Below are 144,179 nucleotides of genomic sequence, written 5' to 3'. Positions count from 1 at the left end.
TCTTCCTCTGTTACTTCTATTCCTCCATTTCTTTGTATTAGAAGTTTGAGAGTCATCCTGGAAACGTCCATGGCCGCTGCTCTCCACCAACAAAATAGCTCCTTAAGTTTTACTAACACTATGGCCTTCATATTTTTTAAATTCCTCTCCACTACTGTCCATCCTCTCCCCATGCCTCAGGTCTTAAGACCTGAGGTGTTTTACTGGTCCAATCATTATCAACTTCAAATATAATCCTGTTAATTCCCCAAAATAAAACCTCTACTGCCCCACTGCACTCAGGAAGAAGCCCAAACTCCCTCCCATGGTAGCAAAGACCCTGTCTGCACAGCTGGGTATGATCCACATCACCAGTCTTAACTCTGTCTTACACTTGGTGTACTCACAACACCAAGCTACTGACTTCTCTGCCTTTGCTTACTCTGTCTCATCTGCCTGGTGGTTTCTCACCTCTGATTGGGCAACTCCACCTGACTTCCTTCAGTTCAGTCGCTCAGTCATGTCCGACTCTTTGCGACCCCATGAACCACAGCACACCATGCCTCCCTGTCCATCACCAACTCCTGGAGTTTACCCAAACTCCTGTCCATCAAGTCGGTGATGCCATCCAGCCATCTCATTCTCTGTCGTCCCCTTCTCCTCCTGCCCACAATCCCTCCCAGCATTAGGGACTTTTCCAAGGAGTCAACTCTTCTCATGAGGTGGCCTAAGTATTGGAGTTTTAGCTTCAGCATCAGTCCTTCCAATGAACATCCAGGATTGATCTCCTTTAGGATGGACTGGTTGGATCTCCTTGCAGTCCAAGGGACTCTCAAGAGTCTTCTCCAACACCACACTTCAAAAGCATCAATTCTTCGGCGCTCCGCTTTCTTCACAGTCCAACTCTCACATCCATACATGACCACTGGAAAAACCATAGCCTTGACTAGAAGGACCTTTGTTGGCAAAGTAATCTCTCTGCTTTTTAATATGCTATCTAGGTTGGTCATAACTTTCCTTCCAAAGAGTAAGCATCTTTTAATTTCATGGCTGCAATCACCATCTGCAGTGATTTTGGAGCCCAAAAAAGTAAAGTCTGACACTGTTTCCACTGTTTCCCCATCTATTTTCCATGAAGTGATGGGACTGGATGCCATAATCTTTGTTTTCTGAGTGTTGAGCTTTAAGCCAACTTTTTCACTCTCCTCTTTCACTTTCATCAAGAGGCTTTTTAGTTCCTCTTCACTTTCTGTCATAAGGGTGGTGTCATCTGCATATCTGAGGTTATTGAGATTTCTCCCAGCAATCTTGATTCCAGCTTGTGCTTCCTCCAGCCCAGTGTTTCTCATGATGTACTCTGCATATAAGTTAAATAAGCAGGGTGACAATATACAGCCTTGACGTACTCCTTTTCCTATTTGGAACCAGTCTGTTGTTCCATGTCCAGTTCTAACTGTTGCTTCCTGATCTGCATACAGGTTTCTCAAGAGGCAGGTCAGGTGGTCTGATATTCCCATCTCTTTCAGAATTTTCCAGTTTGTTGTGATCCACACAGTCAAAGGCTTTAGCATAGTCAATAAAGCAGAAATAGATATTTTTCTGGAACTCTCTTGCTTTTTCGATGATCCAGCAGATGTTGGCAATTTGATCTTGGGGATTCAGTACTAGAGATAACTCTACTAGAAAGCCTTTCAGAAACACCAACTCCCTTGACAGTGTGTCAGTTGACCTCCTCAGTAACTGTGTACAAATCCTTTTCTCTTTTGCGGGGGTGGAGGAGTGGGTGGGGGGTGAGGGGTTGTCCTATGTCATATTAGGTTAACCTAGTAGACAATTCACATTAATACAATACTATATGGAATATGTCTCCCTCCTCTTCCTGCCCTCCACTTCCTTTTCTAGTCTCTTAATGTATACGTAACCATAAATACATTTTCATGTTATTTTACACAATCTTAAACAAGGTGTAGAGTACTTTGCTCTTCCAATTAATACTATTTTAGAGATCATTATATCACTTCATATAGAACTATCATTCTTTTGAAAAACTGCAATGATAATTCTGATGTGTGCATACCTAAATTTGCTCAGGCAATTTGTTGGTGGACACCTGGGCTGTTTCTGATTAAGCTGTGCTGCGAAGTGCAACATCTTGGCACAAATGCATTTGAGCACAGCTGGAGAATATATTTTAAATTCTTAGGGAAAATATCTTTTCAAATTCTTAGGGATGTGATTGCAAGATCAAAGGGGAGGTGAATTTTAAATTTTGATATTGTAGTCAACCGAATTACTCCTCCCAACAACTCATTTCCCCTGTATTCGAACGTTAGGCCCTCTACACCTCTAAACTACGCGTTTGAGGACAGGCACCTCCCAGTATTCAAATTTGTCTGGCCGATTTGGCCCTCAATACATATTTGACTTAACGAATTTCATACCTCCGGGTGAAGAGCTCAAGGCTGGCATCTAGCAGACTCATCAGCTGTCTATTATAATTTATCAGTGATTAGACTTGCTAACATTTACTGACGTCTATCAAACGTCGGTATCTGTGCGAAGTCTTACCTCCCACCTGCTTTTTCACTCTCACCTTCTTCCTCCGGGGAAGGGGGCGTGCTCAGCACCAGGACCCGCCCTTTCTGTGCTTTCGTTGGTGGAGCCCGACGCCCGTTACTGCCGAATCCCGGCTAAGCCACGCCCCCACGCCGTTCATCCGGCCGAGAGAAGGCGTGTCCATTGTCCCGTCGGAAAATCCATGCTGTGTCTTCTCGTGAGAATCGAGACCCGCTGGAGGACCGGAGCCGTGTGGGTGGAAGCGTGCTCCGCAGTTCCTTGGAGCCGGCGCCCGCCGCGCCCCGCCTCCTCGACCCTCAGGCTCTGCTTGAGTTCGCGAACGCGCGCGCGCACCCGTCAGAGCCTCGGTTTGGCCAGCGGGGGCCGCGCGGGCAGAGGCTGGGCTGCTGAGGTACGAGGGGCGGAGTCCGAACCGCCGCCACCGCCGCCGCCACTGCTGCTGCCGCCGCCGCCGCCTGAGAGAAGCATGTCTGCAACTCGAGCTAAGAAAGTGAAGATGGCTACCAAATCATGCCCCGAGTGCGACCAACAGGTGGGCGTCGGGGGCCGGGCACCGAACGCGCAGGCCAGCGGGGCGGGTGCGCGCGGGCAGCGGCCGTTGCCCGTGGCCGTTGGCTGTGGAGAGGCCGCCTCGCCGGGGTCCCGGCGGCCGAGCGAGGGGGCCAGCCCTCGGGCTCTGTGGCCACCGCGGGAGCCCCGAACCGGCCCGGCCGAGCCGAGGGGTTGCCGCGGAAGCGCCCGGAGCCGCGGCCCGGCCGGGGTCCACCTGGCGGCGGTCAGACGGGCGAGTGTCGTGCCCTGGGGCTGGGCGTGAGAGGGGGCGTGAGTTTATCCTGAGCGGACGGGGCGACCTGTCCGGAGCCCCCTCGAGTCGCCTGGCCGGCTCCGGTGACAGCGGCAGGAGTGTGGGGCAGCGGCCCCAGTGGACGAGAACCGTCCCTCAGCCCCCTCCTGCCCCGACGAGAGTGCCTGATGTGCGAACTCCCAAGTCAGGGCTCCTGGCTCCCAAATCCCCCTCCTGCCACTCAGGGTTGCTTTGTTCCCATTTCAGATGTGGACGGTGGACCCCCCAAACTATCCCCCCGCCACCTGGGCGGATGCTTAAATGTGACAGTAAGGCCCACAGTGTAATAGTTATAAGTTTTGGCGAAATACGGAGTTTTTTTCTCTTAAAACAGTATTTTTGCCGTAAATAATCGTGAATCTTTTCTGTACATTGTTTTAAATGGAATATAATTGAATTACGTCCCCATTGAAGCCCTTTCTTTCTGGGCGCTCCTCACGTTCCCCTACCCGCCGCGGTATCCACTGTTAAAAATTTAGGATTTCTGCTTCTAGATCTTCTAAAAAATATGTATGTGGTTTTATGAATTTTAAATGACTGCTTTCCACACAGAATTAATGGTGTCATAGCTGTAATGTTTTAAATCTCATTTACTCTTTTAGTTTAAGAGTGCCTCATTTTTCACCCGTTCCTCTAAAACCTTATAATCTAATGAGTTAAAACTCTGAGTTAAAAGCGTTAGTAAGGGCCCTTGTTTCACGCCAACATGCTGATCTGGGTGTGTTTTTTCCTTTTCCACTGGGAGAATTTTTTCAAAATGACTACCTCTCTCCTCCCCCTTTCTTTTTCTTTCTTTCTTTTTAAAATGAGGAATAATTTGAAATGGCTGAAGATTCTTTTAATAAGCTGATTTTAGAGCATTCTTTAAGGAGCAAGCTTAAAGATTGAGCAGATCTTTTAACAGAAAATGTTACATGTTTTATTCAGTATCTTTTATGGGCAATGGTAGAGATACTGATTAGAGGAAGGCTGTGCAAGGAGAATTACGGTTTATTGACTTTATGAATTTATTGAGTATGCATTTTAAAAACAATTTAGCCATGTTTGCCAAATCAAAGTTAAATTTCCAGTCTTAACATTGAACTAAATTTGTTAAATTCTGAAAAAATTGGGCTTCTTTATTTAAGTCTCCTTGTCGAAGATTATTTCAATATTTAAATCATTTCCATTTGTTCCAATTGTGCAGAAATATAAGGTTTACATGGTATGCATTATGCATTCCAGTGTCTTTAGGGCATCAATTAGTGTGAGTCATGACCTTGCAGTACTTGGCATGAAGTTACCTTAACCTGTTTTGAATATCCTGGTTGAAGAAAGAGGAAAGGATTGTAAACTTGTAGGAGTCTTTGTATCTGTTCATCAGAACCTGATCAGCATTTTATTTGGCAATACTGTATTTCATTTTGTTGTTAACACACACAACCCCTCTTCCAGCTCCTATAACAAAATACTGTAGATTGGGTGGCTCAAACAGCAGTAATTTATTTTGTCACAGGCTGGAAGCCCCAAGATCCTGGCAGAAAAGAGAGCTTTCTGACAGCTCTTCTAAGGACACTAATGCCATCATGAGGGCCCCACCCTCATGAACTCATCTAAACCTAATTATCTCATCTCCAGAAACCATTACATTGAGGAGTTGAGGCTTTAACAGATGAATTTATTGCTGGGATGTTTTTGGCAGGGTGGGGACACAATTCACTGCATAGCAAGCTACAACATAATTTAAAATGTTAGTTTGTGTTGTCCTTTATTCTGAATACTTAAGATAACGTAAATGATGACTAATTCAAACTTTTGGTTATTCTTAAAAGCAATTTGTCTTTTATTGAAAGTAACTCAATAGAAGAAAGTAAGATTAATTTTAGCTTTCTAATTATTTGAAAGTATAGATTTCTTATAAATGAGAAAAATTACAACCCCAAAAGACATTTTAAAGAAACTAAAAAAAAAAAAAAATACTACTGGTATTCTAAGTTGCCTGGTGAACATTAAATTACAATTTAGATACAGTTTATAAGCATAAATGTAACATCTTTTTAAAGTTTGAGGAAGTTGCCTCAGCCAAGTAGATTTACATGTGTTCTGTATATGTAAGTTTAAAAATGGGTACAGAGATCAGTAAACAAGAAAGACCTAGATTTTCAGTTGCTTTATAACATCCCCTTTTACATGCCTCTATTGAAAATAAAGTTCTGAAACATCCAAACCACAATACTTTTCATTTTCAACGGGTTTCACATCCACTAATTCAAATTACTGAGCCATTTTGAGTATAGTAGTAGTCAAGATCCTTATTTTTCTGGTGTCTTTGGTGTATGTTTCTGTTTTTGCATTTTTGTTTTCTTCTTTATTAGATCAGCTTTTCCCCCTTTTTTTGGAAAAAAATTTTAGAAAATTTTATGTGACCTTTAGCAAATATGTCTGCTATAGGTAACTTTCCCCTTAGCAACAAAGAATATAAATGTATGCTCCATAAAATGGTTATTTTTTTGAGCTTTTTTAAATCAGTGAAATAATATAGGGCCAGGATTTTGTTTTTTGCAGTTTTTTTTAGAGCTTGTCTTCTAAAACATGTGCAAACAATCCAAATACCTGTTTTTCAAGGAATAAATTGATTCACAAGCCATCAGTAAACAAAACTTTACGTTTTTTTCTTCCATTTTAAAATCCTGAAAGTATAGCATTAGAACTTTCATTACTGTTGTTTTTGGCATTACAACTGAAATTTAAAGGAAGTTTAGATTTTTTTTTAAAAAAATCTAAATTATACAATAATTTAAAGAGACTAATATTACTGAAGTTGGCCACCCTGCTTAACAATTCTTTTTACAGGATCTGTATTGTGGTGGTGGTTAGTTGGCTTTTTTCCAGGGTTGGTGTGAGGGAAAGGAACTTTCCATTTTCAAAAGGCCCTTAGGGTGATTTAGCTCAGGCACCTAAATGTTCTTGCACATAAGATGCTTTCATTAAGGGATGTAAATCAGCCTATCGATTGCGTTAGTCATCTGAAAGCCAAATGTTACATTTCTCATCTAACTGTAGCACTCTGTTAATTCTGGATTGGATTGATGTATTTTTTGTGTATAAGACACAGAATTAAATTTCAATTTGTTGAGTTTCAGTAGCTGAAAGAAAATGGCTGTTGAGTAGCAAAGGATCTGTTGAATAAGAACATCGTGTTCTGTTGTTTTTTGGGTAGCATTTACTTAAAACAATTTATATTACTGCTATGCCCTTAATGATGTGTTTAAGTGTAAAGGAAATGAGTCAGTACCTTTGAGCTTGGTTTCTATGAAGATGTGAAATTTTAAAATGACAAAACTTACCTATTTTAGGCATATTTCTCACTAATAAGAATGTAACATTACATTTTCTGCCATTTTTTGAAAGAATCTCATTATATTCTTGATAAAGGAAACTGTTAGACATACTGGAGTTTGATTATTTTTATAGCATTCATTGTTATTTTTCATGAATACACAACAAGTTCTTTCTTTAGTATTTTTACTGCAAAGAAAAGGAATTCTCCCAAAATTATGATTTAGCTTATTTAGATCAAATATTTATATTCTATAATATGAGGCATTTTGTACATAAATGGATGAAAGCTTTATAATCATAATTAAACTTTTACAACAAATGGAATTTATCTTACAAACCAGAATTGTAATTACTATTTTGTGAGTACTTTTTTGTTGAGATTAATTTCTGGTTCTTAGTGAATGTGTTCCCAGTCCAAGGAACATTAAGGTTAATATTAGTGAAACAATTGTAGAGGAAAATCTAAAACTTTTTTCAGTAATTTTCAGTAACATTTGACTTAAAAAAATATTTATATGAGATGGAGAAAGGACCCTCTTGTAAAAATATTTTATAGATTTTGAAACAGAAGCCTGGAGAATTTAAGTATTTTATCAAACTTCCTTCCTGGACCTGAGATTATAAAATCCTAGATCTCAACTCCTGCTTTGTCCTACATTCTCTGTTGTTTATACTGCACTTTGGCCCCTCAAACTGGTTGTTGTAAACTATTTTGTTTTCCTGTCAGTAGTAATTGGTATCTTACCGTCTCATGTTTTCAGTTCTTTACCCTCTGAAATGTCTTACAGATCTGCCTTTTCTCTGTTTCCAGTCTCATTATTCCAGTGGGGCCCTCAAAATGTTATGCTGGGATTACTTTAATGACTTCCCAACCATGCCCTCCAACTTATTCTATTATCAACTGCTATCAAACTAATATTTTAGGAAATGCTACCTTTTTTCCAATATATTTTCCTTGGCTCTGATCCTGTTGTGGTTTTTTGTTGTTCACTTACATCAGCACACTTTTATCATGTATTTGCTATAGTCTTAGTGTTGTAATGCATTAGTAGAATGTGAAGATGTAGAGGACCCAATACCCATCTCATCATTTATTATAAGGAGGCGGGGTTTAAATAAACCCATGATTCCTACTTCAAGTAATTTATCATTCAGCTCAGAAAACTAAATAAACACTGAGAAGTTTAACAACAGAAAAGTAGTAATAATAAATTGTGGTTTTGTTTTTTTTTTTGTCTGTAGGTTCCTGTTGCATGTAAATCATGTCCCTGTGGTTACATATTTATTAGCAGAAAACTTTTAAATGCAAAACACCCAGAAAAAGCACCATCTTCTACAGGTAATTGTGAGAATTTACCATATTTTTAGCTTTTCGATGTAGAAATTTAAAATTAGTTTTTGTGAATTTACTATTCAGTTTTTGTTGAATTTAAATAAAATCCATTGAAGTATGTGTTTGGTTTTTATTAGCTATTGGAAATCAGCTTTATGACATTAATATGCCATTCATTCTATTTAAATGTTAATTCACCAATGCTGGTAAAACTTGTGACAGATTTTCTATTTTTTGCTTTTGGAGGATGGAAAGCCATTGAAGGGCTTAGGGAGTGACCTAATCTGATTTAAGAAAAAAATTTTTTTAATGTTTAATAAAGGTATAATTGACATTCAATAAATTGCACATATTTGAAGTGTATCTTTGCTAAGTTTTGTTTACACTAATCAGTCACCACAATCAAGATAATGAACATGTCCATCATTCCCATAAGTTTTCTAGTTCCCCTCTGTGATCTCTCCATCTTATTTCCCCTTCCCTCAGATAACCACTGATCTGCTATTACTGTTTTAGAACTTTGTATTATATAAATGGAATCATATAGTATGTACTCATTTGCCTGGCTTCTTTCACTGAGCATAATTTAAGATTTAGCCGTATTGTTATATATAAGAATTCGTTCCTTTTTATTGCTTAGTTTTAATAGTATTCTTTGTGTGGATATGCCACAATTTGTTTATCTGTTTACTACTTGATAAACATTTGGGTTTTCCCCTCATAATGCTGGTAAAATTTGTAACAACGTTAAAGTAATATTTTTTAAACTGGTGGCTGAAAAATATACAACCTGATTTTGATGTGAATATAATTTTTGGACACATTGATTATTCTTTGTTATTCCCTGATATAGAATATCTAAAAAAATTTTTTTTGTTTGAATTTTATCTTCCCATTAATATAGACAGATTGGGTGTATTCAGTGGATATATTTCTTAAAAATTAAATTTTGTCATCTTTGATAAAATAGAAAAACTTTGTATGTTTTTGAACCCCAAATAAGAGTAGACTGATTACAGATGTATACGTGAGCACCTGCTGTATACTAGGCACTGTCTAAGCCTTGGGTCTAAAGTAATGAATCAATCTACTCTCAAGGCAGGTTCACTTCTGTCATAGATCTTACTACATTCCTGTGGGCAGGAAATAGAGAACAAACAGGGAGAATATCAACTTGTAATAAATGCCTTGTAAGGAATTAAAATAGAATGCTGTGGTGTGTGATTGTTAAGACTGCTTTTGACTTAGTGATTGGGGGCTTTTCTGTTCTGTTCAGTTCAGTTCAGTTGCTCAGTTGTGTCTGACTCTTTGTGATCCCATGGACTGTAGCACACCAAGCTTCCCTGTCTATCACCAACTCCTGGAGCCCGCTCAAACTCATGTTCATCGTGTCGGTATGCCATCCAGCCATCTCATCTTTTGTTGTCCCCTTCTCCTCCCACCTTCAATCTTTCCCAGCATCAGGGTCTTTTCCAATGAGTTGGTTCTTCGCATCAGGTGGCCAAAGTATTGGAGTTTCAGCTTCAGCATCAGTCCTTGCAGTGAATATTCAGGACCAATTTCCTTTAGGATTCACAGATTGGATCTCCTTGTTGTCCAAGGGACTCTCAAGAGTCTTCTGCAACACCACATTTCAAAAGCATCAGTTCTTCTGTTCTCAGCTTTCTTTATAGTCCAGCTCTCATATCCATACAAAGTTTCTCACTGTTCCCATTGTTTCCCCATCTGTTTGCCATGAAGTGATGGGACCAGATGCCATGATCTTAATTTTCTGAATGTTGAGTTTTAAGCCAACTTTTTCACTCTCCTCTTTCATTTTCATCAAGAGGCTCTTTAGTTCTTCTTTGCTTTCTGCCATAAGGGTGGTGTCATCTGTGTATCTGAGGTTATTGATATTCCTCCTGGCAATCTTGGTTCCAGCTTGTGCTTCATCCAGCCCAGCATTTCTCATGATGTACTCTGTATATAAGTTAAATAAGCAGGGTGACAATAATAGGGCTTCTCTGAGAGGTGACATTTTAAGTTGAGACTGAATAGGAACATGACAGGGGGGTAGTAGCCATGAAGAAAACCATTCTTGACAGAAATCGCAAATGCAAAAATTCTAAGGTTGTTAAAAGTTTGATGTATTTTAGGAACAGAAGACCCACTCCAGTGTTCTTGCCTGGAGAATCCCAGGGACGGGGGAGCCTGGTGGGCTACCGTCTATGGGTCGCACAGGGTCGGACACGACTGAAGCGACTTAGCAGCAGCAGCAGCAGCAGCAGGAACAGAAGGGCCTACGTGGTTGCAATGTAGACAGTAAAACCAGGAGATTGTTTGAGATGAAGCCAGAGGGATAAGCAAGGGCCAGATTATTTAAGGCTTTTAAACTAAAGTAAGATTTTGGTTTTTGTTCTTACCATGTGAGAAGAAATTATCCCTGGGTGGTGGGATGAGGTCAGGGGATGGTGACATGCTTTGCTTTGCCTTTTAGAAAGATCATTCTGACTACTATCTAGAGAATAGTTTGTGGGGTTGCAAGATGGAAGTGAGCTCTTGAAGTATGTTAACTGAGTAAGGGAGCCGGGTTAGACAAAAGAATAGTTATAGTAGGAGATGATTCAAGGATTATTTATATTTATGTCTGTGGGAGGCCTGTTTATCCCAAGTCTATGGAGAGATGGGCGGAAAGTTTTTTTTTTTTTAAGACTATTTCCTTCCTTCATTTTTTAATAATTATATTTATTTTTAATTGATTTAGTGATTGCTTTACAATATTGGTTTGATTTCTGTCAAACAGCAAGACGAATTAACCATAGGTGTATATATGTTCCCTCCCTCTTGAACCTCCTTCCCACCCTTTCCCACCCCTCTAGGTTATGACAGAGCCCCAGTTTGAGTTCCCTGAGTCACAGCAAATTTCCATTGGCTATTTATTTTACATATGTTAGTATATATGCTTCCATGCTACTCTCTCTATTCATCTTACCCTCTCCTTCCTCTCCCTCGCCCTTGTCCATAAGTCTGTTCTCTATGTCTGGGTCTCCATTATAGCCGTGCAAATAGTTTCATCAGTACCATCTTTCTGGATTCCATATATATGCATTAATATATGATATTTGTTTTTCTGCTTCTGACTTACTTCACTCTGTATAATAGGTTCATCCACCTCATTAGAACTGACTCAAATGCATTCCTTTTTATGGCTGAGAAATATTCCATTGTATATATGTACCACAGCTTCTTTGTTCATTCATCTGTTGTTGGACATCTGTTGTGTCCTAGCTATTGTAAATAGTGCTACAATGAACATTGAAATACATGTGTTTTTTTTTAGTGTTGGTTTCCTCAGGGTATATGCCTAGAAGTGGTAATTGCTGGGTCGTGTGGTAGTTTTATTCCTAGTTTTTTAAGAAATCAACATACTGTTTTCAGAAAGTTGTTTTAATTCCATTTCTGCCTTTGAGTTTGCTCCTTTTCAACATGATAATGGGTTTACTACTAATGCATTAGTTCTTAAAGACTGTTGCTGGATTGGGTTATATAGGAGTCATCTAGAGAGCTTGTTAAAAATCGATTCCTGGTTCTGACTTCCTAAGAGTTTGATTCAAGAAATGGAAACTCTGGAATGATTCACTCTGTAGATTTTCTGGGGAGACATGTCAACTCATTTCTGAGTCTCCAAAATGAGTAAGACATGGTCCATGCTTGTTAGTGGAACAAGTATGTTTATTTTATTTTTATTGTACAAATATCTTTGAGATCCTTCTGTATACCAGTTATTCAGGTGAGAAGTGAGGTAAGGTGGAGACCTAATGAGGACAGTGGAAAGGGTCAGATACTCCAAGTGTTAAGAAGTTAGAACCAGCTGAAGGAGGGGGAAGGCTTTAGAATGACTCCCAGATTTCTTCCTGGGATTAGTGGCTAGAAAGGGAAGACAAGTTTTGAGGGAAAGATGAAGAAACTAGATTTGGATATAGTTGTGAAATACCATCTATGTAAATTTTTTTTTTCCGCAGTTGGAGATACAATCTGAGAGTAGCTCAGGGAGTAGCCTTAGCTAGAGATAAAGGTTTCAAATAATCATGGTTGTTGAGATCATGGGAATGGATGAGCTAGTTCTACAGTCTATAGGGAAGGAAGAGAACTCTGGCAGACTCCAGTGTTTATGGGTAGACGTAGGTAGGGAGGTCCTGTCAACTGAGAAAAAATGTTAGCTGTAGGAGAACAGCCAACAGTGGTTTTTACATAAGTCTGGTGATAAGTGAGAAGTAATTCATTATTATTTTACATTTGGCATTTCCTAAGATTCTGTTGTTTAATAAATTAGAGTAGCCTTGTGGCCTTGAAGTACAGATGAAATATTGAAGCCTAGGAATCCTAGGGAGGAGGAAGAAGAACCAGCAAAATAAAGAGAAGGAATAGAAAGGACAGAGAAATATCAGAGATAGACTTTGCTGTCTAATAGGCAAGTTGGGCCATGGTTACAAAATGAAGCAGGGCAAAGGCTAACAGTTTTGCCAAGAGAACACACTGCTCATAGCAAACACCCTCTTCCAACAATAACAAGAGACGACCCTACACATGGATGTCACCAGATGGTCAGTACTGAAATCACATTGATTATATTCTTTGCAGCTGCAGATGGAGAAGCTCTGTAGTCAGCAAAAACAGGACTGGGAGCTGACTGTGGCTCGATCATGAACTCCTTATTGCCAAATTCAGACTTAAATTGAAAAAAAGTAGGGAAAACCACTAGACCATTCAGGTATGACTTAAGTCCCTTATGTTTGTACAGTGGAAGTGACAAATAGATTCAAGAGATTAGATCTGATAGAGTGCCAGAAGAACTATGAACAGAGCTTTGTAACATTGTACAGGAGGTGGTGGTCAAAACCATCCTCAACAAAAAGAAATGGAAAAGGCATAATGGTCGTCTGAGGACACCTTAAAAATAGCTGAGAAAAGAAGAAGTGAAAGGCAAAGGAGAAAAGGAAAGATATATGCATCTAAATGCAGAGTTGCAAAGAATAGCAAGGAGAGATAAGAACGCTTTCTTAAGTGAACAATGCAAAGAAATAGAGGAAAACAATAGAATGGGAATGACTAGAGATCTCTTCAAAAAAAATAGAGATACCAAGGGAACATTTCATGCAAAGATAGGACACGATAAAGGACAGAAATGGTATGGACCTTACAGAAGCAGAAGATATTAAGAAGAGGTGGCAGGCGTACACAGAAGAAGTATACAAAAAAGATCTTAATGACCCGGACAAACATGATGGTGTGATCACTCACTGAGACCCAGACATCCTGACGTGTGAGTGAAGTCAGGTGGGCCTTAGGAAGCATTACTATAAACAGAGCTAGTGGAAGTGATGGAATTACAGCTGAGCTATTTCAGACCCTAAAAGATGATGCTGTGAAAGTATTGGACTCAATATGCCAGCAAATTTCAAAAACATAGCGGTGGCTACAGGACTAGAAAAGGTCACTTTTCATTCCAGTTCCAAAGAAGGGCAATGCCAAAGAATGTTCAAACTACCATACAGTTGCACTCATTTCGCAAGGTAATGCTCAAAATCTTTCAAGCTAGGCTTCAACAGTTCGTGGACTGAGAACTTCCAGATGTACAAGCTTTATTTAGAAAAGGCAGATGCTTTCCAATTTTTGTGCTAGAGAAGACTTGAGAATCCCTTGGACTGCAAGAAGATCAAATCAGTCAATCCTAAAGGAAATGAACTCTGAATATTCATTTGAAGGACTCATACAGAAGCTCCAACACTTTGACCACCTGATGCAGAGAGCTGACTCATTACAAGAAACCCTGATGCTCGAAAAGATTGAAGGCAGGAGGAGAAGCGGGGGACAGAGGATGAGATGATTGGATGGCATCACTGACTCAATGGAGATGAGTTTGAGCAAGCTCTGGGAGATAGTGAAGGACAGGGAAACCTGATGTGCTGCAGTCCATGGGGTTGCAAAGAGTCAGACATGACTGAGCAGCTGAACAAGCTGTGCTATAGAACCAAAGGAAGAAAGGGTTTTAAGAAGGGCTATTGTTTAGTCCATAAGTTGTGTCCAACTCTTTGCGACCCCTTGGACTGTATAGCCCACCAGGCTCCTCTATCTGTGGCATTTCACAGGCAAGAATCTTGGAGTGGGTTGCCATTTCCTCCTCCAGGGATCAAACCCATATCTCCTTCATTTAACAGGGAGATTCTTTATCACTGAGCCACCAGGGAAGCCCTTAAGGACTAACAATACTCAGAGCCTGGAAATCAGTTTGGTACAGTACAGACATGAGCTATATGTTGTTACATGGAAGATCTGGCTTCAGATTCAGATTCTAGTTTGGTAAGTGTAACAGATTAACCCTCCATGAGGAGCTGCTGTTTACTTGTACATACATAGATTTATAGTACCGACCTTAGAGGACTGTTGTATAGATGAAGTGCATATGAAAATGTCTAATGTAAAGAACTACCGCACAATTGCACTCATCTCACACGCTAGTAAAGTAATGCTCAAAATTCTCCAAGCCAGGCTTCAACAGTATGTGAACTGTGAACTTCCAGATGTTCAAGCTGAATTTAGAAAAGGCAGAGGAACCAGAGATCAAATTGCCAATATCTGCTGGATCATCGAAAAAGCAAGAGAGTTCCAGAAAGACATCTATTTCTGCTTTATTGACTATGCCAAAGCCTTTGACTGTGTGTATCACAATAAACTGTGGAAGATTCTGAAAGAGATGGGAATACCAGACCACCTGACCTGCTCATTGAGAAATCTGTATGCAGGTCAGGAAGCAACTGTTAGCAACAGTTGTTCCATGTATGCAGGACATGGAACAACAGACTGGTTCCAAATAGAAAAAGGAGTACGTCAGGGCTGTATATTGTCACCCTGCTTATTTAACTTTTATGTAGAGTACAGTATGAGAAACACTGGGTTGGAGGAAGCACAAGCTGGAATCAAGATTGCTGGGAGAAATATCAATAACCTCAGATATGCAGATGATACCGCCCTTATGGCAGGAAGAAAAGAAGAACTAAAGAGCCTCTTGATGAAAGTGAAAAAGGAGAGTGAAAAAGTTGGCTTAAAACTCAACATTCAGAAAACGAAAATCATGGCATCCAGTCCCATCACTTCATGGCAAATAGATGGGGAAACAGTGTCAGACTTTACTTTTTTGGGCTCCAAAATCACTGCAGATGGTGATTGCAGCCATGAAATTAAAAGACGCTTACTCCTTGGAAGGAAAGTTATGACCAACCTAGACAGCCTTAAAAAGCAGAGACATTACTTTGCCACGAAAGGTCTATCTAGTCAAAGCTATGGTTTTTCCAGTAGTCATGTATGGATGTGAGAGTTGGACTATATAGAAAGTTGAGTATTGAAGAATTGATGCTTTTGAACTGTGGTGTTGGAAAAGACTCAGAGTCCCTTGGACTGTGAGGAGATCAAACCAGTGCATCCTAAAGGAAATCAGTCCTGAGTGTTCTTTGGAAGGACTGATGTTGAAGCTGAAGCTCCAATATTTTGGCCACCTGATGTGAAGAACTGACTCATATGAAAAGACCCTGATGCTGGGAAGGACTGAAGGCAGGAGGAGAAGGAGACAACAGAGGATGAGTTGGTTGGATGACATCACCGACTCAATGGATATGAGTTTGGGTAAGCTCCGGGAGTTGGTGATGGACAGGGAGGCCTGACAAGCTGCAGTCCATGGGGTCGCAAAGAGTAGGACATGACTGAGCAACTGAACTGAATGTAAAGAAAGCTTGATACGTTATAGGTACATAAATACTAATTTTTACAATTAAATTTCTTAAAAGTAAGATTGCCTTGGCTAGTCCATTATGTATAGGGAATTGAGATGAGTATAATTTTTTAAAAAATCTCCCCAGTTTTATCAAGTTCTAATGAATGTTGTCAATAGGATCTAGAACATTTCAGTTTTAATTACCAGAGAATTTATAGGAGAAATGAAAATGGATAATATATACCTGTAAAGATAATACTGACAAGCAGTTTTTGGTGAGAATAAACTCAGTTTGTTCCAAATCTTTAAATTTGGTTTTCCACATGAGTGTTCTGGATGGTTTAGTGCATCAAGAGTGCTGTTTTGCACTTAATAGCAATGGATATACCTTTTTCCTTTATACATTTTTTGTTATAAAAACTGTAAAGAAAAAATAAACTCAAAAATCTAAATGAGATACTAGTTTATAGAGGACTTCTCTAAAGATAAGAAAAAGACTTAAAACAATAAGATATTGGGATAGCTCATTAATATTTAATTTCTCAGTGAGTACAAGCTTTAGGTTAAGCAACACCCTCCCCATTTTTTACTGGAGGAAGGAACAAAGGGATAGAAATAGTAAACCCAATTTTTAAATTATTCTCTAAGTTCACAGGCAAAGGCTGATAAGTAAGCAAAATCTACAAATTGCATACTCACTTTTGTTAAGGAAGAAAAATGAAGAAATTATTATCACCAGTACCTTTTAGAAATCCAAAGTCATTCAACATTAATTCAATAGTAAGTTATCCTTAACTCTGAATTACTTGACGGTGAAGATTTGGTATTGTTATTTCAGAAAAATCATTCCTTACAATTTTATTCCTGATTTTAGGTCCACAGCAGAGCTGTCACTAAAATTTCTTTCCATTGTGCTACAAGGATAATCTCAATTTTTCTTATATATTTTTTAAAAAAAACCCATGTATTTTTATTTCTGGAACTAATTTTCTAAAAATTGTTTTAGACCTGAAAAAATTTTCATGCAAAATACGTGATGGTATATTTCTTATCTTCCATTGGAGAGAGTACCTTTACTTTGTTGTTGTTCAGTAGCCTAGTCATGTCCGACTCTTTGCCACACATGGACTACAGCACACCAGGCCTCCCTGTCTCTCATGATCTCCTGGAGTTTGCCCAAGTTCATGTTCATTGCATCAGTGATGCTGTCCAGCCATCTCATTCTCTGACATACTCTTCTTCTGCCCTCAATCTTTCCCAATGAGGGAAAGATTATTCCCTTGAGGGACTTTTCCAATGAGTTGTCTGTTCATGTCAGATGGCCAAAATACTGGAGCTTCAACTTCAGCATCATTTTTTCCAGTGAGTATTCAGGGTTGATCTCCCTTAAGATTGACTGGTTTAATCTCCTTGCTGTCCAAGGGATTTCCAGGAGTCTTATCCAGCACCACAGTTTGAAGGCATCAGTTCTTTGGCATTCTGCCTTCTTTACGGTCCAGCTCTGAGAACTTACATAACCATTGGGAAGACCATAGCCTTGACTATATGGACCTTTGTCAGCTGAGTAATGTCTCTGCTTTTCAACACACTGTCTAGGTTTGTCATTGCTTTCCTGCCAAGAAGCAATCATCTGATTTGTACTCAACAAATCGCCTTTACTTTGTACTCACACTTATGTCATTGTCATTCTTCCTTGTTACTCAGTAAGTCCTTTTCATCTGAAGGCTCAAGTCTTCAGCTTAGGGAAATTTTTACCTATTTCTTTCCCCCCATTCTCTTTTCTTTCTGGCATGCTTATTGGATAATTGTTGTCATGATCGCCATCCACAGAAAACCTGGCTGACACTAGATTGGACAAATAGTTTACTTTTCCTTTAGTGAGGAAAAATGAAGTTGGCATTACAGTTGGTCCTCTGCATCTGTGGGTTTCCATGTTTGCAGTTTCACTCAACCATGGGTTGAAAGTATTCAGGGGAAAAAATTCCAAAAAGTTTCAAAAAGCAAAACTTAAATTTGCTGTGCCCTGGTATTTACATAGCATTTATATTGTATTAGTTATTATATCTAGAAATCACAGACTATACAGGTAGATGTGTGTAGGTTTTGTGTAAATAATATACCATTTATATAAGATACTTGAACATCTACAGATTTTGATATCTGTTGGGGGTTTTAAAACCCTCATTGATACCAAGGGACCACTGTACAGGACTGTTCAATGTTGTCCCCAAGGACCTAAGCTCTTCCCCTTTCTTGAGAAGATGTGGCTTTCATGCTCATTGTTGTTCAGTCACTAAGTCGTGCCCAGCTGTTTGCGATCCCATGGAATACAGCACACCAGACTCCTCTGTCCTTCACTATCTCCCAGAGTATGCTCAAATTCATGTCCCTTAAGTTGATGATGCTATCTAACCATCTCATCCTCTACTGCCTCCTTCTCTTTTTTCCTTCAATCTTTCCCAGCATCAGGGTCTTTTCCAGTGAGTTGGCAGGGTCTTTTCCAGTGAGTTACATCAGGTGGCCAAAGTATTGGAACTTCAGCTTTAGCATCAGTCCTTACAGTGAATATTCTGGATTAATTTCCTTTAGGATTAACTGGTTTGATCTGCTTGTAGTCCAGGGGACTCTTAAAGCACCACAGCTCAAAAGCATCAATTCTTTGACTCTCAACCTTCTTTATGGTCCATCTCTCACATCATAACTACTGGAAAAACTGTAGGTTTGACTATATGGGCCTTTGTTGGCAAAGTGATATCTCTGCTTTTCAGTACCCTCTCTAGAGAAGGCAGTGGCACCCCACTCCAGTACTCTTGCCTGGAAAATCCTATGCGTGGAGGAGCCTGGTAGGCTGCAGTCCATGGGGTTGCGAAGAGTCAGACACAACTGAGTGACTTCACTTTCACTTTTCACTTTCATGCATTGGAGAAGGAAATGGCAACCCACTTCGGTGTTCTTGCCTGGAGAATCCCAGGGACGGGGGAGCCTGGTGGGCTGCCATCTATGGGGCTGCACAGAGTCGGACACGACTGAAGCGACTTAGCAGCAACAGCAGCAGATTTGTCATAGCTTTCCTTTCAAGGAGCAAGTATCTTTTAATTTCATGGCTGCAGTCACTGTCCACAGTGAATTGGAGCCCAAGAAAATAAAATATCACTGCTTCCACTTTTTCCCCTTGAATTTGCCATGAAGTGATGGGACTGGGTACCATGATCTTAGTTTTTTGGATGTTGTGTTTCAAGCCAGCTTCACTCTCCTCTTTCACGCTCATCAAGAAGTTCTTCACTTCCTCTTCATTTTCTGCCACTCGAGTGATATCATCTACATATCTGAGGTTGTTGATATTTCTCCTGGCAACCTTGATTCCAATTTATGATTCATCCAGCCAAACATTTCACGTGATGTACTCCGCATATAAGTTAAAAAGCAGGGTGACAATATACATCCTTGAGTACTCATTTCCCAATTTGGAACCAGTCCATGCTCATTGTTACAAAGTAATTGTTGTACATCTAGGCATCTCTTAAGTGTTCTAAGCAGAAAGAAGAGAGACAGACACAGAGGGAAGGACAAAGCAGCCATGTGCTGTGCTTAGTTGCTCAGTCGTGTCCAACTCTTTGCGACCTCATGGACTGTAGCCCACCAGGCTTCTCTGTTCATGGGGATTCTCCAGGCAAGAATGCTAGAGTGGGTTGTCATGCCCTCCTCCAAGGGATCTTCCCAACTCCTTAAAAAAAAAATTGAAACTTTCTGGAAACCTTATCCAGTTCTACTTATATGTCATTGGTCAGAACTAAATTTCATGGCCTCTTCATCTGCAGGAGAATCTTTGAATGTGTATATTTTAACTGGGCACATTTCCCTCTTGACCAGAGCAGGATTCTATTCTTAAGGAAGAGGGGGAGAATGAATATTGGGTAGATAATTACACATTATATTATAGATGAGTATCAGATTTCTTAGATCTTTCCTGTATTTTTCTTCCCTTATTGTCATATATTCTGTCTTCGTTTTGTTCCAAGAAATTTCAGTGTTTTCCTTTTCTCATAATGGACATGCCTGAATTCTGTGTTCAGACATGTCCATTATTTGTCTTTTAAAAAATTTTTTTAAAAATGTATCTTTTTGGCTGCATTGGGTCTTAGCTGTGGCACATGAGCTGCTCTCTATTTGTGATGTGCAGGCTTAGTTGTCCTGTGGCATGTGAAATTATAGTTCCTTGACACAGGATCGAACCTGGATCCCCTGCATTGGAAGGTGATTCTTAACCACTGAACCATCAGGGAAGTCCCTATTTAACTTGTCTTTTGCGCTTTCTTATTAGCAGTTCTTTTTTTTTTTTTTAATTTCTTCTTTTTCATTGAATCTTATTTTTTCATATCTTTTATTGTAAAATTTAGTATTTTAATCATTTTAAATTGTATAGGTTAGTGGCATTAAATACATTCATTATCATGTGCTTAATCTTCACCATTATCCTTTTCCAGAACTCTTTTCATCTTCCCAAACTGAAACTCCATACACATGAAACAGTAATTCCTCATTTTCCTTCCATCCCCATATCATGCCCCAGACCACCTGTGTTCTTCCTGTGCCTGTGAATTTGAATTTGACTACTGTAGTTATCGTCTTACGTGTAATCATCCAATATTTGTCCTTTTGTGTCATGTAGCATAATGTCTTCAGAGTTTATCCATGTTGTAACATGTGTCAGAATTTCCTTCTTGAATAATATTTGAGTGTATTACATACCCCATTTTGTTTATCTCCTAATGCACTGATGGGCACTTGAGTCGCTTTCACCTTCTGGGTGTTATGAAACATGCTGCTGTGAGCATGTGTGTACATACTGCTCAGTGCCCTTCCTTCGTTTCTTTTGGACGGACATATGCCTGTATGGGGAGACGCTGGATCATATAGTAATTCTGTTTAATTTTCTGAGGAAGTGTCATGGTGTTTTCACTGTTTTTCTTTACCACCAGCAGTGCAAAGTTTCCAATTTCTCTGCATCCTCAGCAACACTTGTTATTTTATGTGCTTTTCCTATTAACCATCCAGTGGGATTGAAGTGATGTCATGTTGTGATTTTAATTTGCATTTCCCTTATGATTGGTGATGTTGAACATTTTTTCATGTATTTATTGGCCATTTGTCTATTTTTGGAGAAATGTTTGTTGAAGTTCTTCGACCTTTTTTTCGTTGTTGAATTGTGGAAGTTCTTTTTATTCTGAATGTAAATTCCTTACCTGATACATTTTTGCAAATATTTTTTTCTTCTATTTCATGAGTTGCCTTTCTGTTTTGTTGATAGTGTCCTTTTGACATACATAAGTTTTTAAATTTTAAATGAAATCCAAGTTGTCTAGTTTTTATTTTGTTGCCTATATTTTTGGTGTCCTATCCAAGAAATCACTGGCAAGTCCACTGTCATGAAGCTTTTCTCCTGTTTCCTTCCACCCCACTAAGTCTTTTATGGTTTTAGCTGTTATGTTAGGTCTTCAGTCCATTTTGAGTCCATTCTTGTAGGTAGTATAAGGGTCCACTTTCATTTTTTTGCCTCTGGGTGTCCAGTTTCCGAATTACTATTTGTTGCAAGCTCTATTTTTTCATGACTACTGTTCCTGAAAACCATTTGACCATGGATTTATTTCTGGATATTTTATTCTGTGGTCTGTTTGTCTCTGGTAACACAGTATCATTTTTTTTGATTACTGCAGTTTTGTTAGGAAAAGTTTTGAAACCAAGAAGTATGGTTCTTTGTTCTGTTCTAAGATTGTCTTTCTATATGGGGTTTTGAGAGTCCATATGATTGGAATGTGTTTTCTGTTTCTGCAGAAGAATGTTAATGGTATAATACTCTCTGAAGGTATCATCTGAAACATTTTAAGATGTTTTTGTTTCCTGAAATACTTTTGTTCCTTATGGGTTTGTTGTTGTTCTCTTTTTTTAGCCTTGACCAGGGATTTAACCTGGGCCTCAGCAGTGAAAACCCAGAATCCTAACCACTAGGCCACCAGGAAACTCCCTGTTCCTCATGTTTTATCTTGTTCCTTCTCTCTTGCTCTTTTTGTTTTCCTCAAATAGCTGGTAATCTTTAATTATCTGTTGATGCTTGTAAATGAAGGCCTTGGTTTATCAGTGTAGGTAACTTGCATGCATATCCTACACTTTAAAAAATATATTTATTTATTTATTCATTCATTCATTTTTGACTGCACTGGATCTTTGTTGCTGCACATGGCATGTGGCTCTTCCCGGACCAGGGATTGAACCTGTGTCCCCTGCATTGGCAGGTGGATTCCTAACCACTGGACCACAGGAAAATCTTCTTACACTGTTTTGAAGGTCCATTTTGACATCGTCTTTTTAGTGTATGATGGGAAGAAGTTTATTTTTAGTGTGTATTTGGAAGAAGGTAATGTTCGAGGTTCTGTATAATTGCAAGAAGCAAACTTTTAGATGTAAATTAGGTAAGCTGGGAGATGCTGTTGAAATCCATGATTGCCAAAATAAGAAAGACATCATTCTGAGGCAGAATGTGAAATCCTTTATAGTGTTTCTTTTTTATGAGGAACTACTTTTTTTTGTTTATTTCTTATTTCTAATGTGTGTGCCTGCTCAGTCGTGTCCAGCTCTTTGTAACACTGTGGACTGTGGCCCCCTAGGCTCCTCTGTCCATGGGGTTCTCCAGTCAAGAATACTGGAGTGGATTTCCATTGCCTCCTCCAGGAGATCTTCCCAACCCAGGGATTGAACCGAAGGCTCCAGCGTCTCCTGCATTGCAGTTGTATTCTTTACCACTAGCGCCACCTGGGAACCCCTTTCATATTTCTATGATATGGAAGTTCAAAGTTCCCTTGAACATTGCTTGGTTCTGAAAAGCTTTATTTCTTTATGTCAGTTGCTTTGTATACATAGGCCCAACTGTTCTACAGTAGTTTGAGAGTTATTCTGATGAGCACTCTGTGGCCTACTCTTCCTTACTATACTTTTTGTCCTATCCTGGGAGTGTCTTTGGGAAGAACAGCTGCCCCTTCTATAGGAGCCATCTCATAGTCTTAGTTTGAATTTTAGTTTCTTCTTTTCTGGTTACTTAATCAGAATCTGTCAGTTTGCCAGCTTGCTGGAATTCTGTAATTTCAGATTGCTAATAGCACTATTTCCTGTTTGAAACCCTGCTGATTTATTTTCCTTTTTCCTTTTTCCCATGTTTATTTGCATTTCAGTAGAATTTTTGAGAACATCGTGAGATAAATGCATGTTCAGTTCAGTTGCTCAGTCGTGTCCAACTCTGCGACCCCATGAATCGCAGCACGCCAGGCCTCCCTGTCCATCTCCAACTCCCAGAGTTCACTCAGACTCACATCCATGGAGTCAGTGATACCATCCAGCCATCTCATCCTCTGTCGTCCCCTTCTCCTCCTGCCCCCAATACCTCCCAGCATCAAAGTCTTTTCCAATGAGTCAACTCTTCGCATGAGGTGGCCAAAGTATTGGAGCTTCAGCTTTAGCATCATTCCTTCCAAAGAAATCCCAAGGCTGATCTCCTTCAGAATGGACTGGTTGGATCTCCTTGCAGTCCAAGGGACTCTCAAGTGTCTTCTCCAACACCACAGTTCAAAAGCATCAATTCTTCGGCGCTCAGCCTTCTTCACAGTCCAGATCTCACATCCATACATGACCACTGGATGTACTCAGTCTAATTTTGTTTATTTAGCACCACTTAACATGTGTAGGTTGGAGAAGGGCAGTGGCACCCCACTCCAGTACTCTTGCTTGGAGAATCCCATGGATGGAGGAGCCTGATAGGCTGCAGTCCATGGGGTCGCTAAGAGTCGGACATGACTGAGTGACTTCACTTTCACTTTTCACTTTCATGCATTGGAGAAGGAAATGGCAACCCACTCCAGTGTTCTTGCCTGGAGAATCCCAGGGACGGGGGAGCCTGGTGGGCAGCCATCTATGGGGTCGCACAGAGTCGGACATGACTGAAGCGACTTAGCAGTAGCAGCAGCAACATGTGTAGGTAATGTTCTAGTTTCTGTGAATGAGACAGACAAACAAGTGTCCCAACTTTCATAGAGCTTATACGTTGATGGGGGAGACATATTGAGCATATATGTAAATAAAAAACAGACTATAGTAATAGTAGAAGAAAGTAACTTGGGCTTGAGACTTGGAGTGATTTGTAAATTGACATCTGAAGGAAATATAGCCTATCTCATGAAGAGTGTTGGGAAGAGAACTCTAGGCAGACGGATTGGCAAATGCAGAGCTTCAAGAGGAGGAAGGAGCTTGTTTTAGAGGAAGACATGTCTGGAGAGTAGTGAACAAGGTGGCTAGTGGTATGAAATGAGATGGGTAAGAGGTGAATGTCAGGTCTTATAGTGGGACTTATAGTCTTTTGTCAGGAAATTTGACTTTATTTTAAATAAAGTGAAAAGCCTAATGAAAGATTTTAGAAAAGGAACTTATACAGTCTATTTTTTCTTAAAGGTAATTTTGACAGCTGTTTAGGGAATATATTCAGTTTGGATGTTGCCCACAGAAGTGGGAGAAATGAGGAAATTATGGATATATTTTGCACAGAGTACCTGTGGACTTTTCTGATGATAGAAGAAACAATCTGAGTCACAAATGACTAGGTTATTTGGCTTTTGTAACTGTTGGTGCTGTTTACTATTATAATGAAGGTTGGAGGAGGGAAAATCAAGAGTTATTTTTTGGGGCACTTTTGAAATGCTTGTGGGTCATACAAGTAGGCAGTCTAGAGCTTTGGGAAGAAGTCACAGCTGAAAGTATGAATTTTAGAACCATTATAACACCAGCGCTTAATGTTTTGTGTCCACGGAGTATCTGAGTTCAAGATAGAGTCCTAGGACTTTAATATTAGAGATGGAAAAGAATCTGCAGGGAGGAGAAGACTCCAAAGGAGATAAAAAAGGAGTGGCTGGTATGATGGGCAGCCTGGAGAACCTGAAAAATCAAGGAAATTAATTTCAAGGAAAAGAGTAGTCCTCTTGAATTTTTGAGAAATGGTAATTAAGATGATTAAAGAAAGGTGTCAGTTAGATTTGCTGACAGAGGTTTTTGTTCTTGATGATCCTTTTCATTGGGTTGGAAACTACACTGGAATGAAGTGATGGATGAATGGGAGGTGAGAAACTAGAGGCAGAAAGTATAGACACTTCTTTTTTTTTTTGAGATTGGCTATGAATAAGTTTACAGCGATGAATGGGTAGCTGAAGGAACAAACTTAAATTCAGTGTTAAAGTCTAAAAGGCATACTGTAAAAAGCTTTACCAGTTACTATTTCTTTCAACTTTTAATTTTTTTCTTATACTTTATTTAAACTTTTAATATTTTAAATTATGAAAGTATAATAACACATTTATTGGAGACTTGGAAAATACAGATCAAAATTACATATAGTTCCATTATGTATTACAATTATTTTTTAAGTAGATAAATTAAGATTCTTTAGGTGGAGTTTCTACATCAAAGTCTCAAAAATTAATAGAATAAATAGAAAAGTAGGATATAGTAAACTAGCATTATGAGCCAATTCAACATAATTAAGATATATACAATTTTCATGCAACAGCAGGGTACAAAGTCTATTGAAGTTCCTATAGACATACACCAGGAGACCCTGGAACATATCCAGGGACATAAAACCAGGTGCAAAAATTTCATCATCTAAAAGTGTTGAAATCAAACAGAGTCTATTATTCTCTTATAACTGTGGAATTGTGTTAGAAATGAATATTGAAAGATACTTGAAAATAGCCCACATATTTTCAAGTGCTGCTGCTGCTGCTGCTAAGTCGCTTCAGTCGTGTCCAACTCTGTGCGAGACGGCAGCCCACCAGGCTCCTCTGTCCGTGGGATTCTCCAGGCAAGAATACTGGAGTGGGTTGCCATTTCCTTCTCCAGTGCATGAAAGTGAAAAGTGAAAGTGAAGTCACTCAGTCGTGTCTGACTCTTCGTGACCCCATGGACTGCAGCCCACCAGGCTCCTCCATCCATGGGATTTTCCAGGCAAGAGTACAGTGTGACATTAACCAAGAGAGATCTTTGTCTTACCCATTGAAAGCCTCAAGAAAGTTAAAAGACTGAAAAAACACAGAGTGATTGTGGAGAATAAATCATTTAAATGAGAAATTAATATAAAAAATACTTTTAAAAACACATATTTGTGGAAATTAAATGCCTACTTTTAAATGATGGGTGTATCTAAGATGCCGTAGCAAGAGAAATTAGAAAATATTTGTAAAGAATAAAGATGAAAAGAGAAGTTATCAGAATTCATTGCATGTAGCTGAAACTGGTCAATCCAATAAATGTGAAATCTTGAATTAGGTATGAAAACCAATAGTGGACATAAAATTTTGTGAAATTTGAACAAAATCCATACTTTAGATAATACTGGAATCACATGTAAATTTTCTATTTTTTTAATAAAATCGTATATCTTTATATTTTCAGAATTGGATTGGAAGTTTCAAGCCTCATTTAAAATTGTTTTTTTTTTTTTAAATCACTAAAATAATAATCTTTCTGCCTTTAGCAGTAATAGTAGATGCCATAATAAATGAAACTGTATCAAATCAATTTTTTATTTTTTTGAGAAATTCTAAGCACACACTGTCACATCCACATCCATTTCTTGTCTTGTATATCATTTTAAAGCAAATCTCATATAATTTCAATTATAAATATTTCATTATATGTTTCTGAAAGGTTGACCTTTAAAAGTGAAGCAAGCACAGGGCCTTCCCTAATGGTCCAGTGGCTAGGACTCCATGTTCCCAATGGAGGAGCCCTGGGTTCAATCCCTGGTCAGAGATCTAGATCCCACATGCTGCAACTAAGACCTGGCACAGCCAAGTAAATAATTTTTAAAAACTTACATGCAAAAAAAAAATAACACTAATTCTGTAATACCAAATATCCAACTGGTATTGAAATTTTCAGGTTTCTCATAAATGGTTTTTATAAACAGATTCCAAATAAGGTCCTCACATTGTATATGGGTGATATCTCTTTTGACTGTTATTTTATTTTTTATTCCTTGCAAATTATTTGTTAAAGTAATAACTTTCTTACAGTTTGGAATAATTAAATGTTCTTACATTATCTGGTGTATGTCTCATTTGAGACCTGGAATTAACTAATTTTCTAAGGATATGGCATTTAGAAATAACTATTACTATTTTACTTATATTTATTTTACTTTATAGTAGCCTATTGAGCATACTTAATTTATATAGCCTTTTAATTTTTTCCCTTAGTGTTTGGGATATGAATTTTCTTATTTGTTTTGCCCCTTTACCACTATTATTTTAGGCATTTGAGGAATTTTCTTTTTTTAAAGTCGGGTATGTATTAAATTTATTGTTTGTCTTACCCAACCTTTTAATCTGTTTGGAGTGAGAAGGAGTGGCTCCTTGCATTAATTAAATCACCATGCTGAGTAAAGTTCCCCCATTGGATTCTAATTGGGATAAATATGCTCTTAGAATATCAAAAATGACCTTATCTGTAACTAAAGTGAAAACTGCTTACTTCCCTAGTGTTTTTATGTTTTCCCTAGATACTTTCTGTTTGTTTTTTTCCATAACATTAATATAATATAGCTAAAGTCAGTTTTACTTCTGTGTAATTTATATATTTCAATCTGTGATTTGGGTAGGGGGAAAAAAGGAATGGAATATTTATTTATTTTCCTTTTTAATACTTAACCATTTTTAGCTTAGAAACAGAGAAAAGGAAAAAAGCAGAAAGGTTGCCTTGGAATTGTGTGAATTTACAGGGGCTGAATATCAAATAGAGATACTTGTTTTCTAATATTCCTCCTACCTTACATGTTAATATGGATCTGAATTCTGTTGTTTCTTTTTTTTTCTGAAGGGCATAGATGTTATGGATGTAATTTTATAAAATATGCCAGGCAGCAAACTCTAGCGCTATTTAGAAAGAAAAAGAAGAAAGCAGTGTGAACATGGGCAAACAGTTCTTGCTTAAGCCCTAAAATATATCACTTTTATTCATCCATACAGAAAACAAGCATGAGGCCAAGAGGAGGCGAACAGAGAGAGTTAGGCGAGAGAAGATAAATTCTACAGTAAATAAAGATTTAGAAAACAGAAAGAGGTCTCGAAGTAACAGCCATTCAGATCATATCAGACGAGGAAGAGGAAGACCTAAAAGTGCATCTGCCAAAAAACATGAGGAAGAAAGAGGTATGAGTAAATCCAAGCAGTTTTTTTTCCCCCAAGTATTAAAGTTTTCTAAGATCTTAATTAGATAGTAGTGAAGAAAGTATTTGGTAGGCATTTAACTCCTGGATTTAAAATTCCAACTTATATTTTAGTTTGTAAAAGCATTTTCTCTCAGGTAGATACTTGATTTTTTTTTTAATCCATAAATTTAATTCTTATTGGAAAACTAAAGGCTTAAGTTAGGTAAATTCACTTTCCTATAAACTGATGATAGTAAAGTTCAGAGACAATAATTTGTGTATGACATCCTGAATAAGTCTGTTAAAATGGTTATACTTTTTTAAAAGATAAATCTAAATTCTATTAAGATTTATTTCAAACTATTATACTGTGAGTTTTAAAAATTTACTATTGAAAGTGTTCTTCAGTATGAATTTTCAGTGTTCTTTAGTATCCAAAAGCTAAGGTAGATTCTTCTTGGATAATAAAGGTGAATTCTTCTTTGTCTAAAACATATTCATTTTCTCCTTATAGATTTTCTCTTTTCTTTGGATAACTAGTGTGCCTACCAATAACCATCCACCATGATGTTTTTAACCATCAACTTAAACTTCAGCTTCTTTTTCTTTGATTTTTGTTTATCTTTTAAAAAACCTTTTATTGTGGAAAATTTTTTAAATTACACAAATTAAAAAGAATGGTATAATGAACCCCCATATGCCCATAATTTCAAGCCAGTAATTAAATGAAAAAGATAGTTGCTTTCTATAATTCTTTTAAAATCTCTGTCAAGTAAATCAACTATACTTTAATTAAAAATAAATAACAATGTTATTAGACATCAAAAAAACCTCTGTTAGAATAATTTCATCTTCAGTTAAATGCGTTTATAATTTCTTATGTTATTTGTGAGCTACGCTTTACTTTTTTTCAGGCATTCAGTCTTAAGTATTCAGGTATTCAGATATTCACCCATAAATATAGTTTAGACACTGAGAATTTCTTACTGTTCACCATTTCTCCCTGTTTTGTGTGTTTCTATTTAAATATCTATTTGAATAAAATTACTACTGTTAGTGTAAATAACTTCATCTTTTAGCTTTTATCAAAGTTAAAGATTTCTTAATATCATATAGCTAAAGGATTAAGGTTAATGTCTTTGACCATATTCTGTGAAGACTGTGCTTAGATACTCCTTAATTCCTTGGCTAATTTTACTACTTATTCTCTTTTCTTCTGTTATGCTGATCTTCCAGAGAGTTTGAGTTTTCTTCTCAGTTTGAATGTGCTTCTTTAATAATGGGGTGACCAGAAAATATATGCCAAAGACTATTTCAACAGGGAAACTAGGTAAAGGAAAGTCTAACAGAGAAAAAAGAGAAAAGGAAAATACTGTTTGGCCCAGAAAACAGAACATTCTTTACAGTTGAAGTAAAAAGACCATAATTCAAAGAATGGAAAAGGAATGCTTCTGGTGGTGGGTCACAGGAGATGAGAAAATAGATAATGGCAGTCTTTTCTTTGGGGAAATGAAGACTCTGTAGTTCTGGTTCTCACTGTGCAGGTTTGAATCTTTTATTTTGTGTTAACTTGAAAACAGAAGCATTTATTTGGCTATACATTTTTTTCAGATATTTTCAGTTGTAGAAAAGTTTTAAGAAAGCTGTTTCTAGAGTAAGATATGCTTTTACTGCAAACAAGGAAGACGTCAAAGCAATTTTTGTATAATAAAATGGAATCTTTTAATGTAGGTCAGGAACAGGGGCAGTCAGCAAGCTTTTTATGTAAAGAGCCAGATAATATTTTAGGCTTTCTGGGCTATAAAGTCTCTGTCAAAGCCACTCTGCTCTGTCATTGTGTCTGGAAAGCAGCCATAGAAAATATGTAAATGAATGGGCATGGCTGTGTTCCAGTAAGACTTTATAAAAACAGGTTGCAGACTAGATTTTGCTCTTGGGCTGTAGCTTTCAGTCCCTGAAGGCACACCATGTTCTCTAAATATAATACTGGTGGGAAATACGAACCTTTAAAATGTCTATATATTTTAGAATAGACTTCTTTGATATACTTCTTATTGTTTGCTGCTGCTCCTGCTAAGTCACTTCAGTTGTGTCCACTCTGTGTGACCCCATAGACGGCAGCCCACCAGGCTTCTCCGTCCCTGGGATTCTCCAAGCAAGAACACAGGAGTGGGTTGTCATTTCCTTCTCCAATGCATGAAAGTGAAAGTGAAGTCGCTCAGTCGTGTCAAACTCCTAGCGATCCCATGGACTGCAGCCTACCAGGCTCCTCCGTCCATGGGATTTTCCAGGCAAGAGTACCGGAGTGGGTTGCCATTGCCTTCTCCTCTTATTGTTTAGTAGCCACTTAAATTCAGTATCCCTGCTCATAGGACGCTTAAAGAATTTGAAGGAAGCTTTACTTCTATTTTAATAAGGAAAACCTTACAATGTGTCTAAAAGCACATTTTTAATTGACTTTATTTTTTATACTTTGAAGAAAATAGAAGAATGAAAGGAAATCTTTTTAGACATCTAGATAACAACATTATCATAAAAGCCAATCATTAAACTTAATTTTTGGTTGGTTTAAAACAAGTCTTCATTTTATATGTGGGGGTATGATTATTCTGGATATTAGTAATGTAAGAGTGACATTTTCACTGATTAAAATTTATTAACCAATTTTGAATATCTTATTAATGAACATAGATAATTAAGGTAGACTTCAAGTTAAAGATGGTAGATTGAATAAACACATCTAGCTCTGTTCTCTCCCCAAACCCTAGTAAAGTAGGAAAGGGACTTTTTGTTTTCCAAGGGCAAAGTTCCACAAGAAGAGGGAATAGGAGAAACAGCAAAATTCTGGAAAGTAATAACTTCTTTAGTAGACCCAAGAAACCTAAATTGTAAGCTCCTTTGAGAAAAGCTAAGAAAGAAACTTTTTCTTGTTTTACATCTTCCTTAAGGTCAGCAATTTTTGGCACGAGTTAAGTCGAAGTGTAGAGGTGAAGGTGAGGCTAAAAAACTTTATTTGAAAGTCTTTTTTTAATACCTTGCTAGGGCTGTTTATCCTTTGATAAAAGATAAGGCAAAAGAGTTTCTGGTCTCGGAAATAACCAGGCATCATTGAGGGCAGGGCTATCAAATTAAAATGAGGAAAGTTAGGTAAAAATTAGAGATGTAAATATTGGGTTCTCCAATCAGGCTTTCACAAAGGAAAAAAACAGTAACTTGGATGAGTTTTTCCAGGGTGAAAAAAAAAATGAAAACTGCCATTAATATTCTTTGTAAGAGAAGTTGTGGTAGTAATGAAACAAAAAGGAATTTCCTTTTTCTTAAAAGGAAATTGAAGATGTCAAAAAAGTACCTGGAAAATGAACTTTAAAATGAGAATCTTATATATATATATATATCTATATAAAATATGTAACTTTAAAATGAGAATCATATATGTGTGTATGTGTATAGATATGTCTATATGATTTGCAAAAATGGCAAACTTTAACAGAAATCTGATAGATAAAATTGAAGAAATGTACCAGAATGTATACCAGTAGGAAAAGAGATTAAAAATAGAATAGGAAACATAAGAAATTTAGAGGACCAATTTGAGGTCAACATATGTAAATAATTGATGTTGCAGAAAAGAACACAGAAGATGAAAGAGAAGGAAGCCATCAGTGAAATAATTTGAGTAATTTTCCCACACCTGAAGGACACTGAATTTCTGTATTGAAATACCCCACCAAATTAAGTGGATGGTTAAAACAAGATATTATACAAAATTATATCATCATAAATTATCTCTCTTTGGTTAAAAGGAAAATCCTTCAAGTGTTCAAAGGAAATAATCAAAATGGTACAGTGAAATACTATCCAGCAAGGAACAAGCTACTTGTGTATGAGCAACACCAACGAATTTCAAAAGCATGTTGAATGAAAGAAGCTAGACACAAATAGTACATATTATACAATGCCACGTATATGACGTTCAAGAACAGGCAAAATGAATCTATGGTGGTGGAATAATATTTCTGGTAGGGTGGTGAGGGATTGGCTGGAGAGAATGAGAAATTTCATATCTTAAATTGTGGTGTGGGTCATCCAGTTGTACACTTAAGATCGTATATTTCATTTTAGGGAAATTAGTAACAACTTAAAAAATAACTATAAAAAGTGGTATAGAATTTTCTTAGCAGTGGCACCAGTATTTGCAATATAGTATTTTGCCTTTAAATACTAAGAGGAAATCTTCAGGTCTTTACTTAATCACACTAGTAACTAGTGTGAAGAAAGACTCAAGACACTTTCTAATATTTAGGATCTCAAAAAATTTGCTACCCATACTCCCTTTCTCAGGAAGCTACTGCAAGATACATGGCATCAAAATGAAGGCGTAAACCAAGAATGTATCCTGAACTTAGAACACAGGGTCCAACTCAAAAGAGAGATAAGAATCTCCAGCATGATGTTGACGAGAGATCTCGACATGATAATTGTGCAGTAGGCCTAGAAACCAACCATGTCAGATTGGAGTATAGCAGAAGACTTTCTTGAAAAATTTCTTCAAGAAGATAAAATTGTTATATGTAAATATTCTGAAAGATTTATCCAACGAGGAGAGAGTTTGGGTTCAGTTAGTAATGAAAACTAAGCAAATGAAGAAAGAGAATCTTTTCAGGGAAAACAATGTACAGGAAAAGTGAAATAATTTACATAATGAATAATGTAAGCACAATATTGATCTCATCAAAATGATAATATAACTATAATGGGAAGATGTGATAAAAGTATGATGGCAAGAGACAGAAAACAATAAATCCTAATTTTTCATGGTGGAAAGTCAGTTTATAATGTCTGAAAACAGAAGTCCAAGATGTTGCATCAGATAAATGCTGTTAAAGTGCTGCACTCAATATGCCAGCAAATTTGGAAAACTCAGCAGTAGCCATAGGACTGGAAAAGGTCAGTGTTCTTTCCAATCCCAAAGAAAGGCAATGCCAAAGAATGTTTAAACTACCGCACAATTGCACTCATTTCACATGTTAGGAAGATAATGCTCAAAATCCTCCACGCTATGGTTCAGTTGTATGTGAACCGAGAACTTCCAGATGTTCAAGCTGGGTTTAGAAAAGGCAGAGGGACCAGAGATCCAATTGCCAACATATGCTGGATTGTAGAAAAAGCAAGGGAATTCCAGAAAAACATCTACTTCTGCTTCATTGACTACGCTAAAGTCTGACTGTGTAGATCACAGCAGACTGTGGAAAATTCTTAAAGAGATGGAAATACCAGACTACCTTACCGGCCTCCTGGGAAACCTGTATGCAGGTCAAGAAGCAACAGTTAGAACTGGACATGGAACAACGGACTGGTTCAAAATTAGGAAAGGAGTGCATCAAGGCTGTATATTGTCATCCTGCTTAGTTAACATATGCAGAGTACATCATGTGAAATGCCAGGCTGGATGATTCACAAGCTGGAATCAAGACTGCTGGGAGAAATATCAATAACCTAAGCTGAGCGCCAAAGAATTGATGCTTTTGAACTGCGGTGTTGGAGAAGACTCTTGAGAGTCCCTTGGACTGCAAGGAGATCCAACCAGTCCATTCTGAAGGAGATCAGCCCTGGGATTTCTTTGGAAGGAATGATGCTAAAGCTGAAACTCCAGTACTTTGGCCACCTCATGCAAAGAGTTGACTCATTGGAAAAGACTTTGATGCTGGGAGGGATTGGGGGCAGGAGGAGAAGGGGATGACAGAGCATGAGGTGGCTGAATGGCATCACTGGCTCGATGGACGTGAGTCTGAGTGAACTCCAGGAGTTGTGATGGACAGGGAGGCCTGGCGTGCTGCGATTCATGGGGTCGCAAAGAGTCGGACACGACTGAGCGACTGAACTGAACTGAAGATATACAAATGACAGCACCTTTAGGGCAGAAAGTGAAGAGGAACCTAAAGAGCCTCTAGATGAAGGTGAAAGAGGAGAGTGAAAATCTGGCTTAAAACTCAACCTTCAAAAATTAAGATCTTGGCAAATAGATGGGGAAACAATGGAAACAGTGACAGAGTTTATTTTCTTGGGCTCCAAAATCACTGCAGATGGTGACTGCAGCCATGAAATTAAAAGATGCTTGCTCCTTAGAAGAAAAGCTATCATAAACCTGGGCAATGTATTAAAAAGCAGAGACATTACTTTGCCAACAAAGGTCCATATAGTCAAAGCTATGGTTTTTCCAGTAGTCGTTTTCTGATATGAGAGTTGGACCATAAAGAAGACTGAACGCCAAAGAATTGGTGTTTACCAACTGTGGTGTTGGAAAAGACTCTTGCGAATCCCTTGGCCAGCAAGGAGATCAAACCAGTCAATCCTAAAGAAAATTAACCTTGAATATTCATTGGAAGGACTGATGCTGAAGCTGAAATTCTTGATATTTTCCTGACTTGGAGAGCTGACTAATTAGAAAAGACTGATGCTTGGAAAGATTGAAGGCAGAAGGAGAAAGGGACAACAGAATGATATGGTTGGATGGCCTCAAGGAATCAATGGACATAAGTTTGACCAAGCTCTGGGAGATGGTGAAGGATAGGGAAGCCTTGCATGCTTCAGTCCACGGGGTCACAAAGAGTCAGACACGACTGAGTGACTGAACAACAAAAGCAACTATATACATGTTTAACTGATTAAAAATCAAAGCATAATAAAAAATCCAGACAAAAGTAGAATCATAGTCAATCAGTCAGTTCGGTCGCTCAGTCGTGTCCAACTCTTTGCGACCCCATGAATCGCAGCATGCCAGGCTTCCCTGTCCTTCACCAACTCCCAGAGTTTACTCAAACTCATGTCCATCGAGTCAGTGATGCCATCCAGCCATCTCATCCTCTTTCGTCCCCTTCTCCTCCCGCCCCCAATCCCTCCCAGCATCAGGGTCTTTCCCAATGAGTCAGCTCTTTGCATGAGGTGGCCAAAGTATTGGAGTTTCAGCTTTAGCATCAGTCCCTCCAAAGATATCCCAAGGCTTTTCTTCAGAAAGGACTAGTTGGATCTCCTTGCAGTCCAAGGGACTCTCAAGAGTCTTCAACACCACACTTCAAAAGCATCAATTCTTCAGCTCTCAGCTTTCTTCACAGTCCAAGTCTCACATCCATGTTGGCAAAGTAATGTCTCTGCTTTTCAATATGCTATCTAGGTTGGTCATAACTTTCCTTCCAAGGAAAAAAAAGTCTTTTAATTTCATGGCTGCAATCACCATGTGCAGTGATTTTGGAGCCCTCAAAGATAAAGTCAGCCACTGTTTCCCCGTCTATCTCCCATGAAGTGATGGAATCAGATGCCATGATCTTTGTTTTCTGAATGTTGAGCTTTAAGCCAACTTTTTCACTCTCCTTTCACTTTCATCAAGAGGCTTTTTAGTTCCTCTTCACTTTCTGCCATAAGGGTGGTGTCATCTGCATATCTGAGGTTCTTGATATTTCTCCCAGCAATCTTGATTCCAGCTTGTGCTTCCTCCAGCCCAGTGTTTCTCATAATGTACTCTGTATATAAGTTAAATAAGCAGGGTGACAATATACAGCCTTGACATACTCCGTTTCCTATTTGGAACCAGTCTGTTGTTCCATGCCCAGTTCTAACTGTTGCTTCCTGACCTGCATACAGATTTCTCAAGAGGAGGTAGGTCAGGTGGTCTGGTGTTCCCATCTCTTTCAGAATTTTCCACAGTTTATTGTGATAGTAGAACCTGAAAAAGTAATTTGTAAGCCACAAAGATGTTAATCATGATTTTAGCTGGCTTGAGATAAATAGGTGGTTTTTCTTTTCTATTTTAGTTTTCTGTGTTTAAAAAAAAATTCTGCCATGAACTTTTATTACATTTGTAATCAGATGGGGCAAAGTAGAAATAAATGTTGGTTATTCTTATTTTCTGTAGCAGGGCTAAGGTGAAGAATTTATTATATTCATAAAGGCACCATTAATGTTCAGAAGGAACCTTATTTATGGTGAGGAAATTCATTTTGATTGAGACAGGGAGCTCATGCTACTGAGAAGAAAAATATTTGAGATTCTTACAGAAATATTAGATGTGTGTATAGAAATATATATCCAGTCTCTATTTAGTCTTAGAATTAAGTTCGTGCATTTTAGTAACTCCTTTGTATAATTTTAATATTTCAGTTTAGTAACATACTTTATACCATTTAGTATGCATCATAGTATTATGTATAGTATTTATTGTCATTTAAAGAAATAGTGAAAACTTAAATTACTGAATCTACTGCCTTTATGTTAAAAGCTTTCCCTTTTTCTTTTAACAGAGAAACAGGAAAAGGAAATTGACATCTATGCTAACCTCTCTGATGAAAAGGCTTTCGTGTTTTCAGTCGCCTTGGCAGAAATAAATAGAAAAATTATTAATCAAAGACTTATTCTCTGATATTTGTCTGCAAAATGTGTTGAAACTTTCTTCAGGATTACATCAGCAAATTCTCAAAACAGTTGTGGACTCTCAGGAGCATTTTGATTGCATCAATAAGGGCCATTGATTATTTTTTTCCTTATCATTTAGCCTGTGCCACACTTTGGGAGTGAAGCTATAGGCTTGGACTGTTTTGGGATTTCCTTGTTTACCAAGGAGTATTGTCAGTGTTTGTGTTTGGGATGTAGTGAATTTACTCCAAAAAAGAAAAAAAAGTAAACAAATTGGTTGACTGTTAAAGAGTTAAGGATAGGGTTGAGAGTGGAAGTATGAAAACCAGAGAAATGATAGTTTTCAGGTTTGCCACCAGAGATGCAATATTTTAAATACTTTGAGAAAGAGTGACTTTTGAAAATATATATTTCAGATTTGAGCACTAACATTGCATATTTACAGTTCATTTAATAAATTGGCAATTGATATTTTATTGAATGGGGAATTAATATAAACTGTAAGTTTTGTCTTTGATTTTTTTTGCGTTTTATTTTTATGACGTAAGGTATGGGTTATATTTTAGAAGCTACTTTCTAGACAGTTTGGAAGTTTGGGTGCTATATATGAAGAAAAACATTTAAGGATATATCATACTTCAGATATAAACACTTTGTTTTCTTGAATGTAATTTATTTATTGGTTAAAAAAAACTTTTTTGCTCTCGAGATGGTGCCTGTTAACCTAAACATAGAATATATTTATTACATGCAAAATATTTCTTAGCCACTTTTAAGCAGTAATGTTTGTTCCGAATGGATGTTCATTTATACATCCGGAAAATTATTTAAGTTGTTACTTAACCTCACTCTGGAGGAAAAAGAAAATAAACCTTAATATTGAAACTAATAGATTAAATAGTGTGCTCTAAGCTTTTTGTTGTAGTGAAATTTGTGAACTGTATTTAAATTATTAATTTCCTAGTGTTAATGATAATTGTTTATAGTTGATTTGTTTTATACTTAATGCTTTTGCATTTTTGTATATCAATTTTGTGCTTAACACATTCAAACTTGGTAATGACTTTCCTTATCTTAGGTTGGTTGTGGCCTCTCCCACCTCCCCCAAATCTGTTTGGAAATTCTAAAGCCTTATTAGGGAAGGTAGCAGCAGTTATACTTGCCCTTGCTTAAGGGAGAATTTCCCTTTCAACGACAGCATTGTCAGCTTCAGGCTGTTTCTCTCGTTACTGCTCAAAGGAAAAGAGGTTTACAATTTTTTTTTCTTTATTTAAATGGTAGCCAGCAGAGGGAGCTTAAGAGGTACTCTAGGTAGGATATAGGATTTTTCCTAAGAATTCCTTTTCCCTCAATCTCCATATTTACCTCCAAGTACTACTACATTTATCTTTTATGCATTTTAAAACCCTGGTAATAAAGTTTATTCCCAGGAATGTTAATGTGACTTTTATCTATGAAATAAAATGATAAGAAACTTTCATTTTGAGAAAAAAAGTTATATGATTAATATCTTAAAATGCTTATGAACTTATATAGGCATACCTCCAAGATATTGTGGGTACAAATCCAGACCCCTCCAATAAAGCAAATATTGTGATAAAGCAAGTCACATGAAATTTTTGGTTTCCCAGTGCATGTAAATGTTATGTATATATTGTATGAAACTATAATTTATTGTGTACAATAGTATTATGTCTTTAAATATATATATACGTACACCTTAATTTTAAAAAATACTTAATTGCTAAAAAGTGCTAACCATCATTTGAACCTTCAGGGAGTCTTTGCTGGTGGAGGATCTTAGCTTGATGTTGATGACTATTGACTGATCCAGGTGAAGGCTTAAGGTGGTTGTGGCAATTTCTTAAAATAAGACAATAATGAAGTCTGCCTCATTGACTGCCTCTTCCTTTCATGAACGATTTCTCTGTAGCATGTGATGCTGTTTGAAAGAAGTAGAACTTCTTTCAAAATTGGAGTCAGTCCTCTCACCTTTATTACCCTGCTTTATTAACTAAGTTTATGTAATATTCTGAATCCTGTGCTGCCATTTCAACACTCTTCACAGCATCTTAAGTAGGGGTAGAGTTCATGTCAAGAAACCACTTTCTTTACTCATTTATACAAAGCAGCTCTTCATCTGTTAAAGTTAGATCATGAGGTTGGAGCAATTCAGTCACATCTTTAGGCTCCACTTACGATTTTAGTTCTCTTGGTGTTTCCATCACATCTTGTTTACTTCCTCCACTGAAGTCTTGAACCATCCATGAGAGTTGGAATCAACTTCTTCCAAACTCCAATGTATGTTGATATTTTGACTTTTAACGATGATTCACAATGTTCTTAATGGCTTCTAGGATGGTGAATCCTTTCTACAAGGTTTTCAATTTATCCAGACCTATCAGAGCACTCACTGCCTGTGGCAGCTATAGCCTTATGAAATATATTTCTTAAATGGTAAGTCTTGAAAGTTGAAATTACTCTTTGATCCATGACCTACAGAATGGATGTTATGTTAGTAGACATGAAAACAATATTAATCTTGCTTGAACATCACCATCAGAGCTCTTTGGTGACAAAGGTGCATTGTCAATGAGCATTAATATTTTGAAAGGAATCTTATTCTGAGGAATAGGTCTTAATAGTGAGCTTTAAACAGTAAATCATGTTGTAAACAGATGTGCTGTCATCCAGGCTTTGTTTTTCCATTTGTAGAGCACAGACAGAGTAAATTTAGCATACTTTTAAAGGGTCCTAAAGGTTTTCGAATGGTAATGAGCTTTGGTTTCAACTTTCAGTCACCTATTGCAATAACCCCAAATAAGAGAGTCAGCCTGTCCTTTGAAGCTCTGATAGCAGGCATTGACTTCTCTTTACCATGAAACTCCTAGGTGGCATCTTCCAATATAGGCTGTTGGTCTACATTGAAAATTTATCGTTTTGGTGTAGCCATCTTCATTAATTATCTTAACCTAGGTCTTCTGGATGACTTGTTAACAGCTTCTACATCAGCATATGCTGCTTCACCTTGCATTTTTATGTTATAGAGACAGCTTCTTTCCATAAGCCTCATGAACCAACGTCTACTACCTTCAAGCTTTCTTCTGCGGCTCCCTCACTTCTTGGCCTTCACAGAACTGAAAAGAGTTAGGCCCTTGCACTGGATTATGTTTTGGCTAAATGTGGCTGGTTTGATCTTCTGTCCATATGGAAGATCTTCATATCGGCCATAAGGCAGTTTCCCTTTTCATTTATGTGTTCACTGGAATAGCACTTTTAATTTCCTTCAAGAAATTTTCCTTTGCACTCACAACTTTGCTAATTGGTGCAAGAGGCCTAGCTTTCAGCCTATCTTGACTTTGGACATGTTTTTCTCACCAGGCTTAATTATGTCTAGTTTTTTATATAAAATGAGAGACCTGTGACTTCCTTTCACTTGAACCATTAGTGTCCTTTTAGAGACATTAACTGACCTAATCTTAATATTGTGTCTTGGAGGCCAGGGGAAAGGTGGGAAGACGGAATGATTGGCTGGTGGAGATGTCAGAGACAACCTGTTTAAAGCTGAAGACCCCTTAGAGGAAAGTCATGTTAAAATAGTCACTGGAAGGACTTCCCTGATGGTCCAGTGGTTAAGACTCACTGTTTCCACTCCAGGGGGTGCAGGTTCAATCCCTGGATGGGGAACTAAGGTCTCATATGCTGTACTGCATAGACTTAGACTTAGAAATTTAGCCAAAGTAAATTCACATGTCTTTAAGTTTCAGAAATACTTAAAAAATAATGGTAGGTATCCCATGACATCTGTTCAGTTCAGTTGCTCAGTCGTGGAATTTTTCAAAAGATTCCAAGATAATTCTGATATGCATCTGGATTTTAAAAAGTGATTACAGGTTTTTCTATTAAATGCTAGTTTTGGTGGTATAGAATTCTATAAGTTTTCTGTTGACAGTCATGATACAATGATACAACGGTCAGTTCAATCACTCAGTCGTGTGTGACTCTTTGTGAACCCATGGACTACAGCACGCCAAGCTTCCCTGTCCATCACTAACTCCCAGAGCTTGCTAAAACTCATGTCCATTGAGTTGCTGATGCCATCCAACCATCTCATCCTCTGTCATCCACTTCTCCTGCCTTCAGTCTTTTCCTGGCATCAGGGTCTTCTCCAATGGGTCACTTCTTCGCATCAGGTGGCCAAGGTATTGGAGCTTCAGCATCAGTCCTTCCAATGACTATTCAGGACTAATATGTAGGATTGACTGATTTGATCTCCTTACTGTACAAGAGACTCTCAAGAGTCTTCTCCCAACACCACAGTTTGAAAGCATCAGTTCTTTGGTGCTCAGCTTTCCAAGGTCCAACACTCACATCCATACATGACTACTGGAAGAATCGTAGCTTTGACTATACGGACCTTTGTCGGTAAAGTAATGTGTCTGTTTTTTCATATGTTGTCTAGTTTCCTCATAGCTTTTCTTCCAAGGAGCAAATGTCTTTGAGTTTCATGGCTGCAGTCACCATCTGCCGTGATTTTGGAGCACAAGAAAATAAAATCTGTCACTGTTTCCATCGTTTCCCCCTCTATTTGCCATGAAGTGATGGGACTAGATACCATGATCTTAGTTTTTGAATGTTGAGTTTTAAGTCAGGTTTTTCACTCTCCTCTTTCACTTTCATTGAGACTCTTTAGTTCCACTTCGCTTTTTGCCACAGGGTGTTGTCATCAGCATATCTGACATTATTAGTATTTCTCCCAGAAATCTTGATTCCAGCTGGTGGTCCATCCAGCTTGGGATTTTTCATGATGTACTCTGAATATAAGTTTAATAAGCAAAGTGACAATATACAGCCTTGACATACTCCTTTCCCAATTTGGAACCAGCCTGTTGTTCAGTGTTCGGTTCTAACTGTTGCTTCTTGACCTGCAATACAGATATCTCATGAGGCAGGTAAGGTGGCCTAGTATTCCCATCTCTTTAAAGTTTTCCACAGTTTGTTGTGATCCACACAGTCAAAGATTTTGGCATATTCAATAAAGCAGAAATAAATTTTGGGGACCCTCTTGATTTTTCTATGATCCAGCGGATGTTGGCAATTTGATCTCTGGTTCCTCTGCCTTTTCTAAATCCAGCTTGAATATCTGGAAGTTCTTAGTTCATGTACTGTTGAAGCCTCACTTGGAGAATTTTGAACATTACCTTGCTAGCGTGTGAGATGAGTTTAATTGTGCAGTCGTTTGAATATTCTTTGGCATTGCCTTTCTTTGAGATTGGAATGAAAACTGATCTTTTCCAGTCCTGTGACCACTGCTGAGTTTTCCAAATTTGCTGGCATATTGAGTGCAGCAATTTAACAGCATCATCTTTTAGGATCTGAAATAGCTCAGCTAGGATTCCATCACCTCCACTAGCTTTGTTTGTAGTGATGCTTCCTAAGGCCCCCTTGACTCCAGACTCCATGATGATTGGCTCTAGGTGAGTGATCACACCATTGTGGTTATTTGGATCATTCAGGTTTTTTTGTGTAGTTTTTAAGAGTCGGACGTGACTGAGTCACTTAACTTTACTTCACTTCTGTGTTTCTTGACATCTGTTTCTTGCTAAAAGTACTATTAGAAGTGATTTTCCTGAGATAATTATAATAGAAAAATAACTTTCTAAATTTTGGTAGTTACACTTGCTTTTCTAATTCTGTATGTAGAAAGGTCTTAGCAATATACTTAACTTTTACTTTCCTCTCAAGTTGCATCTTTTTCCTTTAAATTTGAAGAAACTGAGCTCTTTATGTACTTCATAATAAAGCATCAATCAAATTTGTTTGATTCTGCATACAAAATATGCTCAAGATACAGTCACTCACATTGCAAATTTAATGTGTTCCTCCCTAAAATATTTCTCTATTATTTTTTGAAATTCCTTTAAAATTATTATTAATATTTCGGTACTTCCATGGCAGTTCAGTGGTTAAGATTGCAGCTTCCACTTCAGGGGGCTCCAGTTTGATACCTGATTGAGGAAATGTGATCCCACATGCCATGCAGCATGGCTGAAAAAAAGAAAAATGTAAAAAGAAAAATTGCTATTTCCAGTCTACCTTCTGGTTTTGGTTTGATGCCTTATTTTCTTGAAATCTCACTAGCGTTTTCTATCTTTTTAGCCTTTAGAACATTTTTTTAAATAAATGAATCTCATTACAATTAAAACTTTGTGTGTGTAGCTGGTCCCCCCCCCTCCCCCTGCCTTAATACTGTTATATTCCTTGTTTTTACATTTGGAGATATATGTAGTATCTGTACGCCTGTTGTTGTTGTTCAGTTGTTAGGTTGGATCCAACTCTTTGTGACCCCATCACTGCAGTACACCAGTCTTCTCTGTGCTTCCTTATCTCCCAGAGTTTGCTCAAACTCATGTCCATTGAGTCAGTGATGCCATCTAACCATCTCATCTGTCGCCCCCTTCTCCTGCCTTCAATCTTTCCCAGCATCAGGGTCTTTTCCAGTGAGTTGACTCTTCACATCAGGTGGCCAAAATATTGTAGTTTCAGTTTCAGCACTAGTCCTTCCAGTGAATATTCAGAATTGATTTCCTTTAGGATTGACTGGTTTGATCTCCTTGCAGTCCAAGAGGCTCTCATGAGTCTTTTCCAGCACCACAGTTCAGTTCAGCCTAGTTGTTCAGTCGTGTCCGACTCTTTGAGGCCCCATGAATCGCAGCATGCCAGGCCTCCCTGTCCATCACCAACTCCTGGAGTTCACTCAGATTCACGTCCATCGAGTCGGTGATGCCATCCAGCCATCTCATCCTCTGTCATCCCCTTCTCCTGCCCAATCCCTCCCAGCATCAAAGTCTTTTCCAATGAGTCAACTCTTTGCATGAGGTGGCCAAAGTACTGGAGTTACAGCCTCAGCATCATTCCCTCCAAAGAAATCCCAGGGCTGATCTCTTTCAGAATGGACTGGTTGGATCTCCTTGCAGTCCAAGGGACTCTCAAGAGTCTTCTCCAACACCACAGTTCAAAAGCATCAGTTCTTCGGCGCTCAGCCTTCTTCACAGTCCAACTCTCACATCCATACATGACTACTGGAAAAACCATCGCCTTGACTAGACGGACCTTAGTCGGCAAAGTAATGTCTCTGCTTTTGAATATGCTATCTAGGTTGGTCATAACTTTTCTTCCAAGGAATGTGTCTTTTAATTTCATGGCTGCAGTCACCATCTGCAGTGATTTTGGAGCCCAAAAAAGTAAAATCTGACACTGTTTCCACTGTTTCCCCATCTATTTCCCATGAAGTGATGGGACCAGATGCCATGATCTTCGTTTTCTGAATGTTGAGCTTTAAGCCAACTTTTTCACTCTCCTCTTTCACTTTCATCAAGAGGCTTTTTAGCTCCTCTTCACTATCTGCCATAAGGGTGGTGTCATCTGCATATCTGAGGTTAGTGATATTTCTCCCGGTAATCTTGATTCCACTTGTGATTCTTCCAGTCCAGCATTTCTCATGATGTACTCTGCATAGAAGTTAAATAAGCAGGGTGACAATATACAGCCTTGACGTACTCCTTTTCCTATTTGGAACCAGTCTGTTGTTCCATGTCCAGTTCTAACTGTTGCTTCCTGGCTTGCATACAGATTTCTCATGAGGCAGGTCAGGTGGTCTCGTATTCCCATCTCTCTCACCACAGTTAGAAAGCATCAGTTCTTCAGCAGTCAGCCTTCATTAGGGTCCAACTTTCACATCCACACATGACTACTGGAAAAACCATAGGTTTGACTATACAGACCTTTGTTATCAAAGTGATGTCTCTGCTTTTTAATACACTATCTAGGTTTGTCATAGCTACTCTTACAAGGAGCAAGTGTTTTTTAATTCGTGGCTGATTTTGGAGCCCATGAAAATGAAATGTAACTGTGTTTAGTTTGTTCTTTTTCTAGTTCCTTGAAGTGTAAAGTGAGGTGGTTTATTTGAGATCTTCCTTGTGTCTTAATATAGGCTTTTATCTCTGTAATCTTCCCTGTTAGAACTGCTTTTGTAGCATTTCATAAGTTTGCTATGTTGTGGTTTTGTGTGTGCTCAGTCATATCTGACTCATTGTGACCATGTGGACTGTAGCCCGCCAGGCTCCTCTGTGCATGGGATTCTGCAGACAAGAATGCTGGGGTAGGTTGTCATTTCCTCCTCCAGGGGATATTCCTGACCCAGGGATTGAAATTGTGTCTCCTGCAACTCCTGCATTGGCCAGCAGATTCTTTACTAGTGAGCCACCTGGAAAGCCCCTGTTGTGCTTTAGTTTTCACTTGTTTTTTCATATTACTTGAATTTCCTTTTGATTTCTTCTTTGATCCATTGATTGTTTGGGAGCATGTTGTTTAATCTCCACATATTTGTGGATTTTCAGCTTTTCTCTGTTATTGACTTCCAGCTTTACACAGTTGTCCAAAAAGATACTTAGTACGATTTTAGTTGTCTTAAATTTTTAAGTTTTGTTTTGTGTTCTATTATGTGACCTACTCTGGCTAATGTTGAATTTGTGCTTGAGAATAATGTGTATTCTGCTGTACTGGGTGGAATGCTTTACATTTGTTAGATCTGTTTGCGCTAACCTATGATCGAGTCCATTTACTTGTTGATTTTTCTGTCTAGATGATGTATCCATTATTTAAAGTGAGGTATTGAAGTCCCCCTAGTATTGTCTGTTTCTCCCTTTAGATCTGATAGTATTTGCTTAACATATATTTAAGATTTCTGATGTTGAGTGCATATATTTATAATTGTTGTATCATCTTGATGAATTGGCTCTCTTATCATCATATAATGACCATTTTGTCTCTTGTTACCATTTTTGACCTAAAACTTATTTTGTTTGATATTAGTATAGCTACTCCTCTTTTTTTTTTTTTTTTTGGCTTTCCATTTGCATAGAATACCTTTTGCCGTACCTTAACTTTGAATCTATGTGTATTCGTAGAGTTGAGATGAATCTTTTATAAACAGCATATTGTTGGCTTTGCCTCTTAATCTGTATATCTGTATATCTTCTGATTGGAGAATTCAATCCCCTGATATTTAGAGTAATTGATGCCTGCTAATACTGTCTTATTGTTTTCTAGCTATTTTGTAGTTTCATTTTTTTTCCTCCTCTCTAGCTGACTTCCTTTTAAGTTGATGTTTTTCTGTAGTAGTAGTATGCTTTCACTTCCTTTTCTATGTCTTTTGTGTGTATTTTGTAGATTTTTGCTTTGTGGTTACCATGAGGTTTCCATAAAACATGTAATAGACTTAACAGTTTACGTTATGCTTATAACAGTTAAACTTACATCATGTGTAATTATATCTCATATAAAATATTCTTTTACTCCCCCTTTTGTGTTTTTGATGTCACCATTTACATTTTTTGATTGTGTATCTATTAGCAAATTGTTAGACATAGTTATTTTTAATGCTTTTGTCCTTTTAACCTTTATTCTAGAGTTAAGTAATTAGCATATCAACAAATTACAGTATTAGGGTATTCTGAATCTGATTATTTCCTTACCTTTACCAGTGTGTTGTATATTTCCATGTTACCAATAAGCATCCTTTTGTTTCAGCCTGAAGGACTCTTCTAGCATTTCTTGTAAGGTAGTAGTAGTAGTGTAGTATTACTTGTTCAGTCATATCCGACTCTTTGTGACCCCATGGAGTGTAGCCTGCTAGGCTCCTTTGTCCATGGAATTCTCCAGGCAAGAATACTGGAGGAGGTTGCCATTTCCTTCTCCAGGGGATCTTCCCGACCCAGGGATCAAACCTGGGTTTCCTGCATTGCAGGCAGATTCTTTATCATCTGGACCAGCAGGGAAGCCCAAAGCAAATTTAGTGGTGATTAAATTAATTCGTATGTTAACCAAAAACATAAAGCTCAACATTCAGAAAACTAAGATCATGGCATCTGGTCCCATCACTTCATGGGAAATAGATGGGGAAACAGTGGCTGACTTTATTTTTGGGGGCTCCAAAATCACTGCAGATGGTGATTGCAGTCATGAAATTAAAAGACACTTACTCCTTGGAAGGAAAGTTACGACCAACCTAGACAGCATATTGAAAAGCAGAGATATTACTTTACCAACAAAGGTCCATCTAGTCAAGGCTATGGTTTTTCCAGTGGTCATGTATGGATGTGAGAGTTGGACTGTGAGGAAAGCTGAGCGCCGAAGAATTGATGCGTTTGAATAGTTTTTTCTTTCAGCACTTTGGATATAGTATCTCATTCTTCTTGGGCTATAAGGTCTGTGCTGAGGCATCTACTAATAGCTTTATGGGAATTCCCTTGTATGGGAGAGATTTTTTTTTCCTTCCTTTTTTTTTTTTTTAATCACACTGTGTGGTATGCAGTATCTTAGTTCCCCAGCAGGACTGAGCCTTTAACCCCTGCAGTGGATGCATGAAGGATTAACCACCAGGCTGCCAGGAAGTCCTCTTTTGCTTCTTTTGAAATTCTCTATTTACCTTTAGGTTTAGACACTTTTATTACTATGTGTCTTAGAGAAAAACATTTTGGATTGAGATTTTGAGTTGACCAATTTACTTCATGAACTTTGATGCCCAAATCTGTCCTCATATTTGAGGATTTCTCAGCCATTATTTGTTAAAATAAGGTTTCTACTCCTTTCTCCCCTATCCTACATTATTTCTTTTGATAGTGTTCCATGACATCTATAGGCTTTGTACATTCTTTTTCATTCTTTTTTCCTCTTTTGTTGTAAAATTTCAGTTTTTCCTTTAGACCATGGATTTGCTCTTCTGCTTGTTCAAGTCTGCTTTTGAAGCTTTCCAGTCAATACTATATTTTAGTCTTTGTATTCTCCAGCTCCAGATTTTCTGTTTGGTTCTTTTTTTAATGTTTTCTTGAGTTTCTTATTTTGTTCTTTTATTATTTTCCTGATAGCATTAAACTTTTCATCTGTGTTTTGTACCTCTCTGAGTATTCACAGAATAATTATTTTGAACTCATTGTCAGGCAGTTCCTGGATATTCATTTATTTGGAGCCAGATACTGGAAGTTTATTGTATTTCTTTGGTGGAAACATATTTTTCTTGACTCTCTGTGATCCCTGTAGTATTGTATCAGTATCTGCACATTTGAAAAAGCAGTCACTTCCTCCAGGCTTTATGGACTGATTTTTTTTGCAGGGGACTTCCCTGGTGGCTCAGACGGTAAAGCATCTGTCTACAATGCGGGAGACCCAGGTTCAGTCCCTGGGTCAGGAAGATCCCCTGGAGAAGGGAATGGCAATCCACTCCAGTACTATTGCCTGGAGAATCCCATGGACAGAGGAGCCTGGTAGGCTACAGTCCACAGGGTCGAAAAGAGTTGGACATGACTGAGCGACTTCACTTTCACTTTTCACTTTTTTTTGTAGGAGCCTTTCTACCTGCTGATAGGGACCCATCCTGGTTATGTTGGCCTTGTCTAGTGATGCGAGCAGCATGTATAAAGGTGCATTTGACATGAGGTCCAGTGATACATGATGTCCCTTTGGCACAAGGACATTGGGGTCCACAGTATTGACAACTGTGTGGCCCTTGACAAGCTTTGCAGAAATTCCGCTTGGCTTCAAGATCTTTTGGGCTAAGTGGCACCTCCAAGACTGGTAGCAGGGCAGGAAGTGGTGCCTGGAGCCAGCAAAATGCACAAGCTTGGCTGCAGGGGCCAGCTGCATATCCCTATGTAGTGGCAGAGGTCACTTACAGATAAACTCTTGGTGAAGGGGACTAGAGCAGATAGCAAGGGCTAAGGCTCACTGGTATTTTTCATACTGTTTTTATGCCAGTACCATACTGTTTTGATTACTATAGCCTTAAAGTACACCTAAAAATGATGAAATGTGATGCTTCCAGCTTTGTTCTTCTTTCTCAGCATTTATTTGGACATTCAGGGACTTCTCCATTTCCATGTAAGTTTTAGGAGTCTTTTGTTTGCTTTTACTTATGTAAACTTCTAAAAAATGCCATTGGAATTTTGATAGGAATTGCATTGAATCTATAGATGGAATTTTTTTTGCATTTTAATTTTTATTTTATTTATTTTTATTATTATTTTTATTTTATTTTTTTTACTTTACAATACTGTATTGGTTTTGCCATACGTTGACATGAATCCACCACAGGTGTACATGAGTTCCCAACCCTGAACCCCCCTCCCACCACCCTCCCCATATCTTTCTGTGTCATCCCAGTGCACCAGCCCCAAGCATCCTGTATCCTGTATCGAACCTAGACTAGTGATTTGTTTCTTACATGATAGTATACCATGTTTCAATGCCATTCTTCCAAATCATCCCACCATCTCCCTCTCCCACAGAGTCCAAAAGTCTGTTCTTTATATCTGTGTCTTTTTTGCTGTCTCACATATAGGGTTATCATTACCATCTTTCTAAATTCCATATATATGTGTTAGTATACGGTATTGGTGTTTTCTTTCTGGCTTACTTCACTCCATATAATTGGCTCCAGTTTCATCCACCTCATTAGAACTGATTCAAATGTATTCTTTTTAATGGCTGAGTAATACTCCATTGTGTATATGTACCACAGCTTTCTTATCCGTTTGTCTGCTGATGGACATCTAGGTTGCTTCCATGCCCTGGCTATTATAAACAGTGCTGCGATGAACATTGGGGTACACGTGTCTCTTTCAATTCTGGTTTTCTCGGTGTGTATGCCTAGCGGTGGGATTGCTGGGTCATATGGCAGTTCTATTTGTAGTTTTTACAGATGGAATTTTAACAGTATTAATTCTTCAAATCTATGAACATTGGCTACCTTTTCATTTATCTGTGTTTTCTTCCATTTCTTTCATCAAAGTATTATAGTTTTCAGAGTAGAGCTCTTTCACCTCCTTGGTTAAATTTATTCCTATATATTTAATTATTTTTGATGCTACTGTAAATGAGATTGACATCTTTTTTCCTTTTTCAGAAAATGTGTTGTTAGTGGATAGAAATGCTGTTGCTTTTGTATGCTAACTTTATGTCCTGCATCTTTACTGAATTCATTGATTAGATCTAATGATTTTTAGTTTCATCTTTAAGATTTTTTGCTTCCCTGGTGGCTCAGATGGTAAAGCATCTGCCTGCAATGCAGGAGACCCAAGTTCAATCCCTGGGTCAGGAAGATCCCCTGGAGAAAGAAATGGCAACCCACTCCAGTACTCTTGCTTGGAAAATTCCGTGGACTGAGGAGCCTGGTAGGCTACAGTCCTTGGGGTCACAAAGAGTCAGACACGACTGAGCGACTTCACTTTTAAGATTTTCTATATGTATGATCATGTCATCTGCAAGGAAAGACAGTTTTACTTTTTCCTTTCCAATTCTGATGGAAATGAAAACCCTCTCCTGTATTCTTGCCTGTAGAATTTCATGGACAGAAGAGCCTGGTGGTCTATAGTCCATGGGGTTGCAAGACTTGGACATGACTTAGGGTAAACCACCTAAACCACCAGTCCAATTTTGATACCTTTTATTTCTTTTTCTCCCACCTGATTTTTACTTCTAGTACTGTATTGAATGGAGTGGTGAGATTGGGCATGTTTTCTTCTTCCTGCTTTTAGAAGAAAAGCTTCTAACTTCTCACCACTGAGTATAATGTTAGCTGTGGGATTGTGATATATGGCCTTTATTATGTTGAAATATGTTTCTTCTGACTAAATTGTTAATAGTTGTTTTTTTTTTAATGACTGGATGTGGGATTTTATCAGATGCTTTATCTGTGGAGATGATAATCCTTTTCTTTCATTCTATTAATGTAATATATCACATTGATTGATTTATACACATTGAACCTTCCATGCATTGTAGGAATGAATCCCACTTGACTATGGTGGTGAATGACCCTTTTAAGTTGCTGCTGAATTCAGTTTGTTAGTACTTTATTGAGAATTTTTACATCTATACTATATTCAGGATATTGGTTTGTAGTTTTCTAGCAATGTCCCTTTCTGGCTTTTGGTATCAGGTTAATGCTGGCCTTGTAAAATGAGTTTGAGAGTGTTCCTCTTCTTTATTTTTGCTTGTTTGTAGCTTTAATATGACATCTATTGGCTTTATTTTTTTTTATCTTGTCTCAGTTTAGTTTTTCATCCAGTTGTATGGAAATACAATTGACACACAACACTATAAGTTTAAGGTGTATACCATAATGGTTTGTCTTACATTCATCATGAAATGATTAGCACAGTAAGTTTAATAAACATCCATCATCTCATATAGATACAAACTTAAAGAAATAGAAAAAATATTTTTCTTTATGATGAGAACTCTTAGGATTTACTCTTTCAACAACTTTCATATAATATACAGCAATGTTAATTATATTTATTGTATTATGCATTACATCCCTAGTATTTATTTATCTTATAACTGGAAGTTTTTACCTTTTGACTGTCTTCATCCAATCGACACCCCCCCCCCGCCCGTAATCACAAATCTGATCTCTTTTTCCATGAATATGTTTGTTTTTGAAGTATTATCGACCTATGACACTGTGTTAGTTCCTGTTACACAACATAGTGATTTGATATTTCTCTATATATCAAAATGGTCACCACAATAAAGTTTGGTTGTGATTTGTCACCATATAAAGATAGTACATAATTATTAACTTTTCTCCACAGTACACATTTAATACTTGTGACTCATTTATTTTGCAGCTGGGAGTTTGTACCCCTTATCTCCTTCACCTCTTTCTTTTCTCCCCTCACTCTACCCCAGCCCTCAGCAACCATCTATTTGTTCTCTCTAGCTATAACACTGTTTCTGTTTTGTTAAATTTATTCATTTTGTTGTTTAGACTTCACATATAAGTGAAATCATGCAATATTTCTCTCTTACTTCACTTAACATAATACTCCGTAGGTTCATCCATGTTGTCACAAGTGGCAAGTGATTTATTTGGGACCTTTCTTGCATCTTAATATAGACATTGATTGCAATGAATTCCCCTCATACCACTGCTTTTGCTGCATCCCATAAGTGCTGGTATGTTTAGTTTTCACTTTCATTTGTCTCAAGAAACTTTTAAATTTCACCTTTAGTTTCTTCTTTTATCCCTGGGTTGTTCAGGAGAGTGTTGTGTAATTTCTGTGTATTTATTAATTTTCCCATTTTCCTCTTGTTATTGATGTCTAGTTTAATACCATTGTGGTCAAAGAAGGTACTTGGTATGAGTTCAGTCTGCTTGAATTTACTAAGGCTTATTCTGCAGCCTAACGTATGGTCTTTCCTAGGATATTTCCATGTGCACTTTAGAAGAATGTGTTTTCTCGTTGGATAGAATGTTCTGCTACTACTGCTGCTAAGTCACTTCAGTCGTCTCCAACTCTGTGCGACCCCATAGATGGCAGCCCACCAGGCTCCCCGTCCATGGGATTCTCCAGGCAAGAACACTGGAGTGGGTTGCCATTTCTTTCTCCAATCATGAAAAGTGAAAGTGAAGTCGCTCAGTCATGTCCGACTCTTAGCGACCCCATGGACTGCAGCCTACCAGGCTCCTCCGCCCATGGGATTTTCCAGGCAAGAGTACTGAACTGGTGTGCCATTGCCTTCTCGGATAGAATGTTCTATATGTGTCTGTTAGGTCCATTTGTTCATAATGTTGTTCAAGTCTGCTGTTTCCTTACTGATTTTCAGGGGGTGGGGTATTAAAGTCTCCAACTATTTTTGTAATACTTTTACTTCTTATTTTAGCTCTGTTAGTTTTTTTTTTTTTAGATTTATTTATTTTTATTCTTTTGGCTGTGGTGGGTCTTCATTGCTGAATGTGGCCTTTCTCTGGTTGCTGCATAGCTCTGTTGTTTTGCTTTATATATTTAGGAGCTCCAATATTGGTTGCATAAATACTTTAAATTGTTATAAATTCTTGATGGAATGACCCCATTATTATGTAATGACCTTTTTTATCTCCTTTTAAAACTAAAGTCTATTCTTTCGGTTATAAGTGTAACTAGCCCTGCTTTTTTTTTTTTTTAAGAAAAAAATATATTTAGGTATATTATCTTCTGATTGGAGAGTTTAATCCATTTATTTTTAAAGTAATTATTGAAAAGTAAGAACTACATTGACTTTTCTTAATTGACATTTAAAAAATTGTTTTCTGGTTGCTTAATTAATTGTTAAGATTAATTGTTCCTTGTTTTTTATCCTGCCCTCTTTTTTCATATTTTGATGTCTTTTGTATTAGTATATTTTGACTTCTTTATCATGTTCCTTTGTATAATTTCTATAGGTTTTTCTCCTTGTGGTTACCATGAGGTTTACACAAAATATCTTAAAATTATAACATCCTATTTTAAACTGATTACTTAACTTCAATATAATTTCTAAACTTTGCACTTTTTCTTCTCCTCCCCTTCACATTCTTGTTAATTGTTGTTAATTTACACATTATTCTATTGTGCAACTAATAATAATACCTAATTATTGTAGTTATGGTTCTTTTTAATATATTCAGTTTTTTAACCTCTAAACTTAAATTTTAAGTGAACTATGAACCATCATAACCAAATTACAGAACCTAAATTTGTACATTTACCATTCATTTTATGCTACCTTTGAATGATATTATTTAGTGTCCCTTACTTCCACTCGTAGAAGTCCCTTTAGCATATCTTGTAAGGTTGGTTTAGTGGTAACTCTCTCACTTTTGTTTGTCCAAGGAAGTCTTTATCTATTCTTTATTTCTGAAGGACAGCTTCACTGGGTATAGTGTTCTTGGTTGACAGTTTTTTCTTTCAGTATTTTGAGTGTGTTGTCGAATTCTCTCTTGGCTTGAAATGTTTCTGTTGAGAAATCCGCCTTTAGTCTTATGTGGGTTCCCCTGTATATACTTTTTCTCTTTTCATTTGTTGTTTTAAAAATTATTTCTTTATCTTTCACTTTTGACAACTTTAGTTATATGTCTTGGTGTGGCCCTATTCAAGTTCAACCTGTCTTTTAGCCTCATGGAACTGGACATCCATGTATCTCCCTAGGTTTGAGAAATTTTCAGTCGTTTTGCTTTAAATATACTTTCTATCATTTTTCTCTTTCTCTTCTGGAATTCCCATAATGTGTATTTTTTTTTTTCATTGTGTACCATAAGTCTGTAGACTTTCTTCACTCCATTTCATTCTTTTTCTTTCTTTGACTGGATGATTTCCAGGGTCCTATCTTCCAGGTCACCGATTCTCTTTCCTGCATGGTTGAGTCTGCTTTTGAAACTCTCTAATGAACTCTTCATTTCTGTTATTGTAGTTTTCTTCTCTGGGATTTCTGTGTGATTCTTCATTTTGGTAGTTTTTGTTGCTTTGTCAAAATTTTTTTATTTGTTTGTGCATTGTTTTCTTAATTTCTTTTAGGTGTTTGCCTTTTTTTTTTGTTTGTTTGTATTTTGGAGTTTACTGAATTTTAGGAGGATTATTCTGAATTCTTTGACAGTTTGTAGATCTCTCTTTACATCAGTTATTTTTGGTGGTGACATATTTAGTTTTTCAGGACCCTTGATTCCTTATGTTTGTGTCTGCACAGTTGAGTACTTGGATTTCTCTTACAGTCTTATCAGGTTGCTTTGGGAGAGACAGATTTCCCCCAGTCAACTCAGTTTAGGTTTCTGGGCATGTCTGCTGATAGTGTCCTTGGGCAAGTGGAGCCTATTATTATGATGTGTTTCTGAGAGATAACTGTTTGAGTTCTGAGGTTGGGAATGGGAGGATGTGCTACTGGGTAAGAACAGTTGGTTAAAAGTGTTGGCTTGATTCCCTACCCTAAAGCTAGCCTATGGGAGGGGCTCTATAGTTGCCTGGATTCTCTGATCAGGCTTACTAGACGGTCAGGACTGGGTACTATATTCAGTGGTAGAGAGGACTATGAATTAGCTTCTCTGCCCTGGCAGGATAGGAGGATGGGACTCAGGCCTGTGTGGCTTGTTGTTTGGGAACCTGAATCAGGTGAGAGGCCGCACTGAATTCTCTGGTCAGATGAGGCCACTAGTTTTGCTCTGCAGATGGAGAAATCTATAGGCTGTGCCTCTGTTCAAGTGTTACTGTAAGCAGGGCTATTGGATAGGCTATGAAGCTTCCCATCTGTTCAGATTCCCAGATCAGGCATGTTTGGACTGTATTCAGCTGTGAGCGGGGCTATGAATGTTTCTCTATCTAGGCACAGTGGCAGAAACAGCTCTGGTAAAGCTGGTAAAGCTCTTTGTCTTAACTCAAACTGACCTGCTCTGCCTGCCCTTCTATTGGCTTGAGCACCACTGGGCCACACAGCTTGCAGGTGTTTTTGCCAGTCTTTCTAATCACATGGGGCCAGGAGGGTAAGAGGTCTTTAATGTGGGGTTTTATGTAAATGTGAGTTGTATTAATGCATCACATTCCATAGTATGAGTAAAATATTCTTATGTAGCAAATACACAGTCACATAGAATCTCATTTTCTATAGGTATTTGAATGATATTTTGCATATCTCTTGCCATATCATGTCATGAACTACTAGTGTCCTTTTTACTACTGAAGATAGAGTCACTGGTGCCATCAATAAGATTAGAGAACGAATTCCAGAAAATCCAGAATCGATTTCAAAAACTCATCCTTAAGATTCTGTTTCTCTAGAATCACTTCTGGTATCAAAATCTATATCAGTCTAGGTTCAACTAGAGAAGCAGAAACAGAAGTATATGTATATTAAGAGATTTATTGGAAATAATTGGCTTACATGATTGAGGGGGCTGGCTAGACAAGTCTGAAAGCCACAGGACAGGCAATCATGAAGGGTAGGTTGGAAGCCTAAGGCATGGGGTAAAACTGCTGTCCATAAGTGGAATTTATTTGGGGAAGCAAGGTATATAGCATAGTACCGTGAAGGTGTTCAAAACTAACACTAGAAGTTATTACATGAAAGAAGTTAGAGGAGCAAAAACAGGCTTTTAGAGTCATGGAATTGATCTTTTTACCAGTCTGCTTTCATTATATCTGGTCTTGATATATTCCTTTTTAAGCAGAGAAAATAACATCTAATGTATAAATATCCCAACCCCTGTCCTTACTGGGTTGGTTGAGGAAAGCTTGGGTTGTCACTAGGATTATCTTCTATGAGGTCTTTGGCACTGTACCTTGCTGAGTTCTTGACAACTCAGTAATGTTTAGAATGGTGGAACTTGATAAAACGAGGGACTTAGTTCTTGACTACAGATTTCAGGCACTGATATTAAAGCCCCAGGGATAGAGGAGGTAGTTGAGGATTGACCGTTTTTCTTCCTTTCTCATCTCTCTAAGACAACAGTATGATGATTGGGACAGACTTAAATCCCAATGGGAAAAATCTATCTTATCCTTAGAGAGATGATAATGTCCTTGCTTATATCTTCACTTTCATTCAGCCTTCCATCTAGTGATAATCCAGTTTGGGCAGTTTCAGTTTCAGTTCAGTCGTGTCTGACTCTTTGCGACCCCATGAACTGCAGCATTCCAGGCCTCCCTGTCCATCACCAACTTATGTTTGGGCATTATCTCTATCAATTGACTGTACTCTTTATGTAATCCACATGTTTCTGGTGATGGTGGTGGTTTAGTTGCTAAGTTGTGTCTGACTCTTGCAATCCCATGGGCTATAGCCCACCAGGCTCCTCTGTCCATGGGATTTCCCTGGCAAAAATACTGGAAGTGGGTCACCATTTCCCTCTCCAGGGGATCTTCCTGACCCAGAGACTGAAACTGCATCTCCTGCATTGCAGGTGGATTCTTTACTGCTGAGCCACCAGGGAAGCCCCTGCACTTTTCAAAGTCTTCTCGAAATCTTCTACTAGGGACATAATCTCTTGGTTTGTCCCTAACTCAACTCTCCACATATTTTGTAGTTGACAGTTCAGTTCAGTTCAGTCGCTCAGTCGTGTCTGACTCTTTGCGACCCCGTGAATCGCAGCATGCCAGGCCTCCCTGTCCATCACCAACTCCCGGAGTTCACTCAAACTTACGCCCATCGACTCAGTGATGCCATCCAGCCATCTCATCCTCTGTCGTCCCCTTCACCTCCTGCCCCCAATCCCTTCCAGCATCAGAGTCTTTTCCAATGAGTCAACTCTTCGCATAAGATGGCCAAAGTATTGGAGTTTCAGCTTTAGCATCAGTCCCTCCAAAGAAATCCCAAAGCTAATCTCCTTTAGAAAGGACTAGTTGGATCTCCTTGCAGTCCAAGGGGCTCTCAAGAGTCTTCTCCAACACCACACTTCAAAAGCATCAATTCTTTGGCACTCAGCTTTCTTCACAGTCCAACTCTCACATCCATACATGACCACTGGAAAAACCATAGCCTTGACTAGATGGACCTTTGTTGGCAAAGTAATGTCTGCTTTTCAGTATGCTATCTAGGTTGGTCATAACTTTTCTTCCAAGGAGTAAGCGTCTTTTAATTTCATGGCTGCAATCACCATCTGCAGTGATTTTGGAGCCCCAAAAAATAAAGTCTGACACCGTTTCCACTATTTCCCCATCTATTTCCCATGAAGTGATGGGACCGGATGCCATGATCTTCGTTTTCTGAATGTTGACAGTGAGTGTTCAGCTGATAGACCCTTCACTTGCCTGAAATATGCCCTCCATATATAACTTGGTCTGTAAATTTTCTAGACATCACTACTGCAAGGAACTGACTAGGCAACTAAGTTGCCCACGGTCATTCTTATTGGTCATGTGAACTTGAACAAGTTACTTAGCCTTTCTGAACTTCTGAGGTGGACATAAAAACTGTACCTAATTCATAAGAAAGATCTTCATGACCCAGATAATCACGAAGGTGTGATACTCACACTCACCAAGAGCCAGACGTCCTGGAATGTGAAGTCAAGTGGGCCTTAGGAAGCATCACTACGAACAAAGCTAGTGGAGGTGATGGAATTCCAGTTGAGCTATTTCAAATCCTAAAAGATGATGCTATGAAAGTGCTGCACTCAATATGCCAGCAAATTTGGAAAACTCAGCAGTAGCCACAGGACTGGAAAAGGTCAGCTTTCATTCCAATCCCAAAGAAAGGTAATGCCAAAGAATGCTCAAACTACCGCACAATTGCACTCATCTCACACGCTAGCAAAGTAATGCTCAAAATTCTTCAAGCCAGGCTTTAGCAATACATGAACCGTGAAATTCCAGATGTTCAAGCTGGCTTTAAAAAAGGCAGAGGCACCAGAGATCAAATTGCCAACATCTGCTGGCTCATGGAAAAAGCAAGAGAGTTCCAGAAAAACATCTATTTCTGCCTTATTGACTATGCCAAAGCCTTTGACTGTGTGGATCACAATAAACTGTGGAAAATTCTGAAAGAGATGGTAACACCAGCCCACTTGACCTGCCTCTTGAGAAACCTGTATGCAGGTCTGGAAGCAACAGTTAGAACTGGACATGGAACAGACTGGTTCCAAATAGGAAAAGGAGTATGTCAAGGCTATATATTGTCACCCTGTTTATTTAACTTATATGCAGAGTACATCATGAGAAATGCTGGGCTGGAATAAGCACAAGCTGGATGAAGATTGCCGGGAGAAATATCAATAACCTCACATATGCAGATGACACCACCCTTATGACAGAAAGTAAAGAAGAACTAAAGAGCCTCTTGATGAAAGTGAAAGAGGAGAGTGAAAAAGTCAGCTTAAAGCTCAACATTCAGGAAACTAAGATCATGACATCCAGTCCCATCACTTCATGGGAAATAGATGGGTAAACAGTGGAAACAGTGGCTGACTTTATTTTTCTGGGCTCCAAAATCACTGCAGATGGTGATTGCAGTCATGAAATTAAAAGACGCTTACTCCTTGGAAGGAAAGTTATAACCAACCTAGACAGAATATTAAAAAGCAGAGATATTACTTCGCCAACAAAGGTCTGTCTAGTCAAGGCTATGGTTTTTCCTTTGGTCAGGTATGGATGTGAGAGTTGGACTGTGAAGAAAGCTGAGCGCTGAAGAATTGATGCTTTTGAAGTGTGGTGTTGGAGAAGACTCTTGAGAGTCCCTTGGACTGCAAGGAGATCCAACCAGTCCATCTTAAAGGAAATCAGTCCCAGGTGTTCATTGGAGGGACTGATGTTGAAGCTCAAACTCCAATACTTTGGCCACCTGATGCAGAGAGCTGACCCATTTGAAAAGACCCTGATGCTGGGAAAGATTGAGGGCCAATGGAGAAGGGGACAACAGAGGATGAGATGGTTGGATGACATCACTGACACAGTGGACATGGGTTTGGGTGGACTCTGGGAGTTGGTGATGGACAGGGAGGCCTGGCGTGCTGCGGTTCACGGGGTCGCAAAGAGTCGGACACGACTGAGCAACTAAACTGAACTGAACATACAATTGTTAGAGGATTAAATGAGTTTATGTAAAGCGCTTGGTGCCTAACTGGTTTTAGGTGCTTAGAGGTAGTGTGATTATGCTATTGCTAGTGCTCTTGACTGTTTCAGCTTTAAAACTTGCACTTCCTTATTTCTTCATTGACCCTAAGCCTTTGACGACTAAGCCCTTTCTCTGTGTCATCATCTTTCTTTCTCAGGAGCCCTGATCCTTTGGTTGACTGAGTGTTAGGCTGAAGAATGGAAAATTCCTATGATTTTATTGTGCCATGCCTTCCTTTTTGGGGGTGGGGGCCTGAAGGGATGAAGTGCCAAACTGTTTATAACCAAAAAGCCAATAAAAGTGTCTTCCCAAATGAAATATTGAACTTCTTAAATCTAAGATATCAATTGTGAGGCACACCCTTATTTTATGTAATGCTAAAGAAATAAACCAATTAACCTTTAGAATTTTTTATCTTATACTTGATTAAAAGTTATTTTGATGCAGGTCTGTGAGAGGACACAAGAGGCTGCCTGGTCCCTGGAAAGACCCCTCCACCAGGAGGACCCATGCAACTCGGACCTTTCCAGACCTAGGTGCAGCCTCTGAGGGAAACTGGTCCTGTGGCATGGGCCCATGTTCAAGGGCTGGGAAAGTGTGCCATGACAGATGACCTGCTGCTCAGGGAGTCTTAATTAAGTGACACAGGAGCTACACTCTGGGTAGAAGCCATCAACAGGACCTAGAGAACAACTGGCTGGCCTGAGATTCGAGAGTTGGAAATCCCAGGGATCTCAGTCAATACCATGGCTCCATGGCAGAGAACGTGGATTCTGTGGCTGCCATCTGCCACTCCAGTGCCACTGATGACAAATGGTACGTGAGTTACTCACAGGTATCCAACTATGACCCAGACAGCAAGGCGCTCATCATCCGAAGGGGAAGCATCTACAACACACCACTTCAGTGTGGTGTGGAAATCCTCCCACACATTACTGAGAGATGTGAAGTCATCTTTCTGACAGTTATCTATGGGCCCTCCAGTGTGCTGATCAGGAGTAAGCCTGGTAACCTAAGTGGTGAACTGACTGCTGAGACTGGTTCCAGTGGAGATGGAGTGTAGCTCCTATTCCAGATCAGAATCCAAGTGGATCCACAGTGGCTACTTTCTGAACTCCTCAGAGAAAAAATTACCCTCCTGAATCTGACCTGGGACCAGATGGGCAGATACAGATATCAGGAAGTCCAGCTCCAGGTGCCCCGGCAAAGTTTTCGCCATATCAGGATCCTTGCTGGTATTTCCCATCATGGTGATAGTACTAGGTAGTATCCTCTTTTGTGCTTTCCTCATCCATACCCTGATCAGACATTACTGTGAAAGTCACTCAGTCATGTCCAACTCTTTGCGGCCCCATAGACTATGCAGTCCATGGAATTCTCCAGGCCAGAATACTGGAGTTGGGTAGCTGTTCCCTTCTCCAGGGGATCTTCCCAACCCAGGGATCAAACCCAGGTCTCCTACATTGCAGGTGGATTCTTTACCAGCTGAGCTACCAGGGAAGCCCACCAGGGTAAATCCACCAGGGCAAATCAGCCTATGTGACTATCCACCTCAAACCTGGAGGACGAGACCAGATCGGTAAGGAGGATTCCAACTCCTCCTCCACTTCCTTAATTTGACAGTGTGCAATCATCAGATATGCCCCATCTCAACATTGCCAGGGACAGAGAAATGGAACAATACATACATGCCCAACAACTGGGAACTGCTTATATGGGATGCAGTATGTGTTGAGTGAATCTGTCTTTGTTAGATACCATGCTGGGGAAACCTGCTTACGGATGCAGAGAACGTTCACAACTTGATGCCAAGTTAGAAATGCATAATGCAAACCTGCATCTGATAGGATCATGCTGTGAAAAGTATAGATTAGTTAAATGATATAGGGTAAATGTATGTATTTTCCAATTTTATGTGTCCACACACACACACACACACACACATATATATATATATTTTTTATGCATATATATACACCTGTGCAAAAATTGTGGAAAATGTTAACTATCAACAGTGCTATCTCAGTTTTCTTCTTTGCAATTTGTTGTATATTCTGAAGTAGTTTTTTCTTCACAAAGTATATGTTGTTCTTATAAAAAAAAGTAAAGTTAAAACAGCATGAAGTTTAAAAAAAAAGTTATTTTGATAGAGATTAGTTGGTCACCAAGGACTGGGGGTGGGGACATTGAGAACATACTATTTAAGGGTACCAAATACAAATAGTAGATAAATAAGTTCTGGAAATCTGATGCACAACATAGGAATTATAGTCAACAATACTGTATTACAAACTTTAAAATTGCTAAGAGACTAAATCTTACCTATTCTCACTACAAAGAAGAAATTATAAATATGTGCCACTGTTAGCTAGCACTACTGTAGTTATTATATGGCAATATATAAATGAGTCAAACCAACACATTGTACAACTTAAACTGTATAGTATTATATGTCAATTATATCTCCATTTAAAAAGGAAAAATATGTCTTAAATAACTTTTTTAAAAAGTTATTTTTGACTTATTTAGACATAGAATCAATGACTATGAATGGCTATGGCTGAATTCACTCATGTGGACTGATCACCACATCACTAACTGCTGCCTGGGTGATGGTCAAACACTACTGATTGTGAGATGCACATGAATTTCAGAGATACTAAAATGTGAAAAGTGAAAAAGTACATCTGAAAGTTAGTGAAAGCTATTCTGTTTCCCTTCAGCCAGTCCTCTATAATGTAGAAACTTTATTTTCTTGGTATTCTATTGAAGTGGTGGTGGTGGTGGTGGTTTAATCACTAAGTCGTGTCCAACTCTTGAGATCTCATGGACTGAAGCCCACCAGGCTCCCCGTCCATGGGATTCTCCAGGCAAGAATACTGGAGTGGGTTGCCATTTCCTTCTCCAGGTCTATTGAAGACTTCAGGTATTTAAATCTTCCTAGTTTTAAGAGAAAATACCTTGGCTGAGACAAGTGTTGTTGACTCTCATCTCAATCGTAGAGGATCCATGAACATACATATTAAGGATTTGATCTTTTTTCATTTTATTAAATGGAAAGCAAACTCTAAGTTATATCCTTCCTCAAGAGATGTTTGCTGCTTGATAAAAGTGAAAAAGTGAAGTCGCTCAGTTGTGTCTGACTCTTTGCGACCCCATGGACTATAGCCTACCTCGCTCCTCCATCCATGGGATTTTCCAGGCAAGAGTACTGGAGTGGCATGCCATTTCCTTCTCCAGAGGATCTTCCTGACCCAGGGATTGAACCTGGGTCTCCCGCATTGTAAGCAGACACTTTACCATCTGAGCCACCAGAGAAGTCCTTGTTGCTTGATACTTAGCCACAATTTCTTGACACTTTAGTTTGATCTCAGGGTTATATAAAGAAGAACATTTTGTAGTCAGATAGATTTATATTCTGCCACTTACTAGCCATGTGACTAGGTGTATTACATTACCTTCCTAGGCCTCAGTTGCCTTATCTGTAACCTCATCATAGATTAAATAGGAAACATATATAAAGTGTAAAATATTTGCCTACAATTGCTGTCCAGTAAACTGCTGTTTTGATGAAAATGGTGTTCTGTGGAGAGCTGAGAATATGTTCTGTGGAAAGCTGGATGTCAAGCTTGGCAGTAGTGTTGCCAGAGTCTTGCTTGGGGTCAATCTGGCCTGGAAGCATTGTTTTCTCATAGATCATTCCGCAAGAAATGGTTAGGTAACTTCACTTTTAGACAACGACAGTTAGTGCTAATAAATGCCATATTGTTCAATGGCAACATTAATCTTGGAGCAAAAGGAAATGTTCAGAATGCAGAAAGAATCGTTTTGATCATTTGAGAGGGATTTTGAAATAGGAATTCATTACTAAAGTTTGCATGCTCAGTCGCTCAGATGTGTCCACCTCTTTGTGACCCTGTTGACTGTAGCCTGCCAAGCTCCTCTGTCCATGGAATTCTCCAAGCAAGAATACTGGAGTGGGTTGCCATTTTCTCCTCCAGGGAATCTTCCCAACCCAGGGATAGAATCCATGTCTCCTGTGTCTCCTGCATTGGGAGGTAGATTCTTTACCACTGAACCACCTGGGAAGCCTAAAGGTTAGGAATAGATAAAATTATTCAGTCACCCATGAAATATATATTGGATACATTCTCAGTGTTGGGTGCTCTGCTAGGTCCTGGGAACACAGTGCCTATATGTTCTAGTGAAGAATGTAGACAAGGGCCTGCCCTTACATTGAGGGGGAAAAGTAGGGATATGTAAAAAAAAGTAAACAATTTTTAAGACAAGATAATTACATAATGCTACTTTAAGGTTTGATGGTAAGGGAAGGCTTCTCTGACATTTCAACTGAGACCTGAATGACAAGGAGTGATTTTTTTTTATCCTTTGGGGTCACTGAACTTATATATGTGGATTTATAGTTTTCATCAAATTTGTTCATTTTTTTGACCATTACATCTTTCCCTCTCCTTTAGAGACTCTGCTTATACATATATTAAGCCACTTGAAGTCTTATATCTCACTGTTGCTCTCCTCTTTCTTTTCTTTTTTAAAAGTGATTTTTGGGTGTTTGTGTTTTTTTTTAATTTTTTGTATTTCTTTTTACATAGTTTCCATTGCTTTGTCTTCAAGTTCACTAATCTTTTCTTCTGCAACATTTAACCTGCCTTTAATCCCATCCAGTGTATTTATGATCTTAGATGTTGAAGTTTTAATCTCTAGAATTTCATTTTGAGACTTTTTAAAATCTTCCGTGTCTCTACTTAATACATTCTACTTTTTCCCTAGCTGTCTGAATGTGGAGCAATCACCAGGTTCACCGGTTTTGTTCCCATCTCTCATGCATCACTGTCCTTTACTACCTGATGGCTAACATCTTGAGAACTGTTGTTTCATATATTTTTTGTCCAGATTTTTAGTTGTTTCAGACAGTAAATCCAGTCTTTACCCCATCTTGGCTGAAAGTAGAAGTATCCTGCCTTTATTTTTCAGCTCATAATTATTCTCAGGCTTAAATATAGACAAAAAGGCTTCTTATTGGTTTTAACCAGTTGCTATCAGTAGAAAACACATTAGAGTCTGATAGTACGTGTTTTCCTGATATGTGATAAAGCACATGCCATCTCTTTGGTCTCTGAACTAATCTTTGTTCAGGATCTATTAAAAATATAACCATCAAAAAACTCTAATATTTCTTTTTTTAATTAAAACAATCCTGTTGTTTTAAACCAGTAAGAGAAATCTGCTGCAGAGACTTTTGGTATTTATTATACTATTATAGTATCACATTCCTGGACTGAGCTGCTTATCAAACGTAGTTATAAAACACTTTTATGGCATTATACATGGGCCAAGGGCTTTAGAAGCCTTATTTTACTTTTTTATGTGGGTTAAGATGAGTTTTTTTTAAAGTTGTGGTTGAAGTCTACATAACAAAGTTGACCATTAAAAAATTATTTATTTTAAATGAAACGGGAATGAATATTTTTAATGATAAAAGGTACAGTTCACAAAGAGATCATAAATCGTTAGACACCTTAAAAACAAGAAACAAAGATACATAAAGCAAAAATCAGAAGAAATATAAGAAAAAAATATAATCATAATGAGACATATTAACGTTTGTCTAAGAATATTTTATCAGGTGCAGAAAAAAGAATAGCATCTTGAATGATGTCATTAATAATTTAAATATCAGTTCAGTTGCTCAGTTGTGTCCGACTCTTTGTGACCCCTGAATCACACCACTCCAGGCCTCCCTGTCCATCACCAACTCCCGGAGTTCATTCAAACTCATGTCCATCGAGTTGGTGATGCCCTCCAGCCATCTCATCCTCTGTTGTCCCCTTCTCCTCCTGCCCCCAATCCCTCGCAGCATCAGAGTCTTTTCCAATGAGTCAACTCTTCGCATGAGGTGGCCAAAGTACTGGAGTTTCAGCTTCAGCATCAGTCCTTCCAATGAACACCCAGGACTGATCTTTAGGATGAACTGGTTGGATCTCCTTGCAGTCCAAGGGACTCTCAAGAGTCTTCTCCAACACCACAGTTCAAAAGCATCGATTCTTTGGTGCTCAGCTTTCTTCATAGTCCAACTCTCACATCCATACATAACCATTGGAAAAACCATAGCCTTGACTAGACGGACCTTAGTTGACAAAGTAATGTCTCTGCTTTTCAATATGCTATCCAGGTTGGTCATAACTTTCCTTCCAAGGAGTAAGCGTCTTTTAATTTCATGGCTGCAATCACCATCTGCAGTGATTTTGGAGCCCCCAAAAATAAAGACACTCTCTCCACTGTTTCCCCATCTATCTGCCATGAAGTGATGGGACCAGATGCCATGATCTTCATTTTCTGAATGTTGAGCTTTAAGCCAACTTTTCACTCTCCTCTTTCACTTTCATCAAGAAGCTTTTTAGTTCTTCTTCACTTTCTGCCATAAAGTTGGTGTCATCTCCATATCTGAGGTTATTGATATTTCTCCCGGAAATCTTGATTCCAGCTTGTGCTTATTCCAGCCCAGCATTTCTCATGATGTTCTCTGCATATAAGTTAAATAAGCAGGGTGATAATATACAGCCTTGACGTACTCCTTTTCCTATTTGGAACCAGTCTGTTGGTTCATGTCCAGTTCTAACTGTTGCTTCCAGACCTGCATACAGATTTCTCAAGAGGCAGGTTAGGTGGTCTGGATTCCCATCTCCTTCAGAATTTTCCACAGTTTATTGTGATCCACACAGTCAAAGGCTTTGGCAAAGTCAATAAAGCAGAAATAGATGTTTTTCTGGAACTCTCTTGCTTTTTTGATGATCCACTGGATGCTGGCAATTTGATCTCTGGTTCCTCTGCCTTTTCTAAAACCAGCTTGAACATCTGGAAGTTCACGGTTCATTTATATTATATAAATATAATAGATTTATATTTAATTAATTTATATTAATATATCCTACACAAATATATTTAAAATTTTGTATCTCATGTGTTGTTATTAGATATCCATAGGACATTTAGAAAATCTGACAAAAAGATAAACATTACTAAATTTCAAAAAGTAGAATTCTTTTCTATGTGTGTGATTTAGTTATACATAGACACGTATGTTATTTTTGAAATTATTTTCCATTGCAGGTTATTACAGGATATTGAATATAGTTCCTGTGCTATATAGTAAAACCTTGTTGCTTGTTGCATATCTATTTTTATAACTAGAAACCTAGCAGTCTATTCATACTGAGTCAAACAAGTGGAATATAATTGTGATAAATTTTTTAGTTAGGTAAAAATTCAGAAGTTTTCTAAAATATACATATTATGTGTATTATTTATGTATATATAAAAGTTTTTCTACTACTAGATAAAGATTTGAAAAAGAGTATCAAAAAAAGAGATGGAGAAATAGGAAAATATAAGCTAAATGAAATGGAAGCACTGAATATAAAATAGAAAAATTAAAACAAATTAGATAAAAGATCTTCATATAGTCCAGTGTTTAAACATGGCTGCTCATTAAAAACATGCTTGGAATTCTGGCAAAGAAAAGAAATATCTGGGTATTTGTATTTTTTCAAAAAACTCCAAGATAATTATGTTATGTATCTGGATTTTAAAAAGTGATAACAGGTTTTTCTATTAAGTGCTGGTTTTGGTGATATAGAATTCTATAATTTTTCTGTTGATGAGTCGTGATACAATGCTCAGTCAGTTCAGTCACTCAGTCGTGTCTGACTCTTTGTGACCCCATGGACTGCAGCACACCGCCTGGTTACTAACCAGGCGTTAGTAACTGTCCGTTACTAACTCACGCAGCTTGCTTGAACTCATGTCCATCAAGTCAGTGATGCCATCCAACCATCTCATACTCTGTCGTCCCCTTCTCCTCCTGCCTTCAGTCTTTCCTAGCATTAGGGTCTTTTCAGTGGGTCAGTTCTTCGCATCAGGTGGCCAAAGTATTGGAGCTTCAGCTTCAGCATCAGTCCTTCCAATGAATATTCAGGGTTGATTTCCTTTAGGATTGACTGGTTTGATCTCCTTGCAGTCCAAGAGATTTTCAAGAGTCTTCTCCAACACCACAGTTTGAAAACATCAATTCTTTGGAGCTCAGCTTTCTTTAAGGTCCAACACTCACATTCATACATGACTACTGGAAAAACCGTAGCTTTGACTTGATGGACCTTTGTCAATAAAGTAATGTCTCTCCTTTTTCATATGCTGTCTAGGTTTGTTATAGCTTTTCTTCCAAGGAGCAAGCGTCTTTTAATTTCATGGCTGCAGTCACCATCTGCAGTGATTTTGGAGTCCAGGAAAATAAAGTCTCTCACTGTTTCCATTGTTTCCCCATCTATTTGCCATGAAGTGATAGGACTGGATGCCATGATCTTCATTTTTTTAATGTTGAGTTTTAAGCTGGCTTTTTACTCTCCTCTTTCACTTGCATCAAGAGGCTCTTTAGTTCCTCTTCACTTTCTGCCATAAGGGTGGTGTCATCTGCATACCTGCATATCTAAGGTTATTGAGATTTCTCCTGGCAATGTTGAATCCAGCCCGGGATTTTGCATGATGTATTCTGCGTGTAAGTTAAATAAGCAAGGTGACAATATGCAGCCTTGATGTATTCCTTTCCCAATATGGAATCAGTCCATTGTTCTATGTCTGGTTCTAACTGTTGCTTCTTGACCTGCATACAGATTTCTCAGGTGGCAGATCAGGTGATCTGGTATTCCCATCTCTTTTAGAATTTTCCACAGTTTGTTGTGATCCACACAGTCAAAGGCTTTGGCATAGTCAATGAAGGAGAAGTAGATATTTTTCTGGAACTCTCTTGCTTTTTCTGTGATCCAACAGATGTTGGCAATTTGATTTCTGGTTCCTCTGCCTTTTCTAAATCCACTTTGTACATCTGGAAGCTCTCGGTTCGTGTACTGTTGAAACCTAGCTTGAAGAATTTTGAGCATTACTTTGCTGGCATGTGAGATGAGTGCAATTGTGGGGTAGTTGGAACATTCTTTGGCATTGCCTTTCTTTGGGATTGGAATGAAAGCTGACCTTTTCCAGTCCTGTGGCCACTGCTGGGTTTTCCAAATTTGCTGGCATATTGAGTGCAGCAATTTAACAGCATCGTCTTTTAGGATTTGAAACAGCTCAACTGGAATTCCTTCACCTCCACTAGTTTGTTTGTTGTGATGTTTCCTAAGGCTCACTTGACTTTGCACTCCAGGATGTCTGGCTCTAGGTGAATGATCACACCATCATGGGTTATGTGGGTTATTCAGATATTTGTATAGTTCTTCTGTGTGTTCTTGCCACATCCTCTTAATATCTTCTGCTTCTATTAAATCCATACCATTTCTGTCCTTTATTGTGCCCATCTTTGCTTGAAATGTCCCCTTGGTGTCTCTAATTTTCTTGAAGAGATCTCTAGTCTTTCCCATTCTATTTTTTTTTTTTCCTCTGTTTCTTTGCATTGATCGCTCTATCTCTCCATGCTATTCTTTGGAACTCTGCATTCAGATGGGCATAGCTTTCCTTTTCTCCTTTGCCTTTTGCTTCTCTTTTTTTCTCAGCTATTTGTAAGGCCTCCTCAGACAGCCATTTTGCCCTTTTCATTTTTTCTTGGGGATGGTCTTGATCACTGCCTCCTGTACAATGTTACAAACATCCATCCATAGTTCTTCAGGTACTCTGTCTATCAGATCTAATCCCTTGAATCTATTTGTCACTTTACTGTATAATTGTAAGGGATTTGATTTAGGTCATACTTGAATGGTCTAGTGGTTTTCCCTACTTTCTTCAATTTAAGTCTGAATTTGGCAATAAGGATCTGAGCCACGGTCAGCTCTTGGTCTTGTTCTTGCTGACTGTATAGAGCTTCTCCATCTTTGGTTGCAAAGAATATAATCAATCTGATTTCGGAGTTGACCATCTGGTGATGTCCATGTATAGAGTCATCTCTTGTGTTGTTGGAAGAGGGTGTTTTCTATGACCAGTGTGTTCTCTTGGCAAAACTCTATTAGCCTTTGCCCTGCTTCATTTTGTACTCCAAGGCCAAACTTGCCTGTTACTCTAGGTGTCTCTTGACTTCCTACTTTTGCATTCCAGCCCCCTATGATGAAAAGAACATCTTTTTTTGTGTTAGTTCTAGGAGGTCTTGTAGGTCTTCATAGAACTGTTCAACTTCTTTGGCATTAGTGGTTGGGCATAGACGTGGGTTACTGTGATATTGAATGATTTGCCTTGGAAATGAACAGAGACCGTCTGTCACTTTTGAGATTGCACCCAAGTACTGCATTTCAGACTCTTGTTGACTATGAGAGCTACTCCATTTCTTCTAAGGGCTTCTTGCCCACAGTAGTAGATATAATGGTCATCTGAATTAAATTAGCCTATTCCAGCCCATTTAGTTTACTGATTCCTAAAATGTCAGTGTTCACTCTTGCCATCTCCTATTTGACCACTTCCAATTTACTTTGATTCATGGACCTAACATTCTAGATTCTTACGCAATATTGTCTGAAAGCATCAGACTTTCCTTCCATCACCAGTCATATCCACAACTGGGAGTTGTTTTTGCTTTGACTTAGCCTCTTCATTCTTGCTGGAGCTCTTTCTCCACTGGTCTCCAGTGGCATATTGGGACCTACCAACCTGGGGAGTTCATCTTTCAGTGTTACATCTTTTTCCTTTTCATACTGTTCATGGGGTGCTCAAGGCAAGAATACTGAATTAGTTTGCCATTCCTTTCTCCAGTGGATCACGTTTTGTCAGAACTCTCCACCATGACCTGTCCGTCTTAGGTGACCCTACACAGCATGTATCATAGTTTCATTGAGTTAGACAAGGCTGTGATCCAAGTGATTAAGTGAGTATTAGAAGTGACTTAGCAGTAGCAGCAGTTACATAATCACAATAGTAAAAGATGTTTATCAGTTTTCGCCAGACAAAAAATGGGTAGCCTTTCCCTTCTCCAGGGGATCTTTCCAACCCAGGGATCGAACCCAGGTCTCCCACATTACAGGCATGTTCTTTACCAGCTGAGCCACAAGGGAAGCCCCACATAATCACTATAATGAAAGATGTTTATCGTTTTCACAATCCATAGCCAGACAAAAAAGATAATTATTATTTTAAACCATAATGGGAACATGATTAACTTAGCAATATAAAATAATTACATATAATTTGGGGGGGTCAAGCAGAGTTTTGTGGCAAGAGGAACTGTATCCATGCACATGGTTTCATCTGCTCAGCTAGTCTGTGTCTTTTGGTTGGTGCATTTAATCCATTTACATTGAAGGTGATTATTGATATGCATGATCCTATTACCATTTTCTTAATTGTTTTGGGTTTATTTTCTTTAGGTAGGTCTTTTCCTTCTCTTATTTTCTGCCTAGAGAATTTTCTTTAACATTTCTTGTGAAGCTGGTTTTGTGGTGATGAATTATCTTAACTTTTGCTTGTCTGGAAAGCTTTTAATTTCTCCATCAAATCTGAAGGAAAGCCTTGCTGGGCAGAGTATTCTTGGTTGTAGGTTCTTCCCTTTTATCACCATCATCCCATTCCCTTCTGTCTTGTAGAGTTTCTGTTGAGAAATCAGCTGATAGCCTGATGGGAGTTGCCTTGTATGTTAATTGTCATTTTTCCTTGTTGCTTGTAATATTTTATCTTTGTCTTTAATTTTTGTCAGTTTGATTACTATGTGTCTCAGTGTGTTCCTCCTTGGGTTCATCCTGCCTGGGACTCTCTGTGCTTCCTGGACTTGGTTGATTATTTCCTTTCCCATGTTAGGGAAGTTTTCAGCTAATAGCTCTTCAAATATTTTTCAAGTCCTTTCTCTCTCTTCTCCTTCTGGGACCCCTATAATGCAAATATTCATGTTTTAACACTTCCCTGGTGACTCAGAAGGCAAAGAATTTGCCTGCAATGCAGGAGACCTGGTTTCGATCCCTGGGCAGGAAGACCCCCCTGGAGAAGGAAATGGCAGCCCTCTCCAGTATTCTTGCCCCTGGAGAATTCCATGGACAGAGGGACCTGGCAGGATACAGTCCATGGTTTTGCAAAGAGTCCTACATGACCATGCAACTGATACTTCACTTTCAGAGGTCTTATTGTTGTTCAGACATAACTACATGACTGTTGCTCAGCTGTGTCTGACTCTTTGCAACCCCATGGATTGCAGCATGCCAGGCTTCCGTGTCCTTGGCCATCTCCCAGAGTTTGCTCAAACTTATTTTTTGATAAGTTTAATATTTGAAGAGATATTAGCTGAAAACTTCCCTTAAGTTGCTGATGCCATCCAACCATCTTCTCTGTCATCCCCTCCTCCTCCTGCCTTCAGTCTTTCCCAGCATCAAGGTCTTTTCCAATGAGTAGGCTCTTCACATCAGGTCTCCTAGACTGTCTTCATTTCTTTTCTTTTTTTTTTTTCTATATTCTGTTTTGCAGCAGTGATTTCCACCATTCTGTTCTCCAGGTCATTTATCTGTGCTTCTGCCTCAGTTATTCTGCTATGGATTCCTTCTGGTATATTATTCATCTCTGTTTATTTATTCTTTAGTTCTTGTAGGTCTTTGGTAAACATTTCTTTCATCTTCTCAATCTTTGCCTCCATTCTTTTTCCAAGATCCTGTATCATACTCACTGTCATTATTCTGAATTTCTTTTCTAGAAAGTTGCCTATTTCCACTTCATTTAGTTGTTTTTTGGGGATTTTATCTGTCCCTTCATCTGGGACTTACTTCCCTGGTGGCTCCAATGGTAAAGCATCTGCCTACAGTGCTGGAGACTCAGGTTCAACCCCTGGGTCAGGAAGATCTCCTGGAGAAGGAAATGGCAACCCACTCCAGTATTCTTGCCTGGAAAATCCCACGGATGGAGGAGCCTGGTAGGCTACAGTCCATGGCGTCACAAAGAGTCAGACACGACTGAGTGACTTCACTTTCCTTTCCTTTTGGGCTTCCTTGGTAGCTCAGATGGTAAAGCATCTGCCTGCAGTGCAGGAGACCTGGGTTCAATCCCTGGGTCAGGAAGATCCCCTGGAGAAGGAAATGGCAACCCACTTCAGTATTCATGCAGTATCCATGCCTGGAAAATCCCATGGACTGAGAAGCCTGGTGGGCTACAGTCCATGGGGTCGCAAAGAGTCGGACATGACTGAGTGGCTACACTTCACTTCACTTCACTTCATCTGGGACTTAACTTTCTGCTTTTTCATATTGATAAACTTTCTGTAATGTAGTTTTGTTTTATTTATTGTGTGATTGTGGTTCTTCTTGCTGCTTCTGTCTGTCCTCTCATGGAGGAGGCTAAGAGGCTTATTAAGCTTCCTGATGGGAAGGACTGGTGGTGGGAAAAACTGGATGTTGCTCTGGTGGGCTCTGCTTCACTTGCTCAGTAAAGCTTTAATCCAATTAAAGGGAGGGGTTACCCTCCCTTCCTGGTAGTTTTTTGACCTGAGACAACCCAACCCTGGGGTCTTTGGGCTCTATGGTTGGGTTAATGGGGAACTCCAAGAGGTTTTATGCCAAGGGGGACCTTCCCAGACAGCTGCTGCCAGTCCCCCCATCCCTGTGGTGAGCCCCTGCTGACCCATGCCTCCACAAGAGACCCTCCAACACTAGCAGGTAGTTTTGGTTCAGTTTCCTGTGGAGTCACTGCTCCTTTCCTGAGTTTTGGTGCGTGCAGGTTTTGTTTGTGCCGTCCAAGACTGGAATCTGTTTCCCCTAATCCTGTGAAGTCTTGTAATCAAATCCTGCTGGCCTTCCTAGTCAGATTCCCTGGGGGTTCCCAGTCCCTTTCTCAGATCCCAGGCTGGGGAGCCTGATGTGGGGTTCTGAACCTTCACAACAGTGGGAGAACTTCCTTTTTATTATTGTTCTCCAGTTTATGGGTCACCCTACTGGCAGGTATGGGTTTGATTTTATCATGATTGTGCCCCTCCTACTGTCTTGCTGTGGCTTCTTTGTCTTTGGATGCACGGTACCTTGTTTGGATGGGTTCCAGCGTCCTCCTGTGGATGGTTGTGATTTTGGTGCAGTCACAGGAGGAGATGAGCACACAGTCTTCTATTCTACCATCTTGAACTGGAATTTACAAAATTTACCCTTTTAAGTGTATCATTCAGTGACATAAAATACATTCACAATGATGTAGAAAAATCACCACTATTTCTGAACTTTTTCATCACCCCAAAGAAATTCTGTACCCATCAAAATAACTCCCCATTCTCTCCTCCACCCACCTCCTGGTAATCTTTATTCTGCTTTCTCTCTTAATGATTTTGCCTCATCTGGTACCTCATGTAAGTGGAATCATATTAATATATTCGTCCTTTGTGTGCTCAGCTGCTCGGTCATGTCCAGTTCTACAGCCTCATGAACTATAGCCTGTCAAGCTCCTCTGTCCACAGAAGCTTCCAGGCAAGGATACTGGAGTGGTTCTTATATCCTTCTTCAGGGGATCTTCCCGACCCAGGAATCTAACCCACATCTCTTGTGTCTCCTGCATTGGCAGGTGGGTCATTTACCACTGTGCTGCATGGGAAGCCCCTCATTTGGCCTTTAGTATCTAGCTTGCTTCACTTAGAATAATATTTAATTCATCCATACTGTAGGGTGTATTAGAATTTTATTCCTTCTTAAAAGGCTGAATGATATTCCCTTGTATGTATATAACACATTTTGTTTATTCATTTGTTGATAGACACTTTATTTCTACCTTTTGGCTATGAACTGAGTATATATGTTCATATATTTATGTATTCTGTGAACATGAGTATATAAATATCTACTTTCAGTTCTTTTGGGTGTGTTTCTAGGACTGGAATTGCTGAATCACATGGTAATTTTATGTTTAATTTTGAGAAATCATCAAACTGTTTTACATCGTGGCTGCACCATTTTACATGCCTACCAACAATGCACAAAGGTGCCAGTTTCTCCACATCCTCACCAATACTTATTTTTCTTCTTTTCCTTCTCTCTTCCTTCCATTTAAAAAAATAGAACCCGTTCTATTGGGGGCAAAGTTGTATCTCATTGTGGTTTTGATTTTCATTTCCCTAATGACTAGTGATACTGAACATTTTTTCATGTGCTTACTGTCTGTTGTATATTTATTCAAATCCTTTGTGCATCTGTTTATTTTGTTTATTTTTAAAATTTTATTATTTATTTACTTGGCTGCACTAGATCTTAATTACAGCACAGGGTTTTTTTTTTGTTCCAGCTTGTGGGATCTTTATTTGTGGCATATGGGATCTAGTTCCCAGAGCAGGGTTCGAATCTGGACCCCTTGCATTGGGAGCAGTCTTAGCTACTGGACCACAAGGGAAGTCCTCCTTTGCCCATGTTTGAATTGGTTTGTTGGTTTAGGGGCAGAGCTATATGCCCAAATCTATCTGTTCTTTGAAGATCTTCTGGGAGTTCTGATGTTCATTTGGCATTTTATGTCTAACATATCTAGAAAATGCTCCACAGGAAATTTGTTCATGTTTCTCTGACAGTGGTGTCACATATGGGGCAGATCTTCCTTTGTAATGGATGAAGCAGACAATGATTCCAAGTTGCTTCCCATGTACCTGGGCTCTTTTCAGTGTTCTCCTCTTGTTTCTGTATGGCATACTTCCAGAAAAGAATTATTGACCAGACTGATCTGAACTGATCTGTGTGTGTTGCTCCCAAGGCTTCAGTGTTAAACTTCACTTTTCTTTGAGTTTGAAATTTTTATTTCAGTGAACAAAAGCATCTTCACTCTTTGACTTGCAAATGAGAAATTCATTTCTGATTGAAAATGAATTTCATTTTCTAACTGAAATTCATTTTCTAATTTGAAATTCATTCAAATTCAGTTTCACATGTCAGTGTTGAGAGAATCTGCTTCTGCTCCAGCAATGGCAGCTCTGACACAAGTTTGCCACATGCTCGTTTAACTTAAAAGCTATAATACCCAAGAGCTAAATAAATTTGGTGCTAGAGATATTGATAAATGCAGCTAACTCCTGACCTTTATCAGGAAGCTCAAGGTTAAAACTTTTATGTGTTGTTTTGAGGCTGTAGAACTGTAAAGCACATTTAAAAGTGTCAAACATGTTTGTAACAAAAGAATCAATTGAACACATCTGAGTACATTTCTTTATGTCTTTTATGGCAGTGCTAACATGTGGATTCAATTAAAAGGAACAATAGCAGAAACAATAGAGAAGAACTACCATATATGGAGTACTCACTACATCCCAGGCACCGTGCCAGATGTTTCCCATGTATGATTGTGTTTAAAGATTACAAATCAGGAGAACGAAGCTCTAAGATTCAAGAAAAGTGCTCAGGTCACATACTTGATAAATGGCAGAGATTGGATATAAAATCAGGTGAGTGTGACTCTGTAACAGAAATACAACAGCTGGATGGAGGAAAAACAAAGAAATACATTTCGAATAGTTTAATGTTATTGTGACTGGCTGAAGACAAAAGGGATGTCATCTAGAAAATAGGAGATTTAAGTAGGTAGACTTTTTCTTTAAACTGTGTTGGAAATGTTTCATAAAAATGTGGAAAGCCAAGTGCTCATCTTAAACTTCTTGACTGATGCTAGTATCTTCTCTAAGTGCGTTGCAGTTTTTCTTTTCATTTTCAAATTTTGGATTAAAATACTTTGTTTATGTTTTGATTGGCTTTTGTATTGTCTATTATTCTCTCCTCATTGGACTTACTACTTCTTTCTAACAAAATGCTACTTCAAATGTCTCCTTTCCTGATTCTTACCATGCCCCCATCTTTCAACTCAAAGCCTTTCCCTAAACCTGTCTTTAATGGATTCAGTTTCCTCATTTGAAAGTCTCCAGTTAATATATGTTTGTCTGTATTATAGTTTTTGGTTCTTGACATCCATACTTTAGAGATTTTTGTCTTATAGTTCCTCATTTGTGACCTTTTTGTTTTCCTTTTGTTTGTTTTTGGCTTTTTTCTGCCATGCCTTTTAAAATTTGTGGCCCTTTTCTTTTAGGTCAAAGCCTAAAGAAAGAAGTTTCTAGAATCTCTCTTACTAGACCAATTTTCTAGAATGAAAAAACTAGTTTTTTCAAATTGATCATAAATCTACTCTTGGATCAATCAGTCATGACCAGTTGGGTAGGGACCAGAATACCACCGTACAAACATGGCTGCTGGGAGTCTACTGATACAGACTCTGTTAGGGGCATTCCTAGAAAAGACAAAATGTTTACTAGCCAGGTACTCATCCAAGAGGTGCCTTCTATACTCTGTAGACCAGGGCACAGGAAAACTTTATGATGTCCTTGTAAACAAGATGGAGAAACATAAACTGAATCCTGGGGAATTGGGTGCAATTGTAAGTATTTGAACAACCAAATGCAAAGAAGGTGCACTGATGTTACCCTGCAGGCAGGTCATTAGTGATGAGCTGGAAGGCTCTGCTCAGCCTGCCCTGATTTTGGCATTACTCTCAGGGATTCAGATGAGCTCTCACTGGAATGCGAGTGCCCACATGATCAGAGGCTATGGCCCTGGATTCCTTGGTGCTATCAGGCCACATTAAGAAAGTGATAGTCATTTGTCATTTTCTGACCACCCTTGACTCCCCTTCCTGAATATATTATCCTCCAGTCTTAAAGCGACTGCCATTAGAGCTCCCCTGGGAGTAAGTAATGCCAAGATAGGGAAATGGCTGAAGTTCACTAGTCTCCCACACCACTACTCCCAGCCTTTTCTCTGTTCTATTTTCCTGGGACACCATTTACTGAACATTGGGCTTTTGGATTTCATCTGTTCTTTCACATGTCTCTCTTTTCATCCTATGCTGTAGGAGATTTCCTCCCTTTTATATTATAATTTGTGAACATTTTATTTCTGTTATCACATTTTAAATCTCTAATTGCTTCTCTAATTATTCTTTTTAAAATCTTATGTTTTTGTAAAATCTTTCTTAACTCTCTTGAGTCAACTTTTATTCTATTCCCTGATAATTTTGTTTCCACCAGAATTTTTCACATTTATATATCTTGATCTTTCGCTCTCTAGCTGCTGGATCTGCCATTATCTTGGTGATCTTTGCTTACCTGCTCATATTTAAGAAAGAAGGTCCATGCAAGTGGGGTGACATCTCTCCACTGATAATTCTGAATGGGTGCTCTGGACATGAGGTGGGAGAGTTGAGTGGAAGTTCATTTTTAGGCTGAGCTCGCCTGATGGTCAGAATGAGAACTTTACTGTGAGACATAAAGTTGATGACCAAAATCCTCAGCTCTCCAGTGTGGAGAACTGTCTAATTTGTTTAGAGTCTGGGGCTTGTTTGCTTTTGCCTGAGGGTAAAGGCCAGTTGCCTGTACTTACTACATGTGAGGGAGGGGCTGGAGGGTGGAAGTGGGTGGTGGAGAAAAGCAGGCGGGTACAGGTGATCCACCTTCAGAGCTTGCCGGGTTCCCTGGGCTGACTGGCAGTCATTCTCTGCAACTCTCATAGCTTGTCCTGGGCTGGCTGTCTAAGGCACCTTTTACCTGTAAGCCTCTTCCATCAACTTTCCGGCTTCCAGATATATGCCAACTGTCTCATCCCCAAATGATACCTCCTTCCTCTGTTCTCCATTAGATATGAGTTTATTCCTTTGTGTACTTTTGTTCCTGTTGTATAAAGAGTCAAGGCAGAGAGAGCATGTCTGGTTCATTAATAAAAAACAACAATACACATTTACTGTTTGTTATGCTGCAAGTAATATTTCTAGCAAAAGAACTGTAATGTAATGGTTCATTAAACAAATAATTTTTTATAAGTTAAAAAAGTATACCTAAAAAAAATACTTCTTATAGAAATGCAATTACAGAAACATGTGGATTATAAAGAGAATTTGGCTTTTCCCTTTTTTTTTTCCCCCAACACAGTTCTGCTCTTTCCCCAGGAAGTAGCTGCTGTTAATTACTGGCTATGTAGCCTTGACTATTCCTAATGTATTTGTATACCTATATGTTTCTGGTTATCAGGCTATTTGTCCTTTTTATTTAGATAGGATCAAGTTTCATACATTGTTTTGTGAATTTTAACTCAGCCATATGTCTTGGCTAGCTTTTCATGGTAGTAGATGTACTGCCGCTGCTGCTGCTAAGTCGCTTCAGTCGTGTCCAACTCTGTGCGACCCCATAGACGGCAGCCCACCAGGCTCCCCTGTCCCTGGGATCCTCCAGGCAAGAACACTGGAGTGGGTTGCCATTTCCTTCTCCAATGCGTGAAAGGGAAAAGTGAAAGTGAAGTCGCTCAGTTATGTCCGACTCTTCAGGACCCCATGGATTGCCGCCTGCTAGGCTCCTCCGCCCATGGGATTTTCCAGGCAAGAGTACTTGGAGTGGGGTGCCATTGCCTTCTCTGAGTAGATGTACAGCTATCATTATTTCCTCCACTGGTTGCCATTTAAGGAGCCTGTAGTTTTGTTCTTTTTTTTCCAAAAAGGCAAAACCTGTTACTTTCCTATTTCTTTGACCCTTAGCATGCTTTCCACTCAAACTGAGAAATCCTTGTCATAACTATAAAGAATCCCAGTGAATTAAACTGAAAAAAAGTGACGATGAAATATAGTGAATTGAACAGATCATAATAAGTGATAATATTTAGAGGTACAGTACTAAAACTTCTTTATTAAAATTCATATTATCCTACCTCAGGTAGTGAATGGAACAAAATCAAATCACAGTTATTTTGCTCACAGTTAAGAAGGCAAATCAGCTTGAATGTTATCTCTCAAATGTACTAATAACAAATGTCCAGGCTTAAAACATTCTTATTTTTTTTCCTACTGTTCTTTTCCTACTATTCCCTGACTGTTTTTCTGGTTTGTTCACCATGTTTTAAGTTCTTGATTTATTCCTTATTCTTTTTGTTATAGGTCTTGAAACTGGAATCAGTTTAACCTCAAAAAAAAAAATCAGTGTTAATTTTCAGATGAATCCTCTTTATAACAGTGTATAAGCGTATCTATGCCAAAAATACACACTTTCCTTGACTCTGTGGCAGAATGATACCCCTATACACCCCCACTTCCTCCACTCCCCACTTTCACATTTCATCTGTAGAAATTTGTGCTCGCTGGCCTCCTCTTGTAAGGTTGGATCACAACTCCTGCTTACACTCTGCTTTTAACAAATTCATTGAGCACTAAGCTATGTTGCTGCTGCTGCTAAGTCGCTTCAGTCGTGTCTGACTCTGTGTGACCCCATAGATGGCACCCACTCCAGTACTCTTGCCTGGAAAATCCCATGGACGGAGAAGCCTGGTAGGCTGCAGTCCATGAGGTTGCAAAGAGTCGGACACGACTGAGCGACTTCACTTTCACTTTTCACTTTCATGCATTGGAGAAGGAAGCTATGTTAGGCACTGTTATATCCATTTCATTTTCATTATCTCATTTAATCCTCAAAATAGTCCCACACATTAGATTTAGAGAGGTTAAGTTACTTGTTTAAGTCAGACAGTAAGTGGTAGAGCTAAGCTTCACACCTGGGTCTGCCTAACACCAAAGCTTGAGCTCTGTCTGGCCTCTATGCTGCTCATTCACCACTCAGCCGGTGAACCCTCATGACTGCGTGAGAAGAGAAACCTCGCTGGGAGGGTAGACGATGGCCCCCCAAAAGATATTCACATCCTCATCTCTGGAACCTGTGAATGTTCCTTTTTATGGTGAACAAGGACTTTGCAAATGTGATTAAGAACCTCAAGATGGGAAGATTATCTTGGATTATCCAGGTGAGACCTAAATACAGTCACATATATCATCGTGCAAGGGCGGCAGGGGGTCTGACACATGCGCAGAAGGACTGGGAAGGCAGTGTGATCGTGGGAGCCGAGTGCAGTGAGCGACCAGAAGCCAAGAAATGCCAGCTGCTACCAGAAGCTAGGAAGGGGAGGAATGATTTTCTCCTGGAGCCTCTGGAGAAGGCATAGCCCTGCTGACACCTTGGTTTGGCCCAGTGATATTAGTTTCAGACTTCTGGCCTCCAGAACTGCGAGAGAATAAGTTTCTGTTGTTTTAAGCCATTAAGTTCGTGGTAACTTTTTATGGCAATCACAGGTGACTTTGTGACCTCTCTGGGCCACTTTCCTTATGTAAATGAGAATATTAATGGTAATACTTAGAATTTAAAAAATGTACAGTGCTATCTTTTAGCTTGCACAAGGTGAATGCTTGATAGAACTATTACCACTTTTAGGATCTGATAGGAAGACATTTGTGGTGCTTTGGGAGTACACAAGAAAGAGGGGCTGTTAACCCAGCCTCTGGTTCATAAACACACCTGACCATCCAGTAAGGTTAATGAAGAAGTTAAAATTGATTTAATTGATTTTTAAGCCAAATGACAGAGTTCACACACACAAAAAAATCTCCACCCCTAATTTCTAAGAGTGACTGCAATCATCAGAGAAACTCTTTTCAGGTGATAACTCTTATTACCTGGTGGATGCCCCAGTGACTTTCTTATTTTTCTAGAGGTGATTCTGAATGGTCATTCCAGGACACGTTAATTAATGGACCATAAAAATAAACACTGCAACTGGAGACTGGAAGTGTAAATTCGCTTGCCTATCAGGAATGTAATCTGTGACCACGACACTTTGTCCATAGAAATGAACAGAGGGAGGGCTGGACTGGACTGGGGACCTGGTTCCCAGGCATGTAAGGATTACTTCTCTCTGAGGGCTGGACAGGAGCCAGGCCAGAGAGTTTGCCTTTGAGCTGTTCCCATGTGTTCATCCAGCTCCCAGAGAGACGTCATTGCCTTCATTATGGGTTGCTCTGGGCCAGTGATGGAGGAGTTAGCAGGGTGGCCTGGAGTGGCTTTCTGCAGGCTGGTGCCAGCTGACACATGCCACTTAGGTTTCCAAGGAGCCAAGCTGTCCCCACTCACGCATGGCTGATGCACTTGTGGCTAAATGCGGTGCCGCCAGGGCCCCAGGCCAGATTCAGGGCAGGAAATAGAATGCCACCTCCATCACCAGGGAAACAATGGTCTGCGTGCATGATTTAAACAGGGGCCAACAAGAAAGCTCAAAGGCACGGTCAGCAGAGGAAGGGAGACCATAGAGTGGCTTGCATGGATTTTGTCTTGGGCTATGACTGTTGACAAGCCACTTAAATGCCCACATGTTTAGGTTTATCTGCATGTAAGATGGAGGGAACAATACGCATCTCACAGGGGACTTATGAAAACAACATTTCTGATAGACCACTCGGGATCCATGGAAGGAAGGTGGTATGTAAGTGCAGATGGTAAACTTATTGTGTGTGTGTGTTTTCAGCAGGTGCCTTAAGGGCATGTAGACCCTCCAGAAAACACATTTAGAGTCTGACCAAAAGCAAACAATAGTAAAAACTAACCATCTTAAGTGCATGGATTTGTCTTTGGTTTTGTGCAGCTATCGGGGAATTACATGTGTAGTTCAGACTTCAAAACTATTTTATTTTCAAACATTGCTGTGATTAGTCCTACTTAAGGCTCAGATCATTTGAGAATGCTGTAGTTGATTGTTTGCAGATGTTTGCCAACTTTGCTCTAAAAAAATTCCCAAATTAATTCTACTGTATAGTTTAATGAGTTGCATGTGTAGTCTGGAATGTTTGTTTCCAAGTCAGAAGGGGGCAAAAATCTATTTAAAAACCAAAGTGCAAAGAGGAATCCTTTCTCTATCCTGGGGGTTTACTGTTTCTGAGGAGTCCTGAGTCTGTTACATATACATTTGTTGTGTTCATTTAAGGCTAAGCAATCAAAGTCTGACCTCCCTATAAGGTTATTAAATGTTGTTTTCTGTCAGCTGGGTTCCTGGGGGAGTCTGTTCTTGGTCAATTAATCTCTCTCGTGCATATTGTTGTCTAGAATAATTCCTGTGGGTCCAGATGAATCATGACTATTACAGAAAAAAATAACACAAATAATACACTTTAAAGTTAGAATAATCATATAAATATAGAAAAGAAAGACCATCTGCAATTCTCTGATGCAGAATTAGCCATATTGGCATATATGTATATTTTAAACAAAAATGGGATTCTAATGTCTGTACTTGGCTGTTTTGCAACCTGCTTTTGTGGTGAAACCTTCACCTATTGGATCTGGGAGGAACACCATAGATCCTCAGAGTGTCTGGCCCTGTACGGTGAGGAGGGGTCCTGCTTTGGTTGCAGGCATGGCGGTGGGTGGGGGGGTGGGTGGGAGTGGAATGAGGGCCTCAGAGCATCAGTCAGCATTTATGAAAGGAGTTTCAAAGACTTGTTCTCTCAGATGTCACTCCACTTCCTTAGCGCTAATGTGTGTTGGCAACAGCATACATCCCAGAACTGGTAAACACTTGCTGCTTTTAGTTTCTGTGTGGATGACAATTCTGTGCCCTCCCGATCCATTTACATTCCACCAGATCCACTGGTTCCACCTTCCTCCCTTTTTTCCATACTAACAGAACTTGGTAAGGCATACAGCACAATACACAAATCTTAGAGCCTTTTGGACCTGTATGCACATATACATGAACCAGGGTAACCACCACCCAGGGTATAAAACATCTCCAACATCCCAGAAGTGGCTCTGTGTCCCCTCTGAGTCAGCCCCTCCTACCTCTAGGTAATCACTCTGTTCAGTCGTAGACACTGATTGTACCATGTTATTTCCCACCTAAAAACATTCCACAGGATTATTGCCCCTTTATCTTGCTCCTTTGGGTCTAAATGTCTCTGCTTGACTTTCAGGTTCACTTTCTTAGAGAGTCCTGCCTGCTGGATCATTTGGGCCTCCATTGACACCTCCTGGCCCAAGACTAGTATCTGCACTGTCACTCTATCTGGAGCTCTGTTCACTCCATGCCCTCACCTTTCCCTGGCCTGCCTGAATCTCACCCATCCTTCAAGGCTCGGCTCAAGTCCTGTTTCCACCAGGAAGTCCTTTCACTTTGCTAAAATTTGTTTCCAATTTCTTTACCTCCCACTTACACTCTGAATTCGTTGACATCAAGTAAGCAAGTTTCTGCAGAGACTTGGGCCCATGGAAGGCAGGCCACTCTGCCGTTCCTACTTACTATTCCCAGTGACCCTCCATAGGCAGCAGCACACAGTTTTCCAAACCCTCCTTCCTTCTCTCACCCATTCGCTTGCATCATGGGGCTGCCTCAGGTCTGCTGATCCCCAACCCCAAACCCTGCTCCCGGTCTGAAGCCCCCTCTTTCCTTCCGCTTCTTGGTGCTTTGCTACCCAGCTCACCAAATTCTCTCCTTCAGACCTCAGATTCCACCCGCTCTCTAGATTTGACAGGAAAAGTCCTGAGACCAAGCTCTCCTCAGAGGGTAGGGATAGACTGAGGACTGAGAATTGGAGCAGATGACGGTGGGCTTCTTTTTTATCAGATACGGGAGGCCGGGAAACACTGGTACATCACACGATTTTGCCCTGTCCCACCCACATCCTTCACACCCAGCAGTTAGTGGCTGTCCCATCTTCTCTGTTGTTCCAGTGTGTTATCCTTGCTCCCACCCAACTTTCTGAGTTTCCCATGGCACAAGCAGAGATCTCGGCTCACAGGTATCAGCACAATAAAGGATTTAAATAAGATATTGCTGTTAAAATGCTAAGCAGCACAATGTCTGCGATGGTCAGGCTCGGAGCTAAAATAAAAAGCCTGCAACTCTTTCTCTGATTCCTGTCAAGCCAGGTGTGATAGGGGTAGGGGTGTGTGTGTGTATATGGCCAGAAACCCTACCTACTATAGGGAACACAGGCCCTGGGGCCATGGCCAGCTCCGCACTGACTCTCCCTGGGACCCTCAGTCTCTTCTTGAGGAAAATAAGAATCATAATCCATGCAACTTAGATGAGTGTAAGTGTGAGCACATGTCAAAGCACTTTGCAGCTGGGGACGCCTTACCAGTATGAGCCGATTGGCAGTACAATATGTTGGCATGAAACTTATTGACCCAGTTCCAACTTGCAAATAAAATTGTGTTTCTAAATTGGCAGTTGGAAAATGCAGCCCCCTAGAGAAAATCGGGTTCTAGACAAGATGTTTCAACTAAGCAGATGTTTCTGTAAGCAGACTCGGGAGTTTGGCTGCCTGCATTGATGTACTGGGTCTTACACACACAATAAAAGTCTGTCTAGTCAAAGATATGGTTTTTCTAATAGTCGTGTATGGATGTGACAGTTGAACTATAAAGAAAGCTGAGCACCAAAGAATTGATGCTTTTGAAGTGTGGTGTTGGAGAAGACTCTTGAGAGTCCCTTGGACTGCAAGGAGATCCAACCAGTCCATCCTAAAGGAAATCAGTCTTGAATATTCATTGGAAGGACTGATGCTGAAGCTGAAATGCCAATAGTTGGCCACGTGATGCGAAGAACTGACTTACTGGAAAAGACCCTGATTTTGAGAAAGATTGAAGGCAGGAGGAGAAGGGACAACAGAGGATGAGATGGTTGGATGGCATCACCGACTCGATGGACATGAGTTTGAGTAAGCTCCAGGAGTTGGTGATGGACTTGGAAGTCTGGCATGCTACAGTCCATAGCGTCCCAAAGAGTGGGACACGACTGAGCAACTGAACTGAACTGAACACAGACTTTGGAAAGTGACTTTGCATCCCAAGCCTCAGTTTACTCACCTGTGAAATGGGGATATAGTTTTTCTCTTAGAATTGTTGTGGGGGCAAAAGTAATTTATGTGACAGTATAGCACAGTGCCTGACACATAGAAATGCTTGATAAATAATAGTCCTTTTATTATTTCCTAAGAAGTGTTGCTCTGGACATGTTGAATGAATGAATAGCTGGTAGTGTGGATTTGATTTATGAGGGTGTTTTTTTTTTTCTTCTCTGATAGTTTCAGGCTTATTCCATTTGACCATGCTTGGCTGGGAACAATTTTGACTAGGCATGTGAGAAAGGAATTGAGAAAATGAAAAGCTTCAACCAGGGGTAGAAATGCTGACTGTAGAAGACAGTGAGATTCTGGGAGCAAACCCACCAGCCACCTGAGAGCTAGCAAGGAGGGTCCCTGAGGCCCAGGCCTGTCGTTAAGCTGCTGTTTCCCTCTCTGCTTCTTCAGAGCGCCCAACTTGCCTCTGGTTTTATGCCTAAGTGTAATTCCTGGATTCATCCTGGCAGGACTTTTGGTATCTTTCTGGGTAGCCAGATGAGATAAGCAGTAAACGATTTTCTACAAAATAATAAGTAACTATTATAATATCTAGGGGCCCCTACCCTGTGCCCACTCCCCCCACCCCCCACCCCATCTCCTCAGCCAACTGTCAGGGATGAGCCTGTGGGCAGAGGCCAATTTCATGATACACACACCCTGCTCAAATCCAGAAAGCAGGGTGGAGATTTCCATGGTCACTCTGAGGGTAGTCATTTGGTCCGGTCTTTGACTTACTCAGTGGCCTTTGAAGAGTCCCTTCTCCTCTCCAGATCTCAGACTCTCCATCTACAAAATGACAGGATTGACCCTTACAGTCTCTGAAGTTCCTCCTGTCTCTGAAAGTGGCAGAGTGGTGTGAGTCATCAACCTGGGTTGGAATTCTGGCTCCACTGTTTTCTGACTGTGTGGCCTTGGGTGAGCCCCTTAAGTTCTTTAGATTGATCCCCCTCTGTAAAATGGGGTGATAAATAGTAATCTACCCTATAGGGTTATGCATGCCTTCTCAGTCCCTCAGTCACGTCTGACTCTGCCACCCTGCGGACTGTAGCCCACCAGGTTCCTCTGTCCATGGGATTTTCCAGACAAGAATAATGGAGTGGGTTTCCTCCTCCAGGAGCTCTTCCAGATCAGGGATTAGACCCAAGTCTCCAGAGTCTCCTGCATAGGCAGGTGGATTCTTTACCACTGAACCATCTGGGAAACCCACACTATAGGTTTGTAGCAAAGTCTAAATTAAGACATTTGCAGTTAAAGTACTTAGTACAGAATCTGCCCATGGTCAGGTTCAAGAAAGCAAACTAAATATCAAAACTCTGCACCCCATACTCTGATTGCTGTCAGTCAGGCCAGGTGAACTGGGCCCTGGAGTGATATGTGTGCATATATGTATGTCTGTCTGTGGATGCATGCCAGGGCATGTGGAGGGTTTGGCCTCCCCCAGAGCACTCTGGGAAGATCTGTCCAAGGAGCCTCCCTGAGGGTAACAGCTGAGTTGGAGCAGGCATCTCATTCAGCAGAAGCCCCCACTCATGGCCTTCTCTTCACTGCAGCATGTCCCAGTCTTTGAGGCTCCAGATACCTTCATTGCTTCTTGAGTAGTTTTACTTGAAGAGGCAATAACTGATCCCTCCCAGCCTGGATGCAAGCAGCCCCCAAGAAGAAAGCAACCTGCTCTATCGCTGTCCAGGGCTTGCTCTGTCCTGAAGGGCTGCCCGAAGGCAAGGAGTCTTAGCTCTTCTCTGGCCCCTGCACCCAGGTTCTGGATTTTGAACTCAGGTCAGCTCTGTCTGCGGACTCAATCCCTTCTTTTTTCTGTTGTTGGACCACACGGTGTTTGTTCCACACTGGACACTCAGCTAAGTGATGCAGGAAGTAGGCCCCCGGGGAAGGCAGATACCGCCCAGCGAAGCAGATAACCAAGTGAAGCCTCTGGGGCCCAGGGCAGGCTCAGAGATAAGCGGAAATGCCAGGCTTATCGCTGCAGCCCGAGTTCTAGAGAAGCCATCCTGGCCAGCCCACCTCGTTCCCTGGGCTCCAGGCAGTCAGGCATCTCCAAGCAGAGTAAACACTGGGCTGGCACGGCCGCAGCAGCAGGACAGGACTCTGTGCCTCACTCCAGCACTTCGCAGTCCCAGCGCCAGAGGCCAGCAGCGGGCGTCGAATTACACCCAGATATTTGCGGTAAGCAGGCCGGTCTGCTTTGAAGTAGGAACCCAAGTAACAATTATTAGGTTCACAGGACAAAGGGAGCCTCTCTGACAATTGTCGCCCAGATCTGAGTCCTCTTGGACCAAGAAACTCCGTCAGCAGAAACTTTTGGTTGATGAGTACAGCCTGGGGGTGGTCAGCGCAGGCCTTTCCTGATGCAGTGGGCAGATAAGGCCAAGGGGCAGCTAACCCTGAAGTTGTCCACGTTGAACCCCGTGAGACTTTCTGAGGTTCTGTTTCATCTCTGGTTTCCTTTCGGGAGTAAGTGCAGCTTCGTGGAGGACATGTTTGCACTTTCTGGTTGCACATCACGAGCCGTGCATGCGGGGTGGTGGCCTGGGGGAGGTCAGGTGGCTGGGGGAGCTGATTTAGGTTTGGGAAGACACACCCTTGTCCCCTGCCCCTACCCCACAATGAGGTGACTGAGTAGACTGCTGTGCTCGTGGGCTGTCCATCTGGGGTGGGATGGGCGTGGTGAGGGGTGGTGAGTCCCAGTCTCTACTGTTTTCATGTACTTACTGTGTGCCAAGTGCTGTGCTGAGTGTTTTGCTTATCTGAATATTCAAATAGCTCTGAGGCTATTGCACTATTATGAGCCCCTTTTACAAATGAGGAACACTGTGTTCACAGAGGTTAAGTTCCAGCTGGCCCTTACGGGCACTTAGGTGTACTTGCCTACCCAACTAGGTAAGCACACCTTTCCTCAAGATATGTGGCCTCCATCTCTCAGAAATTTGTCATATTTGATTTTGTTAGGACCAGACCCTTCACTGCCTTGTGCCGCCACACTTGTTATGAGTCCACAAACACGCAAATTCTACCGCACATTGGGCTCCCCCAGATGTTGCACCTGTGAGCTCCGCAAAACCTGCTTCCCATCCTGCTTCCCAGCAGCAAACACAATGACGTCTTTGAGCAGTTCTTTCTGGTGTTTGCCTCCAATTCTCTCCTCATCAATTTTGTTCATTATTTATGGATTTCCTTTTAAGAGAAATAAAGATTTAGCTCTCTCCATTTTCCCTTTACAACTCTTATAATATTATATATCACTGCTTTAACTTAATACAATATTTACTTTATTATGGCATAATATAATATATATATAATGTAACATTAAAATGTGTGTGCTTTGCTTAGCCACTGTCTGACTCTTTGTGATCCCATGGACTGTAGCCCGCCAGGCTCCTCTGTCCATGGGGATTCTCCAGGCAAGAATACTGCAGTGGGTTGTCATGCTCTCTCCAGGGGATCTTCCCAAGCCAGGAGCTGAACCCAGGTCTCCCACATTGCAGGCAGATTCTTTACTATCTGAGCCACTAGAGAAACCCAAAAATACTGGAGAGAATTGCCATTCTCTTTTATAGGGGATCTTCCCGGCTCAGGAATCCAACAGGGGTCTCCTGCATTGCAGGAAGATTCTTTACCAGCTGAGCTACCAGGGAAGTCCAAAAGTCTGATGCTTTACCAACTGAGCTATCCAGGCTCCTATATAAATATTATTCATTGAAAATTCAATCAGGTACTTAAAAAAATTTTTTTTTAATTTTTTAGTTGGAAGATATTGCTTTACAATGCTGTGTTGATTTCTGCTGTACAACAATGCAAATCAGTTATTATATATATAACCCTTCCCTCTTTAGCCTCCCTCCCCTGCTGCCATCCCACCCCTCTAGGTCATCACAGAGCTCCACGCCAGTCTCCCTGTAATCGTGTATTTTGATTTCATTCTTTCCTGGACTCTGATTTTCTTGGAGACTCTGATTCCTTCTGTTCCCCTTTTGCCCCGTGGCTGGCATCATACTGATGGCTAACATCTGAGCACTCGCTGTGTGCCAAGCTTTGTTCCAGGCGCCTCACAAGCATTCTCAAGTGACCCTCCTGACAACTCCATGAAGCCTGTGCGCTGTTATTATGTTACACTCCAGGAAGTACAGACTGAGAGAGGTTAAATAAACTGGTCCATGACTCTGCCTAATAACGGGCAGAGGCAGGAGTTAAATCCTGGTCATCTGACCCTAGGCCCCATATTCGTAACCATTTACATGTCTTTAACTGTATTATATTTCAAAATGTCTGTAGTATTTAATAAATTCCTTTCCGCTTTCTTTCCTTTCTCCACCTGAACTCCAGTTAATTAGATGTAGGACCAGCTTAATCCACTGTCTCTCTTTCTTTTTTCTCCTAATATACACGTCTTCTGCTTTCAGTTCTGTTTTCTGGAATAGTATCTTATTCCAGATAAGATAATATCTTCCTATCCCTGTATTGGATTTTTAAATGTTAACATTCGTATTTGTAATTCCCAAGACCTCTCTTTTATTCCATGCTTGTTCTTTTTCCACGGTACCCTCCTCTTTTTTAATGGAAAGAAGAGTCTTTCACACTTTTCTGTGGTTACTAATGAGAGCCTTTTTTGAAACTTTCTTGTTTCTTTTTTCCCTGTTTCTGCCACAATATATTTCTGTTCATTTGTTTTGGGCTCCCCTTTTTATCTTGGGAGCTTTCTCTGAATACCTGGTGATCCCTTGGCTCTGTTGAGGATCAGATGATCCTCAGAGCAGAGCACTGTTGTATTGTGGACCATTGCAGCTCTTCAGAAACAGATCTGTGATCTGCAGGGAAGGGGAGGCAGGAGAAGAGTCACGGCTTTGAATGGACTCCTCAGCCTTGAGTTTCTGCTCCCCTCTTCCTCCAACTGGGATCTCAGGGTCCACAAGCTTCTCTAAGGTTCTTCAGGAAAAGCTGGCTATCACCATAAAGACATTGGAAGACTCTTGGGGTTCCGTGCATGCTGACCACAGCCTCCTGCAAAGAGAGGTCTCCCTGTGCCTTGCTGGAAGTGGATTGGCTGCCAGTCATCACCCAGGAGAGATGAGGTGTCACTGCACTTGCTACTCTGGGACCATCCAGCTTGGTTGCCTCTTCTCTGGCCTGCGTTCTCTTGGCTTGGTGGGTGGAATGCCTCTCCTGTCCTCTGGGCAGGCACCATTGTCCCAAAAGAATTTTCTGTGGCTCTTGCCGTGCCCTTTAACTCAGGGAGCTAGAGAGAAGCCATGCACCAGCCCTCAGAAAACCGATGTGCTCATAAACTCATTTCTTCTGGAGGCTGAGAAGTGAAAGGGCTTCACAGTTGGTCCTGTTCATCAAGGAGGCCTAAGGACTTGTCCTGTCGGCATATTCTGAGCTTTCTCCCAGAGGGTCCTAGAGTTTACTTCTGGGAATTGTGAGGGCTTCTTGCCCTCTGCTCATTTGTTTGTTCTGGGAAACCCCAGCTGCAGCCTCCTCCTTCCACTTTCTCCCAGGGATCAGCCCAGCCCCCTGCTCCTATTGGAGCCTGCTTAGTTCATTCCTTCTATATAGTTGCCTTGAATACCTACATCCCAGGCATGTTGGTGTGCTGGGGATCATGGCAAGCCAAAGGGGTGCTGTTCTGGGCTCAAGGGCCTTCAAAGTAGTTCTGGAAGAGTGGATGACACAGCAAACATTCACCATAAACCCGCTGACTTGTAATTACTTGTCGCTTAAGGGAGACCAGGGGCAAATCCTTTTGCAACGCAAATAATTAGCTTTTGATATAAATAGATGTCTGGGACACTTACTTGTGACCATTGTGCTCATCTAGACTTTCAGAATATCTTTCCAGACTTTATTAACCTAGGACTTGCCTGGAGGCAGGCTGCTCTGAGACCTCTAGAGCAGCGGTCATAGTGAAGCAGCCTGTGCCAAGCATTGGCAGGAACGGTCTCCCAGAGGCGGCATCAGTCTCTTTAGACTATGGGGACTTTCTTTCACAAAGATTATCAGGACCTACTGAAGGACATTGTGCTGAGTGTTAGACTTCCAGAGCTTTCTCTAGGCAGACATTTCCCAAGGTTGGGTCCAGGGAACCACAGTTCCACAGGGAAGTGTTCAGCAGGAAGTACGGGGAAGGAGCGAGTCCCTGGTAGGACGCTGATTTCTTTCTGTGGCAGATGACTGCTGCTGAGGTACAGAGTGAGGCCCCGGCAGTGTGCCCAGTGTGTCCCAAATTTCTTTTTCCAAGGACAGTCTATCTGTGTGTTTTAAATCACAGTAAATGTAACAGACCAGTGCTCTTTGGAGCATGTTCTGGGCCATTCCACCAATGACACCTGGTCTGTGCTCCCAGAAACGGGTCTGGATTTCTATATGGGCTGCTAAGGGCAGTTGTCCTGACAGAGGAGTGTGGCAAGGGGTTTGTGGTCAGGCTGCACACTGCGTTTACCACTCACTTGCAGCTTCAGACAGCTAAATGATCCCAAGGTGCTTTTAGATGTCAGAGTTCCAGGTCGAATTTATTCTTGTAATTGCTTTCATTCAGAAGGAGGGGGTTTAAGGGGATGCTAACACTCAGCCTCCCTGCTGCCGGCCTTCACCAGAGATATGCTGTCCTCAGGAGGTTGTATGCCCAGGGCCACCTTGGACAGAGTCCCTCTCTGGCCCTGCTTTCTCTCTATGAGGACCTGGAGGCAAGTGGTGCCTGTGGACTGCTTCATGGCAGCCTCAGGCACTGTGGTGCCCCCTTGCACCCCACCTTAGTGTTAGCTTGAGCGCGTCCTTTTGTCTGCTGTATTATTGATATTTCTGTCAAAGTTTCATTTGAACCAAGGGTTTCTGATGCTAAAACATTTGGAAACCACAGGAAACATGGGTCCCCTTGCTCTCTAAGGCCCTACTGTGTCTCTTTCAGTCTTTCAGTTTACAGACCGGATGCCTGATGCCTGTGCAGTCATCCTTGCGGGAGAAAGGGGTGGCTGGCAAATGGTCCCCAGAGGGCTCTGCAAGGAACATGGCCTGCAGGATGACGCTTGGGGAGTAACCTAGGCCCTCGCTAGCCCCTCACTTCTATTTTTAGTTTCAAGTGATTCGTGACTGGGGGCCCCATGTGGGGAGGGACATGCACACCCACCTCTACAGCAGCCTAAACACCTTTGCGGTATCAGCAAAGTAGGGGCAACAAAATTTTGTTTTTAATTTGCTAAAGAATCAAATTTTTTCATCATAGCAAAGATCAGAACTCTGTTGAATGGCCTCACATTTCTTCCTATTTTGGTCTTGCTTCTTATTGTGAATTGGGTGTGTATGTGGTTTGGGTGGGAGCAATGTACTCCTCAGTGCTTTGGATCTCTTAGGTCCTTACTCTGCTCTGGTGTTCCTTATAGAGGCCAGCTTTGGGGACATTACCTAAAGGATTTCTTTTCTTCTAACCTTTAGTTTCAGCTACATGAACGCCTGCCTGTCCTGGGCAGATTCTTAAAATATTTGCCCATCAGCAGCCTCTCAGAGAGGAATGTTAAATGCTGCCATGATGTCAAAGGGGCCCCGAGGAGAAGGGCCTGGGCCAAGCCCAGCCTGTCACTCATGGCCACGGCAGAGTGGGAGATAAGCAAAGGCAACGGCTCGTAGAAAGCCTGGTCCTCTGGTCTCCCTGAACAACCCAGGCAGTCCCTAGCTAAAGAACAATGAACTTCCAGACAGCACTGCCCAAGTGAAAGCCAGAGGTCTGTGGCTCTTCTGAATCTTCACCCTTGGAGAGTCTTCCTCAGGATGTCAGGAGCCCCTAAGGAGAGTTTGGGGCCCCAGGGGCTGCCGGCGCTGGGCAAGGCCTGCTTAACCACCATGGACAAAAAGCTCAACATGCTGAATGAGAAGGTTGACAAACTGTTACATTTCCAAGAAGACGTGACGGAGAAACTGCAGTGTGTGTACCAAGGCATGGGCCACCTGGAGCAAGGCCTGCACCGGCTAGAGGCCTCCCGCGGTCTGGGCCCGGCTGGAGCCGACAGCTCCCCACCGTCTGATGCTCAGGCTGGGTGGCCGGAGGTCCTGGAGCTGGTGCGGGCCGGGAGGCAGGATGCCGCCCAGCAGGGCGCCAGGCTTGAAGCCCTCTTCCGGATGGTGATGGCTGTGGACAAGGCCATTGCCTTGGTGGGGGCCGTGCTCCAGAACTCGAAGGTGGTGGATTTCATCATGCAAGGGAGTGTCCCCTGGAGGAAGGGAAGCCTGGCCGACGTCCCTGAGGAGGTTGGTTCCTGCTTCTGTGCCCCAGTGCCTTTCTGGCTGGAAGGGAGGCTCAGGGGCCTGGTGGGTTGCCCAGATAGGAAGCTAGTCTTCGGAGAGCGGGAGGACTGTTTTCTCCCCTAGTGTCTGCTGCATGACTTGTTGATGGGAAAAAGGAGAGGTGGAAGCTTAAAGGCCATAGGTGGATTTCCAGACAGAGCAGGACAGTTGGGTTTCTCCCTTGTGCCCTGGCGAAGACTGTGGGGCCCTGGGCAGTGCAGGGCACCTAGAAGTGGGGGACAAATGAGCCACTAGGGAGAGGAGGGCAGTTACACTTCTCTGACATCCCAGGGACTTCTCTCCTTACACCTGGGGTGGGCGAGAGGTGGGAAGCACTCAGTTTACCCTGACAGAGCCCCTCCTTTGGAAACCCAGATCCCCCCCTTCCTGTCCCCAACCTTGTGCTGTGTCCCTGAGTGGGCAGAGTATGCAGCTGCCTGTGGGGAGATGAGTGTTGACAGTGACCTACGGGGGACACAGGCCAGAGCCAGAGCCTGGGGGTGGAGTGTGGCATTTCTGAGAGTGGCTGTTCCCAAGGGTTGCATAATCAGATCCACTGGCTAAAGGACGCTTGGCTGGGGTGTGGGGTGTTTGTGTGTGCATGTGTGTGAGGTGTGTAGAGGCAAAACTCTGTTTGGGAACAGCTAAGGGTCAGCCACCTAGCAACTCGCAGATGTTGGCCTGGAGCTACCCTTTCAGATCTTTGCAGCTTCCCCCTCACGGAATCTGAGCTTGACTCTATCAGTGACTGAGGCTTTCCGGAGCAAGGCTGCAGGACTTTGCCTTCCTCCCCGCCCCCAGTCAGGCCAGAAGTGCTTTGCAGACCCCTTTCCCTCTTGCCCTGCAGCTTCTCCACAGTGGGCCCCTCCCACGCAGCTCTCTGCTTTCTGCACCTCCCCTGAGAGTCGAGCCTGTAGGGAAAATAGGACCTTCTGCTCTTGACTCTGATAACCAACCTCAGCTTTAAAAAAAAAAGAAATATAATTTATGCACATGGCAAAAATCATTCTCCCTCCTACTTATCCCCCAGTCCCCAGGACAACCCTCCTCTCCCAACAATCATAGGAGCCTATTTCCTGTGAAACCTTCCTGACAGAGACTGTTAATCTATAAGCCCACTGGTATACACACCACCCTCTTTGTTTTAACTAAAATATTATTCACATTGTACTGGGCTTGATTATTTTTAAAGTTTTTTGGGCATTAGTTTGGGCATTGTTTCATATTTATAACTAGAAAGTGTTCTTGTTTTTGTTTTTCAAGTTACAGAGAGTTCTATTTTTGAGAATGTGTCTTAATTTATTAATCAGTCCCATATCATTATGTACATTATTTCTCATTTTTAGCTTTTATAAATAATGATGCAGTGACTATCCATGGAATTGTGAGTTTATCTATATGACACACTCCTAGAAGTGACAATGCTAAGCCAATGGGTAAATTTATACAATAAATAATGCCAAACCAACCTTCAAAGAAGTTATTCTAATTAAGTAACATATGGGAATGATTGTTGCATTCCTATTTTTGCTAACAAAGCATTTTATCCAGTTTTTCATTCATTGTCTGGCAAATGAAAACATCTTATTATGCATGTTTCTTTAAAAGACATTTTTTTAATATAAAAAATGTCAAATGAATAAAAATAGATTAGTATAATGAACCTTGTCAGCCCACAAATAGAGGCTCTTTCCCACCCACTTCCCTCTTTCCAGATTATTTTAAGGAATATCTGAGACATTGGATCATTTCTTCCATAAGCAACTCAGCTAATATATCTAAAACCTAAGGGGTCTTTTAAAAAACATTATCATGATACCCTTCACATCTAAAGGTAAACAGTAATTTGATGTTACCAACCAGTGTTCAAATGTCCCTGATCAGCTAATGTTTTATTTGTTTACTTTTAAAATTTGTTTATTTGAGTTAAAATCCAAATAAGGCAGTTGGTTATATCTTTTTAAAGTAAACTCTTTTTTTAAAAAATTCATACATTTTCCCTCTTTTCCATTTCTTTTTTTGCCTTTTTCTTGATTTTTAAGAATTCTTCATATATAAGTGAAGTTAGCTGTCACACATGTTGCAGATATTTAGGCATTTCTGGATAAGGCAAAGTCACGGAACTTTCTATTTTCTTGCCACTGTTCTTGCCTGCGATTGATCTGGAACACGATTGATCTCTCTTCTGGTCTTTGTATTTAATATACATGTCAGTAGCTATCTACAGGGCTGATCTAGTCTCCCTGTTAGGCTGTCAGCTCCTTACCTTACCCCCGTGAGAGGCCTCTGCTTCCTTCTGTGTGCTGGCAGGGCTTTCTCACAGAGGGTGTCAGAAAAGGGGCCATTAAATAGCTGAGACTGAGCCCCAGCTTTTACACGCACTGTGTAAAACAGTGCATTGTGGAGACTTTCTGGAGATCCTTTTCTATTTCCTAGGAGAGTATGGGCATTGCAATTTGTGGAATTGAATTCAGTGCTAGTTCTGGCTGCCAGGACTTCATGAAGCTTCTCCTCAGGTCTGGATTGCCCAGTGACACTTCATTTGGTTGTAGCAATGGATCAGATTATTACTGGAAGCTGTATACTCTCTCATGGAGGGAGTCAGGCTCAGTCAGGGTGCACAGAAGCGCAGTCAAACTGCTCAGAATGCATCAGCCCTCAAGGTGCCCAGGTGTTTGGGGTTTATCCTCCTTCTGAATACATCAAAACAAGGCTGGGACCAAAAGATTGAGCCTTGAAGTCAAAATCCTGCCCTGCCTGCGTGTGTGTGTGTGTGTGTGTGTGTGTGTGTGTGTGTGCATGCACCTCCCTCTACCAAACACAGGGGGAGGGAGAAGATAGTCTGAACCCCACAAGGTCTGCCAAAGGACAATCTGTTTGAATCAGTCTGTTTGAATCTTTCTCCACTGGTAGGTGAAGCAGGAGGCAGCCATGATAATGCTTCCAGTTCCCCAACTACTGGGGTGGCAGGACAGAGTCTGTAGGAAGAGACCCAGGGAGAGATCTCCATAGAGCAGGGGATCCAGGTCACGATGATGCTGGTGATAATCATGATGACAACAGCCAACCTTATTAAGTGTTCCCATGTATTATGTTGTTACCATAAAGAGGGCAAAACTTGCTGTCCTGGAATCACAAAGACATAAACAAGGCCGAGAGAAGTGGTCACAGGGTAGGAAAATCAGTGGAACCAAACTGGAAGCAGCCCCAAGTACAAAGGCCCCTCCACACCCCCTACCTTTTGTTTGTAAAAAAGCTGAAGTCTTCCAGGCCTCGCAGAGTCACAAAAGAGCAGGCTCAAGCAGCTAATGATTAGAACACTAGAGTCACAGACCCAGGTCTGATGCACATTCCTAAGTTGTTTCACAGATACTAAACTGCCACCAGAGGGAAAAGGCCAGCTGCATATTGACCAGACTGCAGCCATGCCGCAAACTGCTCCATCCTGAGCAGTACTGAATTTATGGCTAGGGCAATTTCAAGAACTGGCCTCAAGAGAATGGGATTATCACTGCTGCTCATAATAATCTATAACTTTGTGAGTATTTGAATAATTGTAGCTTGCTCTGACCATATATGTAAGCAGGCAATTAAAATTGTCAGCAGAGATGGTACAGATTCATGTCAACATCTTCACTCTGAAAATATAGTGTCCTATGTCAGCATGAAGAATTTACAGAAGTCAGACAGACCCCTAATCCCATAGAAATGGAATATGGCACCCTGTGTCAGCATGAAAGAGTTACAGGAGATGGGTTTTTCCCCGTAATTCCATAGAAATGGAATGATGTTTTGACAAGTGGGGATTTGTAAGCAACATTTGGCAAGAAAGAGCTCTCTGTAGGAGCACCCTTTTATCTTGTCACCAAACTTAAACCAGGCACCTCCATGCTCTACTCATCTCTGGCCCAAACACACCGTTCAGATCTTTTAATCATACAATCCCTTGCCTAACATGTTGGTTCTTTCTGTAGATCAAAGAACTAGAAATGAAGAGTAAGTAATTAACAGATGACCAGATCTCTTCCTTAGTTTCTTCTTTAGTAATCTCACAATGTAACTAACTGTGAACAAACCATGAACAAGATAGCCTCCACAAGCCTGCATACAGCGGGGGATGAGGATGATTCTGACTCCTTATCTCAGTGATTAACTGAGGTTACTTTTTTCTTCCCTTTTAAAAGCTTTCATGGCTGAGCAGATTCTTTGAAGGTGGTTTTTGGGGGAACAGAGTCTACCATCTCCCCAGATTGCTGGCATTCTGATTGAAAGCAACTTTCTACCAACACTTGCCTCTCTCAAGTATTGATTTTTGAACAACAGGCAGCTGAACCTAAGTCAGTAACAAACCTAACCTTCACCCTTAGTGTCAGGGAGACATGCAAGAGAGGTGAGGACTGTGGTGACCCAGTTTGAGGGAATTGCTCCAGGTGATTTTTGCCATTTGGGCTTAGAGTTGACAGGTCATCAGATTTTTTTTTTTTTTTTCAAGAGAAGCTGGGAACCTAGAATTTTTTCTGATCATTTTTATTAAGATATAATTTCCATACAATAAACTGTATATATACAACTGAATATGTACATCTTAAGTACACAGTTTAACAAATGTATATACACTAATAAGCACCACCACAATCAAAATGTAGAACAATTCTCTAAGCCCAAAAGGCAGCTTAGAATTTTGATGTAAAATGCTGTGCAAGCCAAATAAAACTCTAGTTCTTTTTGGACTCTGGGCTCCCAGTTGAGGCCTCTCTGGCCAAGATAGGAGAAAGGGCCTTCAGTCTCTAGGCTTAGACCAGACTTGGGTCTGTGACAAGTGCCAGGAGGAATCTTAGGGGCCATACTCTAGATGGGGTTTAAACCCAACCAGTCTGGCTCAAGCGTCCTGTTCTATGAAGTCAAAGACTCAGAAGTACCAGGGGGACCCAACAAGGGTCAGGGCACCTAGAAATATTTGCACTCAGAAATACTGAGTGCTCTGGATGATTTCAGGAGCACAGCGCATGCACTGGTCTGGTGTGGACCGTTCAGTTAAGGAAGAATTGCTGAGAGCCTCTGTGGGTAGGCTCTGAGCATCATACACAATCCACTCATCTGTTCAGACAGGATAAAATCACCAGAGCTAATCACCTTGTGTTGGGAGAACTCCTCAAGAAATTCTACAAATAAACTCCCTCAATCTTCCCACTGCTCTGTGATTAGATATTATTCTCCCCATTTCACAGACTAGAAAAGTGAGAGGCAGAGAAGTTAAGGATCTTATCAAATGGTCAAACCGGGTTTAAATCCATCAAGTTTAGCTCAAGGGTCCTGTTCTATATAGACAGAACCATAGAATCCACCTACCTGGCTCCCAGGCAGGTATTCATTAACAGTGACACTCCCATTACTAACATGGATTCAGTATCCAACCCAAGCCAACACTGGAATAGTCATAACTGACTAATCTAAATTGACTCAAATTTATTTTCCAAGCCTGATCTAGTATTTTGAGGTCTGGTCTATTTAGATCGGGGACTAGGTCTGCCCCTTACCTGCAATACAGTAACCCATTTGAAAGGACTTGGTGACCTTGGGAAAACCTCAGTGTCCTTATCTCTAAAGTAACAATAGTAATTCGTACCCTCTAGTATTACTGCGAGACTACATGAAATAACCTAAGTGTTTCTATTTCAAGCCCAAGGTAGGTACTCAACAAAATGTTTGTGGCCTCAGTGATGACAGTGATAGGTTTTATGGTCATTCTTTTAGAACAAAGAGCGAGTGGAAGAGAAAGAAGCAAAACCAAAGCACACGCTGAGCACCAGAGGTGTACAAGCTGAGCTCAGGGGCCCTTGGGAAGGTGAGTAGGGCCCCATCTGCTTTATCCCACATGCACACCCAACAGTTTCAGGGTTAAAGATACCACCACCATAACAAATGTGATTACTGAAAAACTGCTGAAATGTCTTCTTTCTCTTTTCTTGAAGTTTTTTTTTTTTTAATGTTTATCCCACTCTGTATTGCTGTGCTTATTTCACTTGGATTTAAATTTTTATGCATTTTTAAGGTTTAATTTTCTTTTATACTTTTTGCATAATATTTACATGCTTCCAAAGCTGAATTGATAAAACAAGCTATACTAAGTCTAGCTTCTATGCATGTTCCCTGTATCTCATTTTCTCCCCCATATTTGTAACCATTAAAAAAAAAACTGTCTTATCTTTCCTTTAAGGTCAAATCTCTTCAGACCACATTGTAAGTGGTTATATACATGTATGTGTGTGCTCACACTCACACACAGCCTCCCTTTAGACAAACAGAAACACATCACACACTTCTCCACTTTGTTTTCTCCATCTGTATAACCTGAGATTGCTCCATAGCCGCATATGGAGATAGTCGTTTCTCCTTTTTTATGCCTGAGTGGCCCTGGTTTAGTCAAACAGCTCCATCTTGATGGTCACTCGGGTTATTTCCAGTCAGCCTAGAGTTATAAACATGGTGCACTGAATGGCCTGCTACATATTCTTTGGAAAGTTTCCTCCAAATGAGAGAGTTATCCTGCTTATTTTCCTATAGAGAGCCAGAAGGCGGACCTGCCAGAAGGGACAGGATCTGACCTTCCTACCCAGGCAGAGGCCCCATCAGAGCAGAGAGACGGAATTTCTGGCCCAACTCAGGTGCGCCCAGAGGTGGAAGTCCAAGCTCCTAGAGCATCCAGCGAGAACCCCGGGATTGGCCTGGAACTGTCTGTGGTGTCTGAAAGGGTCAGTGAGGCTCCCACTGGGCAGGAGGCTGCATCGAGTGCAGGACGAGGAACATCACCCAGTAGGCCTGACCCTCTGCCCTCGGTGGAGGGCATGAGGCTGACTCCAGCACCGCCAGCTCAGGCCAAGGCAGCTCACTGTGGTGGAGAAACACCTCCAAGGTAAGGCATGTGCCTCCAAGCTGGGAAAGGAAGGGGGAATTAACTGCGGCCCCCAGGCTAGAGCGTGGCCAAGGGGACAGCTGCTCCTGTAGAGTGTCCACTGTGCGCAGTGCTGGCCAGCCTCATAAGGGGAAGATAAGAGAAGGCCAAGGCCCTGCTTTCAGGAGCTTAGAGCACTGGTTCTTACCTGGTACCCATAAGAGTTACCGGAAGGAATTTTTAAGATACCAATGAACAAAGATTCAGATTTATTCAGTCTGGAACAAGGTTCAAACATTGTCTGTTTGTTTTTAAAGCTTCCCAGGTGAGTCCCATGTGGAACAAGACTGAGAATCACCAGTTCTGACAGCCACTGTAATAGCGATAATGACACCTAAAAGATGGGGTTCACAGAACACATCCCAAGTGACAGTCATTGGCTGAGCATTTCACAGATATCATCTCATTTTATTCTCAAAACATCCCCAGGAGGTATCCTCAATTTATTGATGAGGAATCAGGGTCAGGTTGCCCAGGGTCACACAGCTAGGGGTTCAGAGTTGGAATCTGAATCCAGGTGTTTGTTTATTATTGAAGTATAGTTGATTTACTATACTGTATTAGTTTCAGGTATACAGAATATGGGACTTCCCCAGTGGCTCAGTGGTAAAGAACCCTCCTGCAATGCAGGAGCCGCAGGAGATGTGGGTTCGATCCCTGTGTCAGGAAGATTCCCTAGAAGAGGGCATGGCAACTTACTCCATTAATCTTACCTGGAGAATCCCATGGACAGAGGAGCCTAGCGGGCTATAGTCCATAGGGTTGCAAAGAGTCAGACACGACCGAGCGACTGAGCATACACTCATGCGTACAGCATAGTGATCAGATTTCTGAGAGTGTACACCCCATTAAAAGTTACTATAAGCTAATGGCTATAATTCCCTCTGTTATACAATATATCCTTGTTGTTTTTCTAGTTCATACACAGTAGTTTGTACCTCTTAATCCCCTTCTCCCTCCTCACTGGTAACCGACCAGTAGCTTGTTCTCTGAGTCTGTTTCTGTTTTGCTATATATCTTTTTTTTAATTTTTTGCTATATATCTTAATTTGCATTATTTTTTTCTAGATTCCATATATGTTATATCATACAATAATTCTTTCTCTGTTTGATTTACTTTACTTTAAGCATAATATTCTCCAGTTGATATACATTGCTACAAAAGGCAGAATTTCGTTCTTTCTTATGGCAGAGTAGTATTCCATTGTACATATCTACCACATCGTCTTTATCCATTCATCTGTTGGTGGACACTTGGGTGCTTCCATATCTTGGTTATTGTAAACAGTGCTGCTATGAACATTGGGGGCATATGTATCTTTTCAAATGGATGGTTTTGTTTTTTTCTGGATGTATATCCAAGATTGGAACTGCTGTGTTATGTGGTAGTTCTATTTTTAGTTTTTTGAAGAACCTCAATACTGTTTTTCATAATCACCACCCCCATTTACATCTCACCAACAATGTATAAGTGTTCCTTTTTCCTCCATATCCTTGTCAACATCTGTTATTTGTAGTTTTTTTGGTGATAGGTGATCTGACTGTGTGATGTGATAGCTTGTTGTTTTGATTTGTATTTCTCTAATAATTAGCATTGTTGAGCATCTTTTCATGTTCTTTTTGGTAATCTGTATGTCTCGTTTGGAGAATTGTCTATTGAGGCCCTCTGCCCATTTTTTTCATTGGGTTGTTTGTTTTTTTATATTGAGTCTATATAAACAAATAGGCCATTTGTATATTTTGGATATTAATCCCTTGTTGGTCATATCATCTGCAAATATTTTCTCCCATTTGGTAAGTTGTCTTCATTTTTTCAGTGGTTTCCTTTGCTGTACAAAAGCTTTTAATTAGGCCCCATTTGTTTGTTTGTTTTCTTTGCTTTTATTTCTTTTGACTTAAGATACAGATTTTTTTAAAGTTACTATAATTTACATCAGACTATTCTGACTAACCTTTCTTTTCCAGAGTTTTATGTGTGGAGTCTTATATTTAGATCTTTAATACACTTTGAATTCATTTCTGTATACAGTGTGAAAAAGTAGTGCAGTTTGATTCTTTTGCATTTAGCAGTCCAGTTTTCCCAACAGTGTTTATTCAAGAGGCTGTCTTTTCCCCACTGTATATTCTTCCCTCCTTCGTCATAGATTAACTGACCATGGGTGTATGGGTTTATTTCTGGACTCTATTCCGTGCCATTGATCTATGATTCTGTTTTTGTGCCAGTACTATGCTGTTTTGATTATTGTAGCTTTGTAATAGAGCCTGAAGACTGGGAGGGTTATTCTTCCAGCTCTGTTCTTTTTAAGCAAGATTGTTTTGGTAACTTAAGGTCTTCTGTGGCTCCATATGAATTTTAGGATTATTTATTCTCATTCTGCAAAAAATGTCATGGGTATTTTGATAGAGACCATTAATTCTGTAGATTGCTTTGGGTGGTATGCCTATTTTAACAATATTAATTCTTCCAATCCCAAAATGGGATATCCTTCCATTCCTTTATATCATCTTCAATTTCCTTCATCAGTGTTTTATAGTTTACAGAATAAATGTGTTTTATCTCCTTGGTAAGTTTCTTCCTAGGTATTTTTAAAATGTGATTTTAAAAGAGATTGATTTTTTACTTTCTCTTTCTGATAGTTCACCATTAGCATATAGAAAATCAGATTTCTGTATACTAATCTTGTATCTTGCAACTGTATTGAATTCATTTATCGGTTTTTATGGATTTTGGGTGGAAACTTTAGAGTTTTGCATTTAAAGTATCATGTCATTTGCAAAAAGTGACAGTTTTCTTGTTGAATAGTGATATTCTTTTCTTTCATTTTGGATGCCTTCTATTTCCTTTTCTTGTCAGATAGCTGTGTTTAGGAGTTCCAATACTATGTTAAATACAAGTGGAAAGAGTGAGATCCTTGTGTTGTTCCTGAATTTAGAGGAAAGGCTTTTAGCTTTTCACCATTGAGTGTGATATTAGCTATGAGACTGTCATAGTGGCCTTTATTATGTTGAGATGTGTTCTCGCTATACCCACTCTGATGATAATTTTTATCATGAATATATGAATGGATGTTGAATTTTGTCAATTACATTTTAGGCATCTATTGAAATGATCATGTGATTTTTATCCTTCCCTTGAAAAGGCAACCCACTCCAGTACTCTTGCCAAAAAATCCCATGGACGGAGGAGCCTGGTGTCCATGGGGTCGCAAAGAGTCGGACACGACTGAGCAACTTTACTTTACTTTACTACTTACTTTGTCATAATGATGTATCACAATGATTGATTTGCAAATATTGAACCATCCTTGGGTCCTTTGAATAAATTCCACTTGATCATGGTGTATGATCCTTTTTACATATTGTTGAATTTAGCTTGCTAGTATTTTGTTGAGGATGTTTACATCTATATTCATCAAAGATACTACCCTATAACTTGCTTTTATGGAGTATCTTTTTCTGGTTTTGATGTCATTGTAATGGTGGCCTCATAGAATACATTTGGGAGTGTTCTATCCTCTTCAGGTTATTGGACTAATTTGAGAAGGATAAGTCCTAGCTCTTCTTTATAGAATACAAAAGAGAATTACCCTGTGAAGCTGTCCAACCCTGGATTTTGTTTGCTGGGGTTTTTTTAAATTACAAATTTAATTTCACTGCTAGGGATCAGTTTGTTCAGATTGGCTGTTTGCCCTTGATTCAGTCTTGGCAGGCTGTATGTTTCTAGAAATTTGTTGATTTGTTCTGAGTTATCAGATTTGTTCATATATTCTCTTCTGATTTTTTGTAGTTCTATGCTATTTGTTATTTCTCCTCTTTCATTTCTTTTGTTTGTTTTTAATTAAAGTATAGTTGATTTACAATGTGTTATTTTCTGCTCTACAGCAAAATAAGTCAAGTATATATATGTATATATGTATTTTTTAAAAATGTTCTTTTCCATTGTAGTTTATCATAGGGTAGCGAATAAAGTTCTCTGTGCAATACAGTAGAAACTTGTCCTCTTGTATTTCTTATTTTGTTTATTTGAACCTCTCTCCTTTCTTCTTGATGAGAGTGGTTAAAGGTTTATCAATTTTGTTTGTCTTTTCAAAAAGCCAGGCCTTTTTTTCATTGATCTTTTCTATTGTGTTTTGATCTCTATTTTACTTATTTCCTCTCTAATTTTTATTTTGTCTTTCCTACTGCTGACTTTGGGCTTTACTTATTCTTCTTTTCTAATTCCTTTAGGTGGTAGATTCGGTTGCTTGAGATTTTTCTTGTTTATTGAGGAAGGTCTGTATCACTATCATGTTCCTTCTTAGAACTGCTTTGACTGAACTCCATAGGTTTTGGGGGCTTCCCAGGTGGTGCTAGTGGTAAAGAACTTGCTTGCCAAGGCAGAAGATGTAAGAGACACAGTTCAATCCCTGGCTCAGGAAGATCCCTTGGAGGAGGGCATGTCAACCCACTCCAGTATTCTTGCCTGGAGAATCCCGTGGACAGAGGAGTCTGGCAGGCTACAGTCCATAGGGTCACACAGAGTCAGACATGACTGTAGCAACTTAGCACGCATGTATGCATAGGTTTTGAAGCATTGTGTTTCCATTTACATTGTCTCAAGGTATTTTCTGATTTCTTCTTTGATTTCCTCATTGACCCATTGGTCTTCTAGTAGCATGCTGTTTAGTCTCCACTTGTTTGTTCTATTCTCATTTTTCTTTCTGCAATTGGTTTCTAATTTCATATCACTGTGGCTGGAAAAGATACTTAACATAAGAATACACATTCTTTTCAAGTGCATATGGAATGTTCTTCAGGCTAGATCACATGCTAGACCATAACGCAAGTCTCAAAAAATTTAAGAGGATGGACATAGGTTTCTGGACTCCAATATCTGTGCCCCTAATCACTGCACCATCCTGTTTCTTGTCAGCATTTGTTAAGTCCTAAACACTATGGTAGGGAAAGAATAATGGGTCTTCAGAGGTGGGAGGTTAATATAGGCTGAATCAAGCCAAGGGAGTTTCAGAAGGATTATGCTTGGAGTCCTGGAGATGAGGTTGTATCCTAACCCTCAGGACTCAGCCTCAGGACCTGCCATCAGCCAACATGGTACAGGAGAATAATGAGTTAGAACCTGATGATTGTCAGGTCTCTGTGTTATCCAGCAGTGTTCTCCAAGGGCAGTGCACTAAAGGGCACTCTGCTTCCTGGGCTTCTCTCTAAACAGCCTGGTACCCGTCTACACCTGTCCTCTGTTGTTCTGACCTGTAACCAAGCCCCTCGAGGCCTGCTGTAGGGAGGGGAGCTGGTGTCTGTGTATGCTGTGGTGACTGGCAGGGAAGCCCAGATGCTTTGTCTGCCTTTGTTTTGCAAGGAAATGTGAGTCCCCAGGAGACCTAACCATCTGGAGGGAGGGCTTCCTGGCAGGCATCCCTGGATCCTTGCCAGGGCTCTAAATGTAGAATCTAGAGTGGGGATGAACTTTCCATGAACTTGGTAGGGGCCCTAAAAAGATTCTGGGTGACAGAGAAAGGTTTCTATGTAAGTTTCAACCTTGAGGTGAATTTCAGACACACCAAATTGGGCTTAGGAACTGGGGAGATCACTACCTACCCTCCCTCATCTACCACATGAGTATATCTTGAGGAAAATGTTGGCTCTAATTGGCAGCGGCCACCTGACTACCTGTATATTCTTCCAGACACTGGCTTCCTGCAGTTTCCCATGTTCCTTGATCAAGGCAATGCCTAAGCTGGGCTTGGATGCCACCTTTCCCATCCTTTCCTGTCATCACCAACCTGTAATTGCTCCTGAGGGATGTCAGGGGAATTTTGCTACATCCTATCCAAGCTTTAGCTGTGAACAGTATGCAGAACCAGGTGCATTCAGGCGCAGGCAAAGGAAGGACCCAGGCCTCCAGCTGCTAGGGGAAGCCCTATTTTAAAAAAAATTTTTTTTGGTTAAAAAACATGTAACATAATGTTCATTGTTGTAACCATTTTTTAATGTATAGTTCAGTGGTGTTAAGTATATTCATGTTGTTATGACACAGATCTCCAGAGCTTTTTCATTTTGTAAATCTGAAACTGTTACCATAACTACCATTCTGCTTTCTGTCTCTATGAATTTGACTACTCTGAGTCCTTCCTATGGGCTTCCTAGGTAGCTCAGTGGTATAGAATCTGCCTACCAATGTAGGAGATGTGGGTTCGATCTCTGGGTTGGGAAGATCCCCTGAAGAATGGAATGGCAACCCAATCCAGTATTCTTGCCTGGAAAATCCCATGGACAGAGAAGCCTGGCAGGCTACAGTCCATGGGACTGCAAAGAGTCAGATACAACTAAGTGACTGAGCGCAGCAGCACAGGTCCTTCTTATAACTCATTCATTCAAATATATAGAATCCGCCTTTCTGTCACTAGCTTATTTCACTTAGCATAAGGATGAATACTATTCCATTACGTGTATATGCAACATTTTATTTATTCTTTCATCTGTCAACGGACACTTCAGTGTCTTCCACATTTGACTGCCATGAACAAGGCTCTACAAATATCCCTTTGAGGTTCTGCTTTTAATTTTTTTGAGTTTATTTCCAGAAGTGGGATTGCTGGATCATCTGGTAATATATTTTCACATTTCTGAGGAACTGCCATACTGATTTACACAGTGGCTGCACCATTTTAGCCTTCACTGTTAGAACCTCTGTTTTCTTTTCTTAGTTGACTCTCAGTACATCCATGAGGTATTATCATCCTTGTTTGACAGAAGCGGTTGCTGAGGCTAGACTTGCCCAGACCCAGCCCTGCCTAGTAACCTGTTGTCAGAGCAGCAGGGTCTGAAGCTCCCAGGGTCAAGGTCCTTTCCTGTGAATCTTGGGACATAGAGGACTTTCCCGACCTCCAGCTGGGGTCCCAAACCACAGTACTGCTTGGTCTGGGGAACAAGTATGGATGAGATGGGCCCAGTGGCACTGGGGACTTGTAGGGAGGCAGAGAATTTCCTCACGTGTGTAAGCATGCAGGCCCAGCACAGCCAGGACTGTTTCTTCAGGAGAAACAGAAAGTCCAGAGTCTTATGAACAATTCCCTGATTTTACTAACATATGTCTAACCTGAGGCTTCTAGTGTGATGTTTGACTTGGTTCACCCTTCTCTTCACTTAAGAGAAGGGAAACTGAGGCCCAGAGAAGGGAGGGAACAGCCCAGGTCTCCTGCCTCCAGGCCACAACACTTGTGGGGCAGAATCATGTTTTCAAGGGGCCACAGAGATGTCTGGTGCCCATCCTCCCACTCCTCTCACCCGCCATCCACCACAGGTTCTTCAAGTCTCCCGCAGATGCTGACCCAGTGGAATCCTGGTGGCACCGCGTGTCACTGAAACTAGCCTCTCCCCAGTGTTGTGTCTGGGCAGAGATGGGTAGGGGTTGGTTGCTAGTTTCAACCACAAGCTAACTCTTACTATTATAACAACTCAAAGGACACTTTTAACAGATGAGAAAACTGAGACTAAGAGACCACAGTTAGTGAATGGCAGCAGCAGGCAGTTGAACCCAGGTATGCTCTGATTTGAGTTCTTGCCACATTTCTCTCTGTCCCAGGATCTCCATCCATGTGCAGGAGACAGATACCCCTGGGGAGCTGCTTGTGACACGAGGGGGCAGCCTCAGAACCTCACCGCCTGCTGAGACTCCAGCAGCTGTGCCTCCAGGTGAGCAGGACCCACCTGGGCCCAGGTGCTGCCCCCAGGCCCCTGGAACTGAGTCAGGAAAACCTATCCTCAGAGGAGCCAGTGTGAGAAAGCGGAGCTGTGACGGGGGAGCAAAGGCCAAAGAGAAGCAAGGACCTGGGTCTGAGCTGACCATGGCGCCAAGCAGGGCCAGGAGGGACAAGGGAGTTGATTCCGGGGCCCCAGGCCCACAGCAGGACACAAACCCAGAAGCAGGGAACCCTGACCCTGGGAAGGACTGCACGGCTGGGGGTGCAGGCAGAGCCGAAGCAGGAAGCAGGACACCCCCAGGAGCTGAGGCGGGCAGCCTGGTTCTAGGTAAGTGAGGCCGTTGCTATGTGCCCCAAGGTGAGTGAATTTGAAAGACCTACTCTCGGGGGGCGGTGGGGAGGGCCTCCCTGAAGCTTCCAGGTAGAGATAATGTGGGGATAATGTCTGGGATACCAGGACTCAGAACAGCCTGCCAGCACATCCCAGAGCTGGAGACCAAGGCATAGAGATGCAGCAGGTGAGCTCAGGTTGGCTGTAGCCACGGGAGAGGAGGGAACGTGGGGGACTCACCTGGGTGGATTTCTCAAAGCCACCTGCCTGCCCAATAGAACTGGCATCATTCTGGATTGAGATAGGGAAGGCTTCTTCCTCCACTACCTGATGCATATAACCTACTATTAGCCATTTGCACCCAGTGTGCTGACTCTCCTCAAGGATCAGGAAGGGGCTGCTGAGCTGCTTTCTGTCCCAGTGGCGGTGGTAGGTGTCCTTGTGTTCCTGTGACGCAAAGGGCCTTGAGTCTTTCAGCCCTTAGGGCCACGCCCTCATGGGAGCCCTCATCCCATGTGGCTGCAGGAAGGCCACCCTTTGCCAATTCCCTGTCCCAGAATTTCTAGAGGCCCTGAGGAAGGGCTGAGTGTTGTGCAGGTCATCCTGGTGCCTCTTGGCTCTTCCAAGCTCTGAAGTTGCTCTGATGGCTCTGGTTGCTTCCTTTCCCCTTCTATGACTTGGTTCAGATGTGGACACGGCCTCCCTTAATTCCTGAAACATAGCTGAGAGCAACCTGTGACTTTAGTCTTTTCTGAGACTTGAGATGGTGATGAAGCCAATGTTAGCTGAGGACTGTCTGTGAGCCGAGCCTCAAGTATTTGTGGCGGTGTTTATACTCACAGGTCTGTGGAGTGAGGACACATCAGACACAGGAGAGGCTGAGAAGCACCTGTAAGGCCACAGGGTCTGCGCTAACAGAGCCAGGATCTGACCACTGGGCTTCTGAACCTTGTGTGTAAACCTTGAGAACAGAAGGCAGTTACTTTGCAGTGAAGGAGACTTCAGACTGGAATTCTAAAAGTAGAGTCTCTGCCACACAACCATTTCCAGGGGCCCAGAAAACCAAAAACCCCTACAAAAGTTACCCCCTTGTAACCTAGGGCTCAGGCTCACCTTGGCAGACACACACAAGAATGCTCTCAAAGCACATCCAACCTTCTACTTTGGGGAGCAGAAAGTTGCTTGTGAGACAAACTAAGAGAAAATAGCAGTATTTTCCCCTGCTTTGGGTCCAGGGTTGCAGAAATCATGGAGCTGTCCTGGGAACACTCTGAATGCTTCCTGGATAAACCCCCAGCAAACCGGCAGAAGCCTTTTTGAACCAAGAGGGGCCAGGTCTGGGGGTCGGGGTGGTGATGGGGGGTGAGGGGGAAGCTGAGAGGTAGGGGCTGCATGAAGAAGACTCACGGGCTGCTGTCTCCTGAACAGATGACAGTCCAGCCCCGCCAGCCCCTTTCGAGCACCGGGTAGTGAGTGTCAGGGAGACCTCGACCTCAGCGGGCTACACAGTGTGCCAGCATGAAGTCCTGGGAGGGTAAGCGGGCCTTCTGCCTTGATGGGGGTGGGGAGGGCAACTGGACAACCGGGCACTGCTGCTGGTTCTCAGGAACTGATTGAGGGAGCCACAGCCAAGAGCAGGATGTCCCGAAAGACGAGAGTGTGAGCTGAGAGCTCATAAATAGTGGGTGAGGAGACAGCTGCAGAGAGCAGGAGGGCCCATGTGGTGTGAGTGAGACGAAGTGGAGGGTACAGGTGGGCCCACAGTGCAGGCCTGGGGCCCATGTACTGCAGGTGAAATGAGAGCTGACATGGGGTGGGTTAAGAGGGATGACCTCTAGGGTGCAGGACGGCCTGGGTGGTGTGGCTGTGGAGCACTCTCCTTGGGTGCAGGATGGCCCATACCTGGGGTGAAGAAGCTCTTCTCCAGGTTCAGGTAGCAGTGTGGGGCAGTGACTGTGATACCTCTGGTGGGCAGGGTAATCGCTGTAGCGTATGTGGAGTTGAGGTAGGACCAGACAGTCCAGGGTCCCAGATACGGCTGGCCTCCACTCACATGCAGGGTATGCCTCTGGGGCTCTGAGCCTGCTGTGTCATCATGTCTCTCTCTGCAGGGGCCGGTTTGGCCAGGTTCACAGATGCACGGAGAAGGCCACAGGCCTCTCGCTGGCGGCCAAGATCATCAAAGTGAAGAGCGCCAAGGACCGGGTGAGGTGTCTGCCCCAGGCCAACGGGTGCCCCGGGCCAAGCTCAGGACTCCTTCACTTCCTTCAAGGCCCCTCTGGGTCCTGCACTGCCTCAGGCCCCTCCAAGCTGAGCAGGAAACCTGGCCACCTTTCCTGCCTTTTTTCCTTGGCTCCCACACTCTAGTCAGCAGTCACCTTGCACCCTGGGGAACAGGGTCCTCCCAGATCTCCAGGGTTCTTTCTGGGGTCTCAAGGTTCCTATCTGGGAAATGGGTGGGTCCCTTCTGTTGCTTCCCTGGTGGCTCAGAGGTTAAAGCGTCTACCTCCAATGCGGGCAGCCCAAGTTTGATCCCTGGGTCGGGAAGATCCCCTGGAGAAGGAAATGGTAACCCACTCCAGTATTCTTGCCTGGAGAATCCCATGGACGGAGAAGCCTGGTAGGCTACAGTCCATGGGGTCGCAAAAAATCGGACACGACTGAGCACCTTCACCTTCACCTTCTGTTGTAAGAAGCTGGTGTGGATGGTGAGCTGAGGAAATCTGGTGATGCTGCAGGAAATGAGGATGCAGGGTGCGTGTGTGTGTGTGACTTGGGAGATGCAACTGACTGCTCTTCCTAACCCATTTCTTGGAAACTCCTCTCCCTGTTGGCTTCACAAGGAGGATGTCAAGAATGAGATTAACATCATGAACCAGCTCAGCCATGTGAACCTGATCCAGCTCTACGACGCCTTTGAGAGCAAGAACAGCTTTACCCTCGTCATGGAGTAGTGAGTGGGAGGCAGGGCCAGGGCTCAGGGTTGGGCTAGAAGCCAAAGTTGCAGCAAAACTCTCCCTTTCCGCTCTCTGTGACACCCAGGGAATGTCATCACTTCCTCTACCTGACCCCCAACATAAAACACAGAGGACAAGGCCATTCGTCAGAAACCAGTGACCAGTGAGCCTGGTTTGACCTGCAGATATTATTTTGGCCTACCTACACAATTTTTAGTAATTTTGATTTAGTGCTTACAGTTGGAAATTGGGAAATTTCACATTAAAACCTAGGTGCCTGATTTTTCTTGCAAATATAGAAGATCTAATAATGCTGGCTCTGCATTCTCAGGTGGAAGTGGTATGATGGAGCTTGTAGTAACTGACCTTTGTACACAGGGCAACCAATTTCCCATTTGCTACAGTCCCACCACTTTCACCTACCCACAGTGCTGAGGCCAAGGGCTCAGGGGACATTTATTAGTGTGCTTCTGTTGCTGTTTTCCTTCTGGTGCAACTGAGGAGAGTGAAACATTTGTCATGTCATATCTCTATAAAAAATGGAAAAACAAACGTTAGACTAAAGGCTGTGTATTCCAAGAAAACTTTTGTCTCACATCTGGTCTGATTTGCCCACTTAGATTCTTGCCATGTAGGTGCTAATTGGACCCTGTAGGCCAATGAGTTTATAACCTTGGTCTGGAGTATTGACAGTGAGTGTCCAGAGTGAGCCTGGGTGATCAGTATTGCAGACAAGCCCCAGTCTCCCATTTGGCCTATCACTTCGTTTTTATCAGCCACACTCTGAGCTGGGAATAGACCAGAGCAGAGGTTCGCCCGCCTGCCCCCCATAAAACCCCAGGTGGGAGTGGTGCCCTCGTCTCACCTGGTGATGAGTAGACCAGTCCTCTGAGAGCCTTGCTCAGTCAGTGTCTGCCTCTCCTTTTGCCCTGGCAGTGTGGATGGGGGTGAGCTCTTTGACCGGATCACAGAAGAGAAGTACCACCTGACTGAACTGGATGTGGTTTTGTTCACCAAGCAGATCTGCGAGGGTGTCCATTACCTCCATCAGCATTACGTCCTGCACTTGGATCTCAAGGTCAGGCTCCGCCCTGGGCATGTGGTGGGTGGGTGCCCCTGTTCCTGAGCCTCTGTGGCTCTCTCATCTTTGAGAGCTCTGTCGTCACACAGGCCTGGCTTCCTTTCCTGGCTCTGCCATGGCCTAGTTCTAGAGTCTAGGGCAGGCCAAGTCTCACAGCCTCAGTTTCTCCATCTGTGAGATGTGGAAAATAGCTACCTCATTAAGTGCTCTTTAAAGATCAAATGAAACAACTTTTTTTTTCCTATTAAAAAACTCAAAAATTAGTTTTTAAAAAATTAAAATAGAAACACATGCATGTAGTAACAAATATAGACAATATAGAAATATATAAAATGCACAGTGAAAGTTCTCCTCCCCCAGCCTCTGTGCTGAGAGGTCTTCTGTATTAGCACGTTGGCATGAAAACACTCACAAAGGGGAGCTTACTGTATATTCCGTTTTTAAACTTGCCTTTTTAAGTATAGCATGGACATCTTGTCTGATTCTTTTTAAGGGCCATCATATAGTCCATTGAATGAATGCATTGCAGCTTCTTTTGTCTACTTGATGAAAAGTAAGCATGTGGTGGCCATTCTTTTCTTTCTTTTTGATACATAGTTTATTTCTCAGTTGTCTGTTCTGTTCCATTGATCTGTTTGTTTGTTTTTATGCTGATAGCACACTATTTTGATTAGTATAGCTTTGTAGCAGTTTGAAATCAGGAAGTGTTCAGTTCAGTTGCTCAGTCATGTCCGAATCTTTGCGACCCCATGAATCGCAGCACTCCCTGTCCATCACCCACTCCCGGAGTTCACTCAGACTCACGTCCATCGAGTCAGTGATGCCATCCAGCCATCTCATCCTCCATCGTCCCCTTCTCCTCCTGCCCTCAACCCCTTCCAGCTTCAGAGACCTTTCTAATGACTCGACCCTTCACATGAGGTGGCCAAAGTATTGGAGTTTCAGCTTTAGCATCATTCCTTCCAAAGAACACCCAGGGCTGATCTCCTTCAGAACGGACTGGTTGGATCTCCTTGCAGTCCAAGGGACTCTCAAGAGTCTTTTCTCCAACACCACAGTTCAAAAGCATCAATTCTTTGGCTCTCAGCCCTCTTCACAGTCCAACTCTCACATCCATACATGACCACAGGAAAAACCATAGCCTTGACCAGATGAAACTTTGTGGACAAAGTAATGTCTCTGCTTTTGAATATGCTATCTATGTTGGTCATAACGTTTCTTCCAAGGAGTAAGTGTCTTTTAATTTCATGGCTGCAATCACTATCTGCAGTGATTTTGGAGCCCAAAAAAATAAAGTCTGACACTGTTTCCACTGTTTGCCCATCTCTTTCCCATGAAGTGATGGGACCAGATGCCATGACCTTTGTTTTCTGAATGTTGAGCTTTAAGCCAGCTTTTTCCACTCTCCTCTTTCACTTTCATCAAGAGACTTTTTAGTTCCTCTTCCCTTTCTGCCATAAGGGTGGTGTCATCTGCATATCTGAGGTTAGTGATATTTCTCCCGGCAATCTTGATTCCAGCTTGTGCTTCTTCCAGTCCAGCGTTTCTCATGATGTACTCTGCATAGAAGTTAAATAAGCAGGGTGACAATATACAGCCTTGACGTACTCCTTTTCCTATTTGGAACCAGTCTGTTGTTCCATGTCCAGTTCTAACTGTTGCTTCCTGACCTGCAGATAGGTTTCTCAAGAGGCAGGTCAGGTGGTCTGATATTCCCATCTGTTTCAGAATTTTCCACAGTTTAAGACGTTTACTCCTTGGAAGAAAAGTTATGACCAACCTAGATAGCATATTCAAAAGCAGAGACATTACTTTGCCGACTAAGGTCTATCTAGTCAAGGCTATGGTTCTTCCTGTGGTCATGTATGGATGTGAGAGTTGGACTGTGAAGAAGGCTGAGCGCCGAAGAATTGATGCTTTTGAACTGTGGTGTTGGAGAAGACTCTTGAGAGTCCCTTGGACTGCAAGGAGATCCAACCAGTCCGTTCTGAAGGAGATCAGCCCTGGGATTTCTTTGGAAGGAATGATGCTAAAGCTGAAACTCCAGTACTTTGGCCACCTCATTAGAAGAGTTGACTCATTGGAAAAAACTCTGATGCTGGGAGGGACTGGGGGCAGGAGGAGAAGGGGACGATGGAGGATGAGATGGCTGGATGGCATCACGGACTCGATGGACGTGAGTCTGGGTGAACTCCGGGAGATGGTGATGAACAGGGAGGCCTGGCGTGCTGCGACTCATGGGGTCGCAAAGAGTCGGACACGACTGAGCGACTGAACTGAACTGAACTGAACTGATTGTGATCCACACAGTCAAAGGCTTTGACATAGTCAATAAAGCAGAAATAGATGTTTTTCTGGAACTCTCGCTTTTTCCATGATCCAGCGGATGTTGGCAAATTGATCTCTGGTTCCTCTACCTTTTCTAAAACCAGCTTGAACATCTGGAAGTTCATGGTTCACATATTGCTGAAGCCTGGCTTGGAGAATTTTGAGCATTAGTTTACTAGCATGTGAGATGAGTGCAATTTGTAGTGCCTCCAATTTTGTTTTTCTTCCCCAAGATTGCTTTGGCTATTTAGAGTCTTTTGTAGTTCCATACAGATTTTAGATTGTTCACTGTATTTCTGTGAAAATTGTCACTGGAATTTTGATAGAGACTGCCTTAAATTTGTAGATTGCTTTGGCTAGTAAGGACATTTAATAGTAAGGACATTTTAATATTAATCCTTCCAACGAAGAGTGCAGGATATCTTTCCATTTATTTGTCTTCTTTAATTTCTTTCATCAACGTCTTACAGTTTTTAGTTTATAGGTCTTTCACTAACTTGTTAAATTTATTCCTAAGTATTTTTTTGATCAACTGTAAGACTGTTTTCTTAATTTCTCTTTCCTAATAGTTTCTTTTTATTGTATAGATACACAACTGAATTTTTGTATATTGCTTTTGTATTCTGAAAATATACTGAATTTGTTCTTAAGTTCTAACAGTATTTTGGTGAAGACTTAATATCGTGTCATCTGCAAGTAGTGACAGTTTTACTTCTTTCTGAGTTGGATGCTTTTTATTTCTTTTTATCACCTAATTACTCTGTCTATGACTTCCAATATTGTGTTGAATAAAGGTAGTGAGAGTGAGCATCTTTGTCTTGTTCCTGATCTTAGAGGAAAAGCTTCCAGCTTTTTACCATTGAGAATATTATTTATGGACTTGTCATATATGATCTTTATTACGTTAAGGTATATTCCCTCTGTACCTAGTTTGTTGATAGTTTTTATCATGAAATGGATATTGAATTTTATTAGGTGTTTTTACTGTATCTGTTGAGATGATAGTATGATTTTTATTTTTCATTTTGTTAATGTGTTGTATCACACTGATTGGTTTGCATACATTAAACCATCTTTGCATCCCTAGAATAAATATCATTTGATTGTGGTGTATAATCTTTTTATGTATTGCTGAACTTGATTTGCTAATATTTTGTTGAGGATTTATACATCTATTCTTACCAGATATATCGGCCTGTAATTTTCTTTTTTTGTAATATCCTTGTCTGGTTTTGGTATCAGGGTAATGCTGGACTTATAAAATGAGTTTGGAAGTGTTCCCTCCTCTTCTATTTTTTGGTAGAGTTTGAGAAGGATTGATACCAACTTTTTAATGATTGGTAAAATTCACCAGTGAAGCCATTTGGTTCTTGACTTTTGGTTTTTGGGATATTTCTGATTACTAGTAATTAGTCTGTTCAGATTTCCTATTTCTTCATGATTTGGTCTTATGTAGTTGTTACGATTCTAGGAATTAATTCATTTCTTCTAGGTTGTCCAGTTTGTTGGCAATAAATTCCTCTCTCTCTCTCTTTTTTGGTGAGTCTGAAAAGTGAAAAATGAAAGTGTTAGTTGCTCAGTCATGTCTGACTCTTTGCGATCCCATGGACTGTAAGCCACCTGGCTACTCTGTCCATGGACAAGAATACTCTCTCCAGGCAAGAATGCTGGAGTGGGTAGCCATTCCCTTCTCCAGGGCATCTCCCCAACCCAGGGATCAAACCCGGGTCTCCTGCATTCGGATTCTTTACCATCTGAGTCACCTTATCTGTAAAGTTTGTTTCCAGTTTTATCAAGATATAAGTGACAGGTAACATTGTTTTTGTTTAAAGTATAAACATAATTGTTGATAAATGTATACACTGCAAAATGATTCCACAGTAAGTTTAATTATATCACTCACATAGTTACAGTTTCTTTTCTTATGATAAGAACTTTCAAGATCTCCTCACTTACCAACTTTCACATATATAATACCGCGTTGTTAACTATAGTCAGCATGCTGTACATTATATCCTCAGGACTTTTATTTTATAGCTGGAAGTTTGTTCCTTTTGACCACCTTCACCAGTTTCCCCAAACCCTCCCCCTCCCCACCTCTAGCAACCACTAATTTGTTCCCTAAACAAACCACTCATTTGTTCATATGAGTTCTGGGTGATTTTTTTTTTTAATAGATTCTACTTATAACTGAAATCGTACAGTAAGTGTTTTTCTATGTCTGATTTATTTCACTCTGCATAATGTTGTCAAATTCCATGTTGTTGCAAATGGCAGAATTTCTTTCTTTTTATGGCTGAATAATATTCTGACACATTAAAAAATTATTCATCTGTTGATGGACACTTAACTATTGTAAATAATGCTGCAATGAATGTGGGGTGCAAGTATCTCTTCAAGGCAGTGTTAGTTTCCTTTGGATATATACCGAGAAGTGGAATTGCTAGATTGCATGGTAGTCCTATTTTTAATTTTTTGAGGAAACACCACACTGTTTTGCACAGTGGCTGCACCAGTTTACATTCCCAGCAACAGTACACAAAGGTTGCCTTTTCTCTACATCCTCACTGACACTTGTTATCTCTTGTTTTTTGGATGACATTCATTTTAACAGGAATAAAGTGATATCTCATTGTAGTTTTGATTTGCATGGTGGCCATTTCTCTGGTTTTTCACTCCACTGGGCAACAGGAGAATTTTTCTCTACAATCTCTGTCAGGAATCTTAGTGGCTCTCTACAGAAGATGGGAAGTGGGTTGGTTGGACCTACATGTATGCACACTGCTCCTTCTGACCATCTTTCTTGATTGACATCAGACGGTAACATTGTGGTACTATGAAAAATGGTAGAGATGGTGAGGAATCAGCCTCAAACTTCCCTGCTCACCGGAGCTAATTCTAGAGGCTCTGGGCCAGCTTTCTGTGGCATGAGCTCTTAAGAGAAGCTAGGATTCTGTTCTGTGATTCAGGATCAACGAACAGCCTTTGGGACAATACCTGTGACACCGCAGCAGGAGACAATCATTGCCAAGGTCTGTTTCTGGCCAGGAGCAGAGCTTGCGTTAGTTCAGCCTCTTCCTGACCAGCAGATCTTACATAAGTTCCCTGATCTTGTTGATTGGTCTTGCATAAGCTCATCAATTGAAAAGTGGGGATTAACAATATCTATGTCCTAGGAATGTTGTTTGAATTAAAATATGAAATATTTTAATATTTCACTTGAAGCATAACTAGTGTGACTGAGGAACTGAAGTTCAAATTTTATTAGTTTTTAATTAAATAAAAACTGATATGATTAAATTATTAAAAACCATAAAGTATATTTAGAACAACTTCAGCATGTTAATTTGCTTTTCAAAAACTGTCAATTTCATGCAATCTAAATACTAATAAAGGGTTTCCCAGGTGGCTCACTGATAAAGAATCTGCCAATTCATGAGAGCTAAATACGTCTAAAGTACTTCTGATGAAACTTTAGTGTCTGAATGGAGATGCGCTATAAATGTAAAATACACACTGGACTTCAAAGTCTATATAATAAAAATAATTGAAAATATCTCATAAATATTTTTATTTTGGTAACCTATTAAAATGATGATATTTTGATATATTTCACGAAATAAAATTATTATTAAAATTGAGTTTTAGAAAATACTTTGAGATGAATGAAAATGAGAACACAACATGCTAAAACTTATGGGGTACATCTAAACTAGAAATGAAATTTGTAGCTGCAAACTTTTACATGTTAAAAAGAAGATCTAATAATCTAATATTCCACCTTAAGAAACTAGAAAAGCAAGTTAAACTCAAAACAAGTAGAAAGAGGGAAATAAGAAAGATTAGAGAAGTAATTGAAACAGGAAACAGAGAAACAGTAGAGAAAATCAGTGAAAAGAAGTTGGTTCTTTGAAAAGATGAATAAGTTGACAAATCCTTAGCTATCTTGAACTAGAGAGAAAGAGAGAAGACTCAATTACTAAAATGAATGGAATGAAAGAGGGGACATCACTACCAGCCTCACCAAAATTTAAAAAAGATTGTAAGAGAATATTATGAAAATTTATATGCCAGTAGATTAGATAATCTAGATAAAATGGAGATTCCTTAAAAGGCACAAACATTGGAAAACTGACTAAAAAAGGAACCGAAAATCTGAGTAGACTTATAACAAGTAAAACAATATAAGTTTTACTTATAACAAGCACAACTAGTATAAAAACTACCCATAAAAAATCCTAGGCCCATATGGCTATCAAATGTCTAAAGAGTTAACACCAATCCTTCACAAAATGTTCTAAAATTAGAAGAGAAAGAAACATTTTCTCACTCATTTTAGAAGACCAAACTTATCCTCATCCCAAAACCAGGCAGACTTCACTTCCTGTGATGAAACTACAGTACACTATCCCTTATGAATATAGATGTAAATATTCTCAATAAAATATTACTAAACTGAGTATAGCAACATATAAAAAGGATTATACACATCACAAACTGGGATTTGTTCCAATAAAGCAAAGTTGGTTTAACATAAGAAAATCAATCAATGTAATATGTCATATTAAAAGAATAAAGGATGATATCACCTGATCATTTTAGTAGCTGCAGAAAAAGCACTTGACAAAATTGAACACCTTTTCATGAGGAAAACACTAAGCAAATTAGATATAGAACTTCCTTAGCTTGATAAAGCCCACCTATGAAAAACCCCCAGGTAATAATAAACTTAATGGTAAAAGGTTGAATGCTTTCTTTTTAAGATCAGGAACTAGACAAGGATGTATATTCTTGCCATTTCTGTTAAACATTGTACTTGTGGTTCTAACCAGGGCAATTAGGCAAGAAAATAAATAAAAGGTATCCAGATTGGAGAGGAAAAAGTAAAATTCTATTCACAGATGACCTGATTTTGTATATAGCAAATCCTAAGGAGGGTAGAGAAAAACTATTAGAATTAATAATAAGTTCAGCAATGTTGCAGGATCTAAGATGTAAAAATCAATTGTATTTCCATACATTAGCAATCAACATTCTATAAATAAAATTAAGAAAACTATTTCATTTACAGTAACATCGGAAAGAATAAAGTACTTAGAAATGAATTTAACCAAAGATATATCAACTTTATATTCTGAAAACTATGAAACATTGTTGAAAGAAATTAACAATGACATAAGTAAATGGAAAGACATCCCATGTTAATAGGTCAGAAAACTTAATGTTATTAAGATGACAGTACTCTCCAAAATGATCTATATGCAGTCTTGTCAGACTCACAGCTAGCTTCTTTGCAGAAATTAATAATCTAATCCTAAAATTCAGATGGAAATTCTTTGGACCCAGGAGAGCAAAAACAATATTGAAAAAGAGGAACCAAAAAAAGAAAAACAGAAGAAGAAGATAAAGTTGGAGGACTTGCATTTCCCGACTTCAAAATCTATTACTAAGCTACATAAATAAAAAATCTGTTATGATGTAAGGATGGGCAGATATATCAATGGGATACAATTGAGAGTCTAGAGTTAAACCCTTTTATTTGTGGTCAATGGATTTTTGAGAACAGTGTCATGACAGTTCAGTGGGGAAAGAGTAGTCTTTGCAACAAATGATGCTGGGACACCATGCTTGATATCCACATAAAGGTTGAAGCCCCACCACATTCTATAAATAAAAGTTAACTCAAATGGTCATAGACCTAAATGTCAGAGCTAAAACTATAAAATTGTTAGAAGATAGTGTAGGAGTAAATTATATCTGACTCAAAAAGCACAAGATAGAAAAGTTGATAAATTTAGATTTCATCAAAATTTTAAAATCTTTATGCTTCAAAGGACACCATCATGAAAATGAAATGACAGCCCACAGAATGGGAGAAAATATTTTCAAATAATTTATCTGATAAAGGACTTGTACCTAGGGTGTATAAAGAACACTTACAACTCAATGAGAAAGATAAATTTGAATAGACATTTGTCTAATGAGGATTTTAAAATGGCCAATAAGCATATGAAAAGATTTTTAACATCATTAGTCAAGAGAGAAATGTAAATCAAAACTACAATGAGATACTAAAAAATAAAAATGGCAGACAACTATTGGCTAGGATTTAGAGAAACTGGAACTCTCAGACATTGCTGGTGGGATTGTAAAGTTACGTATCCACTTTAGAAAACAATTTGGTAGTTTCTATAATGTTAAACATGGAGTTATCATATGACGAGCAATTTCACTTCTAGGTATAGTCTCAAGAATTGAAAACACAAGTCAACACAAAAACTTGTACACAAATGTCCTTAGCAGCATTATGCATAAATAGCCAAAAAGTAGAAACAACACCAATGTTTACTATCTGATGAACAGGTAAACAAAATGTGGTAGGTATATTGTCCTTATAATGATTACTATTCAGCCATGAAAAGGAATCAAGTATCGATATATGGATGAACCCTAAAGATATTATGCTGAGTGAAAGAAGTCAGATGCAAAAGGTCACATATGTATTTATGATTCCATTTATACGAAATTTCCAGAGCAGGCAAATCTGCAGAGGTAGAAAATACGTTATTGGTTGTCAGGAGTTTTAAGTAAGGAGGATGGAGAATGACTGCTGATGTTTTTTTTTTCCTGAAGTGATGAAAATGTTCTAAAACTAGAGTGGTAAACTATCTACTAAAAAACCACTGAATTGTATACTTTAAAATGGTAAATTTATGATCACATCTTTATTACTTATATTTCAATAATGCTTTTATGAAAATTAAGTTCACCTATTTCTTTTTACTTTTTTAATGTGGCTATTAGAATTTTTTGAATTATATATGTAGCTCACATTATATTTCTATTGGACAGTGTTATTCTAAATCTCATAAAGAAGGCCTGGAGATTTTTAATCATCATTTTTCTGAACCTATCTGAGGAGTTTCACAACCCCATTGTAACATAAGTAGCAATAAAATCTTCTACTGGGAGAAATAGTACCTGATATATTTGCTTCACAAGCTGTAAAGTCTTTAATGCATTATCATTTGATCTTTACACCTTCCCAGGAGGAAGGCAGGAAGAGGTTATTATTCTCATTTTACAGATGGAGACACTGAGATTTCTGGAATGGGAAAGTACTCATCTAGGGCTACAGACCCTGGTAATGGACCCCTGGACTGCAGGCCCTGACCTCAGGTCTCCAGGTCCTTTGTTCTATAAGCCTTCCATCTGCCCTCAACCCCTCCCCACCTTCAAATTTGTCTGCCACAAGCAGCAAGAATTATTCCAGTCTTCCTTAGGGCCTCCAAGCTGATATGAAAGACACAAGAGAAGATGTCAAGTCCATTACCTCCATTCCATGGGTCACAGCTGTCACCGCAAAACAGCAGGATGACATTTGGCAGCTCTGATCTCCTTGACCAGACTACTGCAGATTTGGTCCCACACTTGAGATTCTGGTTTAATTGGTCAGGACTGGGGCCTGGGTGTTAAGACTTTCGAGGGCTCCGCTGATGATGCTAATATGCAGCCAAGGTTTGGAACCACCACTCCAAACCAGTGGTCTCAAACAAGCAGCTCATGGGCCAAATCTACATCCCAGATATGTTGCGTTTGATTCCCACATATGATAAATGTGTGTTTAAATTGAATTCAGTTGTCAACATTTAAAAGCATGGAGTTTTTACTTAAACTTGAATTCCTGGGATCCCTTGAGGACTGAGGAACTCTAGCAACTGGACCTGCGTTTCTGTGTGGTGGCCAGTGGCTGGAGCTGAGCAGTGGCTGCCCTTTTATACATGGCAGGAGTCCTCCGGGTTCTCATAGTTCACAGCACTCTTTATTGTCTCACACGAGCCCGCATCATTTATTTTCACTATCTATCCATCCCTGCAGGGCTTTCCCTTGGAGGCTTGGAAACTGAGGCCTATTGACAAATAAGTGGGGGAGCTCAGACCTTCCTAGTTGTTGATTAAGCTAAGCAAACTTCTTTTTCTTTCCCAGCCTGAGAACATACTGTGTGTCAATCAGACAGGACACCAAATTAAGATCATTGACTTTGGGCTGGCCAGAAGGTAAGGGAGCTGTATTTTGGTACTTCAACAGAACTGCTTGGGGACTCTTGATAGCTCTCTTGGATATGGTTACCTACAACTCAGCCAGTTTTTGAATTTTGGAGACTAATATGAGAAAGCTCTCTTATAAGGTTGGTGGCCTTCACAAAAACTATATAGACAGGCCTTGTTACTACCCTCCTTACTACCACAGGGGGCAGCTTTATGCTGCAGGCTCCATTTCTCCTTAAAAGGCTGTAGAGTTCTAGGTTCATCCACCTCACTAGAATTGACTCAAATTTGTTACTTTTTTGACTCAGTAATGTTCCCCTGGTGGCCCAGATGATAAAGCATCTGCCTACAATGTGGAAGACCAGGGTTCGATCCCTGGGTTGGGAAGATCCCCTGGAGAAGGAAATGGCAACCCACTCCAGTATTCTTGCTTGGAAAATTCCATGGACTGAGGAGCCTGGTAGGCTACAGTTCATGGGGTTGCAAACAGTTGGACACAACTGAGCAACTTCACTTCACTTCAATGTTCCGTTACTTAGCAACTGAACAACAAACTATTCCATTGTGTATATGTACCACAACTTCCTTATCCGTTCATCTGTCGATGGACATCTAGGTCACTTCCATGTCCTGGCTAGTGTAAATGGTGCTGCAATGAACACTGGGGTACATGAACCTTTTTGAATTGTGGTTTTCTCAGGGTATATGCCCAGTAGTGGGATTGCTGGGTCATATGGTGGTTTTATTCCCAGTTTTTTTAAAGGAATTTCCATAGTGTTCTCCATTGTGGCTGATCAATTTACATTCCCATCAGCAGTGCAAGAGGGTTCCCTTTCCTTCACATCCTCTCCAGCATGTATTGTTTTTCGATGATGGCCATTCTGACCAGTGTGAGAGCCTGTTGTACAAAGTGAAATAGATCAGAAAGAGAAAAATGAATATTGTATATTAACACAAATATATGGAATATAGAAAAACGGTAGTGATGATTTGCAGGGCAGTAATAGAGACACAGACATGAGGAAGAGACCTGCGGGCACAACAGGGAAAGGAGAAGGTGGGACGATTTAAGAATAGCGTGAAACACATATATCACCACATACAGAATCGATAGCTAGTAGGAAGTTGCTAAAGAACACAGGGAGCTCAACCCAGTGCTCTGGGACAACCCAGAGGGCTGGGACGGTGTGGTGGGAGGGAGATTCAAGAGGCAGGGCACATATGTGTATACCTATGGCTGATTTACATTGTTATATGGCAGAAACCAATACAACACTGTAAAGTAATCATCCTCCAACTAAAAATAAAATTTAAGAAAAGAAATAACTAAACTTCAAACCACTTGTGTGAGCAGAGGGGAGTGGTAGTTCAAGGTCGCTGAATGGGGCTGCTGGGCAGCTCATTTCTATTCACTCCCCAGGTCTCCTGGGGCCAGGATGTGTGATACATTCATTAGCAACTCTGCCTTCCAGAAAGTGGCGAGGTTAGACAGGAAAGTGTGTGACTGTGCAGGATGGTGCCATGGATAAGAGGTTCTGGGCGCTCAGGACTAGGCTCACTCTTGGTGAAATCGTGATATAATACAGTGACTGTTGATATGGGCAGCTATGAAGTTTAAATGAGATACTACCTCAACAGTGCAGAACCATCCTATGAGGGTGGTTAGGTTCTCAAGTTTTAGTGCATATAGTGAACATTATATATAACTAAAAAGAAAAAAAAAAAACTTTAAGCCCTTAGAATGCAAGCCTAGTGAAGTATAGATAGCGTTACTGTTGGATCCTGTCCTGTGTCATGTGTGATAAACACCATGCCTCTGCAGGGCTCTTGTCCCCGGCATGCATATCCAGTGGGGTGGCTGTAGCAGAGCCTTGGCATTGGCGAGGACACCCACAGTCGACAGTGCTTCCCTGGCGGCTCAGATGGTAAAAAATCTGCCTGCACAACAAAATTTTGTAAAGCAATTATCCTTCAATTTAAAAAAAAGTAAAAGAGAAAAGTTCAAACCTTCCCCCCACCCCCCCACCCCGCCACACACAAAAAAATATCTGCCTGCAATGCAGAAAACCTGGGTTCAATCCCTGGGTCAGGAAGATCCCTTGGAGAAAAGAATGGCAATCCACTCCAGTATTCTTGCCTGGAGAATCCCATGGACAGAGGAGCATGGTGGGCTACAGTCCATTGGGGTTGCAAAGAGTCAGACGTGACTGAGCGACTAACAGTTAACACTTTCCACAGTCTATAAAGATGGAAATAAATGTATGCTCATCCTCCATGCTTCCTCCAGAATTCTGTTTCCACCAGGAAATGACATGTCTCTGAGAATCACATACTTTCTAGATAGGTCTTCACACCACAGCTGAACAATCAAATCTTGAAATTTTCTCTAATGATCATTTTCCACAAAGAAGTTGTTTTGTCACTTTATGAGCCTTGCAGCATCCTCCACTCTCTCCACAAGGGGAGAAAGGACTCTCATCTCCACGGAGGCAGAGCTGCTTGCCTGAGTTCAGCCTCTGGTGTCCAGCACCTGCCTCCAGTGGTGGTCTTCCTCGGCCACTGCTCCACTGGTTGAAGTGGCCGATGTTATCTCTTTGTAGGTGTGAAAGGTACATTTTCAGTGCTCCACATGATGGATGGGAGGCCAAGTGTGGGGTTGTAGAATAAGAGCAGAGGGAAGTTCTTATCATCCCCATCCTCATTACACAGTGTATTGTATTTCATTAACAATACCAAGCCCCCCAACCCAAAAGCTTAAAAATCACACTTAACCCATAATGTAAAAAAAGAATCGCTTAATATTTTTCTGAGTAATGTTGTATAACATTGGGGTGCATCCTGTACAGGTGCATATCTTATGCAGCAGGGCATGCTTCTCAACCTAGTTTTCATGTCTCTGCCTGCTCCACAAAGAGCCTTTTTAACCATTTCTTTCCTAATCCCCAGGTGCCATCTTCATGATGCCACAGGTGTACTGTGTATCTGTTTATGTACTGTGGCCCTTTGGAGAGCCACAGGCCATTGTAATAGCTAAGACTATTTTTGCCCCACCCCCACCAGAACCGGTGTTCCCTGGTGGCTCAGATGGCACAATCTGCTTGCAATGCGGGAGACCCAGGTTCAATCCTTGGGTCAGGACAGTTCCCTGGAGAAGGGCATGGCAACCCACTCTTGCCTGGAGAAATGACAAGGGACCCTGACAGGCTATAGTCCATGGGGTCGCAAAGAGTCAGACACAACTAAGCGACTAACAATTTCAGTTTCACTTTTCCATAAGAACCACTGTTCCCTCACTGCAGGGCAGTATGTTCTTCACTGAGACTGCCATGCTAGTGTGTATGCAGGACCCTCCCAAATGTCAGATGACCAATTGCCAAATGAGGATTTACAGTGACACACTGAATTCAGAGCAAGAAGTAACCACCTGAGGTCCCTGGAGTCTGAGAAGGGTTTTCTGAGCAGCCAGAAGAGAGGAATGGATGAAGTTTTGTTACCTGCAGGCGATAGTGCTGGTAAACGTTTAACAACCCGCTACAACTGGAGCGGGAGAGGGGATGGGATTGATCTGTAACCTTTGCTGACTTTGGCTGATTTCAAGCTACCAATGACATCGCTGAGTACAGAGCTGAGAGGAGATGTGCACAGCTGGCCTTCACGCACCTGTGACAACTGGCTCCAGCATGACTCTGCGTGGAGGCGAGGCAAGAGGGCTAGTGTGACTCGAGGGCTGAGAATAGGATGTGCTCTGTGTGCGAGCAGGCTGACCTGGGGAAGGCAGGAGCTGCAGGTGGGCCAGTGGATGCTGAGGGCACTTGCGGAGCACTGGAGAAGTGTAGGTGTCAGAAAACATGGTGCTCAGGAGATGGCCCTTGGTGGAGCTGGGCCCACAGGTTCATGGGTTCTGGCTGTGAGATGAAAGGAAACATCAAAAACATCCTCAGTAGTCAGGCAAACTGGTCACTCAGCCAAAGGATTGTTTGGCAAACTGGCCTGCTTACTGGGCGGTGTGATTTTAAGAGGAGGGACCCCTGGGAGGGACTGTGTGTTGAGAGAGTATGCCTTATGCTCCAGAAGTTTAAATGTTTGTAAAGAGGGAGGAAATGACAAAGATTCCCCCTAACAAGAATTGTAGAAAGTACAGTTGTATTTCTGGGTGGAGCTATGAGAAGGCTCTGAGATTGTGAGTGGAGGTATGGCCCTCAGTAGGGAGGGGCCATACAAATCTTCAGAGGCTCTGACATCCAGCAAGAGGGACCAGTGTTACAGCAGGCTGGGTGCTAAGAGTCATCAGTGGGTCTAAGTAAGGACAGGCATATCAAAGGGTCGAGGATGGAGACAAATGGGAAATAGCTTGTTTAAGCTTGGTCTCCAGAATTTTGGGTGCAGAGATGTGCCTCCTGACTCCCAGTCTAGGGCTCAGATTGGGATCTAAGCACATTTAATCAGATCCTTTGGCAAGGCAAGGAGGTGCTTGTCCCAAACCTTATGGACTGTGACTGCATATGTGAGCTTATGATTACAGAGGGCCTTCTCTGGGAATTTGGAAAGAGAATCTTAGATACTTTGACCCCACTTTGGGGTGGATGGATTGGTTAACTATTGCCACAGTGCTGTTGTGTAACGAGTCACACCCGTGTACACTCCTTGCTGTATAACAAGTCACAGTAACTTAAAACAATTGTTTATTTACCTCTGCACATTTTCGAGTCAGCTGGAGAATTGGTATGATGGACCCAACTTACACTAGCTCATGATAAGGAATCTTGTAAGCCAGTTGTTAAACATGACCATTATTAAAAATTAAATTGTATAAATGTACAATTAAAGAAATTACATTGAAACAAAGATATCACAATCTTACGTTATTTATTTTCATCTTTGGTTGTTCTGGGTCTTCGTGGCTGAATGCGGCCTTCGTCTAGTTGCAGAGAGTGGGGGCTACTGCCTAGCTGTGGTGCTCGGGCTTCTCATTGTGTTGGTTCTTTGGCTGCAGGGCACAAGCTCTAGGGTGCAGAAGCTTCAGGAACTGCAGAACATGGGCTCAGCAGTTGCAGCTTGTGGGACATAGAGCATGGCCTGAGTAGTTGTGGCATATAGGCTTAGTTGCTGTGTGGCATGTGGGATCTTCCCAGACCAGGGATCAAACCTCTGTCCCCTGCATGGGTAGGCAGATTCTTATCCACTGTACCACCAGGGAAGTCCAAGATATTACATATTATAAAACTTAATAATTCCTAATTATTTTACTACATTTCACTATTATTGATGCTCATGAGGTTATTTATGCCTTTGTTATTGTGGAAAGACTATAAAATGGTGTGCTATGGCCTATCTCTTCTCAACTCTTTATTCAGTGACATCCTGATAGTACTTTAAAATCAGGCATGGTGAAATCAATATTTACACCATTAGCAGATGCTAAAAATCAGGATTTTTTTAAAAAAATCAGATGGCTGGTTGTTAAACTTTTACCCACACACCGCTGGTAGGGAGTTTCTGATCTAGGCTGAGTTGAACTGGGCTTGGATGCAGGTCAGTGAGGACAGGTCTTTTCCAGGTGTCTCTCATTCTCTTCCCCCGGTGATGGCTGAGGAGCAGGAGGGCACATTCCTACAGCCTAGCTTGGAATTGGCCCGCTATCACTTCCACCCACATACCACTAGCCAAAGCAACTCACATGGCCAAGCTCAGCGTCAATATGCCATCTCTAGTGGAAGGAACTACAAAGTCACATGATACAAGATGTGGATGTGGGGCAGATGAAGCAGTAGAAATAAGAATGTATCCTAGGAAAGTGGTGTCCAGGGGCTGAGAGCCTGGACCTTCTGTCCTCAAGAGGAAGGCTGTTTCTCTCAGTTTGGCTGCTTGGCTCTGAAGCTCCAGGTAGGTGCCAGTGCAGGGGAGGAACAGGCTGCCGGAGGAAGGCTTTCACTTTCTTCCCCTCCCTGGCTTCCTGCCACAACTCAGCCACCAAGGTGATCTTTGTTGCACTTTCGCTGGATGGGTGTGGGCTGTGTTGGCTCAAGGTTTGCATTTGCCTGGCTCTTGGCAAATTTGAAAGAGAGGAGACTGTATTTTGAAAACTCATATCCCTGTTGGGCCACATCAGCAGAATATTTATTTTATTCTTCTCTCTCAATTTCCCCATCTGTAAAATGGGGACAGTAGACTTACTTCATGGTGCTGTTATGGGGATGAAAGTTTATATAACTAAAACTTTTAGCATGGTATCTGCAAATAGAAAGTATTCGTTGATTTTTTAAAATAAATATTTAAGTTTTAGAGTTTTAGGTGCATATCAAAACTGGGGGAAGGAACAGGGATTTTCCATTTATCCCCTTTCCCACATTTGCAAAGCCTCCCGCATCATAGCAATGATAAGCCTATTTTGACACATCATAATCACCCAAAGTCCATAGTTTAAATTAAGATGCACTCTTGACACTGTACATTCTGTGGGTTTGGATTAGTGATGTACTCACGAAGAGTGTTGGAGAAGGAAATGGCAACCCACTCCAGTATTCTTGCCTGGAGAATCCCAGGGATGGGGTAGTGGTGGGGGGCGGTGACTGGCAGGCTACAGTCCATGGGGTCACAAGAGTCAGACACAACTGAGCAACTAAACCACCACCACCATGAAGAGTACATCATGTGAAATGACAGGATGGATGAATCACAAGCTGGAATCAAGATTGCCAGGAGAAATATCAACAACCTCAGATAGGCAGATGATACCACTCTAATGGCCAAAAGTGAAAAGGAACTAAAGAGCTTCTTGATGAGGGTGAAAGACTTGGGGAGTGAAAAAATCTGGCTTAAAACTCATCAAAAAACTAAGATCAAGGCATCTGGTCTCATCACTTCATGGCAGATAGACAGGGAAAAAGTGGAAACAGTGACAGATTTTATTTTGGGCGGCTCCAAAATCATTGCAGATGGTGACTGCAGCCATTAAATTAACAGACACTTGCTCCTTGGAAGGAAAGCTATGACAAACCTAGACAGTGTATTTAAAAACAGAGACATCACTCTGCCAATAAAGGTCCAAATAGTCAAAGCTATGGTTTTTCCAGTAGTCATGTATGGATGTGAGAGCTGGAGCATAAAGAAGTCTGAGTGCCAAAGAATTGATGCTTTCAAATTGTGGTGGTGGAGGACTCTTGAGTCCCTTGAACAGTAAGGAGATCAAACCAGTCAATTCTAGAGGAAATCAACCCTGAATATTCATCGCAAGGACTGAGGCTGAAGCTACAGTACTTTGGCCACGTGATGGCAAAAGCTGACTCATTAGAAAAGACCCTGATGCTGGGAAAGACTGAGGGCAGGAGGAGAAGAGGGTAACAGAGGATGAAATAGTTGGGTGGCATCATCAACATAATTGACATGAGTCTGAACAAACCCTGGGAGATAGTGAAGGATAGAGAAGCCTGGGGTGCTGCAGTCTATGGGGTCGCAAAGAGACTGACACAACTTAGCAACTGAACAACAACAAATGGGTTTGGACAAATAGTGTATGATGGCATATACTCATCAACAGAGTATCTTCACTGCCCTTAAAATCCTCTGTGCTTCACCTGTTTATCATTCCTCCTCCCTAACCCTGCAATCGTGATCTTTTTATTGTCTCCATAGTTTTGCCCTTACCAGAATGTCATATATTTGGAATCATACAGTATGTAACCTTTTCAGACTGGCTTCTTTCATTTGGCAATATGCTTTTAAGGTTCTTCCATGTCTTTTCAGGGCTTCCCAGGTGGCTTTAGTGGTAAAGAACGCCCCTGCCAATGCAGGAGACGTGGGTTCAGTCTCTGGGTTGGGAAGATCCCCTGTAGAAGGGCATGGCAATCCACTCCAGTATTCTTGCCTGGAGAATTCCATGGACAGAGGAGCCTGTTGGGCTACATTCCATAGGGTCGCAAAGAGTCAGACACGACTAAAGCGACCTAGCACGCTTACATGTCTTTTCATGGCTTGATGGGTTTTTGTTTCTTTTCTATTTTTTTTCTGTGTTGAATACTATTCCATTGTCTGGATGTACCACACTTTATATTATCCACTCACCAACTGAAGGACACTTTTGTTGCTGCCCATTAAATTTTAGCTAGGGATTTTCTTCTCTTTCAAGAATGATTCTAAAAATCAACTTTTGCCATTCAGCAAAAATCAAATTTCTCCATGCAGCAATCAGTTATCTTCCCAGTCTCCCTTAAACTTCATGTCCAGAGTACTTTTTCTAATCTTTTTTTGTAATTTTATAAAACACATGTAACATAAAATTTACAATGTTAGCAATTGCTAAGAATACAGTTGTTGTTCACTCAGATGTATCTGACTCTTTGTGGCCCCATGGACTGCAGCACCCCAGGCTTCCCTCACTCTCTCCCAGAGTTTGCTCAAACTCATGTCAATTATGTCAATGATGAAACCCAACCATCTCATCCACTCTTGCCCCCTTCTCCTCCTGCCCTCAATCTTTACCAGCATCAGGACCTTTTCCAGTGAGTTAGCTCTTTGCATCAGGTGGCCAAAGTATTGGAGTTTCAGTTTCAGCATCAGTCCTTGCCATGAATATTCAGGGTTGATTTCCTTTAGAACTGACTGGTTTGATCTCCTTGTTGTCCAAGGGACTCTCAAGAGTCACCTCCAACACCACAGTTCAAAAACATCAATTCTTTGGTGCTCAGCCTTCTTTATGATCCAGCTCTCACATCCATACATGACTACTGGAAAAACCATAGCTTGACTATACAGAAATTTGTCAACAAAGTGATGTCTTCTGCTTCTTAATATGCTGTCTAGGTTTGTCATAGCTTTTCTTCCAAGGAGCAAGCATCTTTAACTTCATATTGTTGTGCAACTGATTTCCAGAGCTCTTTTTACCTTGTAAAACTGAGACTCTGTGCCCATTAAACAAATACCCCTCATTTTCCTCCTGCCCCCAGCACCTGGAAACCGTCATCCTACTTTCTGTCTCTGAATTGACTACTCTGGGAACCTCATATAAGTGGAATCATACCATATTTGTCTTTTTGTGACTGGCTTATTTCACTTACTGTAATGTCTTTGAGGTTCATCCAAATTACAGCCTGTGTTAGAATTTTCTTTCCTTTTAAGGTTGAATGATATTCTATTGTATGTATATACCAAATTTTGTTTATCCATTAATGTGTTGATGGACACTTGGGTTGCTTTCACCTTTTGGCTAGTTTTGAATACTGCTGCCAAGAATGTGGGTGTAAAAATATGACTTGAAGACGCTGCTTTTAATTTTTTTGGAAATATACCCAGAAGCAGGATTCCTGGATCATATGGTAGTTCTTAAAAAAGATTTTGACGAACTGCCACGCTGTTTTCCATAGTAACTGCATCATTTTACATTTCCACTATTAAGGGTTCTAATTTCATCACATCCTAGCCAACACTTGGTATGTTCTGTTTTTTTCTGATGGTGTGGGTACTATTTCATTGTGGTTTTGATTTGTGTTTCCCTGTGGTTTTGATTTGGTGATCAGTGATGCTGAGCATTTTGCCTCTTTCTATAACGCATACCATCTTCCCTTTAACCATGTTGCACAAAAGAACACTGCTCCCCACACAGCTTCTACCCAGATTTTGCTCACTCATGTGAGTGAGTGAGTGGGTGAAAGTCACTCAGTCATGTCTGACTCTACCGCCCCATGGACTGTAGTCCATGGAATTCTCCAGGCTAGAATCCTGGAGTGGGTAGCCTTTCCCTTCTCCAGGGGATCTTCCCAATCCAAGGATCAAACCCAGGTCTCCTGCATTGCAGGTGGATTCTTTACCAGCTGAGCCACAGGGGAAGCCCCCGTTCATGTGACTGTAGGCCAATTAAGATATATTGATCTTCCTTCCATTTCAGATTGTAAATACCTGGAGGAGGAAGACTGTGGTTTTCTTATTTTCCCCAGTGACTTAGGAAAGTCTGCATTTAGGGCCTGAGGGTGTGACGACTTCCCAGTGAACCACACATGGTGGGATGTGAGGTCTAGAAAACATGGCTGACTCAAGGGTTGAGGAGTATTTAGCTCCCAACAAGAATTAGCCTGGAATCCCCAGCTTCTCTCGGGGCTCACTCCCATTGTGCTCTGCACCCCTCCTCCCCAGATACAAGCCTCGGGAGAAGCTGAAGGTGAACTTTGGCACTCCTGAGTTCCTGGCCCCAGAAGTCGTCAATTATGAGTTTGTCTCGTTCCCGACGGACATGTGGAGTGTGGGAGTCATCACCTACATGCTGTGAGTGCCCGGGGGCCTGGTTTCCCGCTGGGGATGGAGGTCATTTGTCTTAGTTTGGGGATCCTTAGAAGCAGAAAAAACCTGAGTGCCAGGAGTTTATTGGGGAGGTGTCCCCAAGAGAAACACTGAGGAGTGGGGAAGTGAAATGGGGAAGGAAGGCAACCAGCAAGCTGTGTGTGGTAGAGTCAGTTACCACTGTGGGTAACTGGAGTTTAATCCTGTGGGGAATATGGGACCCACTGTGGGACCTGCTCAGAGCTAGTTCAGCTGAGGGGGGAGGGAGTTGGAGTATTTATACACTGGCTCTAATCAGTTGCTGCTAGTGGGCTGGTCCCAGAGTTATTAATTCCCTGAAACCTCTGGGTTGATAAATCAGCTTCCACTAGAGAGAGAGCCCTCTGGTGAAGAAATAGAGGTCCTGCAGTGCAAGTGGGGCCGGAGTGCACTGAAGCGGTAAGGAGAGGGGCGGACAGAACAGGGCTCAGCTCATGCGTCTTCTAACCTTGTCCCTCTGCTCCCTGGGCTGAGGAAGAAGAGGTAGGATGGGCTGAGAGGAGAGCCAGCCACAGACTTAACATTCTCCTCTCTCTCCAGTTCTCTCAGCTGTTTCCTCAGGGGCACCGCAAAATCAAGCTTTGCTCCCAGTCTTATTATTACGGTTTAACTGTTTCCTGTACTTTGCGCATATGCTGCACCAGGTGGGGGAATATTGAGGCTCAAGGCCAGCCAGCGAGGTTGTCCTGTCTCTTTGCCCTCCTCTAGATGAGCCTAGTAAAGCCAGTTTTCCTTTGGCCTCTGAGGCCTGGGTAGTCTCAGAGACATGCCAAGCTATTTTAAAATTCAGTCAAATGTACACGACAAATGGGCATATTGGGTTGGGCCCCAATTTACTCAGGGTAAGAGGGAATGTTGGAGAAGAAAATGGCAACCCATTCCAGTATTATTCTTGCCTGGGAAATCCCATGGATAGAGGAGCCCGGTGGGCTACAGTCCATGGAGTCGCAAAGAGTTGGACACAACTGAGCGACTAAGCAACAAGAGGGAATGTAGAGAGCATGATAAGGGACTTTTTCCAACACCCTTCCTGCCATCAATTTCGCAGTCTTTCCACTTCCTCTGTGGAGTGCTGTGGATTTCTCCTATGGAGAGGCAACGGGGGGTGCTTTTCTTTCGAAACTTCTGGGTTCTGGTTAGTTTTGCTTGACCTTGTAAGTCTTCTCTGTCTCGTCAATGCGTGTTGGCAGGTGCGGATTCCACATACTGACGGTCCTTTCTCTCCTCTGTAGACTCAGTGGTTTGTCCCCATTTCTAGGAGAAACAGACGCAGAGACCATGAATTTCATTGTGAACTGCAACTGGGATTTTGATGCTGATACCTTTGAAGGGCTGTCAGAGGAGGCCAAGGACTTTGTCTCTCGGTTGCTGGTCAAAGAGAAAAGGTACCCTTCGTTGCTTATCGCCCGTGATCCATTCTGATGGTGACCATCCATCTGGATGCTGTGGAAATCAGGCTGTACTGGGCGGGGCTGCTGAAGTGAATGGTCCTTTTGTCCTATAGACCAGTTCCGTCCAGGATTTCTTAGTCTGCTACTTCTTTGGGAAAAAAAAAGTAGCAGGGAAAGGGACAAAGGAAATCAATTAAGAAACAAGTGACTAGGATCATAAAATCTAGACAGAGTTTTAGAAAGGACCATACTTACAAATTAGGTCTATTTCCACGTTATCACTTTTGATGGGCTAATGTTGAAAAAAGTTGAGATATGCAGTTGTTATTCCCCAGAATAAAAGACATAAAACCTAATTTCTTGGAGATGAAGACCTACTTACTTTTCAGTAGGTTTATCAAGGTCATGGGTTGGACCACTGAGTTTTCCAATACTCAGACATACAGGAATAACTGGTAAGGCCCAAGATCTGGGCTCTGACTGTAAAAAGTTATGTGTGATGAAAAATATTTCTAATTCAGAAGAACAAGTTGACATTATTCTCTATGAAGTTCTTTTAGAGCAATTCTTTTAGTTCTTGACAGCAATTCCAGGCTCACCTGGCCCCCCTTCTGTCCTGCCTCAATTCCCCAGCTCTACTCTGGGAAGTGGTAATTAATCACTGGAAAATACATCTTCCATAGAGGGCTGAGAACATTTTGCTGATGACATTCTTGCACTTTTAAGGATGGGAATTTTAGGTAGGAGGGTGTCTTTTTTTAGTATATGGCATGAATCTGCCCAAATGATTAATTTCTTCCACTGACTCAGCTTCCTACCAATTGAACAGATTTTAGACAGCCAGAAAAGGCAACCCCAGCTAAAAGTCTCACCTGCTGTTTGATTTCACAGCTGCAGAATGAGTGCCACACAGTGCCTGAAACATGAGTGGCTGAATAATTTGCCTGCTAAAGCTTCAAAATCGAAAGTTCATCTCAAATCCCAACTATTGCTGCAGAAATACATGGCTCAGAGGAAATGGAAGGTATCTGTTTTTCTTTTAGTAAAAGCAGCATTTGTCTTCTTTAAATGTCCTGTGAAAGAAGTGTAATAAGTTTTTTACTTACATTTTGATTCTAAATAGATTATTTAGGGAGAAAAAAGCTTCATGTCAAAACCTATTACCTTGATTTAAAAAATGCCTCAGACCAAAAGTGACTGGCATAAAAGTAGCATTTAATTCATACTTACGTGAACACTTGAAGTGACAGCGTGAAGTTTGAACATATGTTCTCAATGACCATTGCAGTGAAGTGATCAGAACTAACTGCCTGTAGTTTGAGGCTGATTCCTCCACATTTCAGAAAGAGGGCCTAGGAAAGCCCAGAAGTGAAAGTGTTAGCCCCTCAGTTTTGTCTGACAGTTTGTGACCTCATGGACTGTAGTCCACCAGGGTCCTCTGTCCATAGAATCTTCCAGGCAAGAATACTGGAGTGGGTAGCCATTCCCTTCTCCGGAATCTTCCCAACCCAGGTATTAAACTTGAGTCTCCTGCATTGCAGGCAGATTCTCTACCATTTGAGCCACCAGGGAAGTCCTATTAGGCTTTAAAAGCTTTATAATTTTGTTTACAACAGAACTCTTTGGAACCATGGATGTAAAACATATCTTAAAAACAATTGTTCCCCAGAGAAGTGACTTTCCAATATTTTGATGTTGGCTTAGATCCTCAATAAAGCCAGCATACAAGTATATGTATACTCACATATGCGTGAAACAAAAATACTGTGACTTTTGCTCCACAGAGTATGATGAGCTCTGATATTTTCTACTCTATATTTGGTTTCATTAAAAATTTTCTAATCATGCTCCATGAATTTGATTTCATGACTCACTGGTGGGTTGTGAATTACAATTTAAAAAATATCATTCTAGAGTGCTCCATTTTTCACATGAAAAGGGCAGGAGAACATATTTTCTCACTTTAAACTTGCTCCAGATATGCCCCTGAAAGTCATGTGACTGTTTTACTATAGTTTTGCTGGAATCTTCTTTTCCCCTTTAGTTATCAATTTTAAACAAACTCAAGTGGCTAAACTTAAGCAAATCATCTTATTGTTTCTTCTTTAAATAATTGGTCTAAAAATATGCTTCCCTCCTCTTTTTTTTCTTTCCCTCACTTAAGAAACACTTCTACGTGGTGACTGCTGCCAACAGGTTAAGGAAATTTCCAACTTGTCCCTAATCCTCAACTCTGCTGCTTGCATGGGCCTAGAAATTACTGGGACTGGTGGTGACATCATGACTGAAGATTCTTAATAATCTGGCTTTCTACTTATTTTGTTTCAAAAAGGTTATGACTGTTGCCTTCCTTGTGGATGAAAAGTGGCTATAAGAAAGTGACCTAAAATTTTTTTCTGGTTTGTAAGATCACTGAGTGGAAATGATGTGGTTACTTTTCAAGTGTACCTACTTTGGGTGATAAGTATAGGCATGCTTTAAGTAGTAGGTAGGAAAACTCCTACTTTGCATATGTCAACTTTAAAGTCAGCTTACTTTGATTAAAGAACCCAGTGGACTATCACACAGGGCATGTCAGTCAGTGTTACCTCCTCCAGTGCAAAGAATTCCTAGCATTTTGATTTGCTCAAAAGTGAGCTGACATTTTGTACTACTTTTGTTGCTCTAGTGTGAAGCAATGTAGATTTAGGGCAGAGATCCTCAAACTTGTTTTAGCTTGTACTCCCTTTCGAGAATCAAAACATGCAGACCTCTGCCCTCTCCTAATTCGGCCCTGTCCTGACACTGGCAGTCTCCATCCTGACCTGTCTTTCTCAGTTATGAATCTATGGTCTAGAAAGTCTGGGAACTGATATGTAATATGTGAAAAGAGAATGCAGTGGTGTTCAGCTTTCTGAGAGAAATACAGAAACGATGGATCGTGAGAAATCAAATGAAAACTGCTCTCCTCCTGCTTTATGGGGATAGAACCGTCACTTAACTAACTTCATGAAATGAGTAACAAGGAATGCTTTATTATTCAAAAGTAAATATTCTTTTTAATTTCCTCACTGCTAACTTGATTTTCATGGTATTCCCCATTACTGACTTGGGTCAGCAGTTTTTACTTTTGGTTTTTAATTAGCCATGCAACAGTTTCACATTTTTTGTCCCATAATACTTTTTTTTTTTCAAGTACAGGACATGGGTGTGGGGAGAGAGGCAGAAGATGGAGAGATTAATCCTCCTGATGCATTTCTTTGGTTATAATGTTCCTCTGGAACACGAACGCCTGTTGGGAAGCTAAGATTTTCAGTACCGGCACACCTCGGCCTGCTGCAAGCTGACTGGCTAGTGGGTGAATATCAGAAGAGATGGCTGCTGGATCTCCCTTTCATGGGCCAGTAACAGTGGCTTAGTAAAATGCTTTAAGGTGTTTTGAAAGCAGCCTCAGAAAGAGCTAGAGGATATCTACAGTTCTATCTATAGTATGGTTATTCTTCCCCTCCACAGGACTTCACATTGGCGGGGAATGCTATGAATCTTCTCCCCAGAAAAATGGAGTCTCCCCAGTTAGTTATTCTAATCTAGAACACCACTGCCTAACAGAAATATATGAGTCAAATACATAATTTTAAAATGTCTGATAGCTTCTCTTTAAAAAAAATCTGGTAAAATTAATTTCAATAATTTATTTAGCATAACATATCAAACATTTCAATATCTAATCATTATTAAAAAATTATTCATAAGCCATTTTATATTCCTTTTTTATACTAAGTCTCTAAAATCTGGTGTGTATTTTACACTTAAAATATACATCAGTTCAGATTCTAGGTTTTTGTCAGACATAATTTGTATTTAGATTTCATAAAATTTACTGTGGAAAAATATATTCACATGTTCAAGTTATTCAAAGCATCTTAAATATTTTCTAATATTTTTACATTTAATAAAAGTTAGGAATTAGGAATTCAGTTTCACAGTTGCATTAACCACATTATAAGTGCATTTAGCCACATATGGTTTGTGGCTTCTATATGACAGGACAGATCCAGGGAAAATCTAATAGTTATCAAATTTTAATTTTCCCTCATATGCTGTAATTCTCTACCTAAAGAAACAACTTTTCTCCAAAGTCCCTTTGAGGGATTTGTTTAGCTCAGACCCACACAAGTGAGAGTTACTGCAGAAGTTAGCCTCTCTTATTTGAAATGTGAAGCTTTAATTTTCTGGATATATTATTTAAAATTTTTTGGATATTTTTAGTTGTTGGTATGTACTTAACTCAAAAATCTTTTAGACTGACGCTTTGCTAGTATTAACTATTTCTAATGGGACTTTTTAATCTGAACGAACAGTCATTAAAAACTTCTGAGAGATCCAATATAAAATAAAATTTTTTAAAAAGAAAGAAAACTGCTCGGCAGAGGAAATCTGAAAGGTGGTCATGACCCACATTTTATCTATCAGATTTAGTGGGGGTGTGGGCAAAACAGAATTTTTCACTCTTGATGAATATGTATCCAATCCAAATAAAAGTGATGCCCACACTTTTACCCAGCAATTCTGTTTCTAGAAATTTATCCCTCAGCCATATTTGAACCAGTGGGCAGAGGTGTATGCAAGATGACATTTACTGTAGCAAAATGGCCCAATGAACACAACCTACATGTGATTATCAGTATAAATTTAAATTTTGCCTCATACATATAGGAGGTTGCCTTGTAGCTGTTAAAGATAGATCTTGATGTACTGATTTTTGTTATGAAAAAATTATGGAACGTATATATGGTATTATCCTATTTGTGAAGTTATGTTTATATATGTGTTAAAATTTTCTAGGTTATGCAAGAAACTTAACAGTGGAACGTGGAAATTGGGTGATGGGGAGAGAGGGAATTTTACTTGTCACGTTATTTCTGAATTATTTGAATTTTTTAACAATAAGCATGTATTGCTTTTATAATTAAAAATTAGCCACCTCTTGTCAAGTGTGGACCCTGTCTTGACCCTGATTGGAGCAAATAAACAATAAAGATATTTCAGAGACATTTAGGGAAATTTAATTCTAAATTGTATATTTGATGACAGAATTTCTGTTTGTATTAATATTGTGAAGTATGATAACAGTAATGTGTTTATAATGTGGATTAAATGACTTCAGGAAAAAGGGAGATATAGTGAAGCAAGTGTGGCAAAATCTTAACTGTTGGGTTTGAGTAGTCAGTATGGGCTATCAGTGTATTTTCCTCTAGTAAAGGGACATACATTTGTTGTATACAGTTGAAAACTTTCATGATAAAGCATTTTTTAATCAGTTAAATAAGCCAAGAGGAGCTGTTAAAGAAATGAGCTTCCAAAAATCTTTACAACAGCACTGGAATATATGAACCCACTAAGTAGAAAGCTTCTGTTGCTGGGGAATGAATGTGTTGAAAAATTGTAAAGGATTCCAGCTCTAGGAGAGCATTTGGACAAGACTGCTGCTGCTGCTGCTGCTGCTGCTGCTAAGTCGCTTCAGTCGTGTCCGACTCTGTGTGACCCCATAGACAGCAGCCCACCAGACTCCCCCATCCCTGGGATTCTCCAAGCAAGAACACTGGAGTGGGTTGCCATTTCCTTCTCCAGTGCATGAAAGTGAAAAGTGAAAGTGAAGTCATGTCCGACTCTTAGCGACCCCATGGATTGCAACCCACCAGGCTCCTCCGTCCATGGGATTTTCCAGGCAAGAGTACTGGAGTGAGGTGCCATTGCCTTCTCCTTAGACAAGACTATGTTAATACAATTCCCCTACCCCACAACTATTAGGTTGGTGCAAATGTAATTGCTATCTCAGATTGTGAATTTTAAATCATTTTAACTAGACTCAAACATATCTTTATTAATCAAAATAGGAACCATTACAAGCAACACATTTTTGCCAACAAGAAATGTTTGTTTATTACTGTAGCATAGAAGTGCATGTTTCGGGATTCGACAAACTCTTGGAAAGCATTTTCTGCCTCCTGATGGTTGTGGAAGTGTTTTCCCTGCAAAAAATTGTTAAGATGCTTGAAGTAGTGGTAGTTAGTTGGCGAGAGGCCAGGCAAATATGGCAGATGAGGCAGAACTTCATAGACCAATTCATTCAATTTTTTTTTAGTTAATTTATTTTTTATTGAAGGATAATCGCTTTACAGAATTTTGTTGTTTTCTGCCAGACCTCAACATGAATCAGCCATAGGTATACATATATTCCCTCCCTTTTGAACCTCTCTCCCATCTCCCTGCCCATCCTACCCCTCTAGGGTGCTACAGAGCCCCTGTTTGAGTTTCCTGAGCCATACAGCAAATTCCCGTTGGCTATCTATTTTACATATGGTAATGTAAGTTTCCATGTCTTTTCATATATCTCACCCTCTCCTCCCCTCTCCCCATATTCATAAGTCTATTTTCTATGTCTCTCCACTGTTGCCCTGTAAATAAATTCTTCAGTACCATTTTTCTGCTGCTGCTGCTAAGTCGCTTCAGTCGTGTCCAACTCTGTGTGACCCCATAGACGGCAGCCCACCAGGCTCCCCCGTCCCTGGGATTCTCCAGACAAGAACACTGGAGTGGGTTGCCATTTCCTTCTCCAATGTATGAAAGTGGAAAGTGAAAATGAAGTCACTCAGTCATGTCCAACTCTTAGCGACCCCATGGACTGCAGCCTACCAGGCTCCTCCGCCCATGGGATTTTCCAGGCAAGAGTACTGAAGTGGGGTGTCATTGCCTTAAATATGAATTAGAATATGATATTTCTCTTTCTCTTTCTGACTTACTTCACTCTGTATAATAGGTTCTAGGTTCACCCACCTTATCAGAACTGACTCATGCGTTCCTTTTCATGGCTGAGTAATATTCCACTGTGTATATGTACCACAACTTGTTCACCCATTCATCTGTCAATGGACATCTAGGTTGCTTCCATGTCTAGCTATTGTAAATAGTGCTGCAATGAACAATGGGGTACATGTGTCTTTTTCAATCTTGGTTTCCTCAGGGTATATGCCTAGGAGTGGGATTGCTGGGTTATATGGTGATTTTATTCCTAGTTTTTCTAAGGAATCTCCATACCATCTTCCATAGTGACTGTATCAATTTACATTCCCACCAACAGTGAAAGAGTTCTCCCTGTTCTCCACACCCTCTCCAGCATTTATGTTTGTAGACATTCTAATGATGGCCATTCTACCGGTGTGAGGTGATATCTCATTGTGGTTTTGATTTGCATTCTCTAATAATGAGCGATGTTGAGCATCTTTTCATGCGTTTGTTAGCCAACTGTATGTCCTTTTTGGAGAAATGTCTGTTTAGGTCTTTTCCCCACTTTTTGATTGGCTTGTTTTTCTTGCATTGAGTTGTATGAGCTGCTTGTATATTTTGGAAATTAATCCTTTGTCAGTTGTTTCATTTGCTATTATTTTCTCCCATTCTGAGGGCTGTCATTGCACCTTGCTTAGAGTTTCCTTTGCTGTGCAAAAGCTTTTAAGTTTAATCAGGTCCCGCTTGTTTACTTTTGTTTTTATTTCCATTCCTCTAGGAGGTGGGTCATAGAGGATCTTGCCTTGATTTATGTCATCGCGTGTTCTGTCTATGTTTTCCTCTAAGAGTCTTATAGTTTCTGGTCTTACATTTAGGTCTTTAATCCATTTTGAGTTTATCTTTGTGTATGGTGTTAGGAAGTGTTCTAATTTCATTCTTTTACATGTAGCTGTCCAGTTTTCCCAGCACCATTTATGAAGACACTGTCTTTGCTCTATTGTATATTCTTGCCTCCTTCATCAAAAATAAGGTACCCATACGTGGATGGGTTTATTCCTGGGCTTTCTATCTTGTTGTATTGGTCTATATTTCTGTTTTTGTGCCAGTACCATACTGTGTTGATGACTGTAGCTTTGTAGTATAATCTGAAGACAGGAAGGTGGATTCCTCCAGCTCCATTCTTCTTTCCCAAGACTACTTTGGCTATTTGGGGTCTTTTGTGTTTCCATATGAATTGTGAAATTTTTTGTTCTAGTTCTGTGAAAAATGAAATTGGTAATTTGACATGGATAGCATTGAATCTGTAGATTGCATTTGGTAGTATAGTTATTTTCACAATATTGATTCTTCCTACCTAAGAATGTGGAATATCTCTCCATTTTTTCATCTTTGATTTCTTTCATTAGTGTCTTATGATTTTCTATGTACAGTTCTTTTTGTCTCCTTAGGTAAGTTTATTCCTAGACATTTAATTCTTTTTGTTACAATGATTAATGGGATTGATTCCTTAATTTCTCTGATTTTTCATTGTCAGTATATAGAAATGCAAGTGATTTCTGTGTATTGATTTTGTATCCTGCAACTTTGCTAATTTCACTGATTAGCTCTAGTAATTTTCTGATACTATCTTTAGGGTTTTCTCTGTACAGTATCATGTCATCTGCAAATAGTGAGAGCTTTACTTCTTTCCCGACCTGGATTCCTTTTGTTTCTTTTTCTTCTCTGATTGCTGTAGCTAGGACTTCCAGAACTATAGTGGTGGAAGTGGCTGAATAATAGTGGTGAACGTGGACATCCTTGTCTTGTTTCTTATCTTAGGGGGAATGCTTTCAGTTTTTCACCACTGAAAATAAAGTTTGCTGAAGGTTTATCATATATGGCCTTTACTATGTTGAAGTAGGTTCCTTCTATGCCCTTTTTTTTCTGAAGAGTTTTAATCATAAATGGGTGCTGGGAGTTTTGTCAAAGGCTTTTTCTGCATCTATTATTACATGATTTTTGTCTTTCAATTTAACATGTATCACATTGATTGATTTATATATATTGAAGAATCCTTGCATCCTTGGAATAAACCCAACTTGATCATGGTGTATGAGCTTTTTGTGTTGCTGAATTCTGTTTGCTAAAATTTCATTGAGGATTTTTGCATCTATGTTCATCAGTGATATTGGCCTGTAGTTTTCTTTTTTTGTGTTGTCTTTGTCTGGGTTTGGTATCAGGGTGATGATGGCCTTGTAGAATGAATTTGGAAGTGTCCTTCCTCTGCAATTTTTTGAAAGAGTTTTAGAAGGATAGGCATTAGCTCCTCTCTAAATGTTTGATAGAATTCTCCTGTGAAGTTATCTGGTCCTGGGCTTTTGTTTTTTGGGAGATTTTTTTTTTTAATCACAGCTTCAGTTTCAGTGCTTGTAACTGAGTTGTCCATAATTTCTATTTCTTCCTGATTCAGTCTTGGAAGATTGAACTTTTCTAAGAATCTGTCCATTTCTTCCAGGTTATCTATTTCATTGCCATATAGTTGTTCATAATAGTCTCTTATAATCCTTTGTATTTCTGCATTGTCTATTGTAACCTCTTCTTCATTTCTAATTTTGTTGATTTGACTCTTCTCTCTTTTTTTCTTGATGGGTCTGGCTAACAGTTTGTTAGTTTTGTTTATTTTCTCAAAGAACCAGCTTTTAGTTTTATTAATCTTTACTATTGTGTCCTTCATTTCTTTTTCATTTATTTCTGCTTGGATCTTTATGATTTCTTTCCCTCTACTAATTTTGGGGCTTTTTTGTTCTTTTTTCCAGCTGTTTTAGGGGTGAAGTTAGGTTGTCTATTCAATGTTTTTCTTGTTTCTTGAGGTAGAATGGTATTGCTGTAAACTTCCCTCTTAGAACTGCTTTTGCTGCATCCCACAGGCTTTGAGTTGCTGTGTTTTCATTGTCATTCATTTCTAGAATTTTTTAAATTTCCCTTTTGATTTCTTCAGTAACCTGTTTGTTATTTAGAAACGTGTTGTTTAATCTCCATGTGTTTGTGTTTCATGCAGTTTTTTGCTTGTAATTGATATCTAGTCTCATAGCATTGTGGTTGGGGAAGATGCCTGATACAATTTCAATTTTCCTAAATTTACTGAGGTTTGATTTGTGACCCAAGATGTGGTCTCTCCTGGAGAATGTTCCATGTGCACTTGAGAAGAATGTGTACTCTTCTGCATTTGGATGGAATGTCCTGAAGATGTCAATGAGATCCAGCTCATCTAATGTATCATTTAAGACTTGTGTTTCCTTATTAATGTTCTGTTTTGATGATCTGTCCATTGGTGTGCATAGGGTATTAAAGTCTTCTACTCTTCCTGTGTTATTGTCAGTTTCTTCTTTTATGTCTGTTAGTGTTTGTCTTATGTATTGAGGTGCTCCTATGGTGGGTGCACATCAATATTTACAATTGTTATGGCTTCCTCTTGGATTGATCCCTTGATCATTATGTAGTGTCCTTCCTTATCTCTTGTAATCTTCTTTAAGGTGTATTTTGTC

The 144,179-nt window shown here is 40.6% G+C and overlaps 2 protein-coding genes and 1 long non-coding RNA gene across 8 annotated transcripts in view; 2 read left to right on the top strand and 1 right to left on the bottom strand.

Moving 5' to 3' along the window:
• Positions 1–2,607, bottom strand: part of LOC138418426 (uncharacterized) — a 15,058-nt gene extending 12,451 nt beyond the window's left edge. The window contains exon 1 of the long non-coding RNA XR_011248557.1: positions 2,548–2,607. This is a non-coding gene — a long non-coding RNA (uncharacterized lncRNA). The remainder of the gene's footprint in view (positions 1–2,547) is intronic.
• C14H16orf87 (chromosome 14 C16orf87 homolog) lies at positions 2,597–38,064 on the top strand. The gene is made up of 4 exons (XM_069549784.1): positions 2,597–3,088; positions 7,964–8,060; positions 27,861–28,043; positions 36,337–38,064. The coding sequence occupies exons 1-4, from the start codon at positions 2,738–2,740 to the stop codon at positions 36,453–36,455; spliced, it is 750 nt and encodes a 249-aa protein (XP_069405885.1). The 5' UTR covers positions 2,597–2,737; the 3' UTR covers positions 36,456–38,064.
• A 36,925-nt stretch (positions 38,065–74,989) lies between these two features.
• Positions 74,990–138,923, top strand: MYLK3 (myosin light chain kinase 3). 6 transcript variants are annotated; one of them, XM_069549777.1, is made up of 13 exons: positions 74,990–75,206; positions 98,549–98,639; positions 99,359–99,707; positions 107,329–107,774; positions 109,206–109,311; positions 109,889–109,982; positions 110,621–110,730; positions 111,671–111,812; positions 122,130–122,200; positions 132,317–132,445; positions 133,732–133,884; positions 134,782–134,914; positions 136,055–138,923. In XM_069549777.1, the coding sequence occupies exons 3-13, from the start codon at positions 99,640–99,642 to the stop codon at positions 136,112–136,114; spliced, it is 1,512 nt and encodes a 503-aa protein (XP_069405878.1). In that variant the 5' UTR covers positions 74,990–75,206; positions 98,549–98,639; positions 99,359–99,639; the 3' UTR covers positions 136,115–138,923. The 6 variants fall into 6 exon arrangements, 5 of the variants coding, with proteins under 5 accessions (XP_069405878.1, XP_069405877.1, XP_069405876.1 ...); XM_069549776.1 differs by lacking the exon at positions 74,990–75,206 and adding an exon at positions 80,902–81,093; XM_069549775.1 differs by lacking the exon at positions 74,990–75,206 and adding an exon at positions 86,297–86,689.
• Positions 138,924–144,179: the final 5,256 nt, after the last annotated feature.

Source organism: Ovis canadensis, chromosome 14 (assembly GCF_042477335.2).
Source record: "Ovis canadensis isolate MfBH-ARS-UI-01 breed Bighorn chromosome 14, ARS-UI_OviCan_v2, whole genome shotgun sequence".
Taxonomy (NCBI): domain Eukaryota; kingdom Metazoa; phylum Chordata; class Mammalia; order Artiodactyla; family Bovidae; genus Ovis; species Ovis canadensis.
The sequence above is the reverse complement of the archived record's forward strand: the minus strand, read 5'-3'. Positions and strand labels throughout refer to the sequence as shown.

Bases quoted from the DNA above. Each gene is read 5' to 3' on its own strand.
- C14H16orf87 (XM_069549784.1), top strand. From the start codon at position 2,738: ATGCTGTGTCTTCTCGTGAGAATCGAGACCCGCTGGAGGACCGGAGCC. The intron at 3,089-7,963 runs GTGGGCGTCGGG...TTTTGTCTGTAG, and splicing joins GCCCCGAGTGCGACCAACAG to GTTCCTGTTGCATGTAAATC. The intron at 8,061-27,860 runs GTAATTGTGAGA...TCATCCATACAG, and splicing joins AAAAGCACCATCTTCTACAG to AAAACAAGCATGAGGCCAAG.
- MYLK3 (XM_069549772.1), top strand. From the start codon at position 92,282: ATGTCAGGAGCCCCTAAGGAGAGTTTGGGGCCCCAGGGGCTGCCGGCG. The intron at 98,640-99,358 runs GTGAGTAGGGCC...ATTTTCCTATAG, and splicing joins GCTCAGGGGCCCTTGGGAAG to AGAGCCAGAAGGCGGACCTG. The intron at 111,813-122,129 runs GTCAGGCTCCGC...TTTCTTTCCCAG, and splicing joins TCCTGCACTTGGATCTCAAG to CCTGAGAACATACTGTGTGT.